Below are 144,179 nucleotides of genomic sequence, written 5' to 3' on the forward strand. Positions count from 1 at the left end.
TGTATTCTTCGTTAAATGTTCTTGTGTAACTGCAATTATCAAGCTTGGAACTAGGTACTCCATAGGCATTACTGCTTCAACACCCCCATAAGCTAGACGAAAGGGAGTATATCCTGTTGTTGCTACCTTACAATATGCTACTATTAGCTTATGTTTCCAATCCGTTTGACTTGCTTCCAATGTTTTTGTAAGGATAGTACACAAAATCTTGTTTGTACTCTCTGCTTGACCATTAGCCTATGGATAATAAGGTGATGACTTCCGGTGGACTACAAGGAATCCAACAAGTAAGTGATCAATCACCTCATTAATGAAATGTGAATCGCGATCACTGACTAACTCTACTAAGCAGCTGAATCTCAAAATAATTTGCTCATATAAGAACTTAGCTGTTGTTCATGCATCAGCCCGCTTAGAGGCTCTAGCTTCTGCCTATTTTGTGAAATAGTCAATGGTGGCCACCACGATCATATATCGGGCTTGTGTGATGGATGCCAAGCTGGACTAATAGGTCCAATAAAATCAATTCTCTATTTTTCGAAAGGTTGACTTACATTAATAGGGGTAAGTGGCATCATGTCCCTTTGTTGGCCGGATAGCAAATCGCTGACACTTTTCGCACCTTTTAACAAACTCTATGGCGTCCTCAAACAACGTAGGCCACCATAGTCCTTCTTGAAGCACCTTGCAAGTTGTAATCTCTCCAGCGAAATGTCCTCTAGCTACCCCTGAATGTGCTTCATAAATATCGTGAGACGAACTCGTCTTCCCTTCACGTATCTCCTTAAGACATTGTCCTTACCTAGCTTGTATAGTTCTCTAGCAATTAATTGACAAGGTGCAACAAGCTTAACAAGCCGTCGCATTTTATCTTTGTCCAAGGGTCATTCTTGTGGAAAACCATAAGCTAGATAATTGGATATTTCCTCGCTCCATTCGGGCACCATGTCTAGTTTGAACAAACAAGCATCAGGGAGGTCATCATCAACACCTGTGCCGATTCCCTATTTGGAATTCTCGACATATGATCGGCCAACACATGCTGTGTGCCCTTTCTCACCATAACCGTGAAGTCAAATTCCAATAGTAATAACAACCAGCGTGTGATTCTTCCAGTGGTGCAAGGCTTGTTCACCAAGTATAGTAAGGCTTGATAGTCCACAAAGAACACAAATTTGTTGGCCAATAGGTAATGTCGATACTTCTTGACTGCATAAACCATGGCCAACCCTTCTCGTTTTGTGGTAGTATAATTCACCTCTACATCATTCAATTAGCGACTAGCGAAGCAGACTTGGCAGTTCAATTTAAACTCACCAGGCTGTGCCTATACGCATCCAATTGCAAAGTTTGATGCATTGATGTGCACATGAAATATAAGATCCCAATTAGGTGGTCTTAAAATTAGCACGCTCCAGTGCTTGCTTCAATCTATCATATGCTTCCTAGCATTTTTCAGTCCATTCAAAGACAATGAGTAGCTTATATAATGGCCTGGCAATTTTAGCATAAAATATTATGAAGCGACGGTAATACCCAATGTGGCCCATAAATCTTTGCACACCTTTGTAATTAGTGGGTGGGGGCAATTCCAAGATCAACCTAACCTTGCTGTCATCAGTGGGATATACCATTCTTAGAGACAGTGTGTTCCAATATCACACCGTGTTTGATGCAAAATTGGCATTTTAAAGGGTTTAAGGATATACGATACAATCAACATTGCTCAAACACCTTTCTCAAGCAAGTCAAATGGTCTGTCCATCGAGAGTGTGCACACAGATCATCAATGAATACCTCCAACCACTTCTGCCCAAGTAGTCTTTAAAGGATATGCACATTAATCATTGAAAACTTGCTAGGGCATTGGTGAGACCAAAAGGCATGACTTTGTAATAAGCAAATGTCCCCCACATTGTATTGAAGGTTATCTTATGCTGGTCTTCGAGCACTATAGACACCTGATTGTAGCCTGAAAATCCATCTAAGAAGCTGTAAGCTTCTTCACCAGCTACTCTCTCCAAAACATGTTCCGTATAAGGCAATGGGTAATGGTCCTTCCTAGTAGCTGTGTTGACCTTTTTGAGATCTCCACATACCCTAAGTTTCCCATTCTTCTTTAGTACTATTACGATTGGTGACAACCAATCTGTATGTTCTATCTCATAGTAGATGAAATCCGTAGCAATGAGTTTATCGATTTCCTCCTTTACAATTGTTGCATATTTAGGATTCATCTGGTATAGTTTTTGCCTGGTTGGTCTTGATCCGTCCATGATTCGTATCATATGTTGCACCACATCAGGTGGTACACCCTTCATCTCTTTGTAGTTCCAAGTGAAATAATCCTTAAAATCTTTAAGGAGAGTGACAAGCTCATTTTCTTCAACCGAAATCAAGTCCTTAGTGATATAAACAAGTTTGGTTTCCTCCCCTAGTTCTGCAATATCAACTTCCTTGACTTCAGCTGGGCCATCGTATGATGTGGAGGACAACCCATCTTCCTTAACTCTTTTTGCTGTCAATTGGACCACCTTTCGCTCGTCAATTGTGTAGGTTTTTAAATGGTCTGGTACCAAAAGCAGGTCTGGTTTTTCCTCATTCTCACTTTTTGTTTTAGCCATAACTTTCCTAGCCTCTTGCTCAGCTTCTACCAAAGCTTTGTTTCATTTTTGGTGCCCAGCTTTTGTAAGCTTAGGCGTTTCTGGTTCTCGAAGGATGACTTCCTCCCTATGTTTCCCTTCAAGGAATATCTTACTCAATTCCTCACCCCAATCCTTAGAAAACTCGTCGTGTACCTTAGTAGCTTCGAGGTATCTCAACCACTAGGCATCCGCGGGTTTTCTTCATATCAGGGCATTTCATCGAGCGATATATCGTTTATGCTTTCACCATCTTCTAAGTCGTCGGGCACTGGTACGGCCTTGTGATATCCAGCCCCTTCTATGCTAGAAACTTCCTCTTTTGATTCCTCATCAATGGTTTTCCAATTGACCATACAGACAGAGGTAGTGGGAACAATCCCAGATTCCACATATTGGGTTTCTCGAGGTTGCATCACATCTATGGTGGCTAGCACATGCATCCAATTTTCACTAAAATCTGGAGGAAGAAGTGATGCATACATTTTTGTTTCCTCTTCCTCTGGAAATTTCCACCATGGGCTGGCATATTTGTACGGATGTGGTTCGCTTAGTTGTGACCGAATTATTACCAAATAGTTGCCCTTCCATGGGGTGTGCTCTCCATGTTCTCAGATCTATCTTTAGAATTTGTGAATCCTTGCGAACATACACATGGTCTAATGCCCAATCGTGCACCGATTTGGATTCCCTCATGAAGGGTCTCTCCAATATTATGTCATATGAGTCTGGTTAGCACAGAAAGTCCATTACTACAAATGTATGATGGTAGCGAAACGTAAAGAGTTTTAGTCTCACATTCTCTAAAAGCCCAATGGGCCTTGAAGATGTTTCTTCTACAATTTTAACGATAAGATCTGCTCTTTTCATATTGGGTTTTCCCTAATTTTTCAAACATCATTTTGTGATGATGCTAACCCCCATCCCACCATCCAGGATAGCCAGTGCTGCTGCCTGGCATCCATTATGATGAATTGGGATCATAGCATTAGTGCAGTCGGCTTTCGTAACGCCCCAATTGATTAACCGGTATCTTGATAACTCACTCAATTGAGTGCTTACTGAGTGGCCTGAACCAACACTCTTTTGATAGGAAGATCCTGGGTAATTTGATGCACTATCGTCTCAGGAGTGAGGTCATCTCCGATTGGATTTCTAGACCTCAAGTGCATGTGAATATGATTTGATAAGCTATTTTGCTACCCCAATTAAATTCTGGTAAGATGTCTGAGGCCGTGAGGTTGCAGAGAATAGTTCACGATGTGAAAAGTTAGAAAACCGTTCACGTCGTGAACAATTTTATGCACTTTCACACGTTCAAAATTTTTGCTTCAGACTTAAAAATCCACGTTACCTTGTTATAATTTTTGCCGGTCTCAAGAACTTCCTTAACCTTAATTAGACAATACCAAATTCGTGAGCTCTGGTTAAGGCGTGAAACTGCAGAAATAGTTCACGTTTTGTGAAGTGGAATCGGTTCACGCCGTGAAAGGCAATCAGTTCACTTCGTGAAATGCAATCGGTTCACGTCGTGAAATGCTATGAATCAATTCACATCGTGAAATATAAATCGTTCACATCGTGAAACATTTTTTTGCTAGTTCACGGTTCTTAATTTTGTCAGACCCGTAGTGTGAGAGGTGTTAGGATAAGGCTACCTATTTTTAGCAAGGTAAACCCATGAATTACGATGCTAATTGCAGCGATGATGTCGGGAGCATTTCACATCGTGAGATTGTAGAGAGTAGTTCACGTCGTGAATTGGTCTCCTATAGTTTCACATGGAAAATTCCTATGTCGACTGAGATGAGCTTGGGTGCAAAATACCTATCTAGATGCTTCCAAAATGATTGTGCCATGCATAAAGAATGTAATATGAGTTCAAGACAGAATCAAGGGATCCTTATTTTTACTATTTTTATAAATTTTTATAAGAAAAGAAAAACAAAATATCACCCTACTCGTTCACAAATGATTCTGGTGATACAAACATTCAAATTGACTAGAAAAAACAATGGAGATTTCTTCCGAGGCCACTCCACTACACAACTACACAACAAAAACAACCAATTTCTCACAACTTTTCACTTCCACTCAAATCTTATCCACTCATTCCATACACAATGCACTACCAAAATGCAAAGGCAATGATGAAACTTATGTAATGGGAGCTGAAACTCAAAGAGAAATTAAGAAACAAAGGTGTTTCCCTAGCAACGACGCCAAAAATGTTATGGGCTACCACACCTCCAAGAAGGAACTTAATGCATTCACCTTTGGAAAAAGAAATAGAACACAACTATCATAGGGGACTTACCAATGCTTCGAGCTTGTGTCCCTTGTTCATTGAGAATATCTATACTATATGGGTTACCAACCGATATAGTTAGTGATAGAGATACAATATGGGTTACCAGCCGATATATCTATACTATATGGGTTACTAGCCGATATAGTTAGTGATAGAGATACAAAGTTTAATAGTCATTTTTGGCATGTTGTGTTCAAGAGATTGGACACCATGCTCAGTATAAGTACGGTTGATCATCCACAAAGTGATGGTCAAACCAAGAGAGTCAACCAAGTCCTGGAAGAAATGCTAAGAGCATATGTAAGCAAAAAGCAAACTAATTGGAAAGAATATTTACCCATATTGGAATTTGCTGATAACAGTGCCAAACATTCAACAACGAGATTTAGCCCATTCATGTTGATGTATGGTTTTTAACCCGCGAGCCCCAGTGGCCGTTGGACTCAAGAAAGAAAAGGTACAAAAGGTTAAAGATTTTCTTCAAGATCTCTAGGAGATGATGAAAATCGCTAAAGATAATGTGAAGAGAGCACAGGACCGTGCTAAATATTATGCAGACAAAGATCATAGACAAATCACCTTTGGAAGAAGGTGACAAAGTGTTTTTAGGTTCACGAACACTCTGAATCTTTGAAAATGGGGAGAAGTCCGAAGCTATCTCCAAGAAGGTATTGTGGTCCGTTCACAATACTTAAAAAAGTAGATAGTGTTGCTTATAAGTTAGATTTACCAGAAAGCTCTAAAGTTCATCCAGTTTTTCACGTCAATAGATTGAAAAAGAAATTGGGTGGTGATGATAATCTCATCAGTCAAGAGATTCTAGTAGAACTTATCGAACTCCCATCCTTACCACATGAACCAGAAAAAGTCTTGGATTTCTAAGAGAAAAGGACTTGACACTCTCTATGACATGAGTGTTTAGTCAAGTGGAAGGATAGACCAGAAGAAGATTCTACTTGGGAAAAGGTAAGCACACTTAGACGAAGGTTTCTGAATTTAGTTTTCGAGGATGAAAACTCCTCTTAAGGGGGGAGTAATATCACGACAGTGATATTACTCCCCAAACTATCACGACAGTGATAGTTTTGGGATCCTAGAGAGCTCAACCGTCCGGACAAGGCACGAGCGGGGTTTAGGGGAGCCAATATGACCAGTAATGGACTCAAGGGTGGCTGAGCGGTGGGCATGTAAAAGGGCCAATAGGCTATTAAAAGAGGAAGGGTCCAAAAATAGTAGTGAGTCAAAATTTGGCGTGGTTGGGTGGATTAGATCAGAGCTCTCTGCCCTCTGGGATTTCGAATGGATTAATAGCTATCAAGGATGAGGGTCATCAATTTGAGGAGCGGATTGTTGGACAAATTAATGTATTCGGGAATGACGGATATTGAGCAAATAACCTTTTAGGTTAATTTGTCAAAGGTTGAACACCTATGTAATATCTTTGAGTAAAACTAGAAAGACCTACACATGGAATCTTTACACATGCAACTTGATGGTAAATACCTTAAATCTAGCTAGCTAAACTATAATCAAGGAGAGGGAATAGTGGACCGGTGGAGAGAATAATGGAGGAATCTATGGAGATAGTTTAGGAGCTGATTTGGCTTCTTATATCCTTGTACTTGCCTATTTAAGAGGCTTCCTAATGAGATTAACAACTCATGGGTATTATGCATCATTTTGAGCTCTCCATCTAAAGTCTCATTAATCTTGTTCTACATCTATGTTATGCTTGACATTATCATCATGGTAATTATGATAGTTAATCCACCTAAATGCTTTAATCCTCATCATCTTGTCAACACTCATTTATTCAACACTCCTATATTCTTCATCCCATGTGCTTTTTTATTTTTTAAGTACATTCAATTGATCTTACAAGCATATATATGATGAAGTGTATAAAAGTCGGTCATTTAGACTGTGCGTCCTGGAGGGGCCAAAAGAGGGAGACCAAAAAGTGGGACTCCTACTACCGAGTAAAATCTTCCCACAGCGACCGCCGACAGGTACACCCCTCGGGAAGATGATGGTCTCGGAGGAAGAGAATATTAATGGACCCCTCAACTACTGCTCTATGGAGCTCTCCTCTAAGGACGTCGCGCCTCTGAAAACACTAAGGGGCCCCCAAAATCGTGAATGTTTCGTGAGGCAATCTGCATATCAATCTCTGTGGGAGGTGATACTATCAAAACTATCCTCCACTTAAAGATTAAGATATTTGTGCTAAGCTTCCACCACACATTTGTGGTGATGGACTTTTAGAGAAGAGGGTCATACACCATGATCCTCGGAAGGCCTTACATAAGAGATAAAGGCTAGTTCGTAATTAGAAAACCAATCACATTTATATACGTAAAGGTTGCCAGTCCTTTGAAAAGAAACTTAAAAGTAGGCAAGACTCGTTCCAAGGGTCAAGGAATTCTCACCCAATGAGTCTGACATAATCACTTGGCCCACATCAAATGGTATCTATAGAGCTTGTTAACAAGATGTGGGATGGTGAAGATGAGGATCAAGAATATGAGCCCTTCCTAGAGCCTACCAACTCTGAGGATTGGATTCATGTTCTAGCAACTATGGACACACTTCCATAGAAGGTTAGGACAAGGTTTGCACAATTGGATGGTGCCAAAATCACATCCATGTTCATTTGATGTATTTGAAAGAGAACGAGTGATGGAACCTACTGGCTTAAGCTAGAGTTGCCCCGACATCGAGGCTAGCCACAATGTATTATCTTGGGAGATGTGGACCTCATTAGGACACATATACAAGACTATGAAACTGTATGTTTCGAATTGTGACCTTCTAATCAACATCATGCAATATTGGGTAATCCCAATGGCTTGGAGTGGACAGATGAATGAAGCTAAGTCCTAAGCTAGTCCTTGACAGTGGCGCCAAAATCTGTTCAAGTTAGATTTTACCTTATCCTTGCCGAATCATGTGTCACTGGTCCTTGCCCTCAAGCCACAACTTACCAACATGGGTGCGCTAGCTTGTCCCTTTCATCCTCACTCTGTTATAATACCAAAATTCTCCTTGCCAATGGAGTGAAGGAAGAGTTCTCTTTGCCTAGATGGAGGCAAAAAGAGATTCATGTTCGAATAGTTCTCTCACACAAAAGGTGGGGGAAGACAAGGAAGCTAATGCAAGAGAGAAACCTACAAAAGGTGGGGGAAGAAGAGGAAGCTAATGCAAGAGGGAAACCTACAAACAAACCTATCTAGCATACAAGCAAGCAAGATTCAATAGTATACATTTAAGCAAGAAGAGGAAGCTAATGCAAGAGAGAAACCTACAAACAAACCTATCTAGCATACAAGCAAGCAAGATTCAATAGTATACATTTAAGCAAGAAGAGGGAAGAGAAGAGCTCATAAGTATTCTATTACAAGGGAATGATTATTGTAAAAAATGACACATATACAAGTGACTTGTTTTCAAACTAGGAAAGTCCTTAGACTTTCCCTATTTGACATTAAGCATAAGGTAAGGCCGCTTTCTATATTCTAATGCTATCTTACAAAAGATAAGTGCCCGCTTGAGCTCGTAAGATGGAAAAGTCCCTTATGGTAGTTCAAGTAGGGATGTTAACCTATGAAGTGGTCAACAGTCCCCACACATAAATATGAAATACAATTCCTATTATGAAGATTGACGATTGCTTGATTACATGATTATGATATATCATTGTAGATGTCTTCACTGATGTCATTTGTCAACTCTCAACAATGGCAATATAAAGTAAAGCCCTAATGCTACAGTTCGCAGACGAAGTGAGTAGGCAAACCTTCATGAGACAGAGAGTTATTTTGAGAAACCTACCAGGGGACCCCATCTACTTTGATGATGACCTAACTTGGATGCAGAGACAACATAGGAAATCATGCATGCCACAAATTAAAGCAGCACGTGCTGAAGGGAAAAAGGCACATTACAGAGACGGCCATGTATACATAGAGTGTATACATAGAGGGCAAGATGGTGGCATAGCGCCATATGGCCTATCGGACACAGAAATTATCAAGAAGCACAAGGAGATATATGCAGCAGTTTGGAACTGCAATGGGGCTCTATGGACACATCCAGGCAGACTAGAGGAGGTTATGGAGAATCGGGACATCATGTTTCTAACAGAGACACATGAAAGCCCAGAGAGAGGCTTACCACGGGTAGCAGGGTACCAGTGGGAATCAGTGTATAGACAAGGGATGCGACAGGGCACTTCCAGAGGCTCAGGTGGGATTGCTATACTATTCAGATGAGCACTACACCAGCGTATCATGGTGGTGTCAAGAGACCCAGAGGCACGCTACATGTGGATTAGCCTACAGCTCTCAGAGGTGAGAACAGTTTACTTGGCAATATGCTACTTCCCGCCGAAGGGGTCGAGATTCAACACAGGTCACATGGAGGACCAGATTGGAGGAGGAGAGGAGAGAGGGGCCCTTCCTAGTGAGTCTCCATACACCACTCTATCCGCAGATATCCTACACTATTCGACCATGGGGGAGGTTCTCCTGATGGGGGACTTAAATGCACGTACACAGAATCGACAGTGTGAATCATTCGACTTCACAGATCCCTTCATCCTACAAGCACAAGACGATGTAGATGCAGGGACCACGAGGATGTCAGAGGACAGTGGGCCAGACAGTACAGGTTATGGGCAACACCTTTTGGACCTGGGAGCTAGACACCATCTCGTTATTTATAACGGGATGTCACAATGGCCAGAATCGCGAAGACTCACATGTTTCCCACCATCATCAGGAGAGGCAGCAGCACTGTGGACTACATATTGGGCTCGCGGGAGAGCACATACCTGATAGACTCTTTCACTATCCCTACATGCCCCATTGGTGCAGACCATACTTATTTGGCTTTTTCTCTTAGGAGCTCTCTTGATCTGCCACCCCGACCACTCAGGCATCTCGTACCATCTTCCACTTTACCCGGGAGCTTGCAGACGTTTATGATTCAAAAGTACATGATGGCCTCTTTGGTATGGACCCTACAGCACCCATCGATGTACTGACGGCCCAGCTTTCACACATACTGCACACAGCAGCTAGCCACAGCTTTCCACACCATCTCCAGACAGGGAAGCCACCTAGATCCGGGGACATGCCCCAAAATAGATGGTATGATAATGAGTGCAGAGAACTTCATCGACATCTCCGAGCCCAGATAGCAAAAGGGAAAATAACACAGCAGCAGTAGGCCAATAGACAGATGCAGTCTCTTACATGCCGTAAGCGACGCACATATGAGGAGGCTCAATACTGGGACATCTACCACATGCTCATGAGCAAAGATGGAGCCACTACTTTGACGACTCAGAGAGCCACGCCCCCCACCCCCCGATTACTGATCCTCAACGCTGGCAGAGTTATGCAGAAGGGCTTTATGATGTTCCGCACCAGCTACTCATCCCTCGCCCCATCGAGACTCCACTGACCTCATCGGTTTTCTTTACTACCGATATGGTATCTCGAGCTATACATAGATTCGAACATGGGAGAGCTGAGGATCACACCGGCTTACAGGGTGAGCATTTCATTTATGCAGCTAACACACTCTCTCCTTTTATTGCTTACCTCTTTAACAGGGCTATGGTAGAAGGTTTCCCGGCTGAGTGGATGATGCACACTATTGTACCGATCCACAAAGCTGGGGACATGTTGGACCCCGGTAATTACAGGACTATCATGATTGGTCATACCTTGGGCCAAACTCTATGGGGCTATCCTGGAGGCAGAATTGAGCACACACACTGAGAGGGAGGGGCTTCGTGCCCCTAGTCAGGTAGGTTTTCGACGAACCTTCTCTACTATTGATCACATTTTCACCCTGAGACGCCTGATTGACCAAACTCGGGCACGGAGACAGAAACTCTATTGCTGTTTTTTGTGGACTTCCGTAAAGCCTTCGACACAGTCCCGAGAGAGCGCCTCTTCCACCTCTTACAGACACTGGGCATACCCCCCGACATGATGTGGGGGATTTACAGATTATATGAGCAAGTGTTTGGATGAGTTAGATGCCCAAGGGGACTATCAGAAGGGGACTATCAGATATAATTGCCAGCACCATTGGTGTGAAGCAGGGCTGCCCTCTCTCCCTGACACTCTTTGGCTTATACATTGACGAGGTAGCAGACTACATCATACACGGAGGAGGCTCTAGGATTGACATCTCAGGTATGACTGTACACATTCTATTATATGCTGATGGTATCATTCTAGTGTCAGATACTCAGACAGGGCTACAAAGACATCTAGAGGCCCTGGATACTTTCTGTGCGGAGCGAGGACTCACAGCGAACCTTGGGAAAACCAAGGTTATGGTCTTACATACATCAGCATCAGTCAGATGCCAAACTATCCTTACACTAGCCCGGGGACAGGTAGAGGTGGTGGGCTCATATGTATACCTTGGGGTCACATTTACCAGCTCATCAAGGAGATTCTCTATGGCATAGGCAGCTAGAGACAGAGTGACACGAGGGTACGCAGCACTAGCAATTTTGGAACGCCAGTGTCACCAGGCACACTTCCAAGAGCCCCGTACTAAGGGGTGGCTATTTGATACACTAGTTACTCTAGCATTGATGTATGCAGCAGCAGTATGGGCACCACGTTTGGCTACATCCTCATGGACACAGATAGAGCGCCCTCAGATTTTGATGCTCTCACGGCGGATGATCCACATCAAACCTTCAGTACCACATGATATCCTTCGAGCGGAGTTTGTTGTACCACCTATGTTAGTAGAGGCCATGTTCTAGACTATATCTTTTATACACAGGATGCGGGAGCTCCCACTAAATCGGGTATCTCAGGCTGCTTTTGAGGCATCCAGACAGCTTGCTGACGAGAGACATACCTGGTCATGGTACTCCCAGGTGGTACAGTGGATATCATCACGCAGGATTGATATTGACAAATTACCACCCTTACAGTATGACCTAGCTACACCACACAGATGCCTCTCTCAGACAGAAAGGAACAGAGACATGACATTTGGCAGGGCCACATACAAGAGACTTGGCTATCTCGCAGTCAGCCACTCCCGACGAAGATGCTCTACTACAAAGACCACTTCTTGACCACCTCCACAGACGGCTTCATCCAACGACCACGATACTTGGAGGTCCACTTATCACATGGAGCCAGAGTAGCCATTGGGCGACTAAGGGTCTCATCACACCAACTAGAGATCGAGACTGGGAGAGCAGCATGCATCCCTTGAGCAGAGCGCATTTGCACATTATGCAAGACGGGGGTAGAGACAGAGGAGCATTTTGTTTGCCAGTGTGGTGCTTTGCAGGAGATAAGGGCATGCTATCCTGAGGTTTTTAGAGGGACCACATCACTTAGACACATCTGGGAGAGATCGACGGACCAGAGATAGCTAGGCAGACTACTACTAGCACTACTACAGAGACACAGGGAGATCTTACTTCAGACACCCGCACATCATAGCGGAGGAAGACGTCCTAGTTGAGTGACTTCTTTTAGAGTCTAGCCACACATTGGGAGTGACATCTCAGCGAGCGGAGGAGATTCGAGCTAGGCAACGACCCAGACTAGCCGGCTACCAGACACCACGGCTACACCACAGAGAGATCGCGGCCATTCGTCGATCTCGACACACCAGCAGGAGGTCCAGGAGTAGCTGGCACATTTTCGCTCTGATATCCAGGACGCATGTTCCAGACCTTTACGGCATCCTCAGATCGGATGTATGACATATTGTACCCAGACTATGGGACTGGATGGAGTTAGGAGTAGATAACATATCATACTTGTATCACCCCTTCAGCATATAGAGATACATTAGTAGCCTTAATACTCCATCCACACCCTCTCATTTGTACACCACTATTGAGTCCCCTATGGTCGTGTTGTCATACCTGTACATTTTATTCTCACTCCACATTTTCCTCTTAATGACTGGAGGAACATCATTGTACTACTTGTTTGTCTCATAGGCCAATTTTGGCCTTTTGCAGACGTTAATATCTCTCTCTCTCTCTCTCTCTCTCTCTCTCTCTCTCTCTCTCTCTCTCTCTCTCTCTCTCTCTCTCTCTCTCTCTCTTCGCTGTTTGCCTGCCCAACCCGCTTCAAATCCCCCCTTCGCTTCTGCGCTACCCTGCTCTCTCTCTCTCTCTCTTCGCTGTTCGCCCGCCTGGGCTAGCCTATCCCTGCGCCTCCCTCTTCCCACCCACCCTTCCTTAGGCCCCCAAGGTAGCAACATAACTCTCTCTCTGCTGATTCTCTTCTCTCTTTCTCCTACATGGCTTGAACACCCCCCCTCTCCCTGCTGCTGGATTAATTTCCAATCCATTGGCTGTGGGAAGTTCTGCAAAAAGTCATGGCCAAGATCGGGTTTAAAGAGGAGCTCATGAAGGTGAAGGACAAGCTCGGCACAATTATCAAAGAAAATAAGAAGATGGTCGACTCTTCCGTTACCGCTATCATAAACCGCCTCTCCAAACTCGAGAAGGGATTTGATAAAATCCAAGAGCTCGAAGAGAGAACATCCAAGCAGAGGCTGAGATTTCAGCCTTAAAGAAGGAACTAGTGGAGGCCAAATTGCATGCTAAAAGTTAAGCGGTTGAAATCTCAACCCTCAAAAGGAGTTGGAAGCCACTTCACAATATCACTACCTTATGCTCTATTCTCTCGAGAACGATATGGTGGAGAGCTCCCATGACATAGGAACACAATATCACTACCTTATGCTCTATTCTCTCGAGAACGATGGTATCATTGGATCAACCCATTATGAGAAACATCATATATTAGCCGCATGGCTACCTATATATTCATTGACACATGTTTTAAGCATAGATAGGCAGCTAGAGTTTTCTATGCCTACTAGTAATTTCTCATCGACATATTATTCTATGGTTTGGTCCCATAGACCCTTTGGGTCATTTGAATATGTTAGTTTAATATTCTCTCTCTCTCTCTCTCTCTCTCTCTCTCACACACACACACACACACACACACACACACACACACACACACACACACACACACACACACACATTGTGTGATACAAAGAACAAATTCATTGTGAGCAACCTAGGCAAGCACATCACATGCCATACAGATCACCACTTTGATAAGGCTCCACACAAGTCGTATGTGTCCCTTTACTAGATCTTCCTATAAAATTCCAACTATATGAAGAGCACTTTCGCAAGATTCAGAGGACAAATTCATTGTGAGCACTAGATTCCTCCTCAAGCACATCACATGCCATATGGAACCCCACCGGGAAATTGAGTGTATCATCTCATTGTCTATAGGATTGACTCAAGCAAAGCAGAGGTCATTCCTTAAGAGGAATGGGTACATATGGTATGCATGATCGGGGAGGTGGAGATAGAGGAACACTCACATGCCATACAAATCCCCATTGCTAGCTGAGAGTATCATCTCATTGCTTATACAATTGATTGAGTCAGACAAAGCAATGTGCATCCCTGGGCATCCATCTCAAAAGACGTGGGTATGTAGGGTATGCATGATTGAGGAGGTGGAAACAAAGGAGCACTATTTGTTGAGATGCCCTATAAGATTTGCAATAGATCCCACTATCTTTTTCAAGATGGATTCGGCCCTCTCTCATGGGTATGCATGATTGAGGAGGTGGAAACAAAGGAGCACTATTTGTTGAGATGCCCTATAAGATTTGCAATAGATCCCACTATCTTTTTCAAGATGGATTCGGCCCTCTCTCATGGATTCGGCCCTCTCTCATGGGTTATGCCTAAGAAGATGCCTCTTAGACCTCCATCACAAACTTTGTAGAGGCTATCACACAGGCTCAGATAAGAGAACCAAGATCAAGAAGGCCATTGCTCATATACACGAGCATGAGATCCTCTAACCCCATTATGCACACGGGGATCACGAGAGGGAGCACCATCTTTTCTAAGATCTAGACACCCCCGACCATAATGATCATCACATAGGAACACAATATATATAAGCACCTCCCTTTCTTGTAGGCTTTGCTCCTCATCTCTTCACAAACGCTGTCTTTACTCACCTAAATAGGATGTTAATGAACTAATGGTTTGGTAATTTTGGCCCTCTCTACCAAGGGTTAATAAATCTCTCCAGCTAGAGTTCTCTATTTGATATGGATTGCTCAAGAACTCACCCCAATGCAACTTAAGCAAAAGAATCCACAATTAGCCAAGGCTAGCATAGCTCTAAAAGATGAAGGCCAAGTGGATTGTAACCAAACACCCAACCCAAAACCCAAAATAAACCAATATATTAGATGTTACTGTGCTAAGGTAATAGTACTTGATGTTTGACATTATAAATTTACTAGTTTATTTGTAGGATGCTCATGTATTCTTTTCTAGACCATGCATTAGATCTCATAGGTCATCTTGCCAAAACCAAAAACTTAAAAAAAAACCCACCATTAGATGATATTTTGTGGAGGTAATTGCTTGACATTATAGATTTGCTAGTTTATTTGTAGGATGCTCATGTGTTCTTATTCTAGACCATGTGTTGAATCTCTTAGGTCATTTTGGCCTTTGCAAGCGTTCATCTCTCTCTCTCTCTCTCTCTCTCTCTCTCTAGCCCTCACGTGGGTGCGCACACTTATTTGTGAAGCCTTCATTATTTTTGAAATCTTTGCAATGTATGTTTTATTTTTCTTGCATTGTTTGTAGAGATTTTTAGCCACAAATTTATCAACATGCTTTCTAATGTACCATCATTTGATAATATGAAGCTATTTTATCTCTTTGTAACATAATAGTGAAATTGGGTTTTAAAATAAGAAAAAACAAACCACCAAGCACACATTGGAGAGGAAAATAGAGGAAGCCATCTTTCTAATCAAGAAGCTAAGCTATCCAAGTTTACCCACGAGTTCTATAGTGGCCAAGAAATGATTCTACCTCTCTGTAAGCCACTCACACCATGCATTTGCAAACCCTATGCACAATCCTCCCTCACTCTCCATGTTACTCTCAGCACATCTAGTAATCTTCATCTTTAGCTACAATACTTTGAGATCCTCCACAACTTTTTGAAGTGTAGTATGGACATTATAGCTGTCATGGTAGGTCAAAATCACAAGTTTTCCATACTTTCTTGCATGAAAAAATCCTTTTGAGAAGAAGTGAGCATCAAATTATACATTTTTATAACAAAAGACAAGAAATAATATTCTTTATTAAAAAATAGAATGCTCGTCAAAATTGATTCATGATTACAAACAATAGCTATAATGCTATTATAAAAAACTTTTGAGATAACTATATAAATGAATGAATTAACCATTTGATTGATAAAGAATTTTAGTATACACCTATACAAGTAGGATTACATGGGTACATGCAATCCATATATTTGGTACCCACTCCTTTGTACGCCCACTTTCCCACAGCTTCCACAACAGACTGCACCATAAAGCCATCAAACATGGTACAAAAATCTTAGTACTAGGATTGCCAAGCAAATATGGCATACCCTAACAAGCATTTATCTAAGGAAAGTGAAATGCATTACTTTAAATAGTTATTTGATACAATCCCAATCAAGTAAGAGAGAAGAGCAACAACAGAGTATACCAAAACTTCTTTGGGAATCTCTATCGATGAAATGAAAGCTAACTAAAACACTAGCCTTTTATTATATTAATCAAGGTTCAACCCTTACCCCAAACATGCACACTAGGAGGTGTGCGTGTGCGTACCTTCCCATAACAAGACACGTATGTGTTCTAGAGAAGGTGCGTTGCTTTTACCTTGGAAATAAGGTGTGGCATAACACAGTTTCCAACCTATTCGTCCATGAGTGGCCACAATTTTTATACATTAAGAGATGTGTATATCAATAGAAAGTTCACGTTATTCCCCAAACTTGACAAAGTGTATATCAATAGAAAGTTCACGTTATTCCCGACTCGCGTCATCGATACCTAAGAGTAGACGTAAGTTCATGCTGATACATTCAAAGATGGGTGGCTGGCATTCAACACTTGCATATTTGGTGCTCTTCAAAGAGAGTTAGGAGTAAATTTGGAAGGTTATGAGATATGGGAATTGAAAGTTTCATATGGTTTTAGAAAAGATTTTTTTTTTCAAGGATGTGTGTGTGTGTATGGGGGGGGGGGGGGGGGGGGGGGGAAGAGAGAGAGAGAGAGAGAGGTGTGATGTATGATTGTGCAATGTATTTTGCAAGCTAAAATTTTTCTGATTGCAAGAGCGTATGGGTCTCACTCTTCCAATGAGTAGCAAAGGATTTGCAATTTCTTCAATTCCTCTCCCTGGTTGACAAATGCTTTTGTTTGTGGAACAACTCTCTAGCTCTTCTCATCTGTTACATGTTGAGCGTCAAGCTTTAGTCTCCAAACAGATGCTTCTGATGTAAGCTTTGGGTTGATTATGCCTCAACACTCTCTGATCATACAGCACTATGGTTGGCTTTATATTTGCACATGCCCTTACGGAAACCTCCTCTACAGCCACAGAGACTATTACACATAAATAACAACTATCTCTCGCATGATGCCTTCATATCTTTAGTACATACTGCCATTTCTTGCTCAGTTGTTAGACAATGTTAACACTGCTTGGTTTCGATTTGTGCAACGAATGCAAATAGTCATTTGTTGACTATGGCAAGTGCTATGTTGCTGATGCTAGCCAAAGAGTTGAAATGGCTAAGCAACATATGAATTGCTCACAACACTCAGCCATCTTCAAACCCTTATGCAAGATCAACAAAATGTGTTGTGTAAAGCCAAAACGTGTCTCTGTGAATCAACAAAGAAAGATACAAAAATGGCAAATCCGATCGAGATGTAAGCAAATCCAAGATAAAGGTTGCTCATCAAAACAGCTTTTGAAAAGCTTGCGTGCTGATAGGCAAAGACACAAAATTGTGCCTGTTAAGAAATTTGATGGCACATGGACATCCACAAAAATGGAGCTTGTAATTGAATGTGTCAATCATTATCAACACATATTTCAGAGTTCATCTGTTGTGGATGTTGATATTCATGATGCTCGAAAAAATTTCTTAAATTCTGTGCATGCCATTGTTGACAATAAATCTGCTTTGAGATATGATTTTCCCTTCACTGAGGAAGAGCTTACATATGCATTATTTGGCATGGGACGCTGGAAGTCACCTGGTTGTGATGGTCTAACGGTTGAATTCTTGTTCCCTTTTGGAATGAGCTTAAACTTTTGATCTTGATCATGACTAATGGTGCATGGGAAACAGGATGCATGCCTAATTCCTGGAAAGAAGGCATTGTGACTTTGGTACCTAAAAAAGCATTGGGAGAATCCTTTAATGATTGGAGACCAATCATGTTAATGCCAATTATCTATAAATTGGCAACTAAAATGCTTGCAAATCGTATTGGTGGTCTACTTTTCAATGGTTTGCATCCACAACAATATGGTTTTGTCCCCAAAAGACAAATTATGGGTAATATTGCTAATGTATATCTGACGATGGAATATGCCAAATATACTTATCAAGAGGCCTTTGTTATGCAAGTGGATGTTGTAGAAGCTTTAGATATAGTCAATGGGACTACATAGCTAAGGTCATGGCTATAATGGGCTTTGTTGGTAAAAGGCAACAAGCTATTTTTTGGTTATATCAAGATAGTACTGCCTAGTGTGTTTTCGGTTGAGATCTTTCATCGAAGTGGACATTGCAAAAATCTGTGTCAAGGATACCCTCTTAGTGCATTACTCTATGTGATTGCCACACATCCACTTTTGATCTATATGGATGTCCTAACTGCACAGAGGCAATTACATGGTCTGTAATTATCCAATGGTTCACATTTCGTGGCCTAGGCCTATGCAGATGATTCTTTGTTCATGCCTAAAAATGATCCAAATGATCTCATGTGCATCATGAGAACTTTGGAATTATTTGGTTAAGTAGCTCGACTTTATATCAACTTTTCTAAGTCTAAACTACTTACGTTGACTTCTTATGATGACTGACATGCACTGTTATGGCTAGGACAAATTATTCCACCAGACCACTTGGTTAGACATTTGGGATATCCACTGGCATGGTATATGTCCATGCAGGATGCCATTCATTGGGTAATGAACAAATTGAAGGCCAAGCTAGCATATTGGAAGCTTTCTACATGGCCATTACATGTGCGTCTCATAATTGTTCAATCCATCATTATGGCCTATGTGCAATTTTATTTGTTGTTGTTGATTTAGCGTAAAATTGATATTACTACAATTAAGTCTGATGCCTTGGAATTATTGTGGAAAACCAAGCATTATACGAGAGCGCTACGTCTTTTGAGACGACCTTTGGTGTGCACTCCTAAAATGCATGGTGGATTATCATCTCTTGGCAAGAAAGGCCAAAATGATTCCCACTTTTTTTCAACTTTGGCAGCCATGGGTCATAATACTTGCAGGCATTTGTGCTTCCATCAAGACTAGAGCTTATGGCAATTGGCACATTTCTCATTGGGACGCAGCGCTTAGTAAATTTGACGAAAAAATTCTTATGCATCTTCTCTTCTTTGTGATTGGAAATTAGCTTTGTCTTCTATTCATTGGCATGGTAGAGATATGCTGAATGTGAATTCTTTTCGATTGGAAAGAATTCATCAATCTTCGGTGTTTTCTCAACCACTTGTAGTACAGGAACCACAAAAGGCCTACTTTTTGGTCTCTATTGGAGTTACCACTGCGGCGGTTGTCGTAAAACACATGAGAGATTTGTGTTGACTTTCCCACAAGCTTGTTTTAAACTTGGAGTTCTCACTATGGCGGATGCTGTAACAGATGAGGGATTTGTGTTGACTTTCCCACAAGCTTGTTTGAAACATAACTTGGGTCTGCATCACAGGCGAGTGTGGAAAACTATTACTACGATGTTGCACTCTTTTGAACCCATCCCACCCTTGGATGATCAAGACAGACTTCATGATTGGCAACTCGCTGGTCATACCAGTTCTCTTTGATTGGATGCGCTTTCGGCAAGTAATGTGTACAAATTGTTCCTTCCTTCCCCTTGGATACTGCCTCATGCCCATACTTTATGGGGATTGCATAAGAACAGTAAATGGTGGAAACAAAGGCTTTGAATAATTTGGAGTTGTAAGCTGCCTCTCAAACAATATCTATTCTTATGGAGATGCGTGGTGGGAATGCTTCATGTTTCTACTTTTCTCGCAAAGCGACATATCTCTAGGGATAGATGTTATAGATGTGGACAACATGTAGAGCCTGTTCCCCATCTTCTTTAGCATTGCACAGAGTCCAGGAATTTCTTGCAAGCACTGACTCACAACCTCCAAGGACGTTTTCCGTTGTTCAAAAGAAAAAAACTCTTCTAGATTTTTGGTGTTTTGCCATCTTTTGCATGACTGGATTTGACACTTTCATCATTTGGATAAGATATTCGGCACTCTGGACTATTTCAAAGGCTAGGAACCATATTATGTTTTGATGGCCTTCTCTAGATGCTTATGCTTTCTTTCATGCCAATCTTCGCCAATCCCTACATGATTGTCGAGAGCTAGAGGCTATTTATATCCCACAGTTTGAAGTCTTTTTCTATTTTCTTCTAGCTATCTTCCTTGGGTGACTTCTCTTTGAAGTACATCCCCCCCATGTATATTGCTTCCGGGTAATAGAACACTGGTTTTTACTTCTTTTTTTTAAGTGTGGGGTATTGGCGCCGGCGAGAGGGGGGGGGGAGTGGTTCATTTGCATGAGTAACAAATTTAGTATGGGAAGGGTAGGTTAGTGCTTATAAGGTTTCTATAGGCTTATAAGTCAAGGTCATAAGGCTAGTTTAGGGTTATATGGATAGTATAGGATCACCTTGGCCAAGGCACAGTGTGGGTGCCAAGGTATGGATTGCAGATGAGCTTCCCCGAACACAATTGAAGCAAAAAGGAACAGAAGTTAGAACTTGCTAAAGTTTGAGCAACACGTGTTTCTCGTGATGCAAAAGGTCTCATTCATTTTTTTTTGCAACCTAAAGCATCCCCATGTCCGATGGCACTTACTGTCAACATGGCCTCACAAATATCCGATGACCTCCAATCTGGCATTGTTGTAAATGTTGTATCTTGTAATGGCATGTTAGATGAACGCTATGACTTTCTTTTTTCAGTTTGGTTTGATGTTTGTTTTTTTCTTTTCTAAACGAGAGATTTGGCATAAGAACTTCATGGTCTTCATTTATGTATATTGTCTCACGGGTCATTTTGGGCCATCGTACACACTAATAGAACTCTCTCTCTCTCTGGATGCACCCTCCCTCTTCCTCACACAGGCAGAGATTACCAGACTTATCAGGCAGGACTTGATTCAGCTGGACACTAGGAGGACATGGATACAGCCGACACAGGAGCTTGGTACGAAGATGGCTTTCTATAGAGATCATCTTCTCCAGCTCACACAGGATGGGTTTGTGATTAGACCCAGCTACATGGATACTCATCTTTCTCATGGGGTACGGTGTGCTATTGGTCAGATGCGCACATCCTCACACCAGCTAGAGATTGAGACTGGCAGATTCAGAGGAGTACCAGCTGAGGCTAGGATTTGTCAGCTATGCCAGATGGAGCCAGAGACAGAGTTACATTACATATGTCACTGTCCAGTATATTATGAGATACGAGGCCGTTTTCACTGCCTGTTTAGAGAGGGTTTCGGACCACTTTCTAGAGTCATGAGATACCAGGATCAGAGATGCCTCGGATTATACTTGCTGGGTTTTCCTCCCAGATGTTATCCATTAGGAGCTCCTAGTATCGTACTTTTCCTCATAGTTATTTCAGTTTCAGTTAGTTGTTTTTAGCTTTTCTTACACAGACATTGTATCAGATCCACCAATTGTTGTAACCTTTTTGGTCTCATAGGTCATTTTGGCCTTTTGAAGACGTTAATATATCATTTCATTTCTCTCTCTCTCTCTCTCTCTCTCTCTCTCTCTCTCTCTCTATACCAAAATCCATTTCGCACACGAATGTGACCATATATAAGCCAACAACATTGATCATGGTTTGGTCTATCAATTCCCCTTGCCACCCTCACCTCCCAAATCACCGACACCGTACATTCTGTAGCCATAGCCAGCTTTGGATACACCCCCTACTCCAATGCTAAGCCTCGGACCAGTACCATGATGACGAGTGCCGCACCACACATGCTCGTCTCAAGACAGAGATAGCAACTAGTCAAAATCCTTGAGCAAGATACTCAAAGGATTAACCGCTCTCTCACTCACTGCAAGAAACGAGCATATGTGATAAAGCAATATTGGGAGATATACCAACTCTTCTTAAGCGGCAACTCTGAGGAGGCCATGTATAGTTAAGGGAGCGACACCCATCACACATCCTCACATGTGGCACACTTATGCACACTCACTTTACCATATTCCCAATCGGCCTCCACTCCCACACCCACCCAAGCCTTGCCCCACTACATCCACTTTCTTCACAATGCACATCAACCATGGTGGAAAATGCCATCTTGAAACTCCAAAACGGCTGCTCCCAAGATCATGAGGGGATTAGATCGGAGCACGTATTACATACAACACCCTTGCACCCCTCCCAACTTACATGCTTGACAGGGTACTGGCAGAAGGCTTGGTCATCAAACACTCTATCATCTATACACAAAGCTGGGGACACTATGGACTACAAGAACATCATGATTGGCCATACCTTGGCCAAGCTATATGGATCCATGCTAGAGATAAAAGCTCAGCGCATTGGCAAAGAGAGAGGGCCCCCTAGGATCTTGGGGCTACGGATTACAATTTCTCTCGATGTCTTCTACTCAAAGAAACTGACATTTTCGAGGAGAAAGTGGCTCCCATTTGGATTTGTGTGGTATTTCATCATTTCAGGCCATCCATGCCAGAGAGTGGCGCAATGATCTTCTCCTTTCCTCAGGGACAGAGTGGGATTCGGAGTCGGTGGCAGCTGCCATCCAGGGGCAGGCAGTAGAGCTTTTGCACCATCTTCATGATTCCATGTTCAGCCTCTTACAGAGATTGATATGCGGATTGCATCATGGAACATTCAGGGTTTGGAGGGGCCTTAGTGCTTTAAGAGGCGAGGCGTCCTTAGAGAAGAGATCCATAGAGCTATAGTGGGGGGACCCATCAACATTCTTTTTCTCCAAGAGCACCATCTTTCTAAGGGGCGTACCTGCCGCTGCGAGAAGATTTACCAGGCAAGAGTCACACTTTTTGGTCTCCCTCTTTCGGCCCCTCTAGGACATAGGAGGGAGTTTGTATTTCTATCAGTGATCAACTCTTGCCGGTCCTCGGAAGTGACTGGGTCAGGTGTCATCACTCAGCGAGCTCAGTGGGTTACCATTAGGATTGGAGAGGACTGTGTGGGCTTCCTCGGTATTTATGCCCCGAACGTGGCAGCAGGTAGAGCCACCTTCTGGAGTACAGTCCGTCAGTCCCTTCCTCAAGCTGACTTTTCATGCATGGGTGGACACTTTTAACATGACTGAGTCAGCACAAGACACACTCGGAGGAGGCACAGCTACAGTATCAGGCGCAGAGTACTGTGCCTAGGAGGAGATGATCCTGGCACTTAGGAGAAATGACCCTTGGCACATGCCCGAGTTTGGATGCAGACCAAATACCACCTAGGTGCTCAGGAAGCTTCACCCACAAGCTAGAGGATTTGATCCCTTTCACATGTACAAGGTCCATTTGGCCCCATCCTCCTAGAGATGTGTTTGGTGCATATTTCAAAACTATATAGCCCATAAACCAATTCACACTAAGTAAGCTAATTGGCCAATCTTCATGCTAACAACACATAGCATCTCCTCCTCCAAACGAGAGGAAGATTGGCTCTCTTGTCTTTTGTGCGTTTGCTAAACATAAAATTAGTGTTAATCTCGTTAATCAAAATCACGCTTCTGCAACGCATGTGACAGGAAGGATGCAAGGCCATGATGCATTCACTGGCAAGAGTGAGTGCTTCCGTACTTTTTGAATGTGGACAAACAGGCATCTCAGACAAACAGGCATCTCAGGATCAAGTCCGGACAGCCATGTAAATATCCCAAGACGACCATGTCATGTGTTGTATGTTCGTCGAGAAAGATTGATTGGATATGCAAGGATTTGCCATGTAATTCATGTGAAACCTAGCATGCAATGTGCTTGGTAGGGTTACCTTTGGAAACGCTATCAAGGAGTTGGTTTGTGTCACTAGCCATGTACTATGCGGGAAATGACCATGTACAAATTATGGTAGGACTTTATGGCTGGCAACCATAGAGTAGTAGATGGCAGATGCCATCAAGAACTTATGACCAAGGGTCATGGCTGTTTTCCGCATTGGAAACAGGTACATGTGGAAAACAGATGCCTATAGCGTACTGAATTGTGCTGGTCGAATTGCAAACAGGCTGGACAGCACTGTTTTGTGAGCTTCTAAGGTTGTTCCAAGATAGGACATTTGGAGGTGTGGATACAATTGGTGGGTGTGTCTGCAAGCACGAAGCAAGACTGGAGAACATGTGAAGAGGTTGGAAGCGCTGTGGGAGATTAGAGCGGGAAGCCTTAATAATTTGGGCATGCAAACTATGTGATCATCGGCAGTCACAGGTTTGTGAGTGCTCTTCGCCTTGTGAGCATGCAGACTGGTGATCACATGCTCATGAGTGTCACCTAGCTTGCATGAAGCAAGGCTAGACAACCTCTGAAGACGTTGGACGCATTGGCAGGTAATGGTGGAATTCTGTGGGCATGAGTGCAGTGTGGCTGGTGGCCAATTGTTTGTGAGTGCTCCTAGCCTTATGGGCATGCAAACATTGTGGCAGGATGCTACATGTTTGTGAGTGTCTTTTGGCATATCTAGGCCTTGTGGACATGCAAAGAGTGTGGGCGGGATGCTAAATGCTTGTGAGTGGCTTTTGGCCTGGTGAGGACCCGTAATCATTGGAACCTATAGCTGGTAGCTATAGCTATGGTTCACTATGGCTGGCTGCCATATGCAAGTCGCCACACAGGCTATTGGGCAGTGGTCCACCGGTTGTGGGCTAGGCCAAAAGATGGCTCTCGATGATAGACCACCCATTGTGGTAGGCTGAGAGAAGACTTGGCCCGTCTGTGGTTTAAACCAAGATATGGCTTGATTGTGGTTTGATGTGCACGGCAACCAAGTCGAGATTTAAACTCCTTGATCATACAGTCGCCCGTTGTGACTAGGTCACAGTTGCAATGTGATCAAGATCGGCTTGTCTTTTGCAGGACTTGGACCTCTCTCAGTTGTGGGCAACATCCCCCCACCCTGATTAGAAACCAGGAGTATGTATCTCCTAATTGATAGCATGTGTGCATGTTTATCTTGTGTGTGTGTGTGTGTGTGTGTGTGTGTGTATGTGTACCTGTTCGACTCTTAGCCATCGATTGTTCCTGCTCGTCACTTCACCCATTGTATGTTCCTTCTTGTCTGCTACATGTATTCTGTTTGGCCTTTCTTTGTTTACAGTCAACCCTTTGCCTTTGTTTAGGTTTGTATGGGTGTGTGCGTGTGTGTTTATCATGTGGCACAATGTCTTGTGGCCAAGGGCTCTTGTTTCCTCCAATCGGCTGATTAGACATTTGGGTTACCCACTTGCATGGCATGCATCGTTCAAACTCTAGGCTGATTGGGTTTTCCAAAGAATAAATGCTAAATTACAGTACTCGAAGTTGGCCACATGTCAGACTAGACTCTGTATAGTGCAGTCCATTCTCATTGCATATATTACAATTCTTCTTGCCATAGTCACAGGGGACGTGGGGGACAGACCCCTAGGACGGGGGAACGCCGTCCCATAACGCGCGGGAACGGAACCGGACAGGGGACGGCCAGGGGACGTGTGAGCCCACGCTGCAACAAGGGGACGGCGGGACGGCTGTTCGTGTGGGACGAAGCTGGGCGGGACGGTCAACGGAACGTTGCGCCCTCTAACCGTTGGGCGCCCTGTAGCCGTTGGGTGCCTAGCCGTTGGGCAGCCCTCCCCACTTGGCCCATGGCTATAAGAAGAGCCCCCATTGGCAAGGCTCAAGCTCAAGCCTCAACGCTCCTCAACTTTCAAGGCTCAAGTGGAAAGCTCATTGGCTCAACACTCCTCAACTTTCAAGGCTCAAGACTCAAGTGGGCATTGGGCAACCCGGCAAGGCTCTAGCTCTCCTCAAGCCTCAAGTGGCATTGGGACCTTGGGTAAGTTGTAATTTCAAGTTGTCACTTGTAGTCTTGTTGCTCTCCTACACTCACCTCTTGCTCTAGCCTCTCCATTGGCAAGCCTTTCCTACATCTCTCTCCTACTGTCACCTCCATTGCTCAAGGCTCAAGCCTCTCCTACATCTCTCTCCTACACTCACCTCCATTGCTCAAGTCTCCTTGGCACTTGCCTCCATGGCATCTTCATCGCGACCATCCCCCGCACCTCGTTCCAGCGGCACCAATATGAATAGAGGAAGGAGGACCGAAGGTTGGTCTTGGTGGGAAGAGGTCAACTCCGATCATCCCGGAAGTGGAGGAGGCTCTCGCCCATGGTCCCGCAAGCTATGTCCATATAGGCGAACGGGTGGGGCGGATAAAGTGAGAGATCACCTCTTGCATGAGCCTGGTCATGAGGTCCGATTTTGTGATCAGGTCACACCGGAGACGAGAAGGAGGCTTCTTGAATGTGTTGCCGCACGTGAGGCCTTGCTTTCAAGGAGGAGAGTGCCGCATGTGGCCGTGGATCCTGCAACACTAGTGAGGCCATCCCAAGGTTCGGCATCCCCATGTGCATCCACTTCATCGGCACCCGCGGGCGCATCACCCGCCCCACAAGAACGGGCCCCAACACCATCCTTCTCCATGCCGACCGCATCCACACACTCACGCCCACTAAGTACTCTTGAGGGTAGTTGGGACCCCAAGAAGAAGGAAGAGGTGGATACGGCCATAGCCCGCTTCTTCTTTCATGACCACATTGCTTTCCATGCTGCCAGGTAATCAAGAATTAAGATGTCTAGCTTAAGATCTATCATTTTACAATGTTCCTCTTACAAGTTACTTAAACTTTGAACTTTGAAGTTGATCGGTTATTAAATTATTCATTTTTTGTGGATAGATCGGACTACTTCAAGGTCATGGTGAAGAAGATAGGGGAGTACGGCCATGGATCCGGCCTATCATCCAAGTGGGCAGCCAAATAGTGACATTTGTCACAAACCATCAGTTCCTACGTCATGAATTCTCCAAAAAATCTAGCCGTCAGCTCCTCAAATACTCAGATACGAGGTTTGCCTACAACTTCTTGATGCTCCACCGATTGAAAGAGTGTAGTGGTGCATCGAGACAGTTGTTCATTAGTGACGAGTTCACTTCTTCACCATTGGCTTCCACTGAGACGGGAGCTCTATGCAAGGAAAAAGCAGAGAGCCCTGATTTTTGGGAAAAAGTGAAGTGCATTGATGCTATGGTTCAACCTATTGTCCACTTGATGAGGCTTGTGGATGGTATGAAGCCATGCATCGGCAAGGTATATGAGGCTATGGACAGCATGATAGAGAAGCTGAGGGATTTGGAGCCAGATGAGGGATTTGGAGCCAGATGAGGACAGGTACGAGGAGATCCGTGCCCTATGTGTGCGTAGGTGGAACTCCTACTCCTCTCCTTTGCATGCAGCAGCCTATGTGGTGGACCTTGAGTTTCAAGGTAAAGGGCAAGAAAGTGACGCAGAGGTGAGCAAGCTATGGAGACTTGTCTTGACTCGACTTGTGCCTGACCCAAATGTTAGGCGGAAGATCTGTGACCAGTTGTCCAGGTATAGGAGCTTTCAGGGCTCTTATGGAGACATGGATGCACAGGATGACTGCTTCAAAGTTGGGGCTGCTTTGTGATGGGAAGATTTTGGTTCGGATGGACCTGAGCTTCAGCATCTAGCCATCCGCATTCTCAGCCAAGCAGTGAGTTCCTCTTGCCTAGAGCAACTTTGGAGCTCATACAATCACATTGCATCGAAGAAGAGGAACCGTCTTGGGGTGGAACGGGCAAATGATCTAGTCTTTGTGAGTGTAAACTTGCGAATGCTTTGCAAGAGTGCAACTGCAAAGGCTCATGCATTTACCGAGTGGGAGATGTCTCAAGATGATGAGGAGTTGGAGGAGCAAGATGAGGACATCTCTATGGAGCCTGCAGGCATCGCAGGGACCCATGATCGTGAGGCCAGCACTTCACATGCCCCTCGAGGCTTTTTGACATATGTACTACTCTAGTGATAGTCTCTTTTCTGTATGCCACTTATGTGGTTAGGGCCTAGGCCTTTGCCCTTGTCTTTAGCTTTAGCCTTGGCCACTGGGTCCTGGGTGCCCGATCTCCTTTTTTGTAACACCCATTTTTTTGCTAGTATGACTTAATATTGATGCTTTGGAAGTGTAAAGTGACTTTGTTTTAGTATTGTTAAGTTTCTTAAATGAGTGCTTACTTAAAATTGCATATTTTGTATGCCGTCCCATGCCGTCCCCCATTCCCCGTCCCGGTTCCCAGGAATCCCGGTCCCCGTCCCCGTTCCCCGTCCCATGTTACTATGCTTCTTGCCTCTACTTGCTTGGTCAAAGAAGCACTTGGATGAGTACATGTTTGCTATACTAGAGATACTTTGGAAAACCAAAAACAATACTAAAGGCCTCAAACTGTTGCAAAAGGACAAGCTTTGTACGCCAAGAAATCATGGGGGCGTCAACATTCTCGATATTCATACTCATGTCATTGCCATGAAAGCCACTTTGCTCGCTGATTTTGCAGCTCAAAAACAGCCTTGGGCACAGATGTTAGTAGCCATGCACACCACTTTGAAGTCCACCACATTTGGTGCATGGACCCCCGACTACTGACTACTGGGAGGTGGTTTTGGGCACTTTACAAGGAAGGAAAATACCAGGCTGCCCCTTCAGCTCTAGGTTAATCATGGACTGGAAATTGCTAACAGAGAAACTGGAATGGCATGGAAAATCATTGGAGGTTGGAAACACCATGCGCTTGGAAAGCATACATTGGAGTAGGCTGTTTCGTGCTCCAGTAGGCTTTCTTGAACCACGGAAAGCTTTTTTCCTATCACAAAAGAATGTACGTTTCATGGCGGATGTGGTCAATGATGAAGGCTATATTATCTCCTTCCCAGAAGCAAGCCGCATGTATGGGTTGGGCATGCACTACAAGCCTCTATGGCATCTCATGCGCACTCTCTTGCAACCTCTTCAACCAGTGCTTTTGCTGAATCACGATGAGCGTTTTAAGGACTGGCAGGTTGCTCCACCTCATGCTACAATGTTACATGAACTAACAGCTAAAAGGGTCTACATCAAAATGCTTGCTCCTCGGATTGTAGATCATGCTAATGCGCTTTGGATAATGCATAAAACAAATAGTTGGTGGGGTGGTGGTTTGAGGAGCATATGGAAAAATGTTTTGCCACTAAAAGAAAGATTGTTCCTTTGGAGATGCATTGTGGGAGTTCTGCCTGTCCATGTGTTTTTGGAAAAGAGACATTGCTATTGCAAGATGTCATCGTTGCAAGCTACACGATGACACAGTGCCTCATTTGCTATGCTATTGTGATTTCTCTCGTGCTCTCTTGGACAAACTCTCAAGACGTCTTCGTACGCGATTCCCGCGAGCTCATTTTGGGAAGACATTCTGGCTTTTCGCTCGGATTCCACAATGATATACCAACTTCAGGGTATTCTTTGCATGGACTACTTTTTGGGCATTGTGGAAAATATGAGAAAATAGAAAACAGATGCATTTTGGACACATTCATCCGGATCAATACACCTACTTCCGACGCTTGTTGAGACAGTCTCCACATGACTGGCGAAACTTGCACCAAATAGACGACCAGTAATACATGGCCTTCTTTGACTGCTTCTAGGCAATCAATTCCATGGGCCCTATATAGGGATCTCAGTTGTATCATATTGTTTTGTTTGTGGGTTTTCACCTCGCAATAAGGTTTCCCACTAGTAATATAAGAATTACTATATATAAAAAAAGTGTGTTTATCATATAGAGATGGGTTCTTCTGAGCAGATTCATAGTGTATATACTATATACCAAACATCACTCTGATCCCAAGGAAGCAAAAGCGAAATGAGCAAAACTTGTACAGAATCCGGAAATTCAATTTCTCTATGACGTGCTGCACAAAGATTATGAATTGGCACAAAATAAGTAGAGCAAGGCAAAACCTTATGTGAAAGTGGTAGTGTAGAGAAACCATAATGCCTAAAGTGAGGAAATGTTCACAGCACGCTGCAATATTGTTTTTACTTGGGACATATGACTTCAATGAGGTAAATTCATCAATGGGTCAAGAATCTCTTGGTTGAAGAATGTGTGGAAGGAGTTTACTATGCAACGAGAGGATTCTCATAACTTTTTCTTAACTTAGTGCAGGCAAAGAAAAAAGTTGTTTGAGATTGCACCTCTGTTTTACATGAGGCAAATGTTGCATGTGCTACCATGGGTGTCTACTGCTAACTATCAAGGGCTGCTTAAACATCAATGTTGCATGTGATATCATGGGTGTTCATTGCTGACTATCAAGGGCTGCTTAAACATCAATGCCCGGTATGGGTTGAGGTGATGGATTTCCCCATTGATCTAGTGTGTGCACCCAAAATCATTCGCAATAGAAACAAATTTTGTGTTGTGGGATACAGATGTGCCAACACCAGAAAGCATTGAAATTGAGATTACTAATGTTCCCATGGAGGAAAAGCCATATGAATAAAGCTGGTCTCCTTTTGATGGGTCGCGCTGTAAAGGTCACAAATTTGGGCATTTGGCATCGGGATGCCCGACACTAAAATTGCAACCCCCTCAAGACTCAATTCCTCTCCCACAGTTGCAGGAACAACTAAAACTTCCAGAACAATACCAATGGTAATTGTGGTGACTGCAGATGTGAAACAAAGAATTGCACTAAATAAAGGGAAAGCAGTGAAGCAAGCACAAAATAAAAGCAATGTGCAAAACAAACAAATCAACCAAAAAAAAATGTTGCTGTTTGAACACCACATGCTTGAAAAACAATGGCCTTGAAAAATAAGCCATTGATTGGGAGGCACTAGGAAAAAACATCTATGGCCTCCACCTCAGGCGGATCAGCCACAAGTACATCCATGAATTGGTTGAATGTAGTGATGACTGCATCCCCTTTTCATGCCAGGCAAATGGTGCATGTGCTTCAATGGGTGCCTATTGTTGACTATCAAGAGCTACTTGAACATCAATGCCTGGTATAGATTGAGGTGATGGATTTTCCCATTGATCTACAGGATGCACTGCCACAGATACCTCAGACATTGGGAAAAGTAGTGTGTGCACCCAGAATCATGGGAAATAGAATCAAATTCTGTGTGTTGTGGCCAAGGTTGTTAGAGGCGTCGAGGCGTTTGGTACGAGGCGGGTATGGTACGCGCCTCGAAAGACTCCTATTTTTTAGAGACGTTAGGCGTCTGTTTATATATATATATATATATATATATATATATATATATATATATATATATATATATATATATATATATATATATATATATATATATATATATATATATATATATATATATATATATATATATATATATATATATATAGTGATAGATAGATATAATATATATAGTGAAAGTTGAGAGAGAGAGAGAGAGAGAGAGAGAGAGAGAGAGAGAGAGAGAAAGACTAGAGTGTGTATGTATGAGCCTTGAGGGAGAGAGAGAGAGAGGGTGTGTATGAGAGGGAGAGAGAGAGTGTATGTGTGAAAGAAAGAAAGCTGTATTAAACGTCTGCAAAAGGCCAAAATGACCTATGAGACCAAAATAGTCCATCATCATCATCTGGATACATCATCAAGATTCAAGGGTACAAAGTAAAATGAAATGAATCGGTAAGTTACGGAGTTTTCTCTTTGTGGACTTACAAAGGCAAGGGCATATAGATTATTGCTTCCACAACCATGGATAAAGAGACGTGGATCGAGTGTGGCATATGAACAAGTCCTTAGGCTAGTGGAAAGGTAATTTGGAAAAGATATGGCAAGGAAATTGCCTTTAAAACATACGGTTTTTCTATGGAGATGCCTCACAGGAACGCTCCTGGGGGTAGGAGAGTATTTTGCAAAGCGGAAAAGTGCGGCTCCAGATTGTTTGTAGTGCCATTATCAGATAGAAAGTATTTATCATTTGCTATGGGCATGCACTCACACTAGGGATTTTCTGAACAAGCTTCCCTGGGGTGGCATTTGGGAAAATGTTTTGGATGTTATCCTTCTAGACTTCACGATTATGCTCGTTTCTTTGCCTGGGCAAGTTATTGGGCTATATGGACAGTATGGCTGGATCGTAATTAATTACGAGGTGTTTGCACAACCTTGGATCGACAAGTATGTATACTTTTGTCGACCATTATGTTAGTCATTGCATGACAATTTTGAGCTGTAGAAGATTGATCAACAGAACTATGAAGTGTTTCTCCGTTGTTTTTAAATGTACTTTAATGAGAGCCTCTTTGAGGGTTCTCGAATATAATATTTGACCTTGGTTTCCCATTTTAAAAAAACATGTTTATCTCGTATTGAGGTTCAAGGATGGTGTCCTTGAGACTTTGGCATGGGCATGTGTATGGACCATATAGGTGGTGCTCATATGGAGTCCAATGACATGATGACGAGACTCATTGAAAGGTGTCATGATCTATTGGCGGTGCCGGTATGACGATGAGACTCATTGAGTAGTGACTCTTTTTCCGGTATGGACTTGGGCAGTGCCCGTATGATCACGAGCGACGAGACTCATTCAGAGTAGTGAATCTTTTGAGTGTCTTGAGATCTATGAGGACTTGGGCAGTGCCTATATGAACATGGGTTATGTCCAAATGGATACTGCCTACTGCCTGTACACGTGGTGTACGATGAAGGTTGGACAGGATTTATTGTGAACAAGATTAAAAATGGGGATTTTCCAAAACCTTAATCGCATGTGTACATACTACACTAAACAAGGCCAAACAAGTTATAGGTTGTTCACACAAGTTAGACTAGATTTTTAAAATATGTGGACGCTTGAGAACTGGGCACATGGTACTTGGCTGGTCATGCATGTGTGGCAACTGGACAGCTCGATTTTGCATAAGGAGTTGTTTTTGGCAAGTGAAGGGCAAATATAGCATAGGTTTTCTTGTAAGGGACCTGTTTTTGGGTTGGGCACTAGCATGTTGCAGCTTTTTTTGCTGGTCAACATCATCTGTGAGCACATCTCAGCTGGACAACCAGGTTTTAAGTCTCTGTCTGCTGGTCAACATATTTAAAGGTTGTTTTGGAGCTATTGAAGCTATTTCTCATCGGTTCTTCTTCAATTCTTGAGCTTTAAAAGCCATTTTTAATCTGTATGGACTTTACAATTTGTACGAACAGCTGTACAACCATCTGTATGTCCACCATGGACATGTGTGCAAGCTGCGTACAGTCAATGGACACCAAGTACAGACTTTACAATTTGTACGAACAGCTGTATGGCCGCCATGGACATGTGTGCAAGCTGCATACAGTCAGCTGGATACCCAGTACAGGCTGTTTCTGGAGTCTCAAGCTGAAATCTGCTTAAAACAGACTGGTCAACACAATACAAGGGGGAGGGGGAGGGTGGGGCTGGGGGTGGGGGAGGGGGAGGGGGGAGGGGGGGGTGGGGCTGGGCGGTGGGGGGGATGGGGGTTGAGGTGTTGGGCCATCTTAGAGCTCTGAGACAATGCGTGCCCCAATTACACAGACACACATCTGAAACGTGTCCCAATCACACACATACACATCTGAACCTTCCAATGCTTATCAGAGAATTTAGGAAGCCAAAGGTAGTGAATCCTCAATATCAACGCGGTGGCCCTGTACCAGGCCAAATGAGCTTGCAAGCTCATAGGATGATTCAATTTTCATTTTACATTATTGTTTCTTGATGCACAGCGAGAGACCTTTGGACATCTATGCATCATGATTCATAACTGGTTGCATTGTACAGAACATGATGGGTAGAATGCAAACAAAGGATGGCTGGATTGACAATCTTGGGGCAAGGAAAATTTTTGTCACCTATGCTATTCGAGCTGTTCATAGATCAACTTGAGCAACATATCACAGTTGGACAGCCAACCAGCAAGAGCCATGGTCTCAATTCTATTATATGCAAATGATGTGGTCCTCATTGCACCAAGCAGGAACAACCTTCAAAAACAACTAGATGCATTGCTATCTTTTGCCAAGAACTGGAAATGACAGTGAACCTTGCTAAAACACTCCATGTGGGTGGAAGTGGTTTATGCACGACCTTGACAAGACCTCAAAGCGGGTGGAGATATCTATGAAACAAAAACCGCCCAAAACACAATTGTCATGGCCACATTGGAAAAAGACAAGCCGAGGCACTCCCGTGCGTTACATGTTCGAAAACCAGCCTCCCCATGGGAAACTCCCCGAGGGAAGATGGCGAAACTTTGTGCCAGCAAATGGTCATCACTTGCACCCCTTTCATAGACACTTGGAGGACGGGGAAGGACCTCTCTAGGGAGAGGCCCTTGCTCCTCAACTTCAAGGATATGGAATCATGCTTGGCCTCCCTAGGAAAGTGTAGAACACTTGTGCTCATGTGCTAGGGTTTGAGAGAAGAGATTGAGAAGAGAAGAGAGCAACGTGCAGCACACGAGTTCCAAAACTGTCGTTCATTATGTACAAGAATGAAGTATATCAACTAGAATTCGAGTACAAGAGATGATTGAGAATGAAGACGTCACTTCCTTCTCAGCCCACACTATCTTATATCTCCTTGGCCAGCTTGTACTATAGAGAGACACTTCGTAGGCTATAAGCATTCAAAATTGTATATGAAAATGACGATTTTCAATATGCATATATAGAGTACATACTGGTGTTGGTCCACCTCCTGAGAGGGCTACCCAAGAGCAGGTGGCCTGGCCAACTGCCACATGGCCATGTGGCACATGTGCCTATCTGGAAGCTTGCACGCACTCATCCCACCCCCTCCCAGGCGTACCATAGGTGAGGTGTGTCACCTTCTCCACTACTTGCATTGCAAATATCCTTAGTTGCACAGTGTTCATACAAAGAGCCCTTTCATAAAAGGAAAAAATCCAACCAAAGCTCATCCAAGGTACCCAAGATTCCGAACACTGCGAGACCCCACTTTGCAGTAAATTTGGAAGGCTCACATTCTGGCCTCGCCATTTCACCACAAAGACCTACAAAGAAACATGCGGTGGATGACCAACCCTCGCCTGATCCAACAATTTCATGTCCAGCTGTCCATGAAGAAACACTACAGGCCGCTAATATCTTTCCATACCCCATGCGAAGGACACTCTAGAGAAAGGACTGGCAAAACCCTGCTATCCACACTCCATCCACTAATGCATTGACCAATGCTAGATCATAATACCTGCTTATAGCAACCCCATCGGAGACCTGACAGGAAGCTTCCTCTGTTCTTCGTACTACCTGTGGCATGATGCACATCCTGGGGGTGTGTTCGACCCGAGAAATGAAAAAAAACGAGATGCACACTCTCACAGTCAATTTGGGAAAAACTAAGGTTATGGTCTTAAACACATCTTATGTGGTCACCTTACAATTATATTTCTTATTTAGAGAGGCCCCAGTGGAGATTGTGCAGAAGTACGTATACCTTGGAGTCGCTTTTACGGGTGTCCCGAGTTTTGTATGATCATAGCTGCCACCGACCAACTAGCAAGGGGCCATGCATCTCTAGCCCGTCTCGAGAGAGAATATTTTCAAGCACATTTCCAAGAGCCCCATACTAACTATTGGCTCTTTGACACTTTAGTACGACCAACAGATATGTATGGTGAAGCCTTCTTGGAGCCAAGCCTAGGGAAGGATGAGTGGAGGAACATGAGAGGCTACCGGTGATGATGTTGTCATGTATGATCATGAGTAATCCATCAATACCACATGACATTATACGTGCAATGTTTGGGGTGGCCCCAACAGTTACAGATGCCCTCTTTCATACCATCACTTACATTAGAATGTATTATACACTCTTGACAGACACCGCATCCCATGCCTAGCACCAGAGTCCTCTATGCAATTACATCTGGAGAGGGAGAGGGAGAGGGAGAGGGTTAGACAAGCTGAATTCCCCTCCTCCTCGTTGACACAACCACCACCATTACCTATGTGTGCATGGTATTCAGAGGTAGTTCAGTGGTGTCATGCACATGGCATACAGATGGCCAACCAAGGATATCTCATGGGAGGAGCGGATATGCAAAATATGTACCACAGGAGAGGTAGGGGAACACACTAGGGGACATGGACCCATGGTTCCCTAGGCTTGACCAAGATGTAACACCTAATCTGTATGAAAATTCTGCTACATGCAAACCTATGTGTGAGACCTACATGCAAAAATCCCAACACTCATAGAACTAATGCAAATGGCAGTTGCAAACCTTAAATGCAGCCCTAAATGCAATCTAGGCTGAAAACGCAAACCCTAATGCATGGACCTGGCTGAAGGACTTAGCCCACATGCAAAAAGCTCCTCCAGGTGACCTAATGCAATTGCAAAAACTGGCTGCAAAGGCAAAAAATGCAAATCCTAATTGGTTGCTAGCACCTCCTTCAAACCCTCACTTGTCTAGGAGAAACTTACACGCTTCGATACCAATGTAATATGTGTGCTAACAATGGAAGACTTAAAAGATTATCAACGATAAACAAAAACATAGATTAATGCTAATCAAGACAGCAAATGCATAGAGAAGAAAATTTCTGCCCCTAATCTTGCCTAAGAGGCAGCTGCAAGTAAGATCCATGTCCATGTGGCACTCACAAATGTCATTGATGCACATGACATAACCACCACTTTGCAATCCTCACCTCAACCTCTACCGAAGCCCCTCACAAGTTTCTAAAAAACAAAAGTTTGCTTTTTCTTTTACAAACATCCTCATCAAAAACAAATTGGGCTTTACTCCCTAAGATCTACAATATCCTAGAGCTCAAGAGGGGTGTTACTGAGTTTGTGAAAGCTCTCACTACTTCTTCTTTTTTTTGCTTTCTTTTTCTTCAACTGGCCTTTGGCCCAAGATCCTCCCATAGTTACCAAATTTCACCGTCCGACCGTAGACCGCCACCCGTAGGCGCTTATTTATCCACCCGTAGGCGATGCCGCCGAGGAAGCACCAAGGGGGGTTTTGAACACAGGACCTCTTGGTCCTAGGCAAACACCTTCACCACTTGAGCTATCACCTCATTGGCAAGCTCTCACCACTTCTAAGGGAAAATAACTATTAAACTTCTACTTGTTACTAGAACTTTCTGCCTTTATAAATATCCACAAGGAGTAAAATTATGTGACCCTTGCCTTTCCCACTACTTTAAAGAAACATGAGAGAGAGAGAGAAAGAAGGATATATTTATTATTAAGCATCTACTAAAGACCCAATGGGCCTCTGAGACCAAAGTGATACAATAATGTCCATGGCATATCTCATCATGGAACAGAAAAAAAAATAGAAACAAAACAAAGCAATCTCACTAGGGTGATACAAAACTGTCCATGGAATCTCATCATGGAATACCAAGAACATGGAACATTAGAGAAGCATCAGCCCCCAATAGATGGTATACCACTCTCCAAAATATCAAGCATGGGGCTAATGAGTAGGGCCAAGAGGTCTCCCTATATCACATGGAAAGGTAGCTCGATGGAGGTGGAGCATGTGCTGAATCTGGAGTTGATGAGGGAATCGTGGCCGACGTCCAAGGGACCGGCAGCATCAGGCATGCTGGAATGTGGAGGCTTGGACCAAGGTAACTCCTCCCGGGCGAGGTGGGTACGGAGTAGCCCGAGATGGGTCCACAAGATCCACTGTATGGTTGTCCTCCACCTCCTGGTCCAGAAGAAGCTGGTGATGGTTGGCTAGCGAGGGAGGGGTCAGGGTGGCTGGGGGAACGCTCTCTCAAAGAAGTGTCCATGTGTCTGCGGAGCTCAAGCAGTAAGATCCCTAGGCAAAGCTGGTCCGGAAAGTCGATGATCATGGAGAGTGGACCAAATCCCTCATGAAACAGACCATGAAACCTCCCGTAGACCTCATAGTATACTGGTCAATGACATATGTAATGCTCCTCTATCTCAACCCCTTTGTGCATTAATCGGCAAATCCTCTCCTCCTTGGGTCTCCATCTGTGCTTCCCGGCTCTAAAGACGCACTCAACTCTACCTATCTCCACACTGAGGCGGTGGGATGAAACCCGTATCTGGCCAATCACAATCTGCATGGCATGGGACATGTGAACACTTAGGTAGCCCGGCTGCTGGATGAATCCATCATCAACAAGTGTAAGGAAGTGATCTATCGAGAAGGATACTTTTAGAAAAGAAATCTAGACGAATGAGATATAGGTTCGCTGAAGCTCCCGCCCCTTCTCCCTGCTCGCGTTGCCTGCACTTCTGCGCCCTTCGCCTCCCTGCCAGCTCGCCCCCTCGCCTCCCCTCGCTCCTCGCGCCTTCCCTTGCCCCCCCGCCTTCCTTCGCTGTTGCGCTCCCTCCCTCGCTGCTTTGCCCGCCGCCCCTCCATTAGCCCCCCCGCCTGCCTTCGCTGCTGCGCCCCCTCCCTAGCTGCTCTGCCCGCCGCCTTCCTCACCTTCGTGCCCCCCCCCCTTCCTTCGCGCCCTCCTCCCCCTTTGCAGCGCGCCGTCCCCCCCCTCCGCCAGCTCGCTCTCCTCCCCTCCCTCTTGCGCGCAGCTCCCGCCCCCCCCCCTCCCCCCTAGGGTTTCTCCTTCGCTTCCCCTCCCCCTCCTTTTTCTTGCTTCCGCCCCCCGGGGGTTTTGTTTTCCTTTTTTCTCCGTCTTCCGCCTCTCTGTGTGCAGCTCGCTTCTAGCAGGATTTCCGCCTTCGCCTCGCCTTCGCCGTAGCTTCACACTTTGATGGAGGCTCCTCCCGCCCCGCCTCAGAGGGACTCATCCGCAGCCCCCTCGCCCGCCCCTGAGGACACCCCCATCACGCTTTCTCTTTCGCCAGAAGAGGAAGCGAGCCTCACCGCAGAGGTGGAACGCCTCCAGGCTCATTCCACCATCTGCCGTATAGTCGGCACTCGCCCCAGCAGAGGGGAGATCCGGGATCTTCTTCAGGCCCGCCTTCTTGCAGATGTGGGCAAGATCCTGGACGTACAGCTACTGGGCCGTGGACATTACCAGATCGAGTTCGAGGCCGCCGAGAACGTTGCCAAGGTCCTTGCCATGAGTCCCCTTGACATCAGGGGTGCTCGGACTTTCTTCAGACCTTGGTAGCATGGATTTGACCCAGCAGTGGGGCGGAGTAGGGAGAGCGCCTTTTCCATGTTACAGTTTGTTTCCCTGGACTCCGCCGGGAGTATCTTCCACTCCTCTCTAGGCTAGGAGCATTGGTGGGCTCGGTACTAGAGATTGGCCCCTCAACAGCTTCAGTGGTGGCCAGAGCAGCTGGGCTACCTTCGGTCAGAGTGTTGGTGTCTGACATCTCCTCCCTTCCTAAGGTCATTCAGCTACCTAGGATAGGGGGGGGTGGATAGATCAGAGAGTGGAGTTCTCGGGGCTCCCGAATCAGTGCTTCATTTGCAAGCAGGTCGGCCATCTGGCCAAGGCCTGCCCTCGCAGGAGACCCCGACCCTCACCACAGCAGCAGGCCACTGATGGCCCGCCCACAGATGCGGCTCGGCAGGCTGCCTCCGGGACACCTGCTCAGGCCACAGAGACCTCGGAGTGGCAGCCTGGACAGGGGCGCTGCCGAGGGAGACAGCCACAGCAGCACGCTCAGAGACCGCTGAGCAGCAGCCACAGTCTCAGCCTCACTGTGTTCCCGTGAGGAACAGCTTTTCTCCCCTCCAAGAGGAGACCCCCGCGATGACGGCTGAGGACCAGGAGATGCCAGCACCCCCTCCTTCACCCCCCCCACCCCCGTCCCCTCCCACCGCCTCGCTTCCACCATCGCCTCCTCCCGTCCCCGCTCCGGTTTCGGCAGTGGCTCCCTCTCCACCCCCCTCGCCCCCCCTCCTCCCCCTCCGCCCGCCTCACCTTCCTGGGAGGCCCTGGCAGTCCCCTGGCGTTCACCTGCAGTCCGGAGGGCGCTGAGCACCGACCTCGCTCGAGCATCACAGAGGAGACCTACCATGCCGATTCGGGCTTCACGGATTTCATCTATCCGCAGTCGGCTGAGTCGCCTCGGCATTAGACAGCGTTCGGAGGCTTTTGATTACGCCTTCACACGGCTTTTTGGAGCAGAGGGCCCCCATGAGCCAGCTCCCATCCGAGTTCATGTAGTGATACCTCCGGCCCGCGGGGAGGAGGCACTAGATTCAGCGGTGGCCTTCTCGTTCCCTCTATGTGGCCCTTGCGACCGGGAGTGGACTCTAGAGCTCGCTCTCAGCACTTTGAAGACTCAGGCAGTTGAGTTTTCTCATCATATGAGCGATCTGGAGGTGACAGATGTGATAGGCCGACTATGGGAGTTGGCTCATTTTTCTTGGATCCCGGGAGTGTGGATACCTCAGGGATTCGTCATTTGGTCGTTCGCATAGTGGCAGACTTAGCACGCGACCCTGGATATGTGTGTATACACGAGGTTGCTCTCTCAGAGCGGGAGGCAGTTGCCATGGGCCACAGCCACTGGCGCCTGATCCGTGATTCTTGCAGTACACCGGGTGGGCAGATTCACAGCCGCTCGGATGGGGACTACTCTCCATCCAAGCCGCTTGCGAAGGCCTGCCGTACGGCTGAGACAGCATCCACCTCAGCAGGGCATCCATGAGGATCATCTCATGGAATGTACAGGGCCTTGGCGGAGCACATTTTATACGCTATCGTGGTTGCTTGAGGCAGGAGCTTCAGAGATGCCTGGTTGGTGGCAGCATTGATATTTTGATGATGCAGGAGCACCACTTGGGTGAGAGCAGGATCCGGAGATATGGTTCGGTGATGCCTGGTAGATGGGACACTTTTTGGTCTGCAGGGTTTGGTCCTTTGGGTGGACAGGGAGGAGTATGCATGGTCATTGCAGATGTATGGCGGCAGGCCATTGTGGATCGAGGGATCATTGTGCCTGGTAGAGCACAGTATGTCATGATGAGCTATTGGGCGTGCTCAACGTCTATGCGCCCAATCATGCTAGTGCCAGAGCAGAGTTCTAGACCCAGGTTACGGATGCATTGCCAGAGGCCGCACATTGGTGTGTCGGGGGAGACTTCAACATGCTTGAGGACCCGGCCGATAGGGTGGGAGGCAGTCATGTTACAGTGCACGGCACGGAGCTTGCAGCTTGGGACCGGTTTTGCATGTCACTGAGGATCACGGATGCATGGCAGCATGGGGCTTTCTCCCGGTCTCAGGACAGTCTTAGTTTCTCTCGGTCGGATCGCCGGCAGGGAGGGACTAATCTATCACGGATTGATCGCTTCTATGTGGGCGACTGGTTAGGGGAGCGAGGGGGCTCCGTCGGCATTCTCGCTGGCACCTCATTTTCAGATCATGCGCCAGTTATCTTGACATTGGAGGAGAGGACACGGGAGCCCAGCTTGCAGTTAGAGAGGGTACTTACAGATCTGAGTCTCGCTGAGGACATTGAGAGGATCTGGCATGATAGTCAGTGCTCTGACCAGGATGCAGCGGGCCAGTGTGCCCAGGGACTCATCGAGCTTAGCTCTTTTCTGCACGCTGCAGCTTTGACACGACTGGGAGAGATTCGCGAGCGGGAGCAAAGGCCTTGAGTTTGAGGATCCAGCCCTTCCTGGGGGAGTTGATTCATGCTACTCAGACAGGATTTGTCAAGGAGCGCAGTATCCTTGACAACATCTTTACTTTCTCGGAGGCGACGGCCCGAGCTAGATTTCTTGGCGAGGACTTGGTCGTGATGCTTCTCGATTTTAATTGGGGTTTCTTAGAGGGCACTATGCTTCGCCTGGGCTTTGAGCCCGGATGGATCAGAGGGGTGGCGGCTCTGTATTCAACAGCTCGCAGCCAGGTGTTGATTGCAGGAGGACGGGGGCCGAGTTTTGAGCTGACCAGATCAGTCCGTCAAGGGTGTCCCCTCGCCCCTTTTCTTTTTCTCTTCTTTGCGGAGGCTATGAGCATGTATTTGACGGCAGAGGAGGTTGGTTTGAGAGGACTCCAGCTCCCAGTCCGGGGGGAGGACCTGCTCGATGCTGAGTTTGCAGACGACACGGGCTTATTTTTGCATGGCCAAGAGGCCAATCTTCTTCGGGCAGAGCAGTTGCTCCAGGTTTTTAGTGCAGCTTCGGGAGCATTGATCAATTGGCGCAAGACAGTGGCCTTTTGGATCAGTAGTGCTCCCACTCCGGCATGGAGCCCGGACCCCGGTTTTAGATGGATTCCTCCAGGCACAGCAGTGCGGTATTTGGGATGCCAGATTGGACTAGATTTGTCACCTGAGCAGCAAATTGCCCCGCTTCTTCTGAGCATTTGGAAGAAGCTTTTGTATTGGAGTACAGCTCGACTATCCTTGGCTGGGAGGGTGGTGGTGGCAAATCAAGTGCTGTTAGCGACCATGTGGTACATTACGTCTTGCTGGATCTTCTCCAGCTCTTGCATCAGCCAGGTACAGAGGCTGATCAGGAACTTTCTGTGGTCTGGGCGGCACGATCAGCCAGCCCGGGCAAAGGTTGCATGGACAGTTATTACACTTCCGCTGGCTCAGGGAGGTTTGGGCATTATAAATCCAGTCGATCAGAGTAGAGCCTTATTGGGGGAGCTTATTGTTCGGGGGCTGCTTCCAGGCACTGAGCCTTGGAAAGAGCTCCTCTTGCAGCGGCTGCAGGCTCGGGCGCCCCCAGCAGGGGGCACTTGGGCACCAGAGATTCGCTGGATCTTCATAGAGATGAGGAGGACAGGCCTCAGTAGAGGATGGGAGGACAGATTTGCTTTGAGTATCCTAAGAGCTTGGGAGCTGCTGAGATCGGGGCTCTCTCAGCGACCACCTTCTTGTGTTGAGGAGCGGGCCAGACAGCCGCTCATCTGGAGCCCAGCGGTTCGCACAGAGCAGGGTCATATGCTGGGTTCTCGGCCTCGTCTAGCCTGGGGGCCTTTAGCGGCAGGCCCAGCACGTAGTTTTGGAGACTGGCAGGCCTTCTGCAGTCTCCCAGAGGAGATCCAGGTGGAGAGGCTGAGTCACTTCAGAGGGGGGTTGATTATGAGGGATGATATTCAAGAGGCACTCACAGAGGAGTGGTTCACGCCTCTCGAGCCAGTGGCCCCACGGTGGATGGGAGCCTTTACACAGTTGGAGATCCTAATTGCTGTCAGAGCTTGCACTGAGGATGGCAGATGCCTCTACTATGAGATTCAGGATGTGGGCAGACTTCAGAGAGTGGAGGTGGAGTCGCCTTTGGTTGCAGAGTGCACCTTTCAGAGGATACGGGTAGTGGCCGCCGCTTCTCGGAAGTGGCATATTGACCCCGACCCTGCTGATGTGCTCCCGGATTGGCGCATATGGGCATATGCAGCGCACCCCTTGGCCCGGCTACAGTGGGACCCCGAGGAGTACGAGTGGCATGATCCTTATGCATCCCTTGAGGCCACAGAGATTACCTTTTTCCAGTATACTGTTCGGCTGGGGCATATTTTGACGGCGAGGAGGACGGTCTCTCCAGCGGCAGCGGGGCATTGGCGGCTACAGGGACTCTCACAGGAGTTCCTGGAGGATTTTTGGGCTCGGCTCTGGGCTAGTCGACAGGCCCGCAGGATCTCGACTTTCCAGTGGCTGGTTGCCCACAGGGGCTTAGCAGTTGGCACTTGGCTTGTTTACAGCGGTCTTCCGATAATCTCAATCTCAAGCTGGTGTGAGGATGTGCGAATCTGACCAATAACACATCGTACTGCATGAGACAAGTGTACATCCATGTAACTGGGCCTGATCACAAAACCATCTGCTGTGAGCTGAAGAAAATGCTCTCTGTAGAAGAGAGAGAGAGAGAGAGAGAGAGAGAGAGAGAGAGAGAGAGAGAGAGAGAGAGAAAAGAAAGTTGTATTAGCGTCTACAAAAGGCCAAAATGACATGCACAGTAGCTATGAAACGCATTTCAAAATGATTGAAACGGACTGAAATGTTTCGTAAACGTTTCAGTCACTGAAACTCATTTTTTATCCGACTTATTTGCCCAAAAAAAACGTCTTATCACATTCGTTGACTTTCCGTTTGTGGTACAACCGCACACGTTTCAAGGACCAGGTTTGCACATCTGCATTCTATCCTGACTCTCGACTCCCATTGCTGCCGCCATGCCGACTGGTCACGACTAGACTGTTGCTCACAAGTCACGACGACTGCCGGCGGCAGGCCGACTTCTATAAACTCTGAGACTCTCACGACTGTTGGCCGACTGCCCACCCTCACGACTATTGGCCGACTGCTCAGTGTTGTAGCCTGTCCACCTTCATGACTTCTGCCCTAGCCTACTGCCAAGCCTCAAGGTAAGCCTATGTGTGTTATTTATATGTTTCTAGAATCTATACTAATAACTATATAGTGTATTGTGTGCTCTAGCCTGCTGCTTGCAGCCCTTTGTTCCTTTTTTTTTCATATGCTTTTTTAGGGTGTAAAATCAGGTTTTTTTCCTACAACTAAAATGGGAATCTTTTCCCATAACCTATGGAGGCAACAGGGTATTTCTCTTGCACCTTTGCAAGATGCCTCGCACACAGGATCCCTTGTGGAGCATTGTCACATGCCTGAGCAAGTATCTAGCTCAGGCTCAGGAAAATGGAGGTGCAATTTTTGTGCAGAGGTGCATCTTGACAGTATTACACGGTTGAAGGCACACTTCACACATACAAAGGGCCATGGGGTGGGACCTTATAAGGCCGTACCAAGGCACATTTATGAAATCCTTAAGGCTTCGAAGGCTAAGGAACTAGCCTTTCTGTTGAGGAGATCATGGATCCTGAGCATTTAAGAGAACCTACCATTATTGTTGGGGGTAACTCTAGCTCACAACCCCAAGCAAAGAGGACAGCTTTACCTTTGTTGAAGAAAGGACATGTGAAGGCAAGGTTTCAAAAGGCTGCCATGAAGGAGGCAACAAGGGAGATAACCAAGCTTTTTGTGCAGTGTGCATTGTCCTTCAATATTTTGCGAACTCCTCGATGGAGGACAACAATTATAGCAATTACACGCATAGGTTGTGAGTGGGATGGTCCCTTCATATGAGGCCTTGCATACTATAGAGCTTCATAGAGAGAAGCTAGCAGTTGAGACAGAGATGGAGCCTCTTGAGGCTACTTGGGTAAAGTATGGGTGTACTTTGATGTGTGATGACTGGTCTGATGTAAAGAAGAGTGTTTATAACATTTTGTTCTCCTCATGCAAAGGCACTATGTTTATCCGTGCCATGGATGCCTCTATGGCAGGGACAGTGGTGACAGGGGAGTTCATCTTCAAGCATATAAACCAGGCTATACAAGAGATTGGCCCAGACAACATTGTGCAGGTGATAACATACAATGGGTCGAATTGTGTTTCCATGGGAAGGATGCTTGAAGAAGAGTTCAACAAGATTGTATAGACACCTTGTGCTACACATAGCCTTGATTTGATGATAGAAGATGTGGGAAAGTTGGATTGGGTGAGAAACATTTTTTCTATAGCCTCTAGTATGGTGAATATGGGTGTTGTTTTCTAGCATTGAATCACTGTTTACATTGAATAATAATGAACCCAATGTGTTTTCTCATGAGTCATGTTTTTCAAGTATTCTGCTTGTTGTGCTAAAATAGGCTAAGGCCTAAACACTTATTTCTTGTTTCTATATTAAAATATATATATATTTTTTGCATTTTTGTTTGAAACTTTTTTTTTTGCCGTTTCAAAAAAAATATGAAATTTTTGAAACGTTTCTAAAACCCGTTTCAAACCAGGCGTTTCTGAAACTCTTGGTAACTATGGACCTTTGAGACCAAAAGGTTAAATCATGTCCATGAAATACATCATCATGGGTACTAAAAATAAAAATCAAAGAAAGTAATAAGAGCTGAAATGTCAAATCTGGTCCCAAAACAAAAAGTGTCCAGCTCTCATATCACCCTACATAGGACGCTGCAACATGGCACCCAATGTAGTAAAGCTAGGCCAGCAGGAGAAAGTCCTGTGGTGGTGGGAGATGATGGCTCTGATCCTCCTGTAGTGATGCGGGCATGGGTGGGGACTACAAGGTCGAGGACGCCGAGCTCTGCATAGCTCAATGGCTCTGTCTAGTGTCACTCCCGGACACACACACACACACACACACACACAGAGAAAGAAAGAAAGAAAGATATATTAACGTCTAAGTTGGCCTATGAGACAAAAATAATTACATCAAGTCCATGTGATACAATGTTTGAGTTACATAAAAAATGGAAATGCTAGGAACTAAAAATGAAAAGCTAAAGCTGGTACTAGAGAGAGAGAGAGAGAGAGAGAGAGAGAGATTACCGTGCCTGCAACTCTTGATGGACCATTCCACAAGTAGTCCCCTTGGGATTGAGTATGGTAAAAACAAGATATGAGAAACAACCCCCAGTTACTAAAGGTTTCAACTGGACTCAAAGCAAGTAGCATTTCTCTTCGAAAATCTGCATCAAATAATTACATGACTACATCACAGAGATATATGCGAGTGCACAAATAAATTCCAAAAAACACCTAAACATGGATGAAACATAAATAGGCTACACTTTCAAACACGTAATTTACTTACCTTGCAAAATATCCAGCTCATGCACAGAACACATTGCAGGGTTATTTTTGCAAGGAGTCCATGCTCCAGTTGGGTCTTCGGAAGGTGGAACGAGATAATTCCGAACCTGAGAGGTTCAAAACTTACCTTACTGAAGCTATGCTCCACAATAAAACCACTTCACAAGTACAAGAGGCAATAAAGCTTCATAGACTAATTACTTACCTGATAAGTATCATATGCTGATTGTAGAATAAATGTAGGACTGTAAATATCCTCTAAAAAATGCTGTGCGAAAAAGCACTGTTTCACAACACAAGTTGAAGCATAGAAATCAGATAAAAGCTTATGTAAGTACTTTACTTTATCAAAAACTGTAAATAACCATTTAAGAGAAAGAACAATTAGATTTTTAAGCTGTCCTTTCAATAGAAAATACAGAATAGAATATGGTCAACCCCACAAACAAATGCAAGCCAGCTGAATAGCTGAACATCAAGTTTGAGCCCCCACACCATGTACAACGATCAATTGTCTTCCCACAATTGGTAGTGCCTCACCCATACAATTTCTAAGTACCAAGACTCTGACATAGTGGCTCCAGAACTTCTATTGCACAATCTCCACATCCTTCGGAGGACTTCCAGGGATGCATGTTAGAGAGGGTGAGGGTGATCGGATTCCATGCACATGAGTGGCACAAAGACCCACCTCTGGCCAAGGTGCCCAGGGAGAGACTTTGGTGTTTATGGATTTAGGAGAGCCCGCCCATCACGCGCCTCCAATGGGACTCGGAGTGGACTTGGTGTGATCCTGCACAGTGCAAACAAGGATGAGACTCCGGGTACCCCGTTCTTTGCATACACTGCACCGCTAGGCCGTAGGATCCAATGTTAACAATCATCTCCTGTCTATACCATAGTGCTCACAGAGGGCCCTTGTTGTGGGTGTGCCTGCCTAGAGTATTTTCTCATTTTTTCCCATTTTTCCATGTTTTCCCTACTTTTACTGGTCGTGGGGGGCTGACTGTACGGGCCGACTGAGCTCTTGTACTACCCAACTTCTCATGTGCTGGCCGACTGGATTTTAACAATCGTGGACATGTGTGGCAGCCGGTCGGCTAATTTAGAGCTGGCCAACTGGTCCCATAGGGTGGTATAAATACCACCCTTGCCCCCACCTCCTTGTATATTGTACCGGATCTTGTGTTTAGAGCAAAGTTTATACAGCTTCTCTCTCGTCTCTCTTCTGTGCTTTGTTCTCTATAGCAGTTATCTCTTATTTCTGTTGTGCATTCTGACATGGTATCAAAGCCTCACGTGGCTTGAAGCTTGGAGATATTGGAAAGCTTGCGGGACTATTGATTTCTTGAAGACCTTAGAAAGCTTGCGGGAGATTTGAAGAGCTTGCAGGACTGCTAGTTTTTGGTGCTAATTGGAGATCTCTTGGGCTGTTCGGGACTTGGAGATCGGATAGAAGGCGGCCATTACCGTTGCACTACTCTCCCCACATTCCCGGTGGATCGACACCTGGACGGGACCAACTATGGCATCTGGAAGGTTATGATGGAGTCTGTATTGGAGTCTTATGACTTGGCTGATTTCATTATTGTTGGTGTTCCACGGCCATAGTTGGAGGACGGGGAGATTTTACCCTCTACTTGGAAAGAACGGGAGGCTCAGGCACAATTGTGAGATCGTGTCAATGCCCGTGCGCGTTCTTTCATCTTCCTTAATTGCGCACCACAAGTGATTAATTGTCACCATTTGGCCACCCAATTGGTCCACCCATGCTTTCTTATCATGTATGTACATTGGACTGGTGTCCATGGCAGTTGTTTATGCCGAGGATTGATACCACTCATGTGATACTGTGGACTTGTCTTTCTGTTGGGACTTGTGCCTCTGTGTACATGCCCGGAAAGGCCTGGTGGATTGGTGTTCCATTGGGTCTAGTACTTCGTGTACTTGCCTAGACCACGTCTATTTTGGTATAGTCTCATGAACGGGGATTGTCCATACCAATGCTGCATTGCACAGCATCTTTATGTGCTTGCAATTGAAATTGCATGCTGTTTTCATGCTTGCTTGACCAATGTGTAGCTACGGATAAGGGAACGCCTGCCCGCGAACCGTGCGTGTGAAATTGTCTACTAACATGGTTATGCATGTGACAGGTGGTAAGTATTGGTCATAAACCTAGCCTTACAAGTTAGCACTAATTTATAGGTGAGTGTGTATACACTTCATTAAGTTTTGGGTGACCAAAACTCACTTATAAATTATGACCAGCCCGGTGTTCACACAAACTGATGTCTCAAGGTGGACAAAACCCGATGTCCACCGCCCAAACGTACAAAGGGAGTAACCAGCCATGTGTCCACTCTAGCTTGCTCCACAAAGCACCTGCCTGCCACTTACACTGGACAACTCACCACCTCACTCTTCCTTCTCCCTCAAAGGATTGGCGCCGCCTTCATGAGGGCTGTTGGGCTGCATTTTCTGCACTTTTCTCCTTTCCCACTCCATTTGCAAGCTTGCTAAGGTGTTTTGTCAAGCTTCCAAGAGTGTTTCCGGATACTAATCACTATCCTACACACTCCCAATGATTGAAATTCAGCAAAGCAGCTCTCTTTATTGCTGTAATTTTTGGTCTTTTTGCTAAAAACCCTAACTTCAGTCCTCCTTTCTCAAGTTGAACCATAGGGGAAGCTTTCCCAAGGTTCCCTTCATCCTCTTGAAGACTTTTGTCGTGATGAAGAAATGCGACAAATCGAAGATCTCATCGCTCCAAGGACTTCCATCACAAAAACTTCCGTTGTTATGGACTCTACTTGCAATTTGTAAGCTTTTATGCTTAAATATAGAAGTAGCAGGAGGGAGAAACCGGATTACAAGATCACATACCCTATGTAGTGTTCTCTTGTCCTACGTGCTCTCTTGCATATTGTTGCTACCATGTGTTGGTGAAACAATAGAGAGCAGTGGTAGGGAACATGGACACTTGAGAGGGTAGTGTGGGTTGCAAGTCTACATCGACAACCACTTGTTTGCAATACTGTATTCATATGCATTGGTATGAAAATTTGGTCAGAAATGCCCATGACACTATATACTTGATTCTCCCAAGATCAATATACTTTATTTGAGGGAGGGGTCAGCCGTTCCGGCTCATTGTGTGTCCCTTGTCAATTCAGCAAATTACTTCTTGTATTTGAGCAAGTGTCCCTCAAATCTTAGTGTATTAAAGTGTATTGATTAGCATTGTGTTCAACCAAGTTACATTGGTATCAAAGCATACGGTTCTCTTTCACTTCTGTCGTGAGAGACGATCACCGTGAACACTAGCTATCTCTACACTTAGAACATTATGGACAGCCATAGAGTGAATGTTGGAGATGCTAACACGAGGCAGGGACAATGAAATGCATGCCTCCAATGCTTTACAGGATGAGCAAACTCATATGGTGCACAATAGGGAACATGAATATGTGGGACAGCCGTCCTGTGGCAAAGAGAAGATGCAGGAAGAAGAGTCCATAGTCTTGAGAACTGAACTTACTCATATGCAAGCTCTTCTCCATGCACAGCAAGAAGAATTAAATCTCTACCACCGCGAGGATCCATTGATACATGACTGTTTGAAGGCCAAGAAAGCTGAATCTTATATGGATCATGCAATGGAAATGATTGCTCAAGAGTTGCACATGCAACCGAGGGATGCAGCACGTGCATACTTGGCTCGTATTGAGGATGCCTATGCAAAAAAGGCAACCATCCCACATGTCTTGGAATCCCCACAGGTGCTCGAACAAGAACTTATGTCGAAGAGAATAAATCTCCATGCTATGGGAGGGGAACAATCAGTGACTTCATGCCATGCAGGAATACCTTATATAGCCCATGAAGGATACAATATTTATGGCAGTGGTCAAAATGTATATCAAATGCCATTGGCTGAAAATGTGCATGCACAACACATGCAACATGGGCTGCAATTTTCTGTTGGTGCAAGTATTCCGCGTATCTCTCATGACACTCATGCCTTCAAGTATGCTCGTGAGGGAGAAGCTATGGCTGAAAATGTATCAATGCATGTCGAGGGGCCAGCCATGCCTCATGCTTACAGGGCACATGTATCTATGCCTTATGAATCACCTTTTGGTCCTAAAATGATGCCAGTCACACAGGGGCTGTCCCAATGGACAAACATAGGGGAAAACATGCTGAGATGCAGGCACATGCATCAAAGTCTAGAGAGACTATGGTCTCACTCCAGAGCAAAAAAAGAAATATATGAGTGAGGGGAAATGCTTTACTTGTGGTAGCATACAGCATATTGCAAAGGCATGCCCAAACAAGAAGAAGCCTGATAATACAAATGCATCAAAGCCTAATGTGCATATGGTTCTGGATATGCACAGCAACACTTCATATGATAGCAAAGATAGGGTTGTATGTAAAGCTTGGGGACAGCTCAAGGACCAGCCCGCTTTGTTCAGGTTTGATGATTGTGCATGTGAGAATTTCATATCCACACAGATGGCAGCTGCTTTGGGTATTGAAGCGGAGGACATGGGTCCCCAAATTGAAGCAGGGGCTGCCTTTGTTGGTAGAGAAGTGCAGGTCATGCCTATTATTAGCAAGTTGCGCATACACATTCAAAACTATGTGGATCATGAGGATTTTCTTGTGGCGCCTTTGAATGGTTGTGATGTATTGCTTGAAAAGCCTTGGCATACACGTATTGATCCGTGCAAGGCTTACAAGATCAATAGGATCACCTTCATGCATAAAGGCCGAGAGCATGTAATTGATGTTGGTGAAGAGGGTGATACCATTCCCCTTGTATCTCATGTACAAATTAAGAAAGTAATGAAAAATAGTGTTTTTGCGTACTTGATTTTTGTACGAGATCATGTTGAGGAAAATAATGTACATGTAAACACTCTTAGTAATGATAGGCTAAAATTCTTACAAGAGCACAATGATTGTTTTGCTTATGAGTTACCAAATGGGTTGCCACCCGTATGACCGGAAGATCATCGCATTAATCTTGTGCCGAGTAGCTCACCACCTAATAGGCTAGCCTATCATGTAAGTGCATTCCAAAAAGAGAAGATCATGAAGCAAGTGAATGAGCTTCTTGAGAAGGGTTTGGTTCAACCGAGCTCTTCCCCATATTGTTCACCGGATGGATCCTTTCGTATGTGTGTGGATTATAGACCTTTGAATAAGCTTACCATCAAGAATCGGTTTTCGATTCCATGCATAGACGACATCCTTGACAAGTTGGATGGATCGGCATACTTTAGCCAAATTGATCTCAAGAGTGGGTATCATCAAGTGAGTGTAGTGCCTGAGGATGTACACAAAACTGCTCTCAGGACAGCATTTGGGCTTTATGAGTATCTTGTTATGCCTTTTGGTCTTACAAATGCCCGGGCAACATTCAATAGAATGATGGATCGCATATTCCGTGGGTACAGGAAATTTACAAGTGTCTTCTTTGATGATATCCTAGTCTTCTCGAAGTCCGAAGAAGAGCATAGAGCTCATTTGGCCATTGTTTTTGAAGAACTCCGTAAGCATAAACTCTTCATAAATGCAAAGAAAAGTGAGTTCTTCTTGTCAGAGATACATTATCTTGGGCATATTGTGTCCAAATATGGAGTGCGGATGGATCATGCAAAGATTGATGCAAGTCGGAATTGACCCGAATTGAGTTCGGTGTATGAGATCTGTAGTTTTCTTGGATTATGCTCTTACTACCGTAGGTTCATTCGGCACTTTGCATGGATTGCTTCTCCTTTGCATGATTTGACAAAGAAGAAGGCCACATTCAAATAGACTAATGTAAGGAGGGATGAATTCCTCAAATTGAAAGATGCAACTACTCATGGTCTAGTGTTGATCATTCCGGATTTGCAAAAGCTCCAATTCAGGGAGTAAGAAAGAAAAAAATATCTAAGCCTAAGAAAACCCCCGATGAAAAGGCTAAAGCAGGCATTACCAGAGGTTATCTTCCTCCACAGGAGCAAAAGAAGTATCAGTCAAAAAACAGATGTTTTTTCTATCACATCATAGCATAGTTGTTTCTCGTACCGGTACGAACCCATTTGTACTGTACGGTACGATACCGTACGATACGAGTTTTTTTTTCTTTTTTCTTTTTTCTCCCAAAATTTAAAAAAAAATTCCAAATGCTTTAAAAAAATATAGAAACCTTGCTTAACGAAGATCCCAAATGCTCGCAATACTTCGCAACTTTCGTGTCCACTCAGTATTCCATATGGGATTGTTTTGAGAGACCTAAAAAATCTGGCAAGGTAGACTGGTAGTGTACACTTGATTGGTAGGATGAGAGAATCTTACTACATCACTTGGAGATCCTTAATAGGTAGGCTAGACAATTAGATTCTCAAGTTATGTACGAGGGAGAAGATTTGGACATGGCCATTATGATCTAGAGAGGAGTCCCTAAACCTATCACCCTAGATGCACTGCTCGTATTTGTGCAAGGACGGTCCCTTAGTCATAAACGCTACACTGGGAGACCTTTGGTATTGCATTACCCATCCAGGTTCTTTTTTGGAGACAATCGGGAGATCCAACTGGGAGAGACACATATCCATGTTCTGGTTCCTCAAGCACTATAGACTCCTCCCCTCCCAACCTTCCCTCACATTCAAGCTTGAAGCTCCATAGGTTGTAAGTGTTAAAAAAAACCGTATTTTATCGTATGGTATCCGAAAATTTCATATCGTACCAAAAATTCCCGTACGGTATCGTATTTTCGTACCATGACAACTATGCAACATAGGGCATAGTAAGAAGCATTGCCACAATTGGCAAGCGAAACAAGCCACTAAGCACCTTCTGCCACAGTTGCCACAACCTCCCCAGCTCCTCCAGCCCTGCCTACTACAACCAATGCAGTTCAACTTTTACCTTCTATGCATCCTATGCCATCCATGCTATTTGATGCTAAGCGAGAGTGATGCTGCACAGAAAAGCCTCATCCGAGCTTATGGCTCTGCCAAGGGCCGACAGTTTGTAGTCCTATTCGATATGTGCAGTTTTGAAGACCCCATCTCTCTCCAATTGGCTAATAAATTGAGCTGCACATTAGTCCCATATCATCTCGATGTGGACGGGTTTACACCTGGTCTTCGCACCCACATTTTTCAGGAGGCACAGCAATTTGCCTTTGAAGTTCAAAAGGCCTCATTCCAAAAAGATTTCATCGTCTATTGGGGTCTAACACAATCTTAGGAATTCATGGGTTCCGTCAGTATGAACCTATTCCCGATTGGGGGCAGGACACTTTTACTATCTGTAAAGGTTTTCCTGAGCCTGTCATGATTCGTGGGGATAGAAGTATTCTTGGTATCCCATTGATTTCGCACCTCCAAGCTCGATGAGCTATCCGCAAGGGAGCAGAAGGAGCACTACTTTATGTTCCTACTCAGACAACCTCTACCTCATCGGTAGCATCCATCTCATCTTCAGTCCCTCAGTTAGCACACCTGCTGTCCAGACATCAAGACATTATGCTCAGGGACGATCTCTGGCCCAGTCTCCCACCCTCTCGCCCTGAGGACCATCACATTGATTTGGTCTCTGGATCGGATCCTCCTAGCAGGTTTCCCTATCGTCTTTCCAAGACTTTAGAGGGCGAGTTAGAAAAACAGTTACCTGAGATCTCCGAGCCGGATTCATTCGGCCTTCTTTCTCACCATTTGCTACACCTATCTTATTTGTCCAAAAGGACGACAAGTCTGCACGCCTTTGTGTAGACTACAGGGCATTAAATAAACTCACCATTAAGAATAAGTTTCCTATGCCAAGGATTGAGTACATTTTGGAGCGTTTAGACGGTGCTAAGTTTTTCACTAAGATCAACCTCAAGAGTGGTTACCATCAGGTTCGCATTTTCGAAGCTGACATTCCAAAAACAGCTTTCCGGAGGACAGAGCGTGGTCACTACGAGTTCGTAGTCATGCCTTTTGGGCTTACAAATGCACCCGCAACCTTCAATAAAATGATGTCCAGAATTCTCGCAGTCCACATTGGGAAGTGTGTTTTCATATTCCTTGATGATATACTAGTCGTCTCAGCCACTACCGAGCAGCATGAGAAAGATGTGGAGAAAGTCTTGCAACTTTTGCAAGATAATGAGCTCTACATAAACGCCAAAAAATCTGTCTTTGGTGTTAAAGAAGTTCAATATTTGGGCTATATCATCGGTTCCGATGGGATTAGACTGGATCTATCAAAGGTTCAGGAAATCTTAGATTGAGACATTCCTAAGAACGCCCAAGAAATGCACTCATTCGTAGGTCTTTCTCAGGCCTATAGTACCCATGTCCATCAGTTTTCCAACCTTGCAGCACCTCTTATCGACTTGCTCAAGGGAGTGAAGACTCGCAAGCAAAAAGACTCAGTTACAAGCAAGGCACTTGATGCATTCCGTACACTCCAGAAAGCTGCCTCGGAAGCGCTTGCATTAAAGTTAGCATCTTGGGATGAACCTTTCGAGGTCATTACCGATGCAAGCACTGTAGCCATAGGCGCAGTTCTCCAAAAGGACAATAGACCCGTGGCATACTACAGTAGAAAGTTGGATGTCGTCGAAAAGAATTATTCGATTTATGACAAAGAGCTTTTGGGTGTGATCACAGCGCTTAAACATTGGAAGCCTTTTCTTTATGGACAGGTCTTCACAGTAAAAACAAACCACCAAGCACTTAAATGGCTTCAAACCATGCCAAGTGCCCAGTGGCGTGATCGGCAGGCCACATGGAGTAAACTCTTCCAATAGTTTGGAGGAATGATTCAATACATCCTTGGTAAGCATAACCCAGTAACAAATGCTCTTAGTCGAAAGGCCAGCATCCAAGTAGTCCAGGAATCTACCATTCTCGAAATCATGGAGAAGGACTTTGATAGCATGAAAGATCAATATGTCCGCTCCCTTGAGTTTGGTACTCAGTATAATTTGGCCCTCACTTCTGAACCATGCCATTATTCAGTACAGAACGGTTGGTTGTTCTTCAAGAACCGCCTCTGTGTCATTCGGGAAAAGCGATTAGCTCTTCTCCATGATGCCCATGACTCCTTAGTTGGAGGACATAGGGGTATCAAGTGTACCCTCAAAGTTAGAACGGTCCTTTTATTGGCCAAAGATGAGGCGTGCAGTCTATTCACATGTTCAAGCTTGTAAGATTTGTCAAAAAGTAAAGGTTCCACATACAAAGAAGGCTAGTTTACTTCAACCTTTGCCTATCTCCCACGGACCTTTCATCGATATATCTATGGACTTTGTAGGGCCTCTACCAGTATCCACCGGATCCTGGAACACTCAATGTTTCACCATTGTGGATCTCTTTAATAAATTTTGCATGCTCATTCCATGCAAGCATACGGCCACAGCCGAGGACGTAGCCCGTCTGTTTCTCAAGCATTGGTACCCAATTTATGGTTTGCCTAGCACCATTACATCAAATAGAGATTCCAAGTTTATCTCGCATTTCTGGAGGGGATTATTTGAAAACTTCCGAACTAAGTTGCAGTTGTCTAGTGCATTCCATCCGCAGACAGATGGCCACACAGAAATTTATAACCAACTGGCCTTTGATGGTCTCAAGTCATATTGTCATGACCAGCAGTCCAAATGCGAACATTATCTTCCATTGGTTCAAGCTATCTTGAACGACACTCATTCATCCAGTGTCGGATGGACTCCATATGAAGGAACCTTTGGTCGCCGTTTCTCTTCTCTTTTGACGAGATTAGTGTCTCCATCTCTAGAGGCTAATAAAACCACGGAAACATTTTCCGAAATCATTGAGTCAGTCGCCTGACCAAAGCATAGGAAGCCTATAGCAGACAGGCGAATAAGGCTACACGAGATGTCCACTTCAAGGAAGGGGATTGCCTCTATCTATGTATCATGAAACAAAGATTGAAACAAGTGGGCAAACGTTGTCCCAAGCTTTTATTCCGTAGTTTGGACCTTTCCCAATAGTTAAGAAGTAACGTGATGTCTCCATGAAGTTAAAGTTGCCTACCAGTTGGACAATGCATGATGTTTTTCATGTTTCTTGGCTAAAACCATATGTTGGACCAAAAGTGTTTGATGTTTCAGATGAACAGCAGCCATACGTGGTAGACGAAGTAGAAGTCATCGAGCTCGAGCAAATCCTTCTTCATCGTTGGAAGCATGGTTTCGGTCGACGGATACGTTAGTTCTATACGAAATTCCAAGATCGAGGTACCCACGAAGCCGTATGGCTACACGAGGAATTCTTTCAAGAGTACCCCCAGTTGTTGGCGGACTACTTGGAAGCCATGAACCTGCCGCCAAGCTAAGCACAAGAGAATGTCACATGCACTCTACATTGTAGTGCATGGTGACAAACTGGCTCATCATCATCAGTGCAACTTTGTAGAGTATTAGTTCCATTCAGTATGATATTTGTCGTATGCCGTGACCCCATTGTAATCCTCAGTCTAGGATAAGTCAAGCAGGAGCTACGTAAGTCATTCTCAGCCATAGCGAGTCAGTCAGTCAGTTTAAGTCCCTTAACCCACTAAAAGAGATGCATTCATGCATATGCAGTCAGTAGAAACCTTAGGCTTTGCATCAGAAAGCATTTTGCATATCGCAAATCATTCATCCATTGCATCTAGACCATGGCAAACACCCCAGATATCATCTGGTATTTATCAAGATATTTACTAGGATTTTTCTGCCCAGTGGAGTGATCGGCAGGCCACGTGGAGTCAACTCTTCCAACAGTTTGGAGGAATGATTCAATACATCCTTGGTAAGCATAACCCAGTAGCAGATGCTCTTAGTTGAAAGGCCACCATCCAAGTAGTCCAGGAATCTACCATTCTCCAAATCACGGAGAAGGACTTTGATAGCATGAAAGATCAATATGTCCACTCCCTTGAGTTTGGTACTCAGTATAATTTGGCCCTCACTTCTGAACCATGCCATTATTCAGTACAGAATGGTTGGTTGTTCTTCAAGAACCGCCTCTGTGTCATTCGGAAAAAGCGATCAGCTCTTCTCCATGATGCCTATGACTCCTTAGTTGGAGGACATAGGGGTATCAAGTGTACCCTCAGAAATTAGAACGGTCCTTTTATTGGCCAAAGATAAGGCGTGATGTCTATTCACAAGTTCAAGCCTCTAAGATTTGTCAAAAAGTAAAGGTTCCACATACAAAGAAGGTTGGTTTACTTCAGCCTTTGCCTATCCCCGACGGACCTTTCATCGATATATCTATGGACTTTGTAGGGCCTCTACCAGCATCCACCGGATCCCGGAACACTCAATGTTTCACCATTGTGGATCTCTTTAATAAATTCTGCATGCTGATTCCATGCAAGCATACGGCCACAGCCAAGGACATAGCCCGTCTGTTTCTCAAGCATTGGTACCCAATTTATGGTTTGCCTAGCACCATTACATCAGATAGAGATTCAAAGTTTACCTTGCATTTCTGGAGAGCATTATTTGAAAACTTCGGAACTAAGTTGCAGTTGTCTAGTGCATTCCATCCGCAGACAGATGGCCAAACAGAAATTTATAACTAGTTGGCCTTTGATGGTCTCAAGTCATATTGTCATGACCAGCAGTCCAAATGGGAACATTATCTTCCATTGGTTCAAGCTATCTTGAACGACACTCATTTATCCAGTGTCAAACGTACTCCATTTGAAACCGCCTTTGGTCGCCGTTTCTCTTCTCTTTTGACAAGATTGGTGTCTCCATCTCTAGAGGCTAATAAAACCACGCAAGCATTTTCCGAAATCATTGAGTCAGTCAAGGACCGCCTAACCAAAGCACAGGAAGCCTATAGCAAACAGGGGAATAAGTCTAGACGAGATGTCCACTTCAAGGAAGGGGATTAGGTCTATCTACATATCATAAAACAAAGATTGAAACAAGTGGGCAAACATTGTCCCAAGCTTTCATTCCGTATTTTGGACCTTTCCTATAAGTTAAGAAGTTAAGTGATGTCTCCATGAATTTAAAGTTGCCGACCAGTTGGACAATGCATGATGTTTTCCATGTTTCTTGGCTAAAACCATATGTTGGACCAGAAGTGTTTGATGTTTCAAATGAACAGCAACCAGACGTGGTAGACGAAGCAGAAGTCATCAAGCCCGAGTAAATCCTTCTTCATCGTTGGAAGCATGGTTCCGGTCGACGGATACGTCACTTCTATACGAAATTCCGAGATCAAAGTACCCACGAAGCCGTATGGCTAGATAAGGAGTTCTTTCAAGAGTACCCCCAGTTGTTGGCGGACTACTTGGAAGCCATGAACCTGCCACCTAGCTAAGCAGGAGGGAATGTCACATGCACCCTGCAGCACTGTAGTGCATGGTGACAAACTGGCTCATCATCATCAGTGCAACATTGTATAGTATTAGTTCCATTCAGGATGATATTTGTCGTATGCCGTGAGCCCATAGTAATCCTCAGTCCATGATAGGCACGAGCTACGTAGGTCATTCTCAGCCATAGCAAGTCAGTCAGTCAGTCTAAGTCCCTTAACCCACTTAAAGAGACGCATTCATGCATATACAGTCAGTAGAAACCTTAGGGTTTGCATCAAAAAGCATTCTACATATTGCACATCATTCATCCATTGCATCTAGACCATGGCAAACACCCCAGATATCATCTAAAATTTATCAAGATATTTACTAGGATTTTTCTGGTATTTTTTCCATCATTTTCAGCATTTTACACATTATTTATGCGTTTATGGTGGACATGAGCAGTCGGCCAGCTTTTGTAGCTGGCCGACTGGCTCATAGTGCCCATATAAATAGATCCCTAGCATATTCAGCCATTCATTCAATCATAAATCAGCATTGAGCATTCAAGCGCTTGGCATGTTCAACACAAGGAGCAAAGCGATTGTAGTTTCAGCCACCAGCCCTCAGCGTTTGTCTCCTATAGCCCTAGACACCTCAAACGCATGAGCATTCAGCACTTCTTCATCAGCAAAACACATCAGTTCAGCATTCACCCAACAGTTCATCTAGCGTTTTCTGCATCCATACGGTTTTCAGCATTCATCATCTCATTGTTTTGCTCCAGCCAGAAGGTAAAACACAGCATTCATAAGCATTTACAGCATTCATACTCGGTCTAGAACAGTCCCAAACAGCCCCTCTCTCAACCTCAGCTTTGCATTCCCTTCTCATTCCATTGGGAAAAGTGCATAGACTCGAGATTGGACATCTTTGGTACTTCTACAACAGTGTACAGTTCAACCCAACACTTGGTCTTCAGAGGTCTTGCATTTGGCTTATCGTCAGTCACACCGTCCATCTCTTTAAAGATAATAAAGCAAATACTATCTCGGTAACGGGATAGGGGGGCCCTTTAGTGCGTGATTCGGGACCCCATATGGTGTATAGTTCTCATATCTCTCTCTACATCTCTTTAAAGTTTGAAGTCATAAAGTGGATTGCTAAACTCGCGAAACTCAGGATACAGAAGACGGTGTGAGCATTTGTGGGACAGGATCTTCCAATAGGAATACCTCCGCTGCATGTTACAGCACAAGTGCCCAAGCATCATGGAATGCCGAAGTCCATTCTGGGGGATAGAGATCCAAGGACTACAAGTCTCTATTGGCGGGCCTTATTTGATGACATGGGCACAAAATTAGACTTCTCATTAGCTTATCACCCTCAAACGGATCGGCAAAGTAAGGCTGCAAATTCAGCCGTGTTGGATCTCTTGAAATGTTATGTGGCAGAACAGAAATCTTGTTGGGAGAAGTACTTACCGCTTGTGGAGTTTGCATACAACAACACAGTGCATGCATCTTCGGGAAAGGCCCTGTTTGAGATTATTTATGGTAAGGTGGTTTTGTTGCCCATCCTTCGCACAAAGGATGAGATATTTGCAACTGATGAGTATGTAAGAGACTTGGATATTGCTTTTGCTCAGGTGTGGACAACCATTGTAAGGTCACAAGACATGCCGACAAGCATAGAAGGCAATTGGATGTTAAAGAGAATGATTGGGTATTGCTGAAATTTGAGAAAGCAAGACTTGCAAAGAGGCTTGGCAAAGAGGGTGCATATCCTAAGCTTGCAACCAGGTACTATGGGCCTTTTCGAGTCATCAATAAGATCAATGAAGTAGCTTTCAGATTGGCATTACCTAGTCATTGGCACATACACAATGCTTTTCATGTGGGACGCCCACCCGCGAACCGTGTGTGTGAATCTATCTACTAACATGGTTATGTCGCATGTGACAGGTGGGAAGTATTGGTCATAAACCTAGCCTTACGAGTTAGCACTAATTTATAAGTGAGTGTGTATACACTTCATTAAATTTTGGGTGACCAAAACTCACTTATAAATTATGACCAGCCCGGTGTTCACACACACTGATGTCCCGAGGTAGACAAAACCCAATGTCCACCGCCCAATTCTTATCCCCTTTGTACAAAGGGAGTAACCAGCCATGTGTCCACTCTAGCTTGCTCCACAAAGCACCTACCTGCCACCTACACTGGACAACTCACCACATCACTCTTCCTCCTCTCTCTAGAGATTGGCGCCTCCTTGAGATGAGGGCTGTTGGGCTGCATTTTCCGCACTTTTCTAATTCCCAACTCCATTTCCAAGCTTGCTAAGGTGTTTCTCAAGCTTCCAAGAGTGTTTCCGGATGCTAATCACTCTCCTACACACTCCCAATGACTGAAATTCAGCAAAACGTCTCTCTTTACTGCTGTAATTTCTGGTCTTTTTGTTGAAAACCCTAATTTCAGCCCTCCTTTCTCAAGTTGAACCATAGGGGAAGCTTTCCCAAGGTTCCCTTCATCCTCTTGAAGACTTTTGTCGAGAAGAAATGTGACAAATCGAAGATCTCATCACTCCAAGGACTTCCATCGCGAAGACTTCCGATGTCATCGACTCTACTTGCAATTGGTAATCTTTTATGCTTAAATATGGAAGCAAGTAGGAACCGGATTACAAGATCACATACCTTATGTAGTGTTCTCTTGTCCTACGTGCTCTCTTGTAGATTGTTGCTACCATGTGTTGGTGGAACAATAGAGAGCAGATGGTAAGGAACATGAGCACTTGGGAGGGTAGTGTGGGTTGCAAGTCTACATCGACAACCACTTGTTTGCAATACTGTATTCATATGCATTGGTATGGAAATCTGGTCAGAAATGCCCAGGACACTATGTACTTGATTCTCCCAAGATCAATACACTTTATTTGAGGGAGGGGTCAGCCGTTCCGGCTCATTGTGTGTCTCTTGTCAATTCAGCAAATTACTTCTTGTATTTGAGCAAGTGTCCATCAAATCTTAGTGTATTTAAGTATATTGATTAGCATTGTGTTCAACCAAGTTACATTAATCATATTAAACATATGACACTGGCCAGAGGGATTTGGCAACATTTGGCTTCTCTGTATAACAGGGTATCACCCATGAAGCGGATTTCCTTGGAGGTGCAAATACGGGTGATGGATCCTATAAAGACTTCGACGATGCGAGAGCACATCAACAAGTTGTAGACTCTTCAGCAAGAGGTTCTTCAAGCTGGGAAGAAGATATCTTCAAAGGACATGGCCATCACTTTGTTGTCTCATCTGACCTCTCAGTACTCAACTTTCTACTCCTCTTTGATCACCAATGGCAGGCTCATCACCATCACATGGAAGGAGCTTGTGCCTACGGTCTTGGACTAGGAAGAGCGTCTTACGATCCCTCCGTAGGGCAGAGGTTCTGAGGCCTTGACTGTCCAACAATCGCAAGGCTGCAGTAAGGGCAAAGGGAAGTCTTCACAGGAGAAGTCTTCTGAGCAGGAGCCCGACTTGGATCGTGACGCCTTGAAGGCAAAGAGGACTTGTAACAATTGTGGCGAGAGAGGCCACTCTTGGAGGAAATGTCCTAAGCGGAGCATCGAGAAGGGTGCAGATTCCTCAACAGTAACCGTAAAGACTCCAACTTTTGTGTACTTGGAGATTATGGACACCGGCGTTTCATCAACTTCAAGCAGGGAGGCGGTTGGACTCATCGCTGGGGACACTCGGGACTGGATTCTAGACAATGGTGCTTCCAGGGACATGACTCCTTCCCGAGAGTTATTACAAGATCTTCGAAGGCATGCAAGTCACATTCTGATTGGTGACGAGTCCACTATCCCTATGCACAGTGAGGGCAAGTTAGAGATCATTCCCGATGGGTGGCAGAGGGGAAAGCATTCCTCCCGAGTTCTTTTTGTCCCATCCCTTGGTTTTCATATGTTGTCTGTGCATGAGGTTTGCAAGACTGGTGTACGAGTGGATTTTGGTGAGCATTTTGTTGCTCTCTGGGACAAAGCGTTAGGCCAGGTTGTATGGGAAGGCGGAGTGAAAAATGGGATTTACAAACTCTCAACACTCTCTTTCAAGTTCTCAGTTAGGTGATATGTGGCAGTTTCGTCATGACCACTTGAATGTGGATACGCTGCAGTGCCAGGCTTTCCGGGAACAGAAGGGATGGCTTGCCAAATGATGGCAGCAGGCAGGAACATTCCAGTTCTTGCATTCGTCAGTCATAGGAGCCTTTACAGGTAATTGATGTCTCGTATCATTCGGGACAAAGAGCCTCCTGCAGTTGAGGAAGCCCTTTCCAAGGGGACTTGTAGGAAAGCCATGCAAGTGGCAGATGGTGACTTGCAAGACGAGGTGAGCAGCCTCCAGGCTTTGAGGTTCCGAGTTCAGAGGGGGTGGTTTACGAGTCCCGGAAGGCCTTGAATGATCTTCGGTAGGTTTCCAGGACTTGGCATACCAAAGTTACAGTTGATGATCCTTGTGAGCAAGTTGATGTCTCCTTGTATTGAAAGCGGTTCGGTTCATTGATTTGGTTGTTGAACACCAGATAGGACTTGAGCCTCCCGGTGGGGCTGTTGAGCTCATTTATGCAGACGCCTTTGAAGACTCATTGGGACACAAGATTGTGGATCTTGTGGTATCTTCAGGGTACAAAGGATCTTGGACTCTTCTATGACACTAGAGGGGGAACTACTGATGGAGTCCGACTCCACGATTGGAGTGACTCAAATTGGGGAGGAGATCCAGACACGAGGAGATTTACATCAGGCTATGGATTTACCCTTGGCTTAGGAGCTGTTTCATGGAGCAGCAAGAGGCAGCCAACTTTTGCCTTGTCGTCTACAAAGGTAGAGTACCGGGCTGCTTGCGGTGCTGCTTGCGAGGTGGTAAGGTTGCAAAGGTTACTTGGCAAGATTGGTTTCCACTAGCAAAACCCGTGGTCATCCAGAGTCACTTTGTTTGTGAGAAATTTTTTGCCGGTGACATCTTGCTAGAGTTTTGTTCAATGGAGGACAATGCGGCGGACCTCTTCATGAAGTCTCTACCTCAAGCTATGCTCCGGCAACATTCCAGCTCATTGGGGTTGGTTCCACATCCAGGAGCTGAGAGGGGGTGTTAGCAGTCATCTCCTATCTGTACCATAGTGCTCTCAGAGGGCCTTTGTTGTGTGCCCGCCCAGAGTATTTTCTCATTTTCCCCCCATTTTCCATGTTTTCCCTACTTTTACTGGTCATGGGGGGCTGACTGTACTGGCCAACTGAGCTCTTGTACTACCCGACTTCCCATGTGCTGGCCGACTGGATTTTACCAGTCATGGACATGTGTGGCAGCCTGTCGATCTTGTGTATAGAGCAGAGTTTATACAGCTTCTCTCTCCTCTCTTCTGCATTTTGTTATCTACAGCCGTTATCTCTTATTTCCTCTGTGCATTCTGACATCCAGATGCCCGAGGTTCAGGGCACCCCGGCAGCAGCAGGACACTGGCAATCTCAAGGCCTCTTACTGTGCTTTCTCTCAGATTTCTGGAAGAGGCTCTGGGACAGTTTTCAACCTCGGAAGATCGCCCTCTTTTTGTGGTTTCTAGCCCATTGGAGTTTGGTGGTTGGCACATGGTTGGCAATTCGCGGTAGACCAGCAGCATGTCCAAGATGTGGCCATCCCCGAAGGCTCAGCAGGTTTCGCATCGGATTCTCCACATATTCACTGTGGACAAGGCCTCTTCCCATACTATTACATGGGGCACTCTCTACCTGAATGAGGAAAGATCATGTGCTCGGTAAGACATCTAAGACCAGAAATCAGGCATCTACTTTTAGACTTGCCCTAGAGAGCCATGAGATTGAAAATCATAGGTCTGCATTTGCAGCGTGTTCTGAACTTTTGCCCCCTCAAAAGGTCCAGACTCCAACATTGAGTACTATGGGACAAGGTTTTAGGGGAGTCAGTGGCCAAACATTAGAGATGATGTGATGATAGTATTAACGCCCATAGAGACCAACTATGGCCCATGGGACCAAAAGAGCAGTGCAAAATCATGGTCTGTGATATCGAATTGTAAGTGAAAATCCAACTTGTGTTGATAAGAGAAAGAAAGAAGAAAAATAAATAAAGAAAGAGAAAGAAAGAGTATTACCTGTCCAGCATCTCTTTCAGCAGTGCATCCGTTAGGAAGACTACCACCTATGTTCTGCAACACGGTAGAGGCAATCATGACACTGGCTTCAAGTTTTAAACATGAGATAACAACAATGACAAAGTCTCATCTTAGGACACAATGGTAAACATCAAATTAGTGGTCTGCCAAAACAATACCTGCAATGTTACAACTTCTCTGAAGTAAGACTGCACTAGCTGATTACCATTAATATCTGGTCTGTGTACAAATGATATAATGTCCAACAGCACATGTTTTTAGAATTTGATTTGAGTTACATTACCATACGCAAAAAGCAAGGCAAAAGCAAAAGAGTGGAAAAAGCTGGGAAAACAAAGCAGCAGATTTTTTTAATACATGCCAAGGGATCTAGAGCTTCAAAAGCTGAGAGACAAAGGGGTTATATAAGATTGTGCATGTGAAGTCTCTTCCTAACCTAACCAGCCAAGATTTACCCTAAACTCAAACTTGATCATAAATAAAGTCAGAATCCGTAAGGGTTATGTAGGCTAGCTCACCACCCAACCATAGATCTCCTATCTGGAGATTGCCCCGAAGCCTTGGGGTTTAGGTGAAATGCCACCAAACTCCAGAAAATTAGCTTTGGCATCACATTCCACTAGAACCTGCCCTAGGGAGCCTTTGGCTAGAACTATTTGCTATGGCTATGGATCAACAGATTTGGGATCCGTCAGTCCAGGTACTCACCAACTATCCCCAATCCTTAGGCAGCGCACTCTTTTATAGTAACAAGCTAGCTAAAAATAGCAAATTCATTAAAGCACGCCTTAACCCCCTATCTTTAGCTTGATTTTTCTAACTCATCAGGTTTTTCTTGGGCTCTAGGTTAGGTTCACCAACTCTAGGTCAGCCAGCACATAACATACTTCCTCCGCTCAAACATTTACATCCTCGGAAATGAAGTTCAGGAACCTTTGCCTAAAACTAACTTCCAAGTTGACTAGCTTATATATTCAGAAATCAGCTTGTTCCTTGGCTTTCTTTCCTTGACATCCAATATGATCTTTGGCTTAGTGGAACATCGGTCAAATCCTCAACTTCCACGAGTTCCTAAGGTGAAACCGAATTATCCTCACCTCCCAAGTTTTCCTTGAGTATATTCGCGTGGAAAACTAGATGAACTCTCACTCTCAGAGGTAATTCTACGTTAGAAATCACACCACCTATCCTTTTCAAGATTTGGAAAGAAGAAATTGGAACAAAGCTGAGTATGAGCTCATTTGGTCATCCTGAGTCTGATATCATGAGTCTGGGACAGACATCGCGAGTGAATTAGACCATAGAGGACATGCTGCATGCATATGTCTCTGTGAGATGGTCTGATTGGGTGGAGTATCTTCCGTTAGTAGAGTTTGCTTTCAACAGTGCTAAGAATTCTACTACTAAGATGAGCCCTTTTATGATGATGTATGGTTATCAACCTAGAGCCTCGTAGATGATTGGCTTAGAGAGAGTCCAAGTTGGTGTTGTGGTTGACTTCTTGAAAGAGCACCAAGAGATGCTGCAATTTGCAAGAGGGCATGCGCAAGACAGCGTAATTTCATGCTAAACCAAAAAGGATCAGCTAGAGCCCCGAAAGAAGGCCAATGGATTTACTTGAGAATCCTGAAAGACTCTCACTTAATGCGAACTGGAAAAGTCTATAAGTTGTGTCACATGCACCCTACACTAGAGTGCTATGTGACACACTGGCTCTACATCAGTGCATCATTCATCACTAGGATTTACCTTTTTAGGAATATTGTTGTATGCCGTGGCCCCATTGTGAGCCCCAGTCCGGGATGTGCCGGGCACGAGCTACATAGGTCACTCTCCACAGCCATAGAGAGTCCGCATGTGTCAGTCCTACTGGCTGACCAGCAGCCTAGGAGCATATAAAAGCAGCACTTACTTCCTCATTTATTCATTCATCATCAGAAAAGTTCAACATTAGTACCAAGCAGTTCCAGCATTCCCAAGTGCTCCACGAAGAGCATCTTCAGTATTCAGCCAGCGTATGTGCATCCCTCAGTTTTGGGATTGCATACTGGTCATTGAAGAGCAATTCAACGGAGCTTGGACAGCATTTGGATCAGCCTGCATTTGGTCTACATCGTCCTTGCGTTTGGCAGTCCTCAGTCATCATTCACTTTCATTGTAAGTTCTCCAAAGAAATATAAGCAAATACTCCTACTTGCAGGGGGGGGCCTTCAGTGGGTAAATTGGGACCCAATACTGTGTCGACTCTTATCTGCTTTCTCTCTCTCTTCTACTCTCTCTCTCTCTAAGTGGAATTGCACAGACTCACGGACATAAAGAAGGCTTTGTTGCACATTACGATGATCAACCGATTCCATGCTACATTGGTATCAAAGGTGCAAGTGCTACCCTAAAGTGAGAGCATTCCGTGGATGGTAAAACTAGAGTCAAGAAAAACCACTCAGGCCTCCACAATGTCAGCAAAGACATCATCACACGAAGTTACAAGGAAGATATTGAAGAAGAGTTCTACAAGGAAGACAACTCCTACAGAAACGTTTCCACCAAGCAATGCTTCCACCAAGCAATGCTTCTACCAAGCAATGAAGACTTCATCAAATTTCTCTTGGATCAAAATGTTGGTGTTGGACTCAAACACTCACACGCACAGAAACTTGCAAATTAGGGTTAGGTGCAGGAAGAAGAAGCTCACACAGAAATGAGAGAGAAATGAAATGATATATTAACGTCTCTAAGAGGCCATAATGGCCTATGAGGCCAAAACTAAGAGTGCATCTGAAGTTGGTGTCTCATCAAAGAGAACAACTAAACGAGCCTAAAAAGTACAATAAACTGATTGTCTTACAGTTATAAGAGCAGAATTGTAAGACTCCGGAATGATACTGAGTAGAAAATATTGGAAAATACTGAAAAATGTATATCAGGCAGATCCATGTATGCTGATCAGTTGAAGTGTTGCCCTCTCCTTAGATCAAGTATCTCTGCCATGGGGTTGTCTAGAATGGAGAGGTCCTAGAAGCGAGGTAGGCGCCTCCGATGCCAAGCAATAATGGTCTGATCTGGCGATGGTGAGGATGCCGTGGTCGGGATCCTGGTGGGCGTGGCCGACGAGCACGACAGTGGTGACTCCCTGGGAGCGTGGTCGGTGCCCTGATGGCCCAATGGAGGAGGTATCAGGAGGTGTGTGGGGTGGGTTGCTGGTGCTAGTACCGAAGAAATTTGTCAGGGTCCTCAGTCTAGGTACATCATGGCTCGGTCTCCTGTCTGCCAAGAGGGTCTCTCTGTGTCTCCTGAGCTCAAGTAGGAACAATCCCTGGCATCTCTGATCCTCAAACTCCATGACCCTGCGTAACGGCCCAAAACCCTCTCGGAAGAGGCAGTGATATCTCCCTCAGATCTCTTAATAGACTGTACATCGGCAAACGTAGTGTTCCTCTGTCTCTGCCTCTTGGTAGCATAGCTGACATCCAAGATCTGATGCACATATTGCCCTATCTCAATCCATAGCTGGTGTGATGAGGTCCACATCTGTCCAATGGCACAACGTATCCCATGTGATAGGTGTACATCCATGTATGCCGGGCAGGTGATAAAATCATCTGGTGAGAGGTGTAGAAAATGGCTCTTGTAATGAGCCATTTTCGTGCCTAAGGGCTCAAGGGGACTAGTCCATGTCCTCTCTATGTCCACTCTGATGATATCCATCCTGATCACGTGGTTTTGCTCTAAGCGGGTGAGATCAAAAAATGGACAATCCAGACTGTACTGAAAGGGTGGTAGTGCCTCTATCTGCAAACCATGTAGGTCAAACCATGATCTCATCTGAGCGTACAGCAATGAGTATCTCCATCCTCTGCCAACTGTATGGATGAGGTCAATGCCAATCAGGAGTACCTCTGCTGAGGGAGCTCCCATAGATGCTGTAAAAAGGTAACTGCCTGGAATAGGGCCTCGGTTACTACTGGTGCGGCACCCAGATCAGCCCGAACAATGTCATGTGGTACTGATGATTTGCTCCGAATCATGTGGGCAATCATCATAATCAGTGGTCTCTCCATTTGCCTCCATCCCTCATCCGTCCCTCTCAGAGATCTGTGATGTATGCTGGGCCCCAAATTGGAGCTGAATAGTAATATGTCTCCCATGCTGGCAAACCTCATGATATCATCATATCGTGGCGTATGGGGCGACTCTCCTAATCGTGCAAACCTAGAGTGGGCTGGGGGAAAGTAGCATACCGCCACATATAGCTCGCGGAGTCCCTCTCTGCATATACAGACCCACATGTACCTCGCATCTGCATCTCTATGTACCACATGTATTTTATCACGAAGCTCCTCCCTGAAAAGTATTGCCACTCCTCCATATCCTCTGGTACCTCCCACTGTGCGTGGCTGTGGGCAGAAAACTGATTCCCATCTATAACCCCGCACGTCAGGAAGCCTCTTGTTTGTGCACTGATGGGTCTCCGTATACATAGCAATATCACCGTGTCTGAAAGTATCCTCAAAGTATCTTGCATCTGTTCTAAGGGCTCCATTGTTGCAATTCCACACCGTGAATCGCAAGGTCTCATAGGCCGCATACTGTCAAGCGGACCTCCTCTCCGTAATGATGACTCGGCCATCTCTGTATACCGCCCATTTCCCCTCTTTCCTTGCCTCAAGCACATGCGGCATGTGTTCCTTCCGGTGTGCTATCTGTGCCGGTGTAAGGTCCTCATCCAAATAAATCTTTTCCCCCTTAAGGGCCATCCTTTTGGAGGAGAAGGCCTTCTTCTTCTCCAAGTCACCAAACCTGATGATCAATATCTTCGCCCACCTACTCGCCATGCTCCGGTAATGGGTACATCAGTGGCTCCAATTTTTGTTGCAAGAGCTTTTGCATCCTCTTGGGGATTTCCCTTATCTTCCCACCCAACTACGCGTACATGTAAGGCATGTGTCCGTCTCTTGGCTTCCTCTTTCAATGTAGCATTCATCACCTCTACTTTATTGATGGGTGTATCCTTCTGCTTTTTTACTACTTCAATCCATGGGTTGACTTCCTCAATTTGTTTCTTTGTGGCATTGGCAAATTCAGCCCATGAATGCATTTCCTTCTCACCTGCAGCCACTTTTGCCTTACATGATTCCAAAAGTGTGGTAGCCACAAAATGCAAGTCAACCCCTGCATGTGTGTCACATCCATATAATATAGAAGTACAAAATATTATATGGATAGAGTGTCCTTTCACACTTGATATCCGAGGGGAAAACCCACATGGGAAAAAGTTCCCTTGGTTAAGCCCTGCTCACACATTGCACTACCATAAGTGACATATGCCTACAAATCCCCCCTGTAGTGAAAGTGTGAACGTGTACAAGGTAGCAGATCACTCTCTATATGAGAGTAAGCCTAAAGCTTTGCGGAAAGCTTCAAACTTTTCTCGAGGTAAAGCCTTTGTGAATAGATCTGCAACATTATCTTGTGTAGGGCAATAAGATAAACTAATCTCCCCTGTGCATGTAACCTCTCTCTGACATAGTGATAATGAATCTCAATGTGCTTGGTACGTGCATGAAATACGGGATTTCGTGCCACGGCCATAGCACTCTGGCTATCAGTGAGAATGGTGCTGGGTGTCTACTGACACTCACAAAGATCAGCCAATAGTCTCCTCAACCATACACAATCTACTGTAGCTATGAAGATTGCCCTGTACTCAGCCTCGCAGGTAGATGTGGCAACAGTGGGTTGCTTTTTGCTCAACCAAGATATGCATGAACTGCCAAGAAAAAAACAATTCCCACTGGTGGATTGCCTAGTATCATAATCACCAGCCCAATCTGAATCACTGTATGCATAAAGCTGCAAGCTGTCCCCCCCCCGGGATAGAACAAACCAAGATCCAGGGTACCCTAAAGATAACGAAAAATGCGTTTGACTGCTTGCCAATGCTTTGTGCCTGGGCTGTGCATGAATTTGCTCAACAAAGACACCCCAAAAGAAATGTCAAGCCTTGTGTTACACAAGTAAATGAGGCATCCCACTGCCTGGCTGTAAATGCCGGCCTCAAAAGGCTCTCCAATATCATGCACAGTAAGCCGTACACCTTGTTCTACTGGAGTAGAAATGGGCTTACATTCATCCATGTGAAACCTTTTTAGCAAACTTTTTATGTACTTAGTTTGCTGCATAACAATGCCATCATCTGCATGCATAAATTGTATGCCGAGATAGTAGTGTAAAGACCCCAAATTTGACATATCAAATTCAGCTTTCAAATCAGCTTTCAAATCTGAAATTTGTGCTTTGCTAGTCCCTGTAATGAGCATGTCATCTACATACAAGATGACAATGAGAATATCGGCACCGATTTTCTTCACATACAATGTGCTTTCAGTTGGACTATTCACATAACCTTGGCTGGTTAGATGAGCATGTATTTTATCATACCAAGCTCTTGAAGCTTGCTTTAACCCATACAATGCTTTGTGTAACCTACATACTTTATGTTCCTCACCAGGAACTACAAAACCAATGGGCTGATTTAAATATACTTCCTCCTGTAAATCCCCATTTAAGAATGCAGTTTTGATGTCCAATTGATGCACTTTCCATCCTTTATGTGCAGCCAATGCAATCACTGATCTTATTGTAGTCATTCTGGAAATAGGAGCAAAAGTCTCCTCATAATCTATTCCCTTTTTCTGAGAGTAGCCTTTAGCCACAAGTCTTGCTTTGTACCTGTCAATAGTACCATCAGACTTCCTTTTGACTTTGTACACCCACTTTGTTCCAATGACATGCTTGTCTTTCGGCAATTCCACAAGATCCCAAGTATTATTCTTTATGATAGAAGAGATTCATCTTGCATAGCTTGCACCCAGTGCTCATTCTCATGTGCTTCTTCATAAGAAGAAGGCTCTTCTGAATCAAAGAGACCACCCATGGCTAATGCAGACTCCCCATAATGCATATTCAATGCATGGCTGGAGCTACCCCTTGTTCTACCTGTGACTGGAGATGCAAGTTTGCTTACTTGCAAAGTTTTCAGCAATCATCTTGGCACCGACTTGGCTGTGTCTATGGCTATTTGCTCTTCCCTGACAAGATCTTCCACTTCTTCCATAGAAGGGGGCTGAATGGTTGGGTGTTCCACATGTTCTACATGAGGATTTTCTTGTGTAGGGGCTGGCTGATCTGAATCCCCCCTAATTGCAAAGGGTAACAGCCCATCAAACATGTCATGTATGCCTGTATCATGACTTTTATACAAGCTGTACATGGGTTGTACTGAATTTTCAGCAAATACCACATCTCTACTGACAAAAATCCTGCGTGTTGATGGATTATAAAGATGGTATCCTTTGCTCTCATTGCTGTAGCCCACAAAAATGCATTTCATAGCTTTATCATCTAGCTTTGTTCGGAGTTGTTCTGGCACATGTGCATATGCCAAACATCCAAATGTACACATATAATCCACTTTTGGCTTTCGGCTATACCAAGCCTCAAATGGTGTTATGGTTTTCAAAGCTTTTGCTGGACACATGTTCAACACGTGAGTGGCACACATTACAGCTTCCGTCCAAAAATCGTGAGGCAACTTTTGTGCTTTCACCATGCATCTTGCCATCTCCATGAGAGATCTATTTTTCTCTCAGCTACACCATTCTGCTGCAGTGTATAAGTCACACTACATTGGTGTTTGATGCTCTTTTGAAGCATATAATCCTTGAATACATTTGACATGTATTCTCCAAGACTCCACCTCTATCTAAGCGGAGTGTTTGGACTTTACATCCACACATATTTTCAGCCATTGCTACAAAGTGTCGAAAGCATGTAAACACCTCTGCTTTCGCTTTCATTGATGACCACTCCAAGTAAACCTGGAGTGGTCATCAATGAATGTGACGAAATAATGATGCCCCCCTATGAATGGTGTCCTCATTGGACCACATACATCACTGTGTATGAGCTGTAATTTACTTTCAGCTCTAACAGCTCCATCCTTGGGGAATGGTTTTCGATGCATCTTTCCCAAAATACACCCCTCACATACATGTCTTGTTGGAGACTCAAGAGGCGGCATATTATCAACCATATGATGCTTCTGCAAAAGCATCAAACTCTGAAAATTTACATGCCCAAAATGTGCATGTCATAGCTCTGCATCATGCATAGCAAGAGTGTGGGCAGCCACTGTATTTGCATCATAAGTACGCTTGTCATAGCTGTCCAGCTTATACAAGCCTTTGTATCGTGTTCCAGAGTTGACTATTTCATAACCCTTTGATGGGTCTTTTACCAAACACTTCCCATCTTCAAATTCAACCTTTAAACCTTGGTCGTTTATGGTTGAGACGACGGAGAGCAGATTTTTCTTTATCCCTGGAACATACAGCACATTTTTCATACATATATTGGCACCATTGGCTACAATAAGTATGACTTTGCCAATTCCCTTTATTGGATATGTGGTATGATCTGCACATGATACAGTGCGGCCATTTGAAGCATAAACCAAGTGCTGAAATACATCTTTGCATGAAGTGATGTGGCTCGAAGCACCACTATCAAAATACCATGATACATCCTGTCTGTCAGATGTATGCAATGCAAGACTATCATTGTCTAAAGCACTTGGTGTGTCACTAGTGCATGTGACCAAAAAAGTGTACTCTTCCTGAATTACATTAGCTGATTGATGTGCTTTGTCAATTGAAAGAGGCTCAATTTTCACAAAAGCCCCAAATTTTTGCAATTGAAAGAGGCTCAATTTGCTGATTTTGACCTCAGCTTGAAAAACCCCCAAATTTCAATCAAAGCAGCATGTTGATTTTTTGGCAATTCTGCAGAAAATACTCTCCATGCAAATTTGCCCCTGCAATTTCCCATGCAAAAGGGATTTTTGCCAAACCCCCAAAATTTCCTGGACCTCCTGCACAAGGATGTCCACGATCTTTTTTTTTTCCCTTAAATCTGCCATAACTTTATTTTACTTTGTGTGACATTGTCTTGCTGCCTAGACAATGCTTGTTATTTTGGCTTGTGAAGTCCGAGGGACCGGGGACGCCCGGGCACCTTGTGGACACGTGTGTGCACTCCTCTTTGGGCCTAAAACTGTGGGCTTATGGGTTTTGCAGGTGGTAAGTGCGTCCACACTCAATTTACAGCTTACTTCATTTACTACTAAGGTTTATTGGTTTGCAGGTCCACACTCATTAATAAGTGGCCGGACAACTTATAATGCGTTCGCATTTGGTTGGGCCAAAATTAATGAAGTCCGGACAGCTTATGGCCATTTCCCATTTGGTTGGACCTAAACTTATACAAACAGGACAAATGGAGCACTATGGGCTGGACACCTACCTGGACACCTTATGGGGACACATTTCAGCCAATATGTGTACCCACCAGGCCCCTTAGGTGGCACTGGAAAAAGGCGCCTCCCTCGAGAGGCCTTTTGGGCTGTTTTATTCATTATTCAACATATTGGAGAGCTGGTTGGAGCTTTGGGAGTTGCTACAGGGCTGGTTGCTTGCTTCCCGGACTCACACAAGCTTGGACAACGATCCCCCCACTCTTCTAAAGGGCTGGTTGGTAAATTTCAGACCTGCAATTTCTGGTTATTGCGAGTTTTGGGCTGGTTACAGGTGTCCAAAGTCAACTTGGACAGTACAGGACAGCTCTAGGGACCTCCACAGGGCTATAGGACCCTTTGCAGGTGGATTTCTCGCGACAGAAAGTTGCTGTTTTGGACTGGTTATTGCACAAAACAGGCCGGACAGCAATGGAATATGTGAGCATGGATGTGTTTGAAGGATTCCTGGTATAGCAGGTACTTAGGGCAAGCATTGGGGACACTTGCTCGCGGAGAACACAGGTTTCTGGATCAGTTTCTCGCGTGGAAACAGGGCCTAAAGATCCATTTACATCTTGTGCAGGGTGGAGTACCTGTGAGGATTGTGATACTCTTGTGCAGGGCGGATGTACCTGTGAAGAGGCTTGTGTAGGGCGGATGTACCTACAGATTCTCTTGTTTGAAATGTATTCATTCATAATGTATTTGGAAGAATCAGGTGCAGGCTGGTGGTGAATCCCCAGGCACCCGTAATCTTGTACTTTGCAGACTCTTTTGGTAATATAACCTAAGCGGGGGGGGGGGTCATCGGCCCCTTTATGTGGTGTACTGTCATTTTCAGCTTTGTGGTTGTAATGCTCAAGTGTTAAGTGCTCAGAATCTTGTTCACATTTATACGATTCCAATACACGCGTCCGCCTCCCGTTACATTGGTATCAGAGCTCAGTTTTTTCCCCTCATTGGAAAACGGTCTGAGGCTTGGAATCATAACTGGTGACCTGATTTGAGTGTCATGGACAGCCACATTTCTGACAGTGTGGAGAACACACAGGACCGTGAATTTCATGGTACAAGGGATGCAAGAGATGCTGCAGGCAATGATGTCTATGGAGATGCAGGTACTCATGACACTATGCATTCTGATTTGGAATCTTTGAGGCGTCAAGTGTGACGCTATAGGGCTGAAACCGAAGAGCTTAGGTCATTGAAAAATGACCCGGATGTACAAAGGGTGTTGGCTGCGAAGGCAAAGGCCTCGGTCCATGAAGTCACTTTTGAAGCAATTGCAAAGGAAATGGATGTTGAGAAACCCCGAGAGCTTGCACTTGCATACCTAATGGTTAAGGGTGATGTATACACTGAAGCAGATGGTAGTTTGGCTTTCAAGAAGCCACCCCTCATGGCTGCCCGTGGTGGTGCACGTGATGCACAACAAGCAGGAAGAGCACAGCAAGTGCCAAATGCTGAAAGGACAAGAGTCCCTGGTGCTAGGCTTGATGCAGGTCAAGAGAAGAGTAAGGATGAGGGATCCTCTACTCATTCCCGCTTTGCTCCAAGAAGACATATCCGTTCTCGTGTTGAGCTTTCCACTCATTTGGAGAGTGTGGCTCAAGAGAGAACGAAGAGGGATAGTGAATCTTCATCACGGCATCATCATCATGCAGATGAACAGGATGTACATAGGGATGCATATAGAAGGAAGAAGCCTCGAGAGTTCAAGTCCGGTGACAAGGATGTAAAGTTTGAAAACTTTCAGGAACGGATGGACTCTACCAAAGCATTTGCTTTCATTAGACAGTTTGAGATAGCTTTTTGCAATGAAGACTTTTCGGAAAAGTCTATGCGCAGGCATGTGGGAATGCATCTCAAGGATACGGCAAGTGATTGGTGGCTTGCAAAAATACTTGATGGAAGTGCTGCCCCAACTTGGTCTTCTTTCAAAATTCAGTTTTATGATCAATTCTTACCACCAAACTTTGCAAAGGATGTACGCAAGGAGTGGGATTGGCTGTCCCAAGATGAGGGAGAGTCCGTTGCTTCATACATAGCAAAGTTTTGGAAAGTCCTTCTCAAGGTTACTCCCTTCATGAATATTGGAGAGGACGAGAAGAAGAGGAAGTTTGAATCAGGGCTCCATCACATCATTCAACAAAGCTTGGGAGTGTACCCAAATAATACCATACAAGAGCTTATACACTCAGCCATGATTGCGGAGAACTTGCACATAAAAGCACCCACAAATAAGCCATTTGCAGGTCAAAACAAGAGCAAATTCAGGGCTGGTTATGACCAGAAAAAGGGTGGACAGCCACCTAAGAATGCTCCCAAAGATGGCCGAGATGCAAAGGATGACTCCGAAAAGAAGCCGGGGGGTAAACGCCACAATTTTGGGCTCTCAAAAAAGCAATTGGAAGAGTACAGGAAGGCTGGAAAATGCTTTAAGTGTGGCAGTAAAGATCATATATATCCTAAATGCCCACAGAATCCTAAGAATGCTGAGCCTAATGTGGAAAAGCCTCTTGTGAATGTTTTACCCGATGTGCAGGGTAATACAGGGCATGAGCCCGAGAGTAGAGTAGAGTCATATGCAAGGCTTGGGGCAAATTGAAGGATCAGCCCGCTTTGTTTCTTTTTGATGATGCTTCCACAGATAACTTTATATCCGTACAGATGGCTGCCGCCATAGGTCTCAATGTGGAAGACATGGGAATGCAAATGAATGCAGATGCCGCTTTTGAGGGTAAACAGGTTGATGTAACTCCGGTCATTGGTAAGCTCCGTGTACATATACAGGACTACCTCGACCATGAGAGCTTTTTAGTGGCTCCTCTTACAGGTTGTGATGTTTTGTTGGGGATGCCCTGGCATCACCGTTTAGAGCCTATTAAGGCTTACAAAGAGAAGAAAATCAGCTTTGTACATAGAGGCCGTGAGCACTCTATAGATGCTGGTACTACTGGAAGTACCATACCTCTTGTAAGCCATGTACAAATTAATAAGGCAATAAAGAAATCAGCTTGTTCTTACTTGGTTTTTGTACGTGATACCATTGAACATTCTAGTGTTGATATTAGTGCATTAGATCAAGACAAGCTTAACTTTTTGAATGAGTTCAAAGATTGTTTTGCGAATGCTTTGCCAGCAAGGTTGCTACCAGAGAGGCCGGAAGATCATTGCATAGCTCTAATTCCCGGTAGCTCTCCACCTAATAGGCCAACATACAGGGTGAGTGCTAGTCAACAAGAAGAGATTATGGCACAGGTGAATGAACTTTTGGAAAAGGGTTTGATTCGGCCTAGTTCCTCGCCATATTGCTCGCCGGTACTTCTTGTTCAAAAGAAGGATGGTACTTACAGGATGTGTGTTGATTACCGTGCCCTCAATAAGATAACCATCAAGAATCGGTTTCCCATTCCGCGTATTGATGACATCTTGGACAAGCTTGAAGGTTCGGCATGTTTCAGCCGTATAGACCTCAAGAGTGGGTATCATCAAGTGAGAGTGGCACCTCGAGATGTACACAAGACTGCATTTAGGACAGCTTTTGGTCTTTATGAGTTTTTGGTGGTGCCTTTTGGCCTTACAAATGCACCCGCTACCTTCAACAGGATGATGGACAGGGTGTTCAGAAAGCATAGAAAGTTCACGGGTATATTCTTTGATGACATTATTGTATTCTCAAAGAATGAAGCCCAACATCGTGAGCACCTGGCTATTGTGTTTAATGAGCTTAAGGAAAATCAGCTCTATATAAATGCAAAAAAGAGTGAATTCTTCCTCCCAGAGATTCACTATCTTGGTCACATTGTATCACAGGATGGTGTGCGCATGGATCCCGCAAAGATACAAGCCATGCAAGAATGGCCAGAGCTGAAATCAGTCCATGAAGTGAGGAGCTTCCTTGGTTTATGTGCTTACTACAGGAGGTTCGTCAAGCATTTTGCTTTCATTGCCGCTCCGTTACATGAATTAACGAAGAAGAAAGCAATCTTTAAATGGACACAAGAAGAAAGAGATGCCTTTCAAAAGTTGAAGAGTGCAATCATCTCGGGACCCGTACTCATTATTCCGGATTTGCACAAACCTTTTGTGGTGGAATGTGATGCATGTGGGGACTGCATAGGGGCTGTTTTGAACCAAGAAGGACATGCCATTGCCTATGAGAGCAGACGTTTGCAACATGCAGAGCTTCACTTACAGGTTTATGAGAAGGAGTTGTTGGCTGTAATTCATGCCCTTACTATTTGGAAACACTATCTTTTAGGGGCAGATTTTATGGTCAAAACTGATCATCAAAGTTTGAGATACTTTTTGACTCAAAGTAAGCTCTCAGAGAAGCATATGAGATGGGCAAATTTCCTCTCAATGTTTCATTTTCAGATTTTACACACTCCAGGGAAAAAGAATGTGGTGGCAGATGCCTTATCTAGACGACCACAGGTTCATGCTATTACAGTTGCATACCATGAGGACTTATCGGATATGCGTAATACTTATCATCTGGATGAGGATTTTGCACATGTATGGGCTGATTTGCAAGAGGGTATTGCTGTCCCATCTTATGTCATAAGAGATGGATATCTCATGATGCAAAATCGTATGTGTGTGGTAAAGAACCTTCACCATAAGGTTATGGATGAGTGCCATGCTCCTCCATATGCAGGTCATAGAGGCATTTTGGCCACACCACAAGCTTTGGAGAGGTATTTCTTTTGGCCAGATATTCGCAAGGATATTGAAGCATATGTACGTGAATGTATGGTATGTCAAAAGGTCAAGTTTGATCGACATAAAGCACCTGGATTGCTTCAGCCTTTGCCTATACCAAATGAACCATGGGAAAGCATTGCTATGGATTTCATTATGGATTTGCCAAGGACGCCACAGAGAAATGATGCTATTTGGACCATCATTGACAGGTTTAGCAAGCAGGCACATTTCATTCCCGTGCACAAGACAATAAAGCCAGATTATATGGCTAGGATGTTTTTGCACAGATATTCAAACACCATGGCATGCCTAAATCTATTGTGGGGGATAGAGATCCTAGAACCACAAGCTTATTTTGGCGCGCATTGTTTGACAATATGGGTACAAAGCTGAACTTCTCATCAGCTTACCATCCACAGACAGATGGGCAAAGTGAAATAGCAAATTTAGCCGTCCTCGACTTGCTGAAAGCTTATGTATCCGACCGCAAATCGGATTGGGAGAAGTATTTACCACTTGTGGAGTTTGCCTACAACAATACGGTATATACTTCTACGGGCAAGGCCCCCTTTGAGATTATCTATGGCAAGGTGGTACTACCACCCATCCTTCGTACAAAGGATGAGATTTTTGCAGCAGATAAGTATGTCAGAGACTTGGATACTGCATTTGCACAGGTACGGACAGCCATAGAGAGGTCTCAAACCAAGAATAAAAAGGCAGCTGATAAGAATAGAAGGGATGTACAATTCAAACAAGGTGATTGGGTCTTGCTGAAATTTGAAAAGGCACACCTTCGGAAGAGGCCAGGAAAAGAGGGAAAGTACCCTAAACTTTCCAACAGGTACTATGGACCTTTTCAGATCTTGGAGAAGATCAATGATGTTGCATTTCGGCTTGTACTCCCAGATCATTGGAACATGCATAATGCTTTTCATGTGAGCCTATTGAGGCCTTATGTGGGATCGACACCGTTTGAGCCGGTTTTGGAAGACCCACCCGAGGTGGATGAGCTGGAAGAGATTCTTCAACCTGAACAGATTGTTTTTCACAAGGAACGAAAGCTTCCGGGAGACAAACTTGTTCGTAGGTACCTTGTGAAGTTCAAGAATTATTCAGCTTTGGATGCGAAATGGATGGATGAGGCCTACTTCGAGGATTACCCAGATCTTTTGAAGGCCTATCTGGAGGCTTTTCAGTTGCGGTCAACTGAAAAGAAGCCGGGGGGATGTCACAAACCCCTATATTCTAGGGACATGCGGATGCGTGTCAGGCCTAGAAACATGCGGATGCATGTATGTATTATACATGGGCATGTGTATGGATCATATGAGTGGATGCATATGAGTCCAAGGACATGGCAGGACATTTGTGGACTTTCGGGCGGTGCCCGTGTGGATTCCGGCCATGCACACATGGTGTGTTATGATGGCAGGCAGAATATTTTCAAGTACAAGAATGATGATAGGTGGTTCTCCAAGTTTACATGTGCACAATGCATAAATGATGCATGCCATAACTTTATTTTACTTTGTGTGACATTGTCTTGCTGCCTGGACAATGCTTGTTATTTTGGCTTGTGAAGTCCGAGGGACCGGGGACGCCCGGGCACCTTGTGGACACGTGTGTGCACTCCTCTTTGGGCCTAAAACTGTGGGCTTATGGGTTTTGCAGGTGGTAAGTGCGTCCACACTCAATTTACAGCTTACTTCATTTACTACTAAGGTTTATTGGTTTGCAGGTCCACACTCATTAATAAGTGGCCGGACAACTTATAATGCGTTCGCATTTGGTTGGGCCAAAATTAATGAAGTCCGGACAGCTTATGGCCATTTCCCATTTGGTTGGACCTAAACTTATACAAACAGGACAAATGGAGCACTATGGGCTGGACACCTACCTGGACACCTTATGGGGACACATTTCAGCCAATATGTGTACCCACCAGGCCCCTTAGGTGGCACTGGAAAAAGACGCCTCCCTCAAGAGGCCTTTTGGGCTGTTTTATTCATTATTCAACATATTGGAGAGCTGGTTGGAGCTTTGGGAGTTGCTACAGGGCTGGTTGCTTGCTTCCCGGACTCACACAAGCTTGGACAACGATCCCCACACTCTTCTAAAGGGCTGGTTGGTAAATTTCAGACCTGCAATTTCTGGTTATTACGAGATTTGGGCTGGTTACAGGTGTCCAAAGTCAACTTGGACAGTACAGGACAGCTCTAGGGACCTCCACAGGGCTGTAGGACCCTTTACAGGTGGATTTCTCGCGACAGAAAGTTGTTGTTTTGGACTGGTTATTGCACAAAACAGGCCGGACAGCAATGGAATATGTGAGCATGGATGTGTTTGAAGGATTCCTGGTATAGCAGGTGCTTAGGGCAAGCATTGGGGACACTTGCTCGCGGAGAACACAGGTTTCTGGATCAGTTTCTCGCGTGGAAACAGGGCCTAAAGATCCATTTACATATTGTGCAGGGCGGAGTACCTGTGAGGATTGTGATACTCTTGTGCAGGGCGGATGTACCTGTGAAGAGGCTTGTGTAGGGCGGATGTACCTACAGATTCTCTTGTTTGAAATGTATTCATTCATAATGTATTTGGAAGAATCAGGTGCAGGCTGGTGGTGAATCCCCAAGCACCCGTAATCTTGTACTTTGCAGACTCTTTTGGTAATATAGCCTAAAGGGGGGGGGTCAGCCTATCATCGGCCCCTTTATGTGGTGTCTTGTCATTTTCAGCTTTGTGGTTGTAATGCTCAAGTGTTAAGTGCTCAGAATCTTGTTCACATTTATACGATTCCAATACACGCGTCCGCCTCCCGTTACAGCGGGACTGAAGTGAAGACCGGGCTAGGCGAGGCGGCGGTGGAGCTATCCGCACTAGCTCCGCCGGAAACAGGAGGCGGGAAAGGGCGACGGCGGGCACTGCGAAGAAGCGCCGCCGGGATGGGTGGCCGTAGAGGGCGGAGGTGGTTCTCTCCCCAATAAGACCGCCGGTTGGACTAGGCAAAAGCGGCTGACCGGCGGCGGCCAAAGGGCGACGGACGGAACCTTCTTGCTCAACGGAAACCCACAGGTGACGGAGTGGTTTTCCGACTGCAGCTGAGACTGAATTTCCGGAGAGCTAAGACTGAACTTCCACAGCTCTGATACCAATTGTTGGTGTTGGACTCACACACTCACACACACAGAAACCTGCAAATTAGGGTTAGGTGCAGGAAGAAGAAGCTCACACAAAAATGTGTGAGAGAGAGAAATGAAATGAAATGATATATTAACGTCTCTAAGAGGCCATAGTGGCCTATCTGACGAAAACTGAGAGTACATCTGAAGTTGGTGTCTCATCAAAGAGAACAACTAAATGAGACTAAAAAGTACAATAAACTGATTGTCCTACAGTTATAAGAACAGAACTGTAAGACTCCGAGATGATATTGAGTAGATAATACTAGAAAATACTGAAAAATGTATATCAAGTAGATCCATGTATGCTAATCAGTTGAAGTGTTGCCCTCTCCTTAGATCAAGCATCTCCGCCATGGGGCTATCTAGAATGGAGAGGTCGTAGAACAGAGGTAGGCGCCTCCGATGCCGAGCAATAATGGCTCTGATCTGGCGGCGATGGTGAGGATGCTGTGGTCGGGATCCTGGTGGGCGTGGCCGACAAGCACGACATAAGATAACTGCTCTATCAGTCCTGATGGCCCAATGGAGGAGGTATCACGAGGTGTGTGGGCTGGGTTGCTGGTGCTGAAGAAATCTGTCAGGGTCCTCTATCTACGTACATCATGGCTCGGCCTCCTGTCTGCCAAGAGGGTCTCTCTGTGTCTCCTGAGCTCAAGTAGAAACAATCCCAGGCATCTCTGATCCTCAAACTCCATGACCTTGCGTAACGACCCAAAACCTTCTCGGAAGAGGCAATGATATCTCCCTCGGATCTCATAATAGACTGTACATCGGCAAATGTAGTGTTCCTCTGTCTCTACCTCCTGGTAGCATAGCTGACAAATGCGGTCATCCACGATCTGGTCCACATATCGCCCTGTCTCAATCCGCAGCTAGTGTGATGAGGTCCGGATCTGTCCAATGGCACAACGTATCCCATGTGATAGGTGTACATCCATGTACGCCGGGCGGGTGATAAAATCATTCGGTGAGAGGTGTAGAAAATGGCTCTTGTAATGAGCCATTTTCGTGCCCAAGGGCTCAAGGGGGCTAGTCCATGTCCTCTCTATGTCCACTCTAATGATATCCATCCTGATCACGCGGTTTTGCTCTGAGCAGGTGAGATCCAAAAATGGACAATCCAGACTGTAGTACTGAAAGGGTGGTAGTGCCTCTATCCGCAAACCATGTAGGTCAAACCATGATCTCATCTGAGCGTACCAACAATGAGTATCTCCATCCTCTGCCAACTGTATGGATGAGGTCAATGCCAAACGGGAGTACCTTTGCTGAGGAAGCTCCCATAGCCACTGTAAAAAGGTAACTGCCTGGAATAGGGCCTCGGTTACTACTAGTGGGACGAACATATTCATCAATGTCATTACACATCTAAGGCCAAAAGAAATACTTCTCCAAAGCTTGCGTAGTGGCAAGAATGCCTCTAAGTCCTGCATAAGGTGGTACATGACATTCTTCCAATACTTTTTACCTTGAGTTTTTATGCACACAAGGGCGGTTGTGCATAATGAAATACCCATGATGTATGGAATAATTCGGGACTAAATTACCCCGCTATAAATGTTACGACCCTGTGTTTTTCTCTGGACAGTATGCAGGTGTGCACGGGGACATGGTGGACAGTGTGAATGGCATCAGTTTGGAGTTGAAAAAGGAAGCCCATGTGTGGACAACCACAAGTGTGAAGGGGCCCAAGTGATTAAAGTCTTTTCTCATAACCATGGGGACAAAGGGTTTTGGAGGGGACAAAGGTTTAAAAGCCTTTAAAAAAATAAAAGAACCCCTCTTAGGGGATAATCGTGGCCTTTATGCTTTTCTTAGAGGGAGTCGAGCTGCAGCAGGAGTCGCATGTGCTTTTTGGGAGAAAACAGGGCTGGCGAGCTATGCTTCAAGGTGTGCTTCAGGGCTGCGCTTCAGGCTGACTGTGGCTGCGTGAAGGTTGGCTGCGTGGCAACCAAGTACAGGCTGCTGCTAGACATCTGGCTCAGGGCAGCGTGGCGACCGACCAGGTGCAGGCTGCTACTGTGCGGGCAGCTGCAGGTGCAGGCTGCTACTGTGAGGTGCAGGCGCAGCATACAAGTGGGCTGAACCGCACGAAGGGTGATCAGAGAGCAGGCTGGACTGCACGTTGGTTGGGCAGGCAGTGCACAGGGGCTGCACAGCACATGTTTTCCACCTAGTAACTGGCCGGCTACAGCTGCACGCTTTCCTTCTCTCTCTATGCGGCTGGTTGGGCTGCAGAGAAGTACAGCTTTGGACTACACGTGGTCAGGACTGCTGACCGACAGGATTGTTCACTCTCTTGTGGAGGGTGGCGAGTTGCAGGAGAAACAGTAGAGGGAGGGCTGAAGCTGCGGCACATGCTCTTTTCTCTCTCTCTCTCGCTTGGTGCACAGGACGGCTGGACTGCAGGCACTCAGGGTTGCGTGCTCTTCTCCTAGGTAGATAGGGGCTGGTTTCTCTGGACATAAAGGTGGACAGGGGCTGGTTTTTCATGAACATAGACATCATGTCGATGGCGTTCAACTGATGGAACTTTCAGCTTCTCTTTGCTTTGGGTTCAGGACTGTTTTGAGATCAGTTTGAGGACTGTTTATGGGCTGTTTTTGTTTGGCTGCAAATTCAGCTATGTACTTGGGTTTTTGGCTGCAAGTACAGGTCACTTGAATATGTTTCTTGACATGGGAGAGATGCAAGCTCGCATGGCTGCGTGCTCATGAAGCAGATTGTTTTCTTCCTGCTAGAAAGGAAGAGAGGGACCTACAGTTATGGGCATCTCTATGTTGCCAGATGTTTCATGAGGGAACAGGTAACTAGATGTATGCCGTTGTTGGCACTATTGTTGAATGGTGCCATGAATGGTTCTGTATGGAAACAGGGCAGAAGTTTCAAAGGGAAACAGGCCTAAGGGTTTCATGTGGAAACAAGTCGTAGGTTTCTCGAGGAAGCATGTTTTTGGGTTTCTCCAGGAGATAGGTCACATGTAGGCAGAAGGTACAGGAATGGACACATGTTTGGTACAGCCTTGCTACCGATTGGGCAGGGGACAGGGAATCCATGACAGAGATGGATAGTACCCTTGAAAGGTAGAGGGGGTTGGTACAGGTGTGTCGACTGTATGGTATGCTGTGCTGTGATACGAGTTCTCTTCTGAGAGACAGTTTGGGAGTCTGTGTTGTGATGCAGAAGCACTGGATGTGTCAGGGTGTGATGCTGTTCATAGGGTGAGAGGCTATGGATGGTTGTGGCAACCCTGATCATGGGAGAAAGCTTCTGTATGCAGACTCAATGTGTGGGAGTGTTTTGATATGAACAATGGCTGGATTTGTTTGTGGATGCCGTGTGAACAAGAAGCCATGATGCAGATTCTTTGCAGGCTCCAGGAGTTCTACTATGACGGCTGAGTTCCCAACCTTATTGTAATCAAAGCTCTTGTAATCAATTAAAGAAATACCGCAAGGGGCGCCACTGCGTTTTGGGGCCAATCGGTGTCCGTGTACTATTTGCAGGAGCACTCTAGCTCCCCCTGTTTGTTTTCCTTTTCTAGGTTCTCAATGGCATTGAAGTGTTTTATGTGCGAGTGTTTGTTTCACCGCCCGTCATATTTTCTGAAGGCCGGTTTCAAGGTTCCGTTGCCGAAGGAGGCGAGTCCATGGTTGCTTTGGTCGGGACAATCGCCAACTTTCCTAAGGGGGCGAGCTCGTGGTTGTCTCATGAGAGTCACATCAAAAGCTTTAACATGAGGAAAGTGAGAAGGAAGTGCAGGAGGCAGTGCAGGGTTGTGTGTCTTTGCCTATATGAGGTGAAGAGCAAGAGCTGACGATGAAGCTCAGGAGAAAAGACACCAAGGACAAGAAGTAGTCGGCCAGGAACAAGAAGCAGTTGAAGTGTTATGCTGCAAAACATTCGACAGTTTGTCACCGGTCGTATCTTCATAGAGGCTTCATGGGTTCGGAAGACAGTTTCTTTCTATGTTTAGCAGTGGTGATCTACTATGCTTCATCGAGGACTTGTGCTTACCACTTGGGTGGAGTGCAAGCAGGTTTTGGGTGCCTGAGGATGTATCAGATGAGGCTCAGACGGAAGCGGAGGAACTTGACGAGGTTCTTATTCCCGAGCAGATACTGGCACATAAGGAAAGAAAGGTACAAGGTAAAGTTTCCTGTCGCTATCTTGTGAAGTTCAAGAGCTGTTCACTAATGGATGCGAAGTGGATGGAGGAGGTTCACTGATGGATGCGAAGTGAATGGAGGAGGGTGACTTAGCAGATTCACCTCAGGATTTGCAGCTTTATCTTGATGCCTTTGAGTTGGAGTCGACTCTTGTTACGGCTCATTCAGGTTCAGTAGAGCATAGGTCTGGAGCATTGCCTGATGCTCAAGAGGGGGGTAGCACCTCCGCTCCCTTGTTACAGACAGGCTCAGTTGTCATCTAGGAGTCGCTTGGTGACATCTTTGTATTCACCCGAAGGTACTGAGGCTAACAGTACATCTGCTTATGGGACTTCTATGATCTGGTGTTCTAGACACATGAGATGATGGTTGAGTATGGTTCACAGTCGCGCGCACCTTGAACTCTAACTGCAACTATGGATAACTCTATGGTGGGCATAAGTCTTGCGAGCAGTCCTAGAGTTGGTTTGGTTCATGGCTATATGGATCGAACTCTATTTGTGCATGTATGCATACACTTTTTGAGGTAGAGGTATTTTTGTATTCTAGTGCCATTGGATCCTGGTACCATTGAGAATACATTGGGAAATACTCTGCATTGTGTCATGTGCTGCATGTATGTTGGTATGATACATCAAGTGCTTTATTATGTCATGGATGCACCACTAGGTGTGACTCCTGCGGGATGGCCATGAGACATATGTGGGAAGTACTTAGTGGATGTAGTGTTTGGATGCATTGAGTGCTTTCATATGCTCATGTTGTACCTTCAGTCGTGAGTCCTGCGGGCTGCCCATGGGCGTAAGGCTTGCGAGCAGCCCTTAGACTGTTACTTTAGAGTAGGTAGAGCAACTTGAGGAGCATATTGTTTGCGAATGCAAATATGTGTCATGCATATGTTTGTCATATGTAGAATGATGCATGGTTTTGTTTTTGGCTAACACAGTTAACGTGTTTCCATTTGATTTTAGACTTTTGCTGTAGGTTCTGAAGGAACAAGCAAGAGGTGTTTGTCACTTTGATGTGACAGTGTGGTCTATTGTGCAGGATGATTGTTTTATCACCCAGATGCATTGGAGGGCCATTGCTTTTGTCATATGGGGAGTCTTTGCTCATAAGATGCCTTACTGTGCCATTGAGTGCAATCGAGGACGCTTGCCATTTTTCAAGAGGGGGGTATGTTACGACCCTTTGTTTTTCTCTGGACAGTATGCAGGTGTGCACGGGGACATGGTGGACAGTGTGAATGGCATCAGTTTGGAGTTGAAAAAGGAAGCCCATGTGTGGACAACCACAAGTGTGAAGGGGCCCAAGTGATTAAAGTCTTTTCTCATAACCATGGGGACAAAGGGTTTTGGAGGGGACAAAGGTCTAAAAGCCTTTAAAAAAATAAAAGAACCCCTTTTAGGGGATAATCGTGGCCTTTATGCTTTTCTTAGAGGGAGTCGAGCTGCAGCAGGAGTCGCATGTGCTTCTTGGGAGAAAATAGGGCTGGCGAGCTATGCTTCGAGGTGTGCTTCAGGGCTGCGCTTCAGGCTGACTGTGGCTGCGTGAAGGTTGGCTGCGTGGCAACCAAGTACAGGCTGCTGCTAGACATCTGGCTCAGGGCAGCGTGGCGACCAGGTGCAGGCTGCTACTGTGCGGGCAGCTGCAGGTGCTGTCCTGTACGGAAAGGTGCAGGCGCAGCATACAAGTGGGCTGAACCGCACGAAGGGTGATCAGAGAGCAGGCTGGACTGCACGTTGGTTGGGCAGGCAGTGCACAGGGGCTGCACAGCACATGTTTTCCACCTAGTAACTGGCCGGCTACAGCTGCACGCTTTCCTTCTCTCTCTAGACGGCTGGTTGGGCTGCAGAGAAGTACAGCTTTGGACTACACGTGGTCAGGACTGCTGACCGACACGATTGTTCACTCTCTTGTGGAGGGTGGCGAGTTGCAGGAGAAACAGTAGAGGGAGGGCTGAAGCTGCGGCACATGCTCTTTTCTCTCTCTCTCTCGCTTGGTGCACAGGAGGGCTGGACTGCAGGCGCTCAGGGTTGCGTGCTCTTCTCCTAGGTAGATAGGGGCTGGTTTCTTCGGACATAAAGGTAGAGAGGGGCTGGTTTTTTATGAACATAGACATCATGTCGATGGCGTTCAACTGATGGAACTTTCAGCTTCTCTTTGCTTTGGGTTCAAGACTGTTTTGAGATCAGTTTGAGGACTGTTTATGGGCTGTTTTTGTTTGGTTGCAAATTCAGCTATGTACTTGGGTTTTTGGCTGCAAGTACAGGTCACTTGAATATGTTTCTTGACATGGGAGAGATGCAAGCTCGCATGGCTGCGTGCTCATGGAGCAGATTGTTTTCTTCCTGCTAGAAAGGAACACAGGGACCTACAGTTATGGGCATCTCTATGTTGCCAGATGTTTCATGAGGGAACAGGTAACTAGATGTATGCCGTTGTTGGCACTATTGTTGAATGGTGCCATGAATGGTTCTGTATGGAAACAGGGCAGAAGTTTCAAAGGGAAACAGGCCTAAGGGTTTCATGTGGAAACAGGTCGTAGGTTTCTCGAGGAAGCATGTTTTTGGGTTTCTCCAGGAGATAGGTCACATGTAGGCAGAAGGTACAGGAATGGACACATGTTTGGTACAGCCTTGCTACCGATTGGGCAGGGGACAGGGAATCCATGACAGAGATGGATAGTACCCTTGAAAGGTAGAGGGGGTTGGTACAGGTGTGTCGACTGTATGGTATGCTGTGCTGTGATACGAGTTCTCTTCTGAGAGACAGTTTGGGAGTCTGTGTTGTGATGCAGAAGCACTGGATGTGTCAGGGTGTGATGCTGTTCGTAGGGTGAGAGGCTATGGATGGTTGTGGCAGCCCTGATCATGGGAGAAAGCTTCTGTATGCAGACTCAATGTGTGGGAGTGTTTTGATATGAACAATGGCTGGATTTGTTTGTGGATGCCGAGTGGACAAGAAGCCATGATGCAGATTCTTTGCAGGCTTCAGGAGTTCTACTATGACGGCTGAGTTCCCAACCTTATTGTAATCAAAGCTCTTGTAATCAATTAAAGAAATACCGCAAGGGGCGCCACTGCGTTTTGGGGCCAATCGGTGTCCGTGTACTATTTGCAGGAGCACTCTAGCTCCCCCTGTTTGTTTTCCTTTTCTAGGTTCTCAATGGCGTTGAAGTGTTTTATGTGCGAGTGTTTGTTTCACCGCCCGTCATATTTTCTGAAGGCCGGTTTAAATAAATTAATCCATATATGGTGAAAATCATCAGTGTGATAGGCATCTCACATATCTGAGAGGTCTTGATGATAGGCGACAGTAATCACATGAACTTCTAGAAGTCACACTCAGCATTCAGAAGAATCCTAAAAAAGCTTCAATCACACCAAAACTTCCACAGACATGAGTTTCCCATCTCATTTGCTTCTTAGACAACTTCGTTTGAGTAAGAAAGTACCAAAGGCTTTGATAATCTGTTTTAACGGTAAATTCAGCTCCCAACAAAAAATGCTTCCACATCGTGAGAGCATGAATGATCACTAGCTGAATCTCTTAGATGCATACCCACATGTCTCAGTTTAGACTCCTCCGCATGTGCTTCCCAACGAGAAACCTTTCTTCCACTGGAGTCCTCAGATACATCCCTTTGTCTTCCTAGATAAGACTTGGCCAATTCACGAGGATCTTTATATCCTCTCTCTACTGCCATGGCCTCAAAGGTTGCATCATCAGGAGAAATTTTCCTTTTTGTACTCAAGAATTTTTGCACATCTCGATCCTTTCTCAAAGATCTCCACCGCATAGTCTCATCGTGGTATCGTCTAACTTGGCGCCTCAAGGCCTCCAACTCAGACCTTACATCAACAAAATCTGTATATGCAATACCAATAGTCTCTCCTGCATTTGCCCTCTCTTGCTCAAGAGGAGTATAAGCAATTCCAATAGATCCCTCGACACGTGCCCTCTCCTGCCCAAGAGACTCAGCTTGAGTTCTCATGTTATCTCTTTTGTATGCTTAGCCAGAAAAATTCTATATGCCCAAAAATCGTCCTTTCTCAAGGAGAGAAAGAAGCCTTTGCTCTGATACCAATGTCACAAGTGGGCACATAATACAGAAAACTAGTGGCCCAAATCACAGCATACATTCAACATCCATCACAACATGAGCATGAATCAACACATCTACCACATACATCATGCACATATACATCATGAAACCACATAAGATAATCTTGCACAAGAAACAACACTAGGGGCTGAAGTTGGGCTAGCCTATTACTGACAAAGTGTTCTCTTGTACAAGATGCGGGTGCCCGGGAGTTCCACTCCGCAGCCAGTACCAAATTTGTCCAAATCTATGGAAAACAAAACAATAGAAGCTCTCGGTCACCAACCAAAGAAAGGCAGTCACCAACTACCCAATAGAGAAAACAAATCCTCGGTCACCAACCAGGGCCAAAGCAATCACCAAGTACTGTCCAATGAAACCAAGCCCTTGGTCACCAACTTGGGCTTAACTGTCACCAACTATTCCTTAGTTTCACGGCTGTCCACACAATTGTGCAATTTCAGCAGCTCCAAACAGGCCCAAAACAGCACTTAGACCACTCGTTTTGCATCCCATGACGCTGTGTTGAAGCCTGGCACAACCTATATCTGTTCCATCTCAAGGAATCCCATGAAGTATGGCTGAGATTTGCTGTAATTCAGTACAGCCAGCCAAAAGAGAATCAATACAGAAAGTCAACCAGCCCTATAGAGTTTATGTGCGACTTGTCTGGTCCCTATAGCCTGTGTACAACCTGGCCAGCTCTGCTGCAGGTACATCAACACTCGACCAGCCACCTGTACTCTATTCCAGCACTAAAGAGAAGAAGAGAAGTAGTCGGCCAGCTTCATATCTCCCTTCTTTGCTGTCCACAGCCCAAATGCTCTCTAGAAAAGCAATCGACCAGCTCTCTTGACTGCCCTTAGCTTGCTCCACACCCCAAGCACCTAGAAAAGCAACTGGTGGATGTCAAAAATAACTCCTTGGTCTCTTTTAGCAATTCGTGGGCTTTTGGTCTAGTGCCCGGGTGCCCAAACCTCATAATTGATCCCGGTTCATTAAAATAGTCCAGCCCGATGTGAACACTCTTATAAAACATAAGTTTGTCCGCCCAAACTTTAATGAATGTGAACCTGCAACCATAGGCTTTAGTAAACAAAGAAATAATAATTAAATAAGGTTGAGTGTGTACACTTACCACCTGCAAAACACATAAAATTCACCGCCTTAGGCCCAAACAGGTGTGCACACGCGCGTCCACGGGGTGTCCAAGCGTCCCCGATGCCCGTGGACATTCACAGGCAAAATACCATGCAATGTCCAGGCAAGCAAAACAAGTCACACATGTAAGTGCACTTCACATGCAAATGCTTGTGCACAACGATTTGGATTAAATCTCCTAACTTGCCATCTTGTACACAAAAACCATCGCAATCATGGGCACCACCCATGCTGGATCCAAATGCTATACTCAGTAGAGCAATTGCCCTTGCATGAGCCCAACTAACTCACCACGATCACCAACCCTTCCATGAGTTAACATACTCACTGAACAGAGTCACCAACTCTTTCATGAGTTTATGCAAACATTAGGGTCACCAACCCTTGCATGAATGCATAACTACAGTAGTCAGAGTCACCAACTCTTCTTACTGACTTAGAGTCACCAACTCTAATCACTCATTGAAGTCACCAACTTTTACATGAGTGAATCCATCATGCTCCGCTATCACCTTTCTAAGGCACTAGAGAGCGAACTGGAGCAAGAGCTTTCCCAGCTACTCCACGATAAATTTATCCGGCCGTCATCCTTACCCTTTACTGCACCTATCTTGTTTATGCAAAAGGAAGACAAGTCCACACGATTATGTGTGGACTACAGGGCTCCTAACAAGCTCACAGTGAAGAATAGGTTCCCAATACCCAAAATTGAGTATATCCTTGAGCGACTCAACGGTGCAAAGTTTTTTTCGAAGATAGATCTCAAAAGTGGCTATCATCAGGTTCGGATCTTTAAGGCTAATTCCAAGAACAGCCTTCAGGACTGAACGTGGCCATTACAAGTTTGTGGTGATGCCATTCGGTCTCACCAATGCACCTGCGACATTTAACAAGATGATGTCTCAAATAGCTCATAGGAATCAGCATGTTCATCTTTTTAGATGATATACTCATTTTTTATGCAACTGCAGAGCAGCATGTGTAGGATGCCGAAAAGATCTTGCAACTTTTGCGAGACAATGCGCTCTACATCAATGCAAAGAAAAGTGAATTTGGAGAAGAAGAAATCCGTTACTTGGGATACGTTATCACAATTCAGACGGTATTAGCCTCGACCCTGAAAAGCTTCGAGAAATTCTCGAATGGGATGTTCCCAAGAATGTGCAAGAGATTCGCTCTTTTGTGGGTCTCTGCCAAGCATACAGTACCCATATGGACAAATTATCCGACCTTGGAGTACCTCTCACCAATCTACTCAAGGACGTGAAGACGAGTCGTCTCAAGATGTCCGTCACGGGCAAAGCACTCGAGGCATTTCATGCAATGAAAAAAGTGACCTCTTAGTCTCCGGTTCTCAAATTGGCTTCATGGGATGATCCTTTTGAGGTAATCACCAACGCCAACAATCTAGCCATAGGAGCTGTCCTCCAGCAGGAAGAGCGCCCAATGGCTTATTATAGCCAGAAATTAAATGATGCAGAAAAGAATTATTCTATGTATGACAAAGAGTAATTGGGAGTGACGACAGCACTTGAACATTAGAAACACTTCCTTTATGGGAGAGAGTTTAACATTAAGACACATCACCAGGCACTGAAATGGTTACAGAACATGCCTAGTGCCCAATGGAGTGACAGACAAGCCAGATGGAATCAAATCTTCCAACAGTTTGGAGGTATGATTGAATACATACCTGTCTCAAATAACCCCATTGCCGATGCTCCCAATCGATAAGGCACAATTCAAAATTTGCAAGAGTCCACTGTGCTTGAAATACAGGAAAAAGGCACAACATGAGGATTCGTTGGAATTCGGGACTCAATTTAGATTACTCCTGCAGTCAAAACCGGGTCATTACATCATTCATGATGGCTGGTTATTATACAAGAACTGGATGTATATTCTCAGGGAAAAGCGACAAGCACTTCTCCATGATGCTCATGATTCTCTCGTTGGAGGACATCGTGGTATCAATAGTACACTGGAGAAACTTGAGCTATCATTCTATTGGCCAAAGATAGGATGGGATGTCTATCAGTATGTCCAAGCATGTCAAATATGCCAAAAAGTGAAGGTACCTCATGTGAAACAGGCAAGGTTACTTCAACCTTTGCCAGTTCTAGACGGTCCTTTCCATGATATCAATATGGACTTTGTTGGACCTCTTCCCGCTGCATTTGGATCTCAGTGAATTCTCCATGTTGATCCCCTGCAAACAAACGGCCACAGCCGAAGACATTGCTCGCATGTTCATCCGGCATTGGTACCCCATCAGAGGTTTGCAAAGGACAATAACATCAGACAAGGATCCCAAGTTTACATCAAATTTTTAGAGAGCATTTTGAGACCAAGTTGCATCTATCTAGTGCATTCCATTAGCAATCAGACGGCTAGACAGAAATATACAATCAACTTGCTTTTGATGTTCTCAAATCGTATTGCCATGACAGGCAGTCAAAGTGGGAGCATTATCTTCCTTTGGTTCAAGCCATCCTCAATGACACTAATTCATCTAGCACCGGTCAAACTCCGTACGAGGCAGCATTTGGTCGTCGTTTCTCGTCACTTCTGACAAGAATCGTATCACCTTCCTTGAAGGCCAACAAGACCACGGAAACATTTTCAAAGATCATTGAGTCTGTCAAAGAGCGCCTTGCCAAAGCACAAGAAGCATACACCAAGCAAGCCAACAAATCAAGACGAGATGTCAACTTTAAGAAGGGGACTAGGTATATCGAAGGTTGTTGAAGTAAGTGGGCAAACAGTGTCCAAAACTATCCTTTCGCAGCTTCAGACCCTTTCCTATCATTAAAAAGATAAATGATGTTTCTATGAAGCTGAAGCTTCCAAATAGTTGGATTATGCATAATGTTTTTCATGTTTCTTGGTTGAAGCCCTACATTGGTCTAGCTTTGCAAGATATTACATATGCACCCTGTATTGGAGTGCTATGTGACACACTGGCTCTACATCAATGCATCATTCATCAGTAGGATTTATCTTTTAGGAATATTTTGTCATATGTCGTGGCCCCATTGTGAGCCCTAGTCCGGGACATGTCAGGCACGACTCACGAGCTAGGTAGGTCAGTCTCCACAGCCATTTACAAGAGATTGAACAAGTTGACCATTAAGAACCGTTATCCTCTCCCTCGATCACATGACCTGATTGACCGGTTAGCAGGAGCGAAATATTTCACGAAGATAGATTTACGTACTGGCTACTACCAGATATGTATTCATGAAAGGCATGTCGAAAGAACCGCCTTTCGGACTAGGTATGGCCATTACGAGTTTCTTGTATTACCTTTTGGGTTAACCAATGCTCCAGCCACTTTCCAGCAAATGATGAACGATCTTTTTCGTGAACATTTGGGGAAATTTGTGGTGGTGTTCCTGGATGATATTTTGATTTATAGTCGTACTCTTGAGGATCATGTCAGACACCTCACGATTGTCTTAGCTATTTTAAGACAGAATCGACTATATGCTAAGTTAAGTAAATGTGAGTCTCCATGTGTCAATCCTCTTACCCACTTGGAGAATTCATCAGTTAGTGCATGTAGAAGTCAAGCCATTGCAGTAGGTTTGCATTAGTTGCATATAGACAGGCCTATGGGCCAGGCCGTGGCATGGCCAGCCCATAAAGGGCAGCATCTAGGCCATAAGGGAGCCTGGGCAGCCACTACGTATGCTCTTCATGCAGTTGGCCAGCACTAGTACTCAATCTGCCAGCATCAAATGCTTAACAACATCAGTCGGCCAACATGGGTGCTCAGTCGACCAGCATACAAAAGGTATTTTCCCCCATGCACAGCATTTTTAATAGCATTTAATGCTATTGTTTGTCTAAGTGCTACTGGCCGACCAGCAGCCTAGGAGCATATAAAAGCAGTGCTTACTTCCTCATTTATTCATTCATCATCAGAAAAGTTCAGCATCAGTCCCAAGCAGTTCCAACATTCCCAAGTCCTCCACGAAGAGCATCTTCAGCATTCAGCCAGCATATAGACAGGCCTATGGGCCAGGCCATGGCGTGGCCAGCCCATAAAGGGCAGCATCTAGGCCATAAGGGAGCCTGGGCATCTAGTCGGCAGCCTATGTATATATATACCTAGGCCATAAGGGAACCTGGGCATCTAGTCGGCAGCCTATGTATATATATACCTAGGCCATAAGGGAACCTGGGCATCTAGTCAGCAGCCTATGTATGCTCTTCATGCAGTCGGCCACCACTGGTACTCAGTCGGCCAGCATCAAATGCTTAACAGCATCACTCGGCCAACATGGGTGCTCACTCGGCCAACATAGAAAAGCTATTCATTTAATGCTATTAATTGTCCAAGTGCTACTAGCCAACAGCCTCAGCTGGCCAACCAGCAGCCTAGGAGCATATAAAAGCAGCACTTACTTCCTCATTTATTCATTATCATCAGAAAAGTTCAGCATCAGTCCCAAGCAGTTCCAGCATTCCCAAGTCCTCCACGAAGAGCATCTTCAGCATTCAGCCAACATGTGCACCCCTCAGTTTTGGGATTGCATAGTGGTCATTGAAGAGAAATTTAACGGAGCTTGGACAGCATCTGGATCAGCTTGTGTTTGGTCTACATCGTCCTTGCCTTTGGCAATCCTCAGTCATCATTCATTTTCATTGTAAGTTCTCCAAAGAAATATAAGGAAATACTCCTGCTTGCAAGGAGGGGCCCTTCAATGGGTACATTGGGACCTAATACTGTGTCATGACTCTTATTTGCTTTGTCTCTCTCTTCTACTCTCTCTCTTTCTGAGTGGTTAATTACATGGAGGGGTCGTGCGGATGAAGACAACACTTGGGAGGATGTTGCTTCACTCCAACACCAGTATCCGGATATTGTCTCCTAGTCTTCTCTCGATAGCAAGGGGAGAATGTTATGTCCCATGCTTGAACATAACGAGGCTAATTATTAGAGACCGTCCAGTCACAGTTCCTACAGCAGTGTGAACTGGTTATTTGGCTAGATAGTTGGGATCGTGGCTCATTTGTGTAGAGTTCAGGTGTGAATCTCTAACTTGGGAGAGGGGCCTCCCAAGAGACCCAGCTTGTGGTTAGCCCACTGGTTAGCCGTGTCAGTGACAGTCGTGGAGCCCACTGGGGGTGCATGGTATGGCACGCACATGCCTTGAGGGTGTGGGCTTGGCCAGGGTTGTGTTGGTGTCTAGCTCAGGGGTGGCTTACCATTAAGAGGAGTTCTTTATGGCCTGGAATGTTTACCTACACATTTGGATGACAAAATAATGTTTTGCTCTTTTCCTTGCATGATGACAAACACTGTGAACACAATGAGGTGACTGTTTCAGAGGATTCATCCATTCAAGCTTGTTCTTTCATATTCTCATATCAGTAAAGTGCATACTCTGCAAGGGAAGAGAGGGAAGTACGCACGCATGGAGAGATTATTTGGGGGTTTTTTTTTCTTCTTCTTTTTTGTTTTAAGGGAGGAAGGGGGGGGGAGGTTTGAGCAAAGGAGGAAGGAGGTTCATCGGCCCAGTGCCCAAGCTATGTGGATAAATGTTCGAAATTCAAGTGTTAACTTGCTGACTAAGACAATCAGTGAATCATTTCTCTATGCTAAGATAATCTCTTACACAAGAGTATCTTACATTCAACCCTTCCACAAATCTGTGATCTTTTCAATCCCATGTCTTGTAAAACGCCACAATTTTGTGAAAATGAATGAGGTACTCACTAGTCTGCTTATTGGGTTGCTGAAAAAAACTCACTGTTTCTTTGATTCCCTTTCGTAATCTAATGGAAAGAATTCCTTCAAGATGGTTCTCCAACATTCATTCAATTGCAAAACTTGGTGTCACTTCAGGCAATCTTCTCACCAGAGACACACTCAGCTGATACTTCACATCACTTTTCCAAAGAGCAAGCTCACATGTGGTAGATGTCAAAGTTAACTGAAGCTCAATGGGAAGATAAATGGTTAATAGGTGACCATTTGTTCCTTGGAGATGAATTAGCTACATTTGGAGCACCTGACAAATTCAGCAGCATCTGTCAATATCATCTCCCGCCCTGCAGAAACTAACTGAGTGCTGCGAGAACTACATCTGTGTTTGGGTATGGATCTGGATCAAGAACTGGAGTTGGAACTTGACCTTGATGAACTTAAAGATCTCCACAACAAATGCAGGCCAGACTATGGAAGCAATGCTTCGAAACGTCAATATGACTATCGATGATAAGAAGAGGAAAGGCCCACCCCTGCATTGTTTCAAAGCTGCTAATTGTTAAACTGCTTATAATCAAACTTTCTGGGCCTTCCTTAAACCAGGTGAAGTACCCAGGTGTGGTCAGCCTATCCCGAGATGTGAGGTGTTGTGATCGAACATACGTGCATGTGCTTCCCATAGAGAAGAAGAAAAGTGACCGATCTTTGAGAATTTATGCTTCCATTATAATCAATCGTCACAAGATTCCATTGAAATGGCATAGCATATAAAGCACAAAGTGCATGGAAAAATCATGAATGCTCACATCATATGCACAGTGTTTCTACCGCTGCTGTGAGCAGAAACAATTAAACATTGTAGTAGAAAATCTTTTCAATTGAAGAGAAGGCAAATAGAGTATATGCACAGTTGATCCTATATGCCATGACACATAAATGGGCTCATGTATTTACAATTCAATAAATAATGTCCATACATGTCAAGAAATATCCCTCCATCACTTAAGCATTTCACGTCCACATGCTCGGGAAGAAGATCTTTAAAAGCGTTGCAGTGGATCAAAGAAGCAAGGCCTCCAGCGGACTCCCCTGAAAGAATAGCCTACATGTAGCGTTCAGTTCGGCAAGTGCTTCAAAAGCAAGCAAAAATTCCCATTACAATGCTTTTTGTTTACCCCACTTTCACAATTTCAAAACAATTTCTCTCTCTCTCTCTCTCTCTCTCTCTCTCTCTCTCTCACATACACACACACACACGAGTACACACAAACACACATATCCAATCACTTATTGCACCCTATACCTTGCATAGTAGGATCTAGATTTTTCATCTTGTATAATCTCAGAACCTGAGATCTTAGCTTGTTTTAGTTTACTCTTGCTTTTCTTTTTTCATCCATGACGAGATTTCATGGACACTACGTATACATCATTTTGGTCTCACAGACCCTTTGGGTCTTTTGAAGACGTTAATACCTTTGTTGCTGGAGTTTTCCTTCCCAGATGCTATCCATTAGGAGCTCCTAGTACCTTACTTTTCCTCATAGTTGTTGTTTCAGTTTCAGTTAGTTGTTTAGTTGTTTTAGCTTTTCTTACACAGACATTGTATCAGATCCACCAATTGTTGTAACCTTTTTGGTCTCATAGGTCATTTTGGCCTTTTGAGGACGTTAATATATCATTTCATTTCATTTCTCTCTTACGCATCTTTCCCAAACAATCCCTTCACAGACCCATATCCGGCTACACAAAGACCCACTTTCGTCATGACCTAGATAATATATACCTAGATGAATCCATGAATATGCCCAAATTCACCTTAAAAGAAAGTGCAATTTATAACCTCACGGTAGTCATCCACAAGACAATAAACCATCAATTCCATCATTCACAGTATGGACTAGATACTACGACATCCCCACTAACGTCGTCAGTGCCCAATAGTGGGTGTCGAACTTGGTATCAATATATGCTCCCACACTTCTTGAGCACATCCCACCCAACCCCATCGCAAATCCGGCCATTTGGCACACCTACACACAAAAGCTCTACCACATTCCTAACCTAACCCCCACAGATACTAGCTCTAGGCCCATGTCTCTCTACAAAGGCGTTGACCTCAGAACCCAACATTGACCTGTAAAGTATGGCCAATGTGTGGCCAATCATGATGGTGCGGTAGTTATTTGGATCTAATTGGTCCCCACCTTTGTGAATTGGCACAATGGTGTTTTTGGAATAATCGGAGTCTCCATATTGTGGAAGGTTAACTTTGGTGTGAACACATTATGTGTGAACCACCTCTTATTAAGGGTCAAAAGAGAAGGCGTTGGTGCCTATAAAAGCATTGTACATGGTGTGCATATTATCATGTAATACAATCATTGTGTTGCTGTGCAATCTCTCTCTCTTGAGCTCTATTGCATCTCTCTCCTACAATGAAAATATGGAACTTCTACATGCCATTGTTAACTCCTTAAGGGCTGAAAGAGAAGAGGGGGAACTCCCTATAGCCGAGGAGCTAAAGAACGAGCTTGACGAGCTCAAGACAGCCAATGAACACCTCCACACAGAACTGCAAACAGCAAAGCATGCCATGGAGAATGCCACACAAGAGGTAGCAGCCACAAAAGAAGAAGTGGCTGCCACCAAGTCGGAGATAAACGGAGCAACTACTGCAATTCAAGAGAGGCTAGAAGAAGCCTCTTCATGGGTAGAGGTGGTGGGAAAGCATAAACCCATGGACAACACCAAAGCCATGATTGACACCTTAGAAGTGGGGAAGAAGAGGCAGGCCAAAGCCTTCAATGTGCAAGTCACCGGATTGAAGAAAGGATCCTCTCCTAAAGAGGATGGAGCTAGTTTTTGTGACATGCTGAAGATTGAGGGATCCCCTGTTAGCAGTCATCTCCTGTCTGTACACTATGTCAAGGCCTCTGTTGTGGGTGTGCTCGCTCATATTTAGTGTCTTCCCATTTTTCCTCACTCTCCGTATATTTTTCCTATTTATCTGGAGGTGTGTATGGGCTGTCGGCTGCCCCCAGATGCTGGCCGACTGTGTTTTCTTGCTGCCCAACTGTTCTGGTGCTGCCCGACCCATTCCTCAGTGCTGGCCGACTGTGTTTATACTGGCCGACTGGGCAGCCAGGGCTGCTGTCAGCTGATTATGGGCTGGCCGACCAGCAGCCAGGGGCCATATAATATGGCCCCTTGCCCCCACACTCCATCTTGTATATTTCCGGGATTTTATTGGTGTATATAGCAGAGTTACATAGCTTCTCTCTCTCTCTCTCTCTCTCTCTCTCTCTCTCTCTCTCCAGCTTCGCTGCCCACTGCTTGCCTGCGCCCCCCCTCCCGCTACGCCCACCCCTCCCGCTTCGCTGCCCGCTTGCACCCCTCCCGCTTCGCTCTGCGCCCACCCCTCCCGCTCTTCGCTCTCCCCTCCCACTGCTTGCCTGCGCCCCCCCCTCCCGCTGCGCCCACCCCTTCCGTTTCACTCTGCGCCCACCCCTCCCGCTGCCTGCCTGCGCCTCTCTGTCACTGTTCGCCTGCATTCGCCCCCACTGTGTGCAGCCCGTCTCTTTCGTCAGGCCTCTCTGTCACTGTTTGCCTGCAGTCACCCCCTCTCAGCCCGTCTCTTTTCGCCAGCCTCTCTATCATTGTTCGCCTGCATTCGCCCCCTCTGTGTGCAGCCCGTCTCTTTCGTCAGGCCTCTCTGTCACTGTTCGCCTGCAGTCGCCCCCTCTCAGCCCGTCTCTTTTCGCCAGCCTCTCTGTCACTATTCGCGCTTTTCCCACCCACCGACCCACCCACCCACCCACCCTTGCTCAGGCCCCCAAGGCAGCAACATAATGGGGACTTGAATTTCATCCATTTCTTCTCTCTCCCACATATTTACCTGCTCCTTTCAAACATTCCCTCCCTCTACAATGGGAGGGTCTGTAGATGACAAAATCAGCCAGCTTGATCATATCCTTAGGGATCTTATTAAGGACCAGAAGAAGACACTGGACAGCACCATCACCGCCATCAAGAAGGACTTATTGACGCGCATGGGGAAGCTGGAGGCCGAAGCCGAAATATGGAAGGAAGAGAAGCTTACCATGCAAGAGGAGTGGGAGAAGGAAAAGCTCGCCATGCAGGAGGAAATCAACCTTTTGAAGGGCGAAGTGGCATCCTTACGCGATCGTCCATGAGAGGAAGGAGAGACTCTTGAGGCGGACAAAGATGCAATCAAAGAAGAGATCACCAAAACCCTCACCCACACAATCGAGGGGAAAATGGAGGCGGCCCGCGAAGGATGGGTAGAAGTGATGAAGAAGAACATCAAAAAGGAGGTGCAAGAAGATGTACAAGTGATGAAGAAGAACATCAAGAAGGAGGTACAAGAAGATGTACACATGATGCAGTCTACTCTTGATGAGGAGAAGATGCGACGGATCCAGCGCCTGAGTCACAGGGATACCAGAGAGCACTACCTCCACGCCCGAGATTGACGGGCGGAACCTATGTACCAAGGTAGAAATAAAGGAGGATGAGCCGCTCCCATTCACTAGAGTATGGAGGACAACCCCAAAGGACTCCACCAAAGGCAAGGCCTTAGTGCTACAGTTCCCGGACGAGGAGAGTAGGATGAGCTTTATGAGAAGACGGGCTATCTTGAGGAGCTTGCCAGGGGACCCCATCTACTTCGATGATGACCTCACATGGATGCAACTGGAGCACAGAAGATTATGCATGCCGAAGATCAAGGCGGCACGCAAAGAAGGGAAGAAGGCACATTATAGGGATGGTCACATCTACATTGATGGGAAGAGGGTCGAATAGCGCCATTTGGCCTATGAGACACGAAGGAAACAACATGAAGACAAAGAGATACACATAGCAATCTGGAACTGTAATGGAGTCCTATGGACACATCCAGGGAGACTTGAGGAGGTGATGGAGGGCCGGGATATCATCTTGATGACAGGGACACATGAGAGCCCGGAGAGGGGCTTACCACGGGTTGAGGGTTATCAGTGGGAGTCAGCTCACCGACAGGGGATGAGACAGGCCACCTCCCGAGGTTCAGGAGGTATTGCAATGCTTTTCAGGCATGGGTTACATGAGCATGTTCGAGTCGTAGCACGAGACTCGGAGGCGAGATACATGTGGATTAGATTACGCCTCTCGGAGACCAGATGGATTTATATCGCCCTTTGCTACTTTCCTCCGAAGGGGTCGCGGTTTGCCACCACCGAGGAGCCGGGTGGAGGAGAGGCTAGTGAGTCTCCATACTCTGTCTTATCTGAGGAGATCTTACACTATTCGACACTGGGAGAAGTCTTCTTGATGGGGGACTTCAATGCACGGACTCAGAGCAGACAGTGCGAGATCTATGACTTTGAGGATCCCCTGAGACTAGAGCCGCTAGCTACAGAGGATACAGGGACCACTCGGATCTCCGCTGATGGAGGAGCTGACAGCACTGGATATGGGCAACATTTGCTGGAGCTTGGGGCCCGACACCATCTCGTTATTTATAACGGGATGACTCAGCGGCCACATTCAGGTGGGTTGACTTGCTTTCCAGTGGGAGGCGGTAGTAGTACAGTGGATTATGTGATGGGATCCCGAGAGGCAGCAGATATGGTGTCTCACTTCACCGTACCACCATGCCCCATTGGGGCGGATCATACATACCTATCCCTCACTTTCAGGAGCTTATTGGAGACCCACCCACCCATCATACAGCCACCACGCACTATTTTTCACTTCACTCAAGACCTAGCCGAGGTGTACGACTATCATGTTTATGATCAGCTATTTGCCTTAGATCCATCGGCACCCATGGCCATGCTCACCTCCCAGCTCTCACATGTACTGCACTCCGCAGCCGCGAGGAGTTTCCCATACCACATACACACAGGACGGCCACCTACATCTGGGAGCATGCCCCAGAACCGATGGTATGATGATGAATGCAGAAACCTTTACCGCAGTCTCCGAGTGCAGAGGGCTCGCGGGGAGATCACCCGGAGGCAGGCAGGCAGGAGGATGCATACTCTCACCCGCCGTAAGCGGCGAGCTTATGAGGAGGCTCAGTACTGGGACACATATCACATGCTCATGAGCAGAGATGCTACTGCTGCTTGGAGGAGACTCAGAGAGCCCCATCCTCCCACACCTATTGCCGATCCTCAGACTTGGCAGACATATGCAGAGAGACTTTATGATGTGCCTGCAGAGCCCCCTATACCACAGCCCACAGAGCCATGCTCCACAGTCTCCACCTTCTTCACCCCACCTATGGTTAGGAGGGCCATATGCCGACTCCAACATGGACGGGCGACAAATCATACAGGATTACAGGGAGAGCATCTCATCTATGCTATTGATACATTGGCACCATTTCTTGCTCATCTCTTCAATAGAGCTCTGTCAGAGGGGTTTCCGGCTGAGTGGACGATGCACACTATTGTGCCGATCCATAAAGCGGGAGATGTACTAGACTCCGGGAACTACAGGACCATCATGATTGGCCATATATTGGGCAGTTTTGGAGGCAGAGCTGAGCACTCATGCAGAGGTTGGGGGATTGAGAGCAGCAGGCCAGGCAGGCTTCCGTCGAGCCTTCTCGACCATCGACCACATTTTTACATTGAGGTGCCTGATTGATCAGGCCAAGGCACGGAGGCAACAGCTCTATTGTTGCTTTGTGGATTTCCGCAAGGCATTTGATACTGTGCCCAGAGAGCGCCTCTTTCGGCGACTACAGACACTAGGCATACCTTCAGACATGATGTGGGGCATATACAGGCTATATGAGCAGGTCTTTGGGAGAGTCCGATGCCCAGGAGGCTTGTCCGACACAGTTGCTAGCACCATTGGTGTGAAGCAGGGGTGCCCGCTCTCCCCCACGCTCTTTGGGCTCTATATTGATGAGGTGGTCGATTACATCACACAAGGAGGAGGCTCTGGGGTTGAGCTATCAGGTATTACTGTCCATGTTATGCTTTATGCTGATGACATCGTCTTGGTATCCGACACGCAGGTTGGGCTTCAAAGACACCTTGTGGCTCTTGATGACTTCTGCACACAGCAGGGGCTCACAGTGAACCTTGGGAAAACCAAGGTTATGATCTTCCACACTTCACCCGCAGTCAAGAGCCACACTACTCTCACATTAGCAGGAGGGCGGGTCGAGGTGGTGAGCTCTTATGTTTACCTTGGCATCACATTTACTAGCTCAGCTGGACGCTTCTCCATGGCTCAGGCAGTCCAAGACAGAGTGACCCGGGGGTATGCAGCTCTTGCTGGCCTTGAGCGTCAGTGTCATCAGGCACATTTTCAGGAACCCCGCACGAAGGGGTGGCTCTTTGATACATTAGTGACACCAGCCTTGATGTATGCAGCAGCGGTTTGGGCACCAGGGCTTGCAGCCTCCACATGGGTACAGCTGGAGAGACCACAGATCTTGATGCTCTCGAGGATGATATGCAACAAACCATCCGTCCCGCACGACATTGTTCGAGCTGAGTTTGCTGCACCACCTATGGCAGTGGAGGCATTGTTCCAAACGATCTCCTTTATATACAGGATGAGGGAGATGCCCATGGAGAGATTATCCCGCCGAGCTTTTGAGGCATCCAGACAGCTGGCCGAGGCTGGACACACTGGATCTTGGTATGCACAGATGCTACAGTGGTTCTCACATCATGGTATAGACATTGAGCGGTTGCCACCTTTTCAGTATGATCAGTCTGCTCCACGGGGTTACCTCTCTCTCAATGAGAGGAACAGAGTGATGAGACACGACATATGGCAACACTACATACAGGAGACATGGACAGCACCAGAGAGCCCATTACCACCGAAGATGTTGTATTACAGAGACCACTTTATGAGCATCTCAGGGGATGGGTTTATACATCGACCGCGGTACATGGATGTATACATGCCACACAGCTCTCATGTTGCTATTGGACAGCTACGAGTCTCATCACATCAGCTAGAGATAGAGGCTGGGAGAGCGGCACGGGTTCCTAGAGCTGAGCGGATATGCAGATTGTGCCGCGAGGAGGTGGAGACTGAGGATCACTTTGTATGTAGATGTAGAGCCCACCACGGGGTCAGAGATAGATATGCAGGATTGTTTGAGGAGCACTCTTCATTACATCAGTTGATGGAGGCCTCGGACCAGCGACGACAGCTTGGCAGACTACTACTAGAGCTTCATAGTTCTCGAGAGAGACTCCTCCAGACACCCGCTCCCACTAGGGGTGGGAGACAGTCCCAGCTCACAGATTTCTTCCAGAGAGCTATGCCAGTGCCAGCTGATGTACCACGTGGGGTGACCGCACAGAGAGCAGAGGAATTGAGAGCCAGGAGGAGACCTAGACAGACTGGACATAGAGCACACCGACTCCGTCACCGAGAGATAGTAGCTATCCGAATGAGACACCAGATGGAGACACAGGAGAGGCTAGCTCGCTTTCATTCAGACTCAGGGTACATGTTCATGCCATTCACAGCCTCAGCATCGGCGATGTATGATATCTTATATCCCTCTTATGGCACTGGATGGAGTTAGACATAGATCTGCATAGCATGCTTGTACTACCCCTTCAGCATATAGAGATGCATCTTGCCTTAGCACTCCATCTACATCCCCACCCCCCTTATATTGTTTGTATATGGGCTCCACCGATCCATGATGATTCACAGTTGTATCCAGACACATGCACACTTTTTCTTTTGTTTCTTTTCTTCCGATGACCGGAAGAACACAGTTGTATTATTTTTTGTCTCATAGGCCGACTTTGGCCTCTCGTAGACGTTAATATCTCTCTCTCTCTCTCTCTCTCTCTCTCTCTCTCTCTCTCTCTCTCTCTCTCTCTCTCTCTCTCTCTCTCTCTCTCTCTCTCTCTCTCTGTGTGCAGCCTCTTCTTCTTCTTTTTTCCCACCCACCCTCCCTTCACAAGACCTTGTGAACCCATGAGATGGCATATTTGCTTGAGATGGCTGAGAAGCACATGAAGATCCCGACACTCCCCACGTTCCCGATGGACCGACAGTTGGACAGGAATGACTACGGCATATGGAAGGTAATGATGGAGTTTGTTTTGGAGTCCTATGACTCGGCTGATTTCATTGTTGAAGGGGTTCCACAGCCGGAGTTGGAATATGGGGAGTTACCCTCTATACGGAAGGAACAGGAGAGACAGGCACAGTTATGGGATCATGTTAATGCCCACATCCGTTCTTTCATCTTCCTAAATTGCACACCACAGGTGATCAATCACATAAAGCATATGACGCTGGCCAGAGGGATTTGGTAGCATTTTGCTTCTCTACAACAAGGTATCACCCATGAAGAGGATCTCCTTGGAAGTTCAAATGCGGGTGATGAATCTTGCGAAGTCGTTGACGATGCAAGAGCACATCAACAAGTTGCAGGCTCTTCAGCAGTAGGTTCTCCAGGCCACGAAAGAGATATCGTCAAAGGATATGGCCATCACATTGTTGTCACATTTGCCCTCTCAGTACTCAGCATTTTACTCCTCTTTGATCACCAGTGGTAGGCTCAGCACCATCACATGGGAGGAGCTTGTGCGGCGTGCCAATGGTCTTGGACCAAGAAGAGCGATTTACGAACCCTCCTTAGGGTGGAGGTTCTGAGGCCTTGATTGGCCAACGGTCGAAAGGCCGTAACAACAACAACAAGGCCAAAGGGAAGTCTTCTGAGAAGAAGCCCGATTGAGACTGTGAGAAACTGAAGGCCGAGAGGACCTGTAATGATTGTGGCAAGAAAGGCCACTATTGGAGGAAGTGTCCCAAGTGGACTGGGAAGAGTGCTGATTCTTCAGCTTCAGCTTCAGCTGCAAAGAATCCAACCTTTGTGCACTTGAAGATGTTGGACACCGATGTTTCATCTTCTTCGAGCGAGGAGGCAGTCGGCTTCACCGCCAAGGATACTCGGGAATGGATTCTTGATAGTGGTGCTTCCAGGCACATGACTCCTTCCCAGTGACTTCTTTCAGGATCTCAAACAACAGTTAGGTCGCATTTTCATTGGCGACAATTCCACCATACCGATTCACAGTGAGGGCCGGATGGAGATCATCCCCGATGGCAGAGGGGGGAAGCATTCCTCTCGTGTTCTTTACGTCCCCACACTTGGTTTCCATCTGTTGTCAGTGCATGAGGTTTGCAAGACTGGCTAGTGGAGTTTGAGGACCATTTTGTTGCTCTGCAGGACCGCGAGACTAGCCAGGTTGTTTGGGAAGGTGGAGTGGAGAATGGTATATACAAACTCTCAGCACTCTCCTCCTTGACAGGTTCTCAGATTGGTGACTTGTGGCACTTTCGGTTTGGCCACTTGAATGTGGATGCGTTGCAGCGAGCTTTCCAGGACCAGATGGTGGTTGGCTTGCCAGATGTTGGCAACAGGCAAGGGTGCTGTAGTTCTTGCATTCGTGGTAAGCAACACAGGGAATCTTTTCAGAAGCAGGCTTCCAGGCAGATTTTGAAACCTTTGGAGTTGGTACACACTGACTTGTGTGGAACTATGCAGACGCCATCCTTGGGAGGTTCTTTGTACTTCATGATGCTGCTTGATGATTGTGGCAGATTCTCTTGGGTTGATTTTCTTTCATAGAAGGACCAAGCTTTTGCTCGGTTCAAAGAGTGGCATATGATGGTGGAGAAAGAGTCTAGCTTGCAGATAAAGACTCTTAGGGCTAACAAAGGAGGAGAGTTTTCTTCCAATGCATTCGTGCGGTTTTGTGCGGAACATGGCATCAAGCGGGAGCTGGCCAATACAGGTTCGCCTTCTGAGAATGGAGTAGTTGACCGAAAGAACAGGATTGTGGTGGAGATGGCAAGAACGATGCGGGAGCATCGTGATCTTCCTCGTCCACTTTAGGGAGAGGCTGTGGCTGTGGCTGTCCATATACTCAACCGTTCTCCAACGACTTCAATACCGAACATGACTCCCTTTGAGGCATATTTTGGCACGAAACCAAATGTCTCCCATTTCCGTGTGTTTGGGAGTGATGCATATGTTCACTTTCCACTGTTGATGAGCCGCCACTTCTTGGAGACCCAGATGATTATAATGATGATTCCCAATCGATTGTTCCAGCTAGACAGCCTCAATCAGTTGAGGAGCCTGAGCCCGCAGTTGGAGATGAGTCCCCCGCAGCAGCAAGAGGCTCCACGTTCTGTTGGAGTACCCAAGTGGTTGGTAGACGCCCTTCGAGAGTCAGGTGTTACAGAGCTTTCCTCCGAATGGACCACAGAGGATGGACCTCAAAGATCACATAGAGTTCGTGACAAAAGTCATTCAATGGAGCTTTTACACGTAAACTATGCGTTGATGTCTCGTATCATGCGGGACAAAGAGCCCTCTTCCGTAAATGAAGCACTTACACAAGATACTTGGAGGAAAGCAATGCAAGTGAAACTGGATGCCATAGAGAAGAATAACACTTTGGAGTTGGCCGTTGAAACGGTCTGTCATTGATGTCAAGTGGGTCTTTAAGACCAAGTATACGTTAGATGGGTCGGTGGACAAACACAAAGACAGACTTGTGGCTAAGGGTTATGCTCAGCAGCCTGGCATCGACTATGAGGATACCTTTGCACCGATAGCGAGGATGACCACGATTCGGACCGTTCTTAACCTTGCTTCTTCTCAGCGGTGGCCCGTATTTCAGATGGATGTGAAATCTACGTTCCTTAATGGTGACCTGCAAGAGGTGTATGTTGAGCAACCTCCAAGCTCCAGGATCAAAGGGAATGGTTTACAAGTTGCGGAAGGCCTTGTATGGTCTTAAGCAGGCTCCCAAGGCTTGGAATCAGAAGATTGATTTCTTCTCTACGGACTGCTGGATTTCAGAGATCGGTTGCAGATCCTAACCTATATCTCTTTCGGGAACGCGGCATGGTCACGTTGATCATTCTTTATGTGGATGACCTCATTCTCACTGGCGGGAATATGGAGCACATTGCAGTGACGAAGGCTGCCTTGTCAAAGGAGTTTGAGAGGACCGATTTAGGCTTACTCCACTTCTTCTTGGGATTGGATATCTAGCAAACTCAGGGGGGATTCTTTCTCTCTCAATAGCGGTATGTCCATGAGTTACTTGAGGCCTTTGGGATGGAGAACTACAAGCCTATCACGTCACCGATGGACCCGAACACAAAACTTACAATTAATGATCCTTGTGAGCCAGTTGATGTCTCTCTGTACCTCAAGCTAGTTTTGGTTCATTGATCTGGTTGCTGAACACCAGATTGGACTTGAGCTTTCCTATGGGGCTGTTGAGCTCGTTTATGCAGACGCCGTTAAAGTCTCATTGGGACGCAAGATTGCGGATCCTGCGGTATCTACAGGGTACGAAGTATCTTGGACTCTTCTACACCATTGGAGGTGAAACGAAGGAACGAGTTCGACTCCTAGGTTGGAGTGATTCATATTGGGGAGGAGATCCAAACACGAGGAGATCTACATCAGGCTACAGTTTTACCCTCGGTTCAGGAGTTGTTTCATGGAGCAGCAAGAGGCAGCCAACTATTGCCTTGTCATCTACAGAGGCCGAGTATCGGGCTGCTTGTGGTGCTACTTCCGAGGTTGTGTGGCTACGGAGGTTGCTTGGTGAGATTGGGTTTCCACAAAATAAGCCCACGCTCATTCAGTGCGATAACCAGAGCTGTATCGCTATTACTCAGAACCCGGTCTTCCATGCCCGGACCAAGCACATAGAGATCCAATATCACTTTGTTCGTGAGAAGATCTTGGCAGGTGACATCTTGCTTCTTTATTGTTCGACGCAGGACAATGCGGCGGAACTCTTCACGAAGTCCCTACCTCAGGCTATGCTCCAACGGCACTCCAGCTCACTGGGGTTGGTTCCACATCCAGGAGCTGAGAGGGGGTGTTAGCAGTCATCTCTTGTCTGTACACTATGTCAGGGCCTCTGTTGTGGGTGTGCCCACCCGTATTTAGTGTCTTCCCATTTTTCCTCACTCTCCGTATATTTTTCCTATTTATTTGGAGGTGTCTATGGGCTGTCGGCTGTCCCCCAGATGCTGGCCGACTGTGTTTTCTTGCTGCCCGACTGTTTTGGTGCTGCCCGACCCATGTTAGCAGTCATCTCATGTCTGTACACTATGGCAGGGCCTCTCTTGTGGGTGTGCCCACCCGTATTTAGTGTCTTCCCATTTTTCCTCACTCTTCGTATATTTTTCCTATTTATCTGGAGGTGTGTATGGGCTGTCGGCTGTCCCCCAGATGCTGGCCGACTGTGCTTTCTTGCTGCCCGACTGTTCTGGTGCTGCCCGACCTATTCCTCAATGTTGGCCGACTGTGATCATACTGGCCGACTGACATGTTGCTGGTCGTGGGCAGCCAGGGCTGCTGTCGGCTGATTATGGGCTGGCCGACCAGCAACCAGGGGCCATATAAAATGGCCCCTTGCCCCCACGCTCCCATCTTGTATATTTCCGGTATTTTATTGGTGTATATAGCAGAGTTACACATCTTCTCTCTCTCTCTTTCATATGTGTAATGCTCTCTACAGCAGTTGTCTTCATTTCCACTGTGCATTCTAACATCCCCACCCTTCATTGATGCATGGCAAGTCAGTAAGGATCCCAACAAGGAGCAGCCTCTTCTCTTGAAGTTCAAGGACATGCAAACCAAGAATAACTTCCTTTAACACCGGGGGGGTAGCTCAAAGGTTTTACACCCCGAGTGATCCTTGGGAATGATCTCACGCCACTTCAACTTGAACAAAGAAGGACAGCCATGCCAGCCATTCTAGAATGTCGCAAGGCAGGCAAATGGGCAATATGGAGAGATGGCCACTCCAAATAGGGACGTGGGGTCTATGGGACCACATATGGCATACATATGGCTGTATGGAATTGTAATGGCATGCTCTGGTCAAACCCAAGAGGTTTCTCAGACACTTACACAGGTAGGGACATGGTCTTCTACACCGAGACCCAACAGAGTCCTGAGAGGGGGCTACCAGAGATCTCAAGATGTGTGTGGGAGTCAACTTACCGTGGGGAGACACAGACATGTGGAGGAGTTCAAGGTTCAGGAGGGGTGGCTGTCTTCTTTAAGCCACACCTCCGCAGCATCATTTCAGTGGCTCGCAAAGACGAGCAGGCATGCTACATGTGGCTCAAGCTTCACCAGTCAGGAGGCAACCCCATCTTCATAGCCATTTGCTACTCCCCACCTGACACTTCCAGATGTTCACCCACTGATGGGCAATCCCCATTTCTAGACATGTATGCTGACATCTTGGAGTTCTCTACATAGGGAGATATCCTATTGTTGGGGGACTTCAATGCACGCACTCAGAGCTCCCAAACTAGTTTCTTTGAGTTTTGGGGAGATGACTTTCTCTTATGAGATGTGGATATGCAAGAGATGGGCTTCCAGAGAGTGTCACAGGATGTCGGTCTCCTCACAGCTTTTAGCAGGTTCTTCTTAGAGATGGGATCAGCACATGGGCTGGTCATCTTCAATGGGATGGCTGAATGGCCAGCCTTGGGTCACCTCACTTGCTTTCCCTATAAAGGAGGTTCAGTATGATGGATTATCTCATGGGCTCCCCGCCCTTGACCCGTTACATTCATGATTTCCATATCTCCCCGCCACCCCTTCTTACCAATCATGCATTCCTCACCTTCTCCATAAGCCATTTCTGTCCCCAAGCAGCCAGCCCTTACCCCTGGTTCATCATTCACCAAGGTACACTTTGATCATGCCCTTGATGGAGTCTACCAGGGCTTTTCTCATCAAACGAGAGGATGAGTTCTATCGTTTGCTTCTTACCAAGGATAGTGAGGAGGCTTGGAAGAAACTTCTTGAGCACCAATCTCTTACTCCCATCAAAGACCCAACCATTTGGCATAAACGAAAGCCATAAAAAAGATGAAGCCTGGCAAAGCCGTGGACCATGAAGACCTCCTAGCTGAGCACATCTCCCATGCTTGTGATACCCTTGGCCCTTTCCTTGCCGATCTCTTTGACCTAGCCCTTTCCAAGGCTTCCCACCCTCTTGGACCACCAACACCATTATCCCAAGGCCAGGGGCCCGCTTGACCCGAACAATTACTGCACGATCATAATCGGTCACACCCTCACCAAGCTCTATGGGGCGGTACTGGAGGAAGAATTCAGCTTATTGGCAGAGAGAGTCGAGACGAGGGTATAGAGCCAAGGAACAAGCTGGTTTTCGGTACACTTGATCACATCTTCATTGAGGATGCCCAAGCAGGAGGGCGCAAGATTTACTATTGCTTTGTGGTTTTCCACAAGGCTTTTGACACTATACCAAGGACCCGCCTCTTTCATAGGCTCCAAGAGCTCCGCTTGCCACAGGAGATGATTTGGGGAGTCATGACACTTTGAGTCTGTAACAGGACGAGTAACAGTACCAGGTGGGCTGTCCGACATGGTGAGCACTATCGAGGTGAAACAAGGGTGCCCTCTCTCACCCACTCTATTTGGATTGTACATTGATGAGTTCAGTGATTTTATGGACAGATTAGGGGGGCCGGGAGCCACATTATTTGTATGGTGATACCTCTCCTCTTATATGCCGACGACATGGTGCTGATTTCAGATTCAGTGGCTGGATTGCAGCGCCATCTAGAGGCTTTGCAGGCCTTTTGTGAGCAACGGGATCTCACGGTGAATCTGGGCAAGACCAAGGATATGGTTTTTGACACATCCAGGCTGGCGGTGAAAGCCACGAGGAGTGCCAAGGGTTTTGTTTATGGGATGACATAGTGGAGATTGTGGACTCGTACGTTCATCTTGGAGTCCCATTCACGGGACCCATTTTCAACATGAAACCACCTGCCTCGGCCTACCACACGAGAGGATATGCACCCCTAGCCCACCTAGAGAGACTGTTTTCAGGCCCATTTCCAGGAGCCCAGTAGTACGAAAGGGTGGCTCTTTGTGACACCGGCAGCTATGTACGGAGCAGCATTCTGGGCACCAGATCTTGGGCAGATGGAGTGGAGTAAGGTGGAGAGGCTGCAGGTCATGATGTACTCAAGGATGATCAGAAACAAACCATCAGTACCACACCCGGTTGTGACAGCAGAGTTTGGAGCTTTCCCCTTGGTAGTAGAGGCTCTCTTCCAGACTGACATATATACAGCAGATCTAGACCCTGGGCCATGATAGACTCCCACACTTAGCACTTGAGTCATCACGGAGACTCACAACAGATGGTCAGCCCACTTCATGGTATGCTAGGGTGTCGAGATTGTTTCCAGATTGACCACCTTCCACCCTTCAACTATAGCTTGGATGCCCCCCTCTTGCCCAACCGCATATGCACACTTTGTTCCCTGGAGGTGGAGACTGAGGAGCACTATGTTTGCAGATGCCCGGTGTATTATGAGACACGTGGGGGATTCCACCATTTGTTCAGAGAGGGTTTTCGGCCATTATCCAGTGTCATTGACAATCTGGAGCAGCGTTGTCTTGGGCTCTACCTTCTGGAGTTGCGTAGACACAAGGACCAGCTGCTTGGATCACGCCGACAGTGTCCGGGCACAGATACCTCGCAGCCTCGGATCACAAGCTTTTTCTCCCACATCTAGGAAGCCTCTCGCCGCCACCTCAGAGAGGAACCCACCCAGGACTCCCCACCTCTCAGACGACTCAGACAGTGCACACGAGCCTCTCCGTTTCCCCAGGGTTATCGTAGACCAGGCGGTTCAGATGCCGCAAGCTAGGCACCCAAGACCTACTGGGCCGCATAGGTGCTCGGCCCATCAGCTCCAAGTCCGGGCGATGCTCCGGCGATACAGACATGCCCACACAGGACCTGTGGACATTGATGCCCTTTACACAGTTCCTAAGGATGATGATGAGACCTCTCCACCAGCCACCCTAGCTTGATGTTCCTTGGACCTTGGGTCATCATGCTATTGTATTCCTGATGATGTATTCCTGAGGATGCTACTTGTATTTGTAGCTAGTAGTCTTTTTCCTGTGTTTTATTTTTCTGTTTTACCATGATCAATGTAGCACTCGGATTCTTTGAAACACACCTTTGTCTCATAGACCCTAGTGGTCTTTTGAAGACGTTAATAAAAGTTTCTCTCTCTCTCTCTCTCTCTCTCTCTCTCTCTCTCTCTCTCTCTCTCTCTCCACCCTTGGTCTCCATCACCATGGCTTGAGCTTCCATCTCCCCTCTATCCTGGGCACCATGCTTTTCTACATGTATCAGAGCCCGGGTAAAAACCTCATACTCCTTCCCTTTGTGTGACACATACTCACTATGGTGATCTTCAAACCTTCATAGCCCTATTTCATCTGCGTTCTCTCCCTGATGATTCTCTGTGTTTTGTGGACTGAACCACCGTGTGGCTTTTGCCCTTCCTGTCATCCCGTGTGCCTTGAGGCTTTGAAGGCCTCTGTTTTTTGTTCAAGTCTGCGTTGTCCTTCATCAGATTCCCATGTTCACTGCGTTCCTGCTCTCTCAGCTCTGCTTGAAGCACCACCGCCGCCGGCCAAAGCCACCCTCTGTTTCCACATGGATTACGTGTAACATCTTTTTGGTCTCATATACCCTTTGGGTCTCTAGTAGATTATGTATAACCTTTCTTTCTTTCTTTCTCCATACTCTTGTGCAGACCCAAAAAGAAAAAATTAGCACTTCAATGTGATACCTGTATGGCATGAGTCATGCCCTTGGCAAGAAGCTCTTCCATGACTGCTTGCCAAATCCTCTGGCCCCGAAAATAGAGGAACTGTGACTACATGAAAGACAATGAGTTGAGAGAGTAAGTATGAAGCTGAAAACATTAAGCTATACGCATATATTGACCAGCCTTGAAAATCCAAGGATATTATCAGCACTGCCTAGATAGGCATCTTAAAAGAGGTGGTAGGACATCAAACCCGATTCGTTCCAGGAATCCGTGCTAGCATGGGCAGATTCGCGTTTCCACTAAAGGACCCTCCATCACAATATCTCACTTTGACTCTATTCCAGTTGTAAAAGTCTATAGAAAAACAAGGTATTCTTAAACAGGAATATTTCAATGTCTCATCTCAAACAGCCAGAAAAAGAAATGAACGCACGAATGAACACACACAACTGCAAGCTCCATCCCCTCCCCCACGCACACGTGCACAGCATTATGCAAAGGTAAAAAACATGAAACAGCGCAAGAAGGCAAGAAATGGAAACAGTTATAAGACTTACAAGGGTTCTCACTAGGAGAGCTACTTAAAATCCCTTGAAATATTGAGGCGTTCATTAAATGTGACGACCCGAGGGATGTTTGGGTGCGTTGAGCACAGGAGTTTGCATCTGCACACCATGCACCACCCTGTTTTGGAAGAAACATACACCAAATTTTGAATCCTGAGAGAGAGATACGCTCCCACCCTTTGTACTGGTAGAAGAGGACAGTTTTGACGGATAGGGATTATGTTGTCATTGATAGAGATTTAATTAGAATAAGAATAAATTTCATAATACAAGCGCCCCAAGGGTTTGTTGATTAAATAAAGCCATGGTTAGTTTTAGAGAAAGCTGGTCTTACTTGTAAATGAACTATCCAACTATTCAAGCCAGTGCCACTGCCTGGATCGAGATGATAACCTGGGAGGCTCCCATCTAGGCAAACTACGCCAAGCACAAAGAAAGGCTTTTAGGAGTAAAAAAACCGCCTCTAGCTAGAAAAAATGGGATTGCTTACAAACAATATATATTAATCCGACAAAACTTCAAAAGACTTGAGAGTCGTAGGTCTTCACCTGCTCCTTTCGTGTCAGCACCATGTACGAGTGTTAGCTCGACGGGGATAGGAACTCCTTATGCAGAAAGATCAGGAGAAGGCAAAGTTTATTGGTTCTAAGAATGTGTATGAGAGAGTAGAGTGCATTTTGGTTGTGTCGAGAAGGTGCAAGCAGCAAGACAGCGTAGAAAGGCAATGGTGAAAAGACTTACCTTGTGTTGGTCTCAAGCTGATGATGGTGGTGGTGAAGAGGGCAGTGCAGAGCAGAGGCATGAGGAGCCATTGATGGGGCATGGTTGGGGCACGTGTCGGGAGGAGGGCAGGGGAGATACAAGGACCTGGTCATGGAGTATTGGCATGCGTGCAGGGGTTAAATGTTGGAGGGGTATGTGGGTGTGGGTGTGTGAGACAGAGAGAGAGAGAGAGAGAGAGAGAGACGGAAGCCTCTTGGCAAGTTGCGTGATTGTGTCGTATCGGTTGAGGGGGCGCACGTGCTGTTGATGGATGCAGCCATGAGGAGTGGTTCATTGCGGAATCATTAAGAGTCCAACTGTCCAAGACGTTTCTGTTTATTATGGCGTGCGCCATACATGATGACGACGACGATGACGATGATGGGGGGGGGGGGGGGCAGAGTTCAGTCCGGACTCACCGAACTTGAGGGGGACAGTCTGCAGGCGATTGATTGCTTGCGTGCAACAAAAGTCAAATTTCTCAATGATCTCTCTCTCTCTCAGCTCTCCCTCTTCCCCCCACCACACTCATCATACAGCAGATGTACATACTCTCTCTCTCTCTCTCTCTCGTCTCGCACGGCCACACCCTAACGACTCCCGAGTCACGACCTGATGTCTAATTCCAGGCTTCGAGACGCTGAGCGGCTGAGGCCAAGCCATAGCCGGCCCGGCAGCGTTTATTTATTATAGTAAACAGCCTGTGCAGTGTTGTAAAGGTGGTGGTTGTATTGAGAGGTCTGTACACCTCCAGGCTCCAAGGTGTAACCGTTACCGTGCGCATCCAGCGCGCATGCCACGACGCGACAACCTCCACGGCGCCGTCTGCAGAAGGACCTGCAGACTCGCTGATCCTTTGCCCCGGCCCCCACCCACTTGGCACAAACAAGCCTACAACTAAGAGTATTTGCACTCTGCCGCCTTAAAAGGATGCAACCTTTTTCAGCCTCCAGTAACGTACCCTATCAAATCATTCGATCTTGATGATCGGACCTGTTCACCCCATTGATTGATTGATTGATTGATCCACTCCAATGCCACCTCTCGCCCACATGGGCATTGGGCAACCAAACCTTGGCCGCCCATTCCACCGCCTAGTGCCCAAATCATCTCAAGCCTACAAATGGTGATTTGCTACATTCAAAACTGCCCGTCTCACGCACGGCTTGACAAAAACGGCATTTGAATGTATTTTTACCAGTTGAAATTTGGAAAAACCGGCTACAAATATATCAAGCCCTTACAAAAAAATGATTCAAATTTATTAGTTTTTAGTTAAAATATCCGCAAAATATGCAAATTCAACCTAGAAAACCACTCAGTTTATAAGCACGTCCTTATTTTGACCGATTAAAAAATAAATGCTTTTATCGAGCCCTGCACCAATGCCATATTAACCGCACCATATAATCATGAGAAGTTTCAACACATTTCACATCAAAAATGCCATATAACGTGCACCAATTGCCTAAGAAAAAATGAGCCTTAGTCCAAACCTTGAACTCTAGATATTTAAAGGGAGTCTCCCTCTCCACCTGACCAAACCAAACTAGAGGGAGAAAAGGGGCCACAGAGCAAGGAGGACAAGAGAAGCAACTCACTCCACAACTAGTAGCAACGAGTTACATTTTTCTAGTTCACATATAATAAAGAGTTGTTTCATCTCTAGGCAATATGTCAATTTTTGTTTGATTAGCGGCCAATCAATTTGTGATCATTGATGAAGGCATACAAACATGTATTGGTATTTATTCATTTGCACATTTAACTATTCACCCAAGAAGAATTAGTTCAATGCATTAACTTGTGTGTAACTCTTAAGTATCTTAATATTTCAAATCACCCCAACATCCACACTTCTTATAAGTCCCTTTGAAAGCTGTTTCAAATTCTAGGCAAATTACTACTTGAATATCTATAAGTGAGTTAAACTTATATGTATTATTTTAGCATTCAATAGACAAGTGTGCAGAAATGAAAACATGCACACATGCATATGTATGTGTAGACCATTGTCATGTAATGAAAAAGAAGGTCATGTAAAAATGTGCATGTGTGTCCACACGTACACATGCTTGCATGTGGGAGTGTGCATGTACATGCTTTGCATGTGGGGGTGGCATGTGCATAGATATGCATGCGTGATGTGTTGAATGATTAAAAAAATTTAGCACGAATGTGCTGATACTTTGAAGCATTTATTTAGGCCACACTTTATATGTGGAACACCAGAGTTTGAAAGGGATGACGTGACGTGCCAACCTCTACAGACTTCAAGTTCTTTCAGGCTATAATATTAGTCGTTAATTTTTGAACAAGTTCAACAACTTTGCCAATTTTCTCATCCTAAATAATTTTCCTCGTGTCTTTATTATCCTCTTACTTAAACTGTATATTATGGACACGGAAGAGTATCACTTTTACTTGTAAAATTTATTTTCACAAGTTTAAAAAATCTATAGATTTTATTGTACTTAGTTATAATTTAGCATTAGAAAATTGTAAAGTTTTTAAAAAAAATTAAAGTCATAACTATAATGATTTGTAAAGAGAAAAGTTATCTATGAACACTAGCCGCAAGGATTATTCATGACAAGGCAGTGGATTGCAACTTATGAACACAGCCCCATGTCATTATGAGCTTTATGTGCACACAATCCCATGACATTATGAGCTTCATGTGCACACAGTCCCGTGGCCTCTTTTTTAAAAAAAGGCCAAAGTGAAACAAGAAAATTTATGCTTCCTTAAGTTTATTGCTTGAGAGGGTTCTTAATCAAGGCATACTTTCTAGAAAATTCCTTTATCGCGCCACTCCTTCCCCTTGTTTGATTGTACTCATACAAGGATAGATGAATAGCTATCCTTGGCTTCAAGCACACAGTCTTCAAGATCAAGGCTCTTCTAGGCCTACAAAATGAAGGTTTGTAGCCACTAAGGGTGCCCATGGTGTGTAGTGTTCTAGTTTGGTCTAGTTGGACCATCTTGGTTAGATCATCTTGGACCATCCAGTTAGGTCATCTTTGGCCATCCAGCTCGGTCATCTTGGGCCATCCTAGTTGACTATCCAATGGCCACAACAACGGATCTCTAAAGAATCTCCAAGAAGCACACCAATGGATACATGTGAGGTTCACGTGCCAACGCATGCATTACACTGTCATGCTGATTGGTATCTTCCAAACATAGGAGATACTCATTGATGACATCCTTGGATATGGTGTAACTCTCAAGAGTGTTAAAAGACACATCAATGGAATAGTTGGGGCATCATATTCTACATACATCTTTTTAGCTCAGTCCCCTTTGTCAATGTCATCTCTTTTTTTTCATTACACTATCATGCCGATTGGTATCTTCCAAACATAGGAGATACTCATTGATGACATCCTTGGATATGGTGTAACTCTCAAGAGTGTTAAAAGACACATCAATGGAATAGTTGGGGCATCATATTCTACATACATCTTTTTAGCTCAGTCCCCTTTGTCAATGTCATCTCTTTTTTTTCATTTTGTCATGTCGTCCTTGTGTCATTCCGTCTTGTGTGCCGAACATCTCACTGTGACCAAAGCAAGGTGTGCACAGTGCAATGAGGGGCATGTAACTTTTTCTTGGAAGTAATACAAGTGATGTTTACAATATCTTATGTTTTATTATATACTTACATTCAAGTATGTTTTAAGTGTTACATTGTGTCATAAGTATCGAGGACCCAAACATACTCTCCGAGAGAAGAACCACAACTTTAGTGTACTGGGGCAAACAGAAAGCAACAACGAATCGACGGGCCAAATTCAACTTTAAAGAGCCACTTCATTGGAATCAAAAACACAGAATCTGTTGAGAAATCAAACATGATTTAGCTCAAGGTGCATCAAACCATATGAGAGACATGATTTAGCATATTGATTAAGATAATACACAAAATAAGATTAAGCTAATATCAAGATAACGATGACAATTAAGAAGTACACCATCATAATCTCATTGCATTAGAGTTGATCCAAGTACTTCCTTTTATAGCTCTCATAAAGCTCATGTCTTTGTTATGTGCTAAAACTTTGAAGCATTTATTTAGGCCACACTTTATATGTGGAACACCAAGTTTGAAAGGGATGACGTGACGTGCCAACCTCTACAGACTTGAAGTTCTTTCGGGCTATAATATTAGTCGTTAATTTTTTAACAAGTTCAACAACTTTGCCAATTTTCTCATCCTAAATAATTTTCCTCGTGTCTTTATTATGCTCTTACTTGATTTCCTAGATGCACACTTTTGTTAGTCATTATTAATTTTTTTACAAGTCTCATAACTTTGTGATCTTCTCATCCTAAATAAGTTTCTTTCATGTCTTTATTGTGGGCTGTGTGGGCTTACCACACAAAAGTCTGTTGTGCCCTCCCTCGTGTCTTTGTTATGTTGCTCCCTTCCTTTATCCCCTAGAGACATTAACTTATGAAAGTCAATTTGAGCTCTTATTCATAATTGAAAGTTGAATTGAGTAAGCAACTTTCCAACACTTATGGTTTTTATGGAAGCTCTTTTTTTATTAAAAATTTTGAGTACATTTTAAAAGTTTAGTTAGCAAAGGCCCATGCATTCAATTGTATAACTTGTTGAAGTTACCTCTTGTATTTTGATGTGTAATGGTTAGTATTATTAAGTACAAATAAGCATACGAATCATACGTCTCATAAATTTCACCTCATATTTAACTAGAAGAGCTTGAAAACAAAAGATCAGAAAATTATCTCTTAGTGGATATTCCAAACTACCATGTGGCCAACTGGACCATGTGTGCCCACATTTGATGTTTCATGTTTTTCACCAAAGATATACACACAACAAGAGACTTTACAAGAGACATAAAATTTGGAACACTGTTAAAAGGTTTCTATATTCAACTTTGATATGTTGAATCACAATATACAAATAAGCCATCAAAAATTACAATGGAGGATTTTTGTCCCATGTAATTTAATGCTTGATGTGATATCTTCTAGTTTTTATTTTTAATGTTTCTAGCTCAGTTTTTCAATGATGAAAGGTGTAAAATTGAAATAAATTAAAAGACCATGTTTCCATGCATGTTGGAAATAATATTTAATGATGAAAGGTGTAAAATTAAAATAAATTAAAAGACCATGTTTCCATGCATGTTGGAAATAAAAATTGGTTACAATTAAGAGAATTAAAGTAGAAGAAGACAAAATCATCCACAATTTGAGTGGTTACCAGATCAACACACAATATTTTCATATTGTTGTGTAGCAATCGGTTGCCAACCACCATGCCAAAACCAACTTGCATGGAAGTTGACCCAAAGTAGCATGAAAATAGCTTTTGATATGGTTTTGTATACTTATCACAAGAATGCCACATGAAAATGAAGGTTATCTATAAAGAAGCGATGGAACTCACCTAAGAAGAGATATGACTCATGACATGTTAAGGACCCACACCATGTTTTAATAAAAAGAACGATCCCTAATATAAGCCAAAAATCCTAAGCATTGTTTATAAAACACTTGTTAACTGTATACTATGGACACGGAAGAGTATCACTTTTACTTGTAAAATTTATTTTCACGAGTTTAAAAAATATATAGATTTTATTGTAAAATTGTAAAGTTTTTTTTAAAAAAAATGAAGTCATAAGTATAATGATTTGTAAAGAGAAAAGTTATCTATGAACACTAGCCGCCGCAAGGATTATTCATGACAAGGCAGTAGTGGATTGCAACTTATGAACACAGCCCCATGTCGTTTTATGAGCTTTATGTGCACACAATCCCATGACATTATGAGCTTCATGTGCACACAGTCTCGTGGCCTCTATTTAAAAAAAAGGCCAGAGTGAAACAAGAAAATTTATGCTTCCTTAAGTTTATTGTTTGAGAGGGTTCTTAATCAAGGCATACTTTCTAGAAAATTCCTTTATCGCGCCACTCCTTCCCCTTGTCTGATTGTACTCATACAAGGATAGATGAATAGCTATCCTTGGCTTCAAGCACACAGTCTTCAAGATCAAGGCTCTTCTAGGCCTACAAGTTGAAGGTTTGTAGCCACTAAGGGTGTCCATGGTGTGTAGTGTTCTAGTTTGGTCTAGTTGGACCATCTTGGTTAGATCATCTTCTTGGACCATCCAGTTAGGTCATCTTTGGCCATCCAGCTCGGTCATCTTGGGCCATCCTAGTGACTATCCAATGGCCACAACAAAGGATCTCTAAAGAAACTCCAAGAAGCACACCCATGGATACATGTGTGAGGTTCATCTGCCAACGCATGCATTACACTGTCATGCCGATTGGTATCTTCCAAACATAGGAGATACTCATTGATGACATCCTTGGATATGGTGTAACTCTCAAGAGTGTTAAAAGACACATCAATGGAATAGTTGAGGCATCATATTCTACATACATCTTTTTAGCTCAGTTCCCTTGTCAATGTCATCTCTTTTTTTTCATTACACTGTCATGCCAATTGGTATCTTCCAAACATAGGAGATACTCATTGATGACATCCTTGGATATGGTGTAACTCTCAAGAGTGTTAAAAGACACATCAATGGAATAGTTGGGCATCATATTCTACATACATCAATGGAATAGTTGGGGCATCATATTCTACATACATCTTTTTAGCTCAGTCCCCTTTGTCAATGTCATCTCTTTTTTTTCATTTTGTCATATCGTCCTTGTGTCATTCCGTCTTATGTGCCGAACATCTCACTGTGACCAAAGTAAGGTGTGCACAGTGCAATGAGGGGCATGTAACTTTTTCTTGGAAGTAATACAAGTGATGTTTACAATATCTTATGTTTTATTATATACTTACATTCAAGTATGTTTTAAGTGTTACATTGTGTCATTAGTGTCAAGGACCCAAACATACTCTCCGAGAGAAGAACCACAACTTTAGTGTACTGGGGCAAACAGAAAGCAACAACGAATCGACAGGCCAAATTCAACTTTAAAGAGCCACTTCATTGGAATCAATAACACAGAATCTGTTGAGAAATCAAACATGATTTAGCTCAAGGTGCATCAAACCATATGAGAGACATGATTTAGCATATTGATTAAGATAATACACAAAATAAGATTAAGCTAATATCAAGATGACGATGACAATTAAGAAGTACACCATCATAATCTCATTGCATTAGAGTTGATCCAAGTACTTCCTTTTATAGCTCTCATGAAGCTCATGTCTTTATTATGTGCTAAAACTTTGAAGCATTTATTTAGGCCACACTTTATATGTGGAACACCAAGTTTGAAAGGGATGACGTGACGTGCCAACCTCTATAGACTTGAAGTTCTTTTGGGCTATAATATTAGTCATTAATTTTTTAACAAGTTCAACAACTTTGCCAATTTTCTCATCCTAAATAATTTTCCTCGTGTCTTTATTATGCTCTTACTTGATTTCCTAGATGCACACTTTTGTTCGTCATTATTAATTTTTTTACAAGTCTCATAACTTTGTGATCTTCTCATCCTAAATAAGTTTCTTTCATGTCTTTATTGTGGGCTTACCACACAAAAGTCTGTTTTGTGCCCTCCCTCATGTCTTTGTTATGTTGCTCCCTTCACTTTATCCCCTAGAGACATTAACTTATGAAAGTCAAGTTGTTGCTCCCTTCACTTTATCCCCTAGAGACATTAACTTATGAAAGTCAATTTGAGCTATTATTCATAATTGAAAGTTGAATTGAGTAAGCAACTTTCCAACACTTATGGTTTTTATGGAAGCTCTTTTTTTATTAAAAATTTTGAGTACATTTTAAAAGTTTAGTTAGCAAAGGTCCATGCATTCAATTGTATAACTTGTTGAAGTTACATCTTGTAAATTGATGTGTAATGGTTAGTATTATTAAGTACAAATAAGCATACGAATCATACGTCTCATAAATTTCACCTCATATTTAACTAGAAGAGCTTGAAAACAAAAGATCAAAAAATTATCTCTTAGTGGATATTCCATACTTTCATGTGGCCAACTGGACCATGTGTGCCCACATTTGATGTTTCATGTTTTTCACCAAAGATATACACACAACAAGAGACTTTACAAGAGACATAAAATTTGGAACACTGTTAAAAGGTTTCTATATTCAACTTTGATATGTTGAATCACAATATACAAATAAGCCATCAAAAATTACAATGGAGGATTTTTGTCCCATGTACTTTAATGCTTGATGTGATATCTTCTAGTTTTTATTTTTAATGTTTCTAACTCAGTTTTTCAATGAAGAAAGGTGTAAAATTGAAATAAATTAAAAGACCATGTTTCCATGCATGTTGGAAATAATTTTTCAATGATGAAAGGTGTAAAATTGAAATAAATTAAAAGACCATGTTTCCATGCATGTTGAAAATAATTTTTCAATGATGAAAGGTGTAAAATTGAAATAAATTAAAAGACCATGTTTCCATGCATGTTGGAAATAAAAATTGGTTACAGTTGAGAGAAATAAAGTAGAAGAAGACAAAATCATCCACAATTTGAGTGGGTACCACATCAACACACAATATTTTCATATTGTTGTGTAGCAATCGGTTGCCAACCACCATGCCAAAACCAACTTGCATGGAAGTTGACCCAAAGTAGCATGAAAATAGCTTTTGATATGGTTTTGTATACTTATCACAAGCATGCCACATGAAAATGAAGGTTATCTATAAAGAAGCGATGGAACTCACCTAAGAAGAGATATGACTCATGACATGTTAAGGACCCACACCATGTTTTAATAAAAAGAACGATCCCTAATATAAGCCAAAAATCCTAAGCAGTGTTTATAAAAAACTTGTAAACTGTATACTATGGACACGGAAGATTATCACTTTTACTTTTAAAATTTATTTTCACAAGTTTAAAAAATCTATAGATTTTATTGTACTTAGTTATATTGGACACGGAAGATTATCACTTTTACCTGTAAAATTTATTTTCACAAGTTTAAAAAATCTATAGATTTTATTGTACTTAGTTATAATTTAGCATTAGAAAATTGTAAAGTTTTTTTAAAAAAATAAAGTCATAAGTATAATGATTTGTAAAGAGAAAAGTTTTCTATGAACACTAGTCGCAAGGATTATTCATGTGACAAGGCAGTGGATTGCAACTTATGAACACAGCCCCATGTCGTTATGAGCTTTATGTGCGCACAATCCCATGACATTATGAGCTTCATGTGCACACAGTCCCGTGGCCTCTTTTTAAAAAAAAGGCCAAAGTGAAACAAGAAAATTTATGCTTCCTTAAGTTTATTGAGAGGGTTCTTAATCAAGGCATACTTTCTAGAAAATTCCTTTATCGCCACTCCTTCCCCTTGTCTGATTGTACTCATACAAGGATAGATGAATAGCTATCCTTGGCTTCAAGCACACATTCTTCAAGATCAAGGCTCTTCTAGGCCTACAAGTTGAAGGTTTGTAGCCACTAAGGGTGCCCATGGTGTGTAGTGTTCCAGTTTGGTCTAGTTGGACCATCTTGGTTAGATCATCTTGGACCATCTAGTTAGGTCATCTTTGGCCATCCAGTTAGCTATCCTTGGCTTCAAGCACACAGTCTTCAAGATCAAGGCTCTTTTAGGCCTACAAGTTGAAGGTTTGTAGCCACTAAGGGTGCCCATGGTGTGTAGTGTTCCAGTTTTGTCTAGGTGGACCATCTTGGTTAGATCATCTTGGACCATCCAGTTAGGTTATCTTTGGCCATCCAGCTCGGTCATCTTGGGCCATCCTAGTTGACTATCCAATGGCCACAACAACGGATCTCTAAAGAATCTCCAAGAAGCACACCAATGGATACATGTAAGGTTCACATGCCAGCGCATGCATTACACTGTCATGCCGATTGGTATCTTCCAAACATAGGAGATACTCATTGATGACATCCTTGGATATGGTGTAACTCTCAAGAGTGTTAAAAGACACATCAATGGAATAGTTGGGGCATCATATTCTACATACATCTTTTTAGCTCAGTCCCCTTTGTCAATGTCATCTCTTTTTTTTTCATTTTATCATGTTGTCCTTGTGTCATTCCGTCTTGTGTGCAGAACATCTCACTATGACCATAGCAAGGTGTGCACAGTGCAATGAGGGGCATGTAACTTTTTCTTGGAAGTAATACAAGTGATGTTTACAATATCTTATGTTTTATTATATACTTACATTCAAGTATGGTTTATTATATACTTACATTCAAGTATGTTTTAAGTGTTACATTGTGTCATTTGTGTCGAGGACCCAAACATACTCTCCGAGAGAAGAACCACAACTTTAGTGTACTGGGGCAAACAGAAAGCAACATTGAATCGACGGGCCAAATTCAACTTTAAAGAGCCACTTCATTGGAATCAATAACACAGAATCTGTTGAGAAATCAAACATGATTTAGCTCAAGGTGCATCAAACCGTATGAGAGACATGATTTAGCATATTGATTCAGATAATACACAAAATAAGATTAAGCTAATATCAAGATAACGATGATAATTAAGAAGTACACCATCATAATCTCATTGCATTAGAGTTGATCCAAGTACATCCTTTTATAGCTCTCATGAAGCTCATGTCTTGCGGGATGTGTGCACCCTAGTGCCAACCATGTGTCTATAAATTCTCACAATACATGTGCCTCCTTGCACTCTCCATGTGCTACCTTTTTTACCTTTGACTTAGTCTATCCTTTCCGAATGTGCATGCTCCTCATGCATTGCTTTTCTCAACACCTCCCCTCAATGTGATGAGGCTTTAACACCTAACATGTATTGACCTGACCTACACTCCATACTCAAATGGTTGAAGTGGTCCGTGTAGGTTGCTCTATGAGCTATAACGTTGGCTTTGTCTTGACACTTTACACACTGGGAGAGTGGGGTTACAACTAGGGGTTAGGAGCCATGCTCCTCACATCATCTATAAGAGATGATCCGTGTTGCCTCCATCCTGGGAGGCCTCATCACTATTTTCCTTCTTTGACATTACATTGGCTTCTTTGGCTCTCTTTTAATGCCATCAATCCTTTGCTATGTGACCAATTTTGCCACAATGATTACAAGTTATCTTTGTCTTTGGTCCTTCTCTGGTCCTCTTCCTCTTGAGAAGAGTGCTTTCTCCTCACTTGATGTAGCTTGAGTTGTCTTCCCTCGAATCTGCTTCTCTTCTTCTATGAGTGTTGCTTCCACTACTACTGCAATGGTTGGTGGATCTGGGAGGTTCTTCAAGGTAGCCATGGCCCGTACTTCTCAAGTGTCATGCTTTTTGATAATATGGCTATGGCATCCTCTTCTTATGTTGGTGCCCCAACGCCAGCTTATTGTTGTGTTCACTTTTTCATTTCGGCTTAACCATTTGTTCCTTTCATCTGCTTTATCCTCTGGACACTTTTTCCTTCCATTTACAATGCCCCATAGCCTCATTATCATAAATTTGATTTTTTTAACTTTCCATTCCCCTTTGAACTTTTCAAGCACAAATGAAGTAGTCATTTTAGAGTTGAGAAGGTCTTAAGAGTTAAGAGTTGAGTACTACTCAAGGTTAGTGCCTAATCTATAGGAGAAAATGTAAGTGCTTATAAGTGCTCAACTTTGGTGGATTAATGTGCTTTGATGCATGTGGCATAAGCATTGCAATATGCTTGAGATATGCTTGAAATACAAGTAATGCCTTAGTGTTTAGAAACACTTGCTTATGAGGCAACCCAAATAATAGATGATAATATGGTAATTCACTTTAGAAGACACACCCAACTGGCTCTCTAATGACCTAGATTAAGGCCAAGGTTAAAAAGTTAATGATAAGATTAAGCTTGAGTTTAAAAAACTCAAGATACCTTGAGGAACTTCAATGGCATCTTGATCAACAGTTAGGGTTTGCCTTCTTGTAGAGAAATCAAACATGATACCATGTTGAGAAATGGGTGCTTTTTTTGGCAAGAAGTTTTGTGTAACTGGTGAGCGGTTGAAATCGTAACACATAGGTACCTCTTGTTCCCTACTCTCTTTCACACTCTCTCTCTCTCTCTCTCTCTCTCACACACTCTCTTTCACACTCTCTCTCTCACACACACACACACACACAATTCACATGTAGACTCTCTTTGCAAGATATTGATAAAAGTCGCTTCTATACATGAGACATTGAATACAAAATCCATGGAAAACACCAATAAGTGTGCTTGGTTGAAATCGTAACACATAAGACATCTCTCTCTCTCTCTCTCTCTCTCTCTCTCTCTCTCTCTCTCTCTCTCTCTCTCTCTCTCTCTCTCTCTCTCTCTCTCTCTCTCTATTGGGATATTGACACATGTACACACCAACACATTTCACACTTTTGTAAGATATTTCACATGTAACACATAGGACATTTCTCTCTCTCTTTCAGTCACTCTCTCTCTCTCTCTCTCTCTCTCTCTCTCTCTCTCTCTCCTCTCGGGATATTGTCATACGTACACACCAACACATTTCACACTTTTGCAAGATATTTTACATGTAACACATAGGACATTTCTCTCTCTCTCTCTCTCTCTCTCTCTCTCTCTCTCTCTCTCTCTCTCTCTCTCTCTCTCTCTCTCTCTCTCTCTGTGGATATTGACACATGTACACAGCAACATATTTCACACTTTTTGCAAGATATGGATAAAATTTGCTTTCATACATGAGACAGTGAATACAAAATCCATGGAAAACAACAATAAATGTTTTTGGCAACCAATGACATGGTCATCTCCATGACTCATATTCCATGTGAGGCACTAGCACTACTTGAAATTGCATGATCTTGTTGGTTTATGTTGGGTCATGGAGGTCAATTTGGATATTGATATGGGTTAGTCATGTTAGGTTGTGGTATACCATAAGGGTATGGCATCATTACTGGTGTCATTTTTACTCCTAGTGGTGGTGGATAATAAGCAAGTTATCGAGTTGTATTGGTAGCTTTAGGTGGTGGTGGATAGTAAGAAAGTTGTCGAGCTGTAGAAGTAGCACCACGTGGTATATATGAAGCATGCCCTAACAACCATTGGGGTTGTCCACACCAAGGTTCCTCCAACGAAATTTAAGGTTGCATGCTTGCTTGAATAATTTTCTTTGATTCTTTACCTTGAAACCACATGGAACCCAAGTCTATGGGCACATCTTGTGCAAATGAGTCAACTACTGATTTTATAGCACATCCAATCATTTTCTATGCTTATACAATGTCAGCGAAGCTCCTTGCATGCCTTAGCCACCCATGACACCAATCCCTACAAAACAATCAAGTTCTAGTTCCTCCTCCACTGTAAAAGTACCAAGGAGCCAAAAATGAAGAAAAACTTAAGATCAATGTCTTACATTGTATTGAATCATTACCAATAAAAAGCGCGTTCTATACCTTCCAGTCTCAAACGGGTTGCTTAGCTACACCCCGTAGTGGTTGATTATCTATCCCCCTAATATGAGTGCCACGCCTTCCTTTGGCGAAGTGTCTCACTCAGAAAGTCAGTGTAGTGTGTAAACCCAGAGGTCGTAGTAGCAGATGCATCCTTAATGTTCACTCTCATATATGTTGGAGGTCAGACGCTTGGTGGGTGTCGAACAAACACCCCAACAATTAACATTATTACATGCACACTCATGACATGCACCTCATTTGTTTGAATAATGATTTATAGTTTTCTTTTAATTTCCCAATACTAGAAGAAAAGAAAGCGGTGGTTCATACCTCTTCAAAATCTATCTCATCAGAGCGATGCTAGCTCTCTTACAACTCAAGATATAAAGTGCATTGTAGAGCAAGATCATGCGCTCTGGCTGTCTCCACTATGTCACCAAAATGATCACCAATGCAAGTGGTTACAAAGGTTCCATCCTCTCTTAAGATCTCATTGTTAAGAACACATGCAGCCTCAACAAGATATTTCTTCCAAATGTTCCAGCGAGGGACTAGCAGAGTGTCCTTATCTATAGGCAACCCTGTTGGAAAATCTGCCCACACTATTGACAATCCTCCCAAAGATGGGGACTGGCTTCCTATATTTTTGGACTTATTCAAGTCCCCAACAAAATTTGCCAGCCTATTGTAATGCTTGGGAGCCGAGTTAATATTAGAACTTTGTTGGAACTAAAAATAGTTATGTTCAAAATACAAGTTGGGGTTTTTATGCACTTACTATGAGATGTTTCTCCCAATTATATTATCAGCTATATCAGTGACGGTTCCCAAAATAGCCATGTGCTTCGGTGATATATTTCAAAACACTTGTATACAAAAAAACAAAAGACGGTTACACAATTAAACACATGCTTTAAAGGAAACGATTAGAACAGCTATAAAAGGTCAATGACTATTACTACTTGGAGGATTGTCTAAACTATTTGTGTCATTGTCTTCGTCCTCCTCCACCTCCTCATCTTTCGTGTGATTGTCCTCCTCTGAATCATAATCATCCTCCTCATCTTCACTTACAACCTTTCTTTTCTTTGTGAATTTCTTCCTTTATTTGGGACCAATTCTCTCCACATTTGACTTGCCACCCTTTTTTTGGTGCCAAGATTAGTTGCACCTTTACCTCACCCACTTGCATCTTTTGTGACATTTATAGGTAATACTTCCCCATTGTCTGCCCCTCCTAGTTACACCTTTCTTGCCATGACCTATAGGTTTCTTGGATCCCTCAGCTATAGAACGCTTAGGTTGATGTAGATCTGCTTCACAAAATTATGTCAAACAAATGGTTAACACACGGAGCAAGGCAAAAGAATAATAAAAAACTAAGACATTTTACCATTTTTTGGAAAATTTTAAAATTTTCACTGTGTTAAACACTGAAGTAAATCAAGATAAACCCTAACCCTAACCTTAATGCAAACATTAGAAAAAAAGGGAGCTCATTTTGGGGCCTTTTAGAAGAGAGAGAAAATAGGCTCTCAAACAACCAATCAGGAGTGGACCAACGTTACGTTGAAAATTCAACAAAAGAAGATGAAAATAGGAAAAATAAATAGTACTGTATGTTCGTAGAAGCGTGTCACATTAATAAGGTGATCCAAATTGAATCTTTAAAAAAATTATTTTCTGTGCAAAATTTGGTGATTCTGACATCGCAGACGTGTTTGGAAGGAACGGCCCAAAACCCCAAAAACGGCACTGGAAACGCTGGAATCAGACATCCGGAGGCCCGAAAACGGCTTAAAAAGGTCCCAAAAGTGGATTTGCTGAAAAACGCGATCTCCAAATTCTACACAGAAAAGTGTTTCTCTTATGAATGTAAAGCATGTGAAAGAATATATTTATTCCTTTTCACACTGACATTTTTGACGCAAGTATCCATATTTTCTTGCTTTTGTAGAGAGAGAAAAGAGAAAATAGTGAATTTCTTACAGGGCCCCAAAATGAGCTTCCATTTTTCCTAATGTGGTAACATAAAAAATATTTGGTAATAATTTATTTAAGACCTCCTAACAAGTGTCTCTCTCTCTCTCTCTCTCTCTCTCTCTCTCTCACACACACACACACACACACACACACATCTCTCTCTCTCTCTCTCACACACACACACACACATCTCTATCTCTATCTCTATCTCTATTATGGAGGCCAAGCTTATTTTCCTGAATAATGAAATAGGTGAGATGAGGGTGCCTTTGAGCAATGACAAAGGCTTTGTGAACAAGGAATTTCTTATTCGAAAATGTTTACCATCATAGTTCTCTTATTTAGAGGTGATCACAAGCATAGTAGATAAAGAGACACGTGTTGCCCTTGTTCCACTACAAGACGTAGAAGGTAAGGACCTCTACCTCCTTGATGACTTGATATCTCTCACATATGAGGTATGTGTAAGCTCAAAGTCCAATACATCAATTGGTACCTCTAATTATGTGAATATTAAAAGTTCAACCAATTCTATTGATAGTCTGCTATATACAGAAGACATCTATATTAGATGCAGTGCCTCTATACACCCAATTACCCAACCATGAAGTACTTTCACCCTTGAAATCAAAAAGCACTGTAGAGTTCTTGTTGAACATGAGGAAGGGGAACACTTTGACAAAGCTGATGAGACATATACCATGATGGGTGTTTCAGGTGAATGAGGTTCCTAGATTCTATGATGGGGATGTAATATTTGAGTTTCTTGCCACCATGGGTGTTGGAGCAGGAATGGATGGCATGGATCATAAGTACAATGGTCACATGTGGATAAAGGCAGCAACATCGAATGTTAACTTTCTAGGGGTGTGTAGGACACATAGTGTCAACACATAGATTGGCAGTGGATCTGGCTAAGATTGAGGTCATTATAAAACTGCAAAAGCACCAAAAAATGTAAAGGAATTAGCAGGATTCCTAGGCCATATCAAATTACATACCAAGTTCATGAGGTTCCTAGCCAATATGACTATCCCCCTATATTGTTTGACAAGAAAGGATAGAGAGTATGTTTGGAATAGAGGGTGTTAGAATGCAGTTAGTAATTTGAAAAAAATGATGGCTCCACTTCCTACTTTAGCATCCTAACTATGACCTCATTTTCCATGTATTTGTGGATGCCTCATATGTGGCCCTATAGGGAGCGGCCTAATGTAAGAAGCACAAGAGGGATGGTTCCAACTAGTGTACTATGTAAGTAGAAGGCTATATAAAGAAAAGAGAAACTATTCCACCACAGATCTAGTAAAATCAAGATGCAATAGATGATTTTCCATGTCCACATTGGAGTGTGGAGAAGCTATAAATAATAGGGGTAGAGGATGACTTTCTAGATACACAACTATTTGGAATGGATGGTGAGAAGTTAGTGGTATGAAAAGATGATGCAATTCTTGTCTAACTTATCCTTTCCAAAAGTATATATAGACCAGAGAAAGAAGTTGATCCTCATTAATAGTCATTCATGGTGATGTTAGAAAACTCTACAAAATGGGCACTGATGAAATACTCAAAAGGTGCATCCCAGACCATGAACACCCAAAAATGTTGATAGAAGCACACCAAGGGGTCATTGGGGGGACACTTCTCTAGAGAGATAACAAGAAGTAAAGGTAATGAGGGACTATAAAGTAGTATCAGTGGGGCCTAATTTCTATATGAAGTGATCATCCTCACAAGATTTGGGTGTCCGATTGAGTTAGTAAGTGACCAAGAGACACACTTCTTGAATGGGGTAATCAAGAAACTAACAGAGTAGCACATGGTGATACACAAGAAGTCAACTATGTATCATCCACAAGCCAATGGTTAAGCGTAATATCTAAACTGAATCCTAAGGGGAATAGTAGTCAAGACTCTAAATGAGAATTGGATGGACTTGAACACGAAGTTGCATTCTACACTGTGGGAATTCAAAACAACTTACAACAACAACACCACATGTCTGACACCATTTTGCATGGTGTATGGGTTGGAGACTATGGTGCCCATGGAGTTTGTGGTGCCAAGACTCAAAGTAGCTATAGCAAGAAGGCTGTACCTTTGGAGGAATTTGAGAAGCATAAGATTTAGAATCTCCTAAAGCTAGAAGAGAAATTTAGTGCATGGGATAGCTATAGTGGTTTAAAAGAGAAGGAAGCTTTAGGAAGTTGGGGTGGTACAGGAACATTTGAATTAGAAATTCTAGATGGCAAAAGACTACCAAGGCTAATGAAAATGAGATGGGCTAGATCGTACAAAATCCTTAGGAAGATCGGTACAAGCACATTTGAATTAGAAAGTCTGGATGGAAAAAGACTACCAAAGCCAATGAATGGGTATAAGCTAAAGATGTACCATGAATGTTCATGGGAGAACATCTGCAGCCAAGCAAGAGTCTATCAATTTCCTTAGGCTCATTTGATAAGGTTTTTAGTTAGTGGGTCAGGACCCTTCAATCATAGGAATGGTATGTTGCACCACTTTTAACTCCCTTCATTTCTGTGTATTTCCAAGAAAAAATAAATCATTGAAATCCTTCAATAGAGTGAGCAACTCTTTTTTTCCATCAAGGAACAACTCTTTAGTACAATGAAGACTAGGGTGGGATCCTCACTAGGTTTAACTATATCCACTTCCTCACTAGGTTCACTATATCCACTTCCTATTAAGACACAATGAAGACTAGTGTAGTAGGGTGGGATCCTAACCAGGTCCTATCATATCCACTTCCTGCTAAGACACACCTTGTCCTCTTTGGAGCATTGGGCTCTAAAATAAACCACAATTCTCTTGTCAAGTTCTCTCTCAATTGGTAGTTGAGACACAGTGGTTCATCTAATCCTCTTCTCAATCCGATTCTAGTTGAGACACAGTGGTTCACACAGTTGCACTAAATTGGTTTTATTTGTCATGTTAGACTTGTTTCCAAACATACTTATTTCTAAACAAATTACCATTATGCATCCATTGGGTGTGTTTTCCATATTTGAAGGAGGTCTACCTTTAGAACTTGGGTATCCAAAAATGTATGATTGTAATGAAATAAAAAGACTTTCATCTTTAAATCTTATAAAACTCTCATGGGTCTCATTAATGTTTTGTCTCTGCCATCTTTATAATTTAGATCCGTTTGTTCTAATATAGGTTATTTTTTGTTGATAATGCTCACTCTTGCTCCTCCATCTAGCATTGCAATTGCTTGATATCCATTGTGGTGAATTAGAATGATGGCTTTGGACTCATTGCTTTCATAGTAGCAACCTAGTTGATTCATCCAAATCTAAGTAAATTGAGGAACACCACCATTCTCCCTTGGTTGGAGAGTAACTTCAATAACAAGTTAAGGTATGTAACTTTCTTGGTTAGCTCTTGATACTGAATTACTACCCACTCCTTAATATCTTCCCACGACATGGGGATACTTCACAACAACAATGTCTCTATTAGCATATTTATCTATGAAAAGGAATAAAAAGTATGTCCTTTTCTTGGTTAACTCCTGGTTTTTAACTACTAACATAGGGATATTTCACAATAATGTCCCTATTATAAGGAATAAATGGTATGTCCTTTTCTTGGTTAGCTCTTGGTTTTGAACTACTAACATAGGGATGCTTCACAATAACATCCCTATTGGCATATTTATCTATGATGAAAGGAATGACATAAGAGTGGCTACATCTCATGGTCTGTTAGTGGTTTCTTATTCCATGGTATGATTTTCCATGTAATACTCCAAGAAAAAAGGATCTTGGGAGGGCATTTCACCTTAATTTGCAAACATTTGTGTCATGAGATCATCCCTTGAATCATTGTCAAAGCTACGATCTTCCTCTCTTTGCTCAAGGATTTTCTAAGAAAAAAGGATCTTGGGAGGGCATTTCACCTTAATTTGCAAACATTTGTGTCATGAGATCATCCCTTGAATCATTGTCAAAGCTACGATCTTCCTCTCTTTGCTCAAGGATTTTCTAAGAAAAAAGGATCTTGGGAGGGCATTTCACCTTAATTTGCAAACATTTGTGTCATGAGAGCATCCCTTGAATCATTGTCAGAGCTAAGAACTTCCTCTCTTTGCTCAAGGATTTGCTAAGAAAAAAGGATCTTGGTGAAGGCATTTCACCTTTATTTGCAAACATTTGTGTCATGAGATCATCCCCTGAATCATTGTTAGAGCTAAGATCTTCCTCTCTTTGTTCAAGGATTCACTTGGGACCATTTAATCTCCCCTTCCCTTCACAATTTCACTATGTGGATATAGTGTATTTTTTGCCTTGTTATTCTTTCCTCGTGTCTCTTTTGACACTTTTTAACTAGGGTTTTTGTTGTTTCAAGCTTCTAAATTTCCTCCTCTATATTTGGGTATTCACTAACTCCTCGAGGAGTTACAGTTTTACCATTGACATATTGATCTTTTTTGTTAGGATTAGCCACTAATTCTTGCAGTAACAAACTCAAGCAGCCTAAATGGCCTCTACTCAACTTGAATGCAATGAGATTATGATGGTGTACGTGGATCAACTTGAATGCAATGAGATTATGATGGTGTACTTCTTAATTGTTGTCATTATTGTGATATTAGCTTAATCCTATTTTGTGTATTATCTTAATCAATATGCTAAATCATGTCTCTCATATGTTTGATCCACCTTGAGCTGAATCATGTTTGATTTCTCAAGGGGGAGTTTTTTTGCAAGCAAATTCGGGCAAGCATAAACCCAAATATGGCAAGTAGGTTTTTAATAATGGGGGGCTCTCGGTCTATCGCTCTCTCTCTCTCTCTCTCTCTCTCTCTCTCTCTCTCTCTCTCTCTCTTATCTCTCTCTCTCTCTCTTTATCTGTCCCTCTCTCTCTTTCTCTTTCTCTCTCTCTTTTACCACCTATAGGATCAAAGTAACTTTTCCCACATAGTAGGGCACCTATGCATATCTCTCTCTCTCTCTTTCTATATATATATATATATATATATATATATATATATATATTTGTCTCTCTTATCTATCTCTCTCAATAGAAAAATAAAATTTCTCCAATAAAATGATACATCCCAATAAAATGATACAAGCTCAAATAAAAGTACTCCATGGAAATTGTTCTAATAAAATGATACCCCCGAACATTTTTTCACATCCCATACATTTTTTAAGTTAAATTAGGAACATGAATTCTGGTGTGTATTAGAAGTCGTGTTAGTCTATCCCATCACTAGGTATGACATAATACACATAACATGCATAAGATGCCTTGCAAGTATCTCGCTTTTTGCAATAGTGACAATTGAGCTTTCCATCATTAATGTCTAGGACCCCAACTGCACAAGTTTTCTTTATGCACCCTTTGAAACTAATGTCATTAGAGAAGCCATTGTTTAAATACCAAGGGCATGTGGTGTTTAAATAATGCATTTCACCAATGCAATGTCTTATTGTGATCCAACTTCTTTCCAAACATGCTAAAGACATACATAAAGACTCTCATGAATGTGGTAAGGTATTCATAAAAGATCTCTTGAATCGTCCTCTCGAAAGTTGCTGCACGGTGCCTTTTTCAGCCCAAATATCATCACATTGGAAGAAAATACTCCCCATTCTATCATGAAGGTTGTTTTTTCTTTGTCCTATGTGGCAATTTGGACCTGATTATACCTACTAAATCCATCCAAAAATGAGTCTATCTCATGGCTTGCCACACTACATCATTCTATATCTACATTGTTTGATGGGTATTGTATCCTCCTTCACATTAACCTTGTGCTAGTAGAAGTTTGGGTTGATTCCTTTCATATTTGTGTATCTCCATGTAAACACGTCCTCATATCAAGTTAGCAATTTTTCTAGTTCCTTTTTCAGATCTTGGTGTAGTCTATAGGGGCTCTCTCTCATCACCCAGATTTATTTCTATGAGCTCATCCTCCTGCACTCTAACATTATGTTTTTTTCCCTCTTCATTCACATTTGTTTGAGTGTAAGAATGGTTATATCCTCTATCTACTCTTGCTATTTTTCATGGTCTTGTGGTTCTTCTTCATTCCCTTCCTCTTATTTTCCCTTGGCAGGTAGCTCTTCCAGTTAAAAATGTCAGGACTTCTCTTAGCAGGTGGCTCTTCTAATTAAATTGTCATGACTTCTAGACATATTTCAATATGATCAGTTCCACATCTCATCATAATCTATGCCTTGCAGGTAGTTCAACCCTTTTGTACACATAGGTCGATTTGTCGTATTTATTTTATCCTTGGATGCTCACTAACACCCTAATTGTCTTTTTGCCTTTTCTAATGGAAATCTGGTCAATGTCTGAATTATGCTTGATCCTCCCACTCTCATGAGCCATGACCTTCCTAAAAGCATGGCGAATTATGTAGTTGAGAAAGCACATGAGGAATTCGATGAATCCCTTGCAAAATTAAAGCAGTACCTCAAAACCTCATTTGGAAGAATGCTCTTCTCTCATGGTGAAGCCAGCATAACATCAGCACTTTACACCTTTAAGGGCTCAACATGAGTTATACCAAGACATAAAGAGCTCCATAGAACAGGACTGTGAGGATTCACAAGTTTCCAAACAGACCTTATTAAGAATTGTCAGATGACCAAATGTTCCAGTGTACACATTAGGTACTCTTGAAAAAGCTGGGAGTCAAAAAAAGGACAAAAGTGAATGGGAATATGAAACCAAAATGGGATCTGAAGCTGAAACAAAAACTAAAACATCCATGGTTCCTCTAGAAGATTCTATCATGGTATGGTTAGATTTCCCTATAGGCAATGATGTTAAGTGAAAATGCACATTGATTAGCCTCGCGCTAGTCATAACATCATGAGACAATAGACACTTGGGTGTCATTGGGACGACCTAAACTCATCCCTACAGACAATAGTCTTGCAAGAGGAGACAATGGACAAAACATTGAAGTTCCTGGTTACTTTAGCTATGCTACCTAAACAATCGATTTTGTAATGTGAAATTTACATTCCATGTATCCCTAGATTCCCTTGTGTATGATATCGTCCTTGGTGGAGCTTGGATATGTGACTCATTGTTGTATTCAATTAATGAATCCATGCAAACAGTCACCTTGAACACTCCTACAGGCATTGTACAATTTTTATTACGGGAGGACGAGACCTTGAAGGAGCTGGAACATCTATTATATCTTATTGAACAGATCCCTAGGATTCTGGTTGGATTGGAACTTTCCACTAAAATCACCACAGCTCAAGCACAACTTTATCCAACACAAGAACAAAATCTCATGACCCTTGAGTTATGGGATTTATTAGGTCAACCAACACTCACGGCTCATCCTGAAAGAATTCCCTTTATACAAGACTTGAACATGCCATGTTTGGGATACTTTGAGCATACAATGTATATTGAAACTAACCCCCTTACTTTTGCAAGTTTTTTGTGGTTCAGTATGTGTTGGAAGCAGATTTGATCTTGGGGCATAAATGGACTATTGCTGCCCAAGCACCACTATGCTTTGCCAAATGATAGGGTCATCATGATGGTCAACGGTACAAAGTTGACAACACCATACTACAAGGAAGAAGATCTAACCCTAATGGATTTCTACGATGCTAAACGCAAAATGTTACAAGCCTCTTCCACAAAATCCCCTCTACACAATAACCTACCATCTGCGTCATCAACAAACCGACTCCGATAAAGCATCTACTCCTTCAATACCATCCTCACCCCAACGAAGTTCAATGCCAAAGCCTTGCAATCAACAAGTATTCTTAAATAAGTTCCCCTTGTGCAACCATCTATCTCTAACAAGGAACTCAAATAAAAAGCCTTGGAGCCTATGCCTCTTCATCGACAAACCTCACCAAGGAGACAACCGCATGCTCGAAAGCCTCATCATCAACAGCCACTCTACAAGAGACTCTAGCCTCATAGTCATCAAAATTACCCCTGAGTCTCAAACCTACAGCCTCAGTGCCAACTAATGTGAAGGAGGTCCCAAAACCTTCGACTTCAACCAAAACAAAAACTCTACCAAGACAGCCAAGATCAAGATATCTTAATGGTATAAAAATGTGGGTGGAGAAGTAGCTACTTATCCCTTCTTCAAAGATTTCCTTTAGGGTTAGATGACCAACTGGTGTGATTCGTGGTAATGGGGGTTGAGGTAGGAGAACTGGGGGTGGTAAGGGCATTTCAAGTAGCCTAAGAATTCCTCTTTGGTCCACTTCTTAGCCTTTGAAGTGCATTATGGAGAGAAGGTGCTGGCAAAGCCAACGATTGCCTAGGGTTTGCAAGCAAGGCCTGAGGTAGAGCTAAGGCTTGAGAAGCCCTCTGTTGATAGCAGTTCGTAACTTCATGATTTCCCCATCTTTAGCAATATGTGCAATAGAGGTTGGGACGGGGTCACAAATGTGGACACTCCATAATGCTTGTATAGTTAGCTTGAGAAATCGGACACCATACAAGCTCCCTCTTCCCGACTTTTGCTGATTCTCCAATGTTGGTTCATCTGCTACATTAATGCAGCGGCCAACTGCTCAACTTGTTGTCTCCAGATGTGGACTCTTTGCTCTTTCTGTCAAATTTAGTACTGATGGTCTTAAACGAGGCTTCTAATATACCCTCCTATTTAGTTCTTGGGAACGTGTTCCCTTGAAGTTGTCCTCAAAGTCCATAGCACTCCTACAACCTTTCTCGAAGGAGGTATGATCCAAGGCATACAATGAATTGTGCAAGGGTACGGCATCCAGACCTTCCAGGAATCTCCCTATTAGTCTTTCATCATAGAACTTGTCTCTGGCACTACAACAACGAGAGTGGAGATATCTGAATCTATTGATATAGTCTTGGATGGTTTCACCATTCCTTTATCTTACATTATGTAGTTTCTCCACTGGCCTCCATCTGGTACCTTGGCAAGAATATCCAACCTTGAAGGCCTCTTTCAAGGCTTCAAAGGTGGCCTTATCCTTAGCTTTCAAGGACCTAAACCATTGGCCAGCTTTCAAGGACCTAAACCATTGGCCAAAGGCACTCACCTTAACTTGATCTTCTACGTGGCCAAAGGCTTCACAGATTTGGTTGAACATCTCCAAACGTGGGATGGGGTCTCCAGTCCCATCAAATTTTGTGATCACAACTTTGAGATGTTTACGGGTTTGTTCTACTCTAATCTGGGTCTAGGTGCAGGTTGCACTGGTGTTGGGGGCATGATGCTCGTAGCCATCCCCTCCCTATTTCCATGGCTAATCTTAATATTTCTGGTGTTAGCCCTACCATGGCTGGAGTAGGCGTGATACCCAAGCCACCCCCTCCCTATTTTGCATGGTTAATCTTAACATTTTTGGTGTTAGCCCTACCATTAGCGGGTGTGTTTATTGAGGAGTATTAGGAGGAGGAGTGGGGCCCGGAGGATAATATACCATTGGAGGCCCTTGTCTTATGGGTGGGTTAGATTGTGCCCCCTTGTGGTCCCATGTGGTACCCAGGGTATACTCCCTGTGGTGATGAGTACTGTTGATATACAAGTGGACTGGGCTGATGTGATGGGCCTGGGTAGGTCCTTTCTCGCTGGTATAATGTTTTTGGTTCTTGAGAAGATGGACGTGGCCCTAAATTTTGTACAGGTATTTGGGCCCTGTATGAATCAACCACTCCTAAGATAGTCATGGCTCTCTAGATTGGTGGTTCAGTCTGGGTTTGATGGCTTTCGCTTTGGCCTATCTCCACTCTAGGATCTAGAGAAGGCATGTTCTCACTTTATTGTGGATGGTCCATACCTCTCACCCTGGGTTGCGGCTCTTTCAACTGTGTGTTGTTCCACAGAATAAAATTGTGCAACCTCAAAGCAACGCTTCTCTGTGAATGTGTGGGAGAGGTAGGGGCTTGCACTTAGACAGGTGGTTTGTCCATACAATGAGGTTCGAGTTCTCATGTCTCGAGGTCAGGAGTTTCTCGTGCCGTGTTGGGATGGTCTTCACTCTCATTGTCATACTATTAAAGACGAGCACCATTTGGCTCCACGTGGTATTGATCAATGGGTCTAACCTTATAAGCGAGGGATCTTTGAAAGAGTTTACATTGTTAAAAAGAGGGTTGTTTTGCACCAATTTACCCGAGCGTAGGTGCATGGAAATGTGGAACTATTGCGTAGAACTCCCCTTTGAAAAGTATATCTTTTTTTCTTTGGGAATGGTACGGCTATACGCTTTGGGATGGTATGGGCATACACTTCTAAAGGAAACGGGCATACGCTTCTTAGGAAGCATATGGCACAAGTGTTCACTTTTTGAGAAGGACATGGGCGTGGGATTCACGAAGGAACTTAACAACCACCCAATATATTCCCTCTAACAATGTAGATGTACCTACTTTCTTGAATGTAATTGAATGCTCTTTATGCCCACTTAATGCAATGCTTCTATTTTTAATGCTAACTACCACATTCAAGGCTGAAGATCTTCCTAGATTTGGCCAAAGAGAATGGAACAGGTGTGGCACAAGTGGAATAGCCATTGGCCTGTGAAAGGAATTGCTGTTCGCTTCTCAACAAAGCTTGTGAATGTGATTTTCACCTTGTTTTTCCCTCAGATTCTTGTAATTTTAGGTATCTTCCCACTAATTTTTTGGGTTTTTGATTCAACAGAGAGCTCGAGCTAGACTCAACGAGCTAGACTCAAGCTATCTATTGATGCTCTACAGTGCTTAAAGAAACCTAAGTAATTAAGATTAATTTGTTAATTAAGCTATGGTGGAAACTTGAAGAAAAAAGAACAAGAAATCAAGGATTTGCATGAATGTCAAGGCAATGTTTGAACACAAGGGGCTCACTCCACCTCTACTTATGTCACCCAAGTAGAGATTCAATAGCTAGGTAGAGTTTAAGGAGGGAGCTATGAAAGGCTGAACCTTAACTTAATGCCACATGCAAGAGGGATTTGGTAAAGAGAGCAAAGAGAGGGGAGATAAGGAGAGAAGTTAGAGCATCACTGTTATATGCACATTATGTGTGCATATACTAGGAGGCTAACCCACATTAGGCTTGTGAGCATGGGAGCATGGGAACAAGCTCTGGTGGAGCATGGGTTAGGACTAACCTTAAGGGTTAAGGTTAGGGTCAAGCATCCAAGGGTCACACATGGGAGATGGAGAGTCAAGAGTCACTTGAGGGCCCTCCTATATAATAGGGACATGGGGCACACTCAAGGGGGGCTAAGGCTATGTTATTTTGGGGCTTAGGCTATGGTCTCTTGATGTTATCTTGAGGCTAGGTTATGTTATGTTCTCTTGCATAGAGGATTATATCTACTCACCTACCATTTCACACTATAGCTACATGCTACTGGATTGGAGTTATACCTCGATGGTATGGGACATGAAGGTAAAGGTATGATATACTTCATTATAATTCATGTGTGCATCCCTTGGGCTCGGGGGTGGTCGGGTGGATGAGTTTATGCCTGATTTATGCATGTTTATGTATAACAATTATCTAGAGAGATCTTAGGGTTTTAACAGTGGTATCAGAGCAATCTCTAGTTAATTGTTGTTATTTTTTCTTTTTTATTATAAATTTTGAAGTAAATTTTAGAATTTACTAAATAAAAATGTTATTTTATTGATTTGTGTTGATGACTTGCACATGGATCATCGATATGGCAATTGGAACACGTGTTACTACTATTCAATGGTGAACGAATCGACGTTACGGTGGAATTTCGTGAGTTTAATTCTATTTTTTTCTATTTTTTATGGTTTGAAATAAGCATTAATGAAACTTTTTACAAAAATACCACATATTTTATTGTGGATATTTTTGGTAAAATGGATTCCCTGAATTTTCATAAATTTTAAGAATTTTTTCTAATTTGTTTAGAAATTTTTTGAGCATTTTTATGGTTTAAAATGTATTTTGAATTTATTTTGCGAGTTTTTCGTAGGTATGTTTTCGATTTTTGGCTAATTGTTTGCTGAAAAGCAGTGTGGGGCAGTCAATTGATGCATTGGGTTTTCTCCCGTGCGCGTAATTTTCTTCTCTTCCCCAAAATCTG

General features: G+C 44.3%; 1 protein-coding gene across 3 annotated transcripts; it reads right to left on the reverse strand.

Moving 5' to 3' along the window:
* Positions 1-16,268: 16,268 nt before the first annotated feature.
* On the reverse strand, positions 16,269-117,218 carry LOC147608687 (pectin acetylesterase 8-like). 3 transcript variants are annotated; one of them, XM_086788134.1, is made up of 13 exons: positions 116,707-117,218; positions 116,514-116,570; positions 116,300-116,382; positions 115,957-116,083; positions 115,650-115,753; positions 115,418-115,498; positions 98,695-98,819; positions 65,475-65,535; positions 65,296-65,349; positions 47,005-47,082; positions 46,801-46,906; positions 46,536-46,675; positions 16,269-16,405 (listed from the first exon to the last, which is right to left on the reverse strand). In XM_086788134.1, exons 1-13 carry the CDS (start codon positions 116,786-116,788, stop codon positions 16,304-16,306), a joined length of 1,200 nt encoding a protein of 399 aa, XP_086644260.1. In that variant the 5' UTR covers positions 116,789-117,218; the 3' UTR covers positions 16,269-16,303. The 3 variants fall into 3 exon arrangements, with proteins under 3 accessions (XP_086644260.1, XP_086644259.1, XP_086644261.1); XM_086788133.1 differs by having other exon boundaries at positions 115,418-115,504; positions 116,707-117,216; XM_086788135.1 differs by lacking the exon at positions 116,514-116,570 and having other exon boundaries at positions 115,418-115,504; positions 116,707-117,217.
* Between the last annotated feature and the right edge of the window lie 26,961 nt (positions 117,219-144,179).

Source organism: Cibotium barometz, chromosome 52 (assembly GCF_041138505.1).
Source record: "Cibotium barometz isolate CiBa-2024 chromosome 52, ASM4113850v1, whole genome shotgun sequence".
Lineage (NCBI taxonomy): Eukaryota > Viridiplantae > Streptophyta > Polypodiopsida > Cyatheales > Cibotiaceae > Cibotium > Cibotium barometz.

Coding starts and splice junctions, on each gene's coding strand:
- LOC147608687 (XM_086788133.1), bottom strand. CDS start 116,788: ATGCCCCATCAATGGCTCCTCATGCCTCTGCTCTGCACTGCCCTCTTC. Junction 116,084..116,299: donor GTTGGATAGTTCATTTACAA/GTAAGACCAGCT, acceptor CTTCCAAAACAG/GGTGGTGCATGGTGTGCAGA. Junction 65,536..98,694: donor GGAGGGATATTTCTTGACAT/GTATGGACATTA, acceptor ATTTGTACACAG/ACCAGATATTAATGGTAATC.